The 144,179-nt window shown below is 40.9% G+C and overlaps 2 protein-coding genes across 4 annotated transcripts; one reads left to right on the top strand and one right to left on the bottom strand.

Annotated features, from left to right (window-relative positions):
* The first annotated feature begins 48,395 nt into the window (after positions 1-48,395).
* Positions 48,396-54,383, top strand: ECRG4 (ECRG4 augurin precursor). Its single transcript, XM_041468519.1, has 4 exons — positions 48,396-48,501; positions 49,151-49,198; positions 51,593-51,750; positions 53,816-54,383. The coding sequence occupies exons 1-4, from the start codon at positions 48,411-48,413 to the stop codon at positions 53,975-53,977; spliced, it is 459 nt and encodes a 152-aa protein (XP_041324453.1). The 5' UTR covers positions 48,396-48,410; the 3' UTR covers positions 53,978-54,383.
* A 6,642-nt stretch (positions 54,384-61,025) lies between these two features.
* Positions 61,026-117,445, bottom strand: UXS1 (UDP-glucuronate decarboxylase 1). 3 transcript variants are annotated; one of them, XM_041468520.1, is made up of 15 exons: positions 117,266-117,445; positions 105,111-105,138; positions 102,334-102,382; positions 100,214-100,257; positions 96,664-96,724; positions 91,761-91,941; positions 80,573-80,677; positions 79,134-79,193; positions 76,957-77,078; positions 70,249-70,368; positions 68,173-68,216; positions 67,010-67,070; positions 65,518-65,575; positions 63,108-63,211; positions 61,026-61,860 (listed from the first exon to the last, which is right to left on the bottom strand). In XM_041468520.1, the coding sequence occupies exons 1-15, from the start codon at positions 117,360-117,362 to the stop codon at positions 61,729-61,731; spliced, it is 1,266 nt and encodes a 421-aa protein (XP_041324454.1). In that variant the 5' UTR covers positions 117,363-117,445; the 3' UTR covers positions 61,026-61,728. The 3 variants fall into 3 exon arrangements, with proteins under 3 accessions (XP_041324454.1, XP_041324455.1, XP_041324456.1); XM_041468521.1 differs by lacking the exon at positions 102,334-102,382 and having other exon boundaries at positions 117,266-117,398; XM_041468522.1 differs by lacking the exons at positions 102,334-102,382; positions 105,111-105,138; positions 117,266-117,445 and having other exon boundaries at positions 96,664-96,726; positions 100,215-100,231.
* Between the last annotated feature and the right edge of the window lie 26,734 nt (positions 117,446-144,179).

The following is a 144,179-nucleotide window of genomic DNA, read 5'->3' as shown; positions in this document are numbered from 1 at the left end:
ACGTTGCAGTTTCATCTTTCTTACTGACAATGTGGTTTCTGTCATTGGCAGCAGTGCCAGTAAAATCTACAATGGATTTTTGAAATGTAATTGGGGAGGGAGTGTTTTTTCTCCAAGAGGCATGAAGAGCTGTATGTATGACAATGCAAACTTCTTAAGAACTGTGCTGTTCACTCAAGTCTGTTTGGCTATAGAGCATTGTTTTTCTTGTGCATCAAGCAGTGGGAATAGGCTGAAAGGGAAGGATTGCTGACAGGTATCGAATGGGAAGCATTTCATGGGAACTCCCATGACTGGAGTGCAGGAGCTCTCTGTGCAGCATCTCCAGCTTGTTGAGGGGTGTATTAGCTGCCACAGATGTTCTGATGTGAAGAACAGGAAATTAGGATGGGTTAGATATTACTGGGATACAAGGAAGAATATGTTTCTATGTTAGCTGATGATATCTAAGCTATGCAAATGCAATCTTTTATGGTCTGCAGATATCTCCTTCTGCCCTTCATGAGAATAAGTTTTTAGAGCTTGCTCAGAACTCAAGCTGTGGCATTACACTGTCAGAAGTGATCCGAAGGAGGGGAGGTAGTGCGTGAAAAGAAATGGACAATGTGAGTTGCATACCCTGACCCAGCAGTCTGTGAAGGGACATCTTGACATCTTGAATTTCCTCCATGAATATTCAAAAAATGTGGGCCTGCCAGTGTTTTTACACAGCAGAGGCAAATAATGCAGATGGTAATCACAACCACTGTTCAAATCTTAGTCAAGCATGTGCTTATTAGTTTGAACAGTGTCAAGGTCCCAGCTTTCTCCCTGTCAGGCAGCACAACCCCCGCAGGTTTAGGAGCTGCCAGTGCATGTGAGGACATTTGCTGTTTTCTGTCTCTGTTCTTGCATGTATATGAAGTTGAGTGTTACCCCGGTGTTACAGTGATTGCTTCCAGCATAGCTTTTTGGGGGAAATAAATAATGCCAGTCAAATTAGGAAGTGATCCAATATCTTGCTCATAACCCAAATTAAGTAAAACAAAGCTCGTATTTTATTCTGGTTTAGAAGAGGTTTAAATCTTTGGCATGAAGCCCTCTATACTCTCTTCTAGTCCATCACAAAAGCATCAAGGAAATTGTTATAGCTTGGCTAGAAATGCTTAAAGATGTTCTAGAAAAGAGCTTATTCTCACTGAGCTGAGAAGATAAGCTTGTGCAGAGCTGAAAGCTTTCAGGAGCTTTGCAAGTGGAAGCTTTGACTGTCCAGCCAAGAAGCTGGCTCAGTTTTGATTGTTTCTATTAAGATTAGTTCTCAAGACAGTGTTAATATACAGTTTTGCATGGCCTTACAAATAGAAGGTTTAGCTTTATCACAGATAATGAAATGGAAGTATTTTCCATTGAGATAGAAGCTAGAGAAGGTTACTGTGGACAACTGCTGACTCTGAACATTTTAAAATTCTTAAATCCAACAAGTTTGTATCCATGAAATTTTAAAGACCTGGAGATAGGAGCTCAGTTGATCTCTGTATGTTGATTTTTAGTCAGTGAGTGGAAAAAAGTGTACAGCTAACAGGCTATGAAAATTGAGTGCTGGTGCTAAGTATAGGTCTATCAGCTTGACATTGATCCAAAGCAAAACAATGGAACTACTGAAATTGGAGTCCTTTATTAATAAATATAGGGAACAGCACTTTGTTAGCATCTCTCTACCTGAGCCTAAGGAAAATGGATCTTATCAAATCAGCCCGATGTATTTTACTTTATCGAGAGTACAAGCTTGTCTGATGAAAATTGTGGTAGTTCCTGAGTAGGCCTTCTTCACATCTTGATCCAGAGAGAAAATGAGCAGTGTCCAACAGAAAGTGGTTTTGATCCTGATGATCTCCAGGTGGAGATGGATGGAGGGAATCATCTCTGAGCTGTTGGTGTATATCGTAGGGTTCCTCAGGAGTTGTTTGCTGGCTTTTTACTGTATAACACTTGTGTCAGTAACTTGCTAGAAAACATTAAATGATTGCTGCTATTGTTTGTAGAGGTGCATGCAGACCAGACACAGCTGAGGGAATAACTAAGTCAGCTCACTGTAAGAGCCACCTACATTATGTGATAAACTGTGAGAACGTGAGGAACATTCATGTTTTATTTGTCTGGTACAGGCTCTTCTATTTAAACTCCAGACAGCAGGTATTGAAGGTGCCTGAGGCTTTGGTCCAGCAGAGCCGTGACCAAGAGGCCCTGGTGGATGGAAAAGGGAGTATAAATCCCAGCACCCTGCCAGGTTGTGGGGTTTGATAAGGCACCATTGTAGATGTGGAAGGAAACATTAGAAAACTAAACTCGGTATTGGTAAAAAGGAAGTGGGTTGTTTACAAAGTCACTGTACGTTGGATAAAATCCACTTTTGTGCAGAGGGCTAGCACAGATGATATCAGGGCTTGGAATGAGATTTTCATCTTGGTCTGCCTTTCAATGAAGAGGTGGAGTTTACCCTCAGCATGTTATTGTGCTGTATCAGGATTTAAATTCCTTATTTGCTGTTTTCTGGCAAACATTTAGGTAAATGTTGCATTAAGTAGACATTTCTTTTTAATAACATTGACATTTATCTCACTTTTCTCCTGACATTTTTAGCATCTTCACAGATACCTGCATAGCTATTTCTGTTCTAAAATTTGCAGTAATTAATTGCTTTTCTGAATATCTGTGGGAGCAGCTATCAGCAAAGAGAAAGGGAGGCACTCTAGTTTCACATCCTTTGATTAAAGGTAAATTGAAATAATTAAAGGTGTGGTATTTAATGTAGAGGCTTTAGGGCTGAAAACCAGCATCCTGATTCCTGCTGAGAAATACCTTACTCCACAGATAATCTCTGTTCTAGTAACTCCTGCCATGGCTAAGGCTAGCATTGGAATGTGGCCCACAGTAATTACTGTTTTGAGACAAAGGGGACGCTTTCTGTTCACCCAGAAATAAATCACTTTGATTGCTTTTCTCCTATGGCACAGTGCTGTATATATAATTTAAGATGTACAGTGCAGCAGTGAAGCCTTTTAGAACTGGATCATCCCAACTGTCAGCAGTAAGAGAGCTGATGCAAATGACAGGTGAGCGGATAAACACTTAACACTTTTGGGAGCTGGCAAGTGCCATGGATGCCACACATACAACTAAGAGCACTAGATGTGTCTCAGTCTCTGGTATCAGCCTGCCTGGAGGTGAGACCCAGCTTGCCCACGTGTGGCTGAGCTGCAGGAATGTCTCAGGATTGCTCTTGGGGGATTGTCTGAGTGCTGAGTGGAGCTGCAGTCGTGTCAAGAAAACCATCCATCGTGTCACGTGCTAATAACAGGCATTAAGAAGTTCTGTAAACACATTTTATGAACAAGTATAATCAGTTTGGTGTCTCTTAACAGGCTGGTATGTGATGACTCTGGAGAGCCTTGGAACAGCTTCAGGAAGGGGAGGCAAGGCAGAGCATCATTCCCTCTGAGAGGGTATTTGCTGAAAGTGTGAGGCTTTCTTGTAGCTGTGAGTGGGGCTGCTCCATGCACAGTTGGGGTCTGACCTCACAAATGCAGGGTTGTTTGTTGTTGTTGTAGTAACCAGCCACCTGGGAAAGGACTCTAAAACCAGGGGTTTTTTCTTACTTGGTGAGGACTCAAAACAATTATAACTATGGCAGAAACTGCTGATGGGCTTGTATCAATTTCCTTTTGATAGTTGTCTTTTCTTTCTTTGCTCTGGGGTCTGTTTTTGGAATACCAGGATCTTTGTCACTCTCTTCCACGTCTCCAGCTCCTCTCCAGGCTGTGAAATCAGCTTCAGTCTCTCTGTGTCTCATCCTGCTGTGAAGTTGTTGAACTTTTAACCAGTTCTGTAGTCAAACAGCCCCTTCTCACAGTGCCACGAAAGCACATCTCACTGTACATTGCCCCAGTTTCTGTACTGGAGGCACAGCAAGAACTGGAGGAATTGCCTCTGCCAGCAGCCACCTCTTCCAGGGCTTTTCACCTGAGCAGGCAGTTCTTGGCGCTTGGTGTCATCCCTGCTCTGGCTGAGAGGAGAGGTGAACAGTGAATGTCAAGGTTCTGTGTCACAGAGCATCTGGCAAAGTCAGTGAACCCGGGCTTGATACCATGCTTTGTCCTCAGGCTCAGCTGAAAGGCTGACACAGAAATTTTAGTAAAACATGTTAAATAGGCGCCGAGAACCTGCTATGGACAAGATCACTTAATTGTCTTGCATGTGTTCATCTGAAAAAGCAAATTATGTAGTTTGCATGTCTAATGCCACTAGAAGAGACAGAAAAAGATCAGAAAATAGGTTGTTCTATTTAATTTCTAGTCATTCTACTTTTGTGTAAGATAAGCATTGTGACTGAGGCATTCTTATTATAATTTTGCAGATACTTGTTTTTAATAGGAGGTATTGCCATGTGGTATTCTTACACCCCCTTTTTGTTTTGTCCTTTATGAAATCTTGTGTTTTCAGTTCTGAGTAAATTAAAGGGGTTGGATTGGCAGTTCCAGATGTAGATGCTGCCTGTTCAAGAAGCAGGTCCTGTACAGGAACAGAATTAAACTGTCAGTTTAGGTGTGCTTGAGCACCTCTGATTTGCTCTGAAGAAACTACCATGCCAGCAGAGAAAAGTCAGCAATTTTGTTTTCAGCACAAACATGAACTTTCATGATGCAGAAGTTATGCAGCTGATTGAAGTAAACTGACTGGTGGCATTGCTGCTCTTCCATCCATGTCACTACTTACTGGTTATAAACCCTGTCTCTTTACTCCTGTTGATAGCAGGTTTTGTACTTTCTGCATCTGTTGGGCTTCAGTAACGTGTTTGCTGAGAAAATGTCCTGTTGTCTAATCTTGAGCCTGGTGGTTTTTTCTACATTTTATTTTTAATTACATTAAAAAGAAAAAAAGCAGGTGGGGGAAAACTTGGATCCTAACAATGTTATTGAAGCAATGAGTCCAACTTGGAGGCTAAACCAGACCTTTTGCTTTTGAATCACTCTGTGGGTGGTGCTGCTTCTGTAAAATCACAAGGTACCCTTACTACGTTTGTGATTCAAAATAATTTCCAGCGATGTGAGTGCAGATGGAGCCAATAATTTGTGCTTATTTCTAGTCTCTTTCTATCTTCTCATGGAGAAAAAAGGTCTTTCTGATGCTCTTTTGAAGCTGAACATGATGCAAAAATCAGGCAGACCTTTCATCTTCCTCTCTCCTGATGCTTACCATCTTCTCTGTTGAAGCATGGGGACAGTGGCATGTGTCTAGCTTATGAATCAAGTGTCCTGCACACAGGGCTGGAGAAAGACCGTGGCTGTCTCTGTGGAGGGTCCCAACAAGGTACTTGTCCCAGCCCTGAACTGTGGAACAAACACTTTCCAAGAGGTCTGCACCTATCCCTTTTGCAGACCTGGATCCCCATCTCTCTCTGGTCCCAGGCAGAAGCTGGGGTGGGCTGTGTTCACACAAGGACAACAGCACCAGAGCAAATGGCCCTTGCCAGCACCAGTGGCTATTAAAACATGGGGGAGGTTCCTTTTCCAGAGCCTAACGGGAGATGTTTCAGTCTCTCCTAACTGAGCAGTGCTGCAATACAAAATGCTATTTGAAAATCAAACTCCTTTGTATGCAGCTCCTCTCTTTCACCTCTCTCACCGTGACCAAGGCATGGAGCTGAATTACAAGCCCTGCAGCACCTGGGTAATGGCTGACAACAGGCCACGCTCACAAAGGGCCAAAGTTTGGTCTAGGCTGAGGAGTGGGCATAGGGAAAACCACCTCCTTAAGGAAATCTGGCAGCTCCAACAGACTGACACAGCTGCTCTGCCCCTCATGCAGACCGTGGTTAGCCACTGCTCTGGCACACCAGCAGCATGCTCTCCACACCCTCCTCTCTCTGCCAGGCACAGTCTGTCCCTCTGTGCTGACCACTGGAAAAGCTTGCAGGGGTTGTGGAACAAAGGTTTGCCTGTCCAGCTGCTGAAGCAAGTAGTGCTTGCTCTTGGATAGAAACTACAACAGCTTTTTTTTTTTTAAAAACAAATTATTTATTTGAATAGATGAAGCAGTAACTGTGCACTGTATTCAGAGTAATTTAAAACCAAATTAATGTCGTGCACTCATAAGCCAAGGCATAGGGAGGCAAGTAAATCCTTCTTCCTTCTTCCTAGTCTCAGGGGAGTTGCTATTGCCCTGCAGCACAGGAGAAGGGCTCATGCATGCTTAAAATGCCATGTATCAGTTACAGAGCCCGTGCTGCTGTTCAGATGACACCACTGGCAAGCACAGAGTTTTCTTCCCTCTCGATCTAGTAATGTGTGAGCCCTCTCATCATCATCCCCCATTTTATTTTAATAGGAAGCAGGCTACACCAGCAGCATAACAATTTGTTTCACAGGGTTCTTCCTCATCTCAAGATGATCATTAGGAAAAAAGCTGGAGTTGGATTGACACACAGGAAATTGTTATACTAAAGCTGGAGTGCGTGAGGAGTATGGCCTAGCCCATCTCCATTCAAAGGTAACGATGCTCTTGGTTTTCTAGGATTTTTGGGATGGAAAAAGCCAAGGCTGGATGCAGCAATGCTGCTCTTTGCAGCTGGAGGTGCAGGGAGAGGTTTGCTGCTCCATTATGTACCATCTGCTGTTGGGCTGCTGGAGAAGCTGGCAAGTAGCTCCAGATAACCACCTGGGTAGGGCATTTTTCAGAAACTGCTTCTGGGATTGTTCTCAGCCCAAAGACCCATTAAAATCAGTGTTAGACTGATGAACAGGGATTTCTGCTCATAGCCATAAAGGCTGAAATGACTGAATAGAGAAAGTTATCAGTTTCCACTTCTCCTTGAGCAGATATTTCTGCCCAGGATAATGCCCCTCTGGGGGTGGAGAATGAATAGAAATTAGTTATAGGGAGTTCCAAGGGAAGGCAAAAATTAAAGCAATTTAATCATAAGGTAAGTATTTATGTTGCAGAAATAACTAATTGGTATTCAGTAATAAAGATCTTAGGATATAAAACAGAAAAATGAAATATTTTATGTGTGGAAGTACTTTTGATAGATTCTGAATGCTAGATTGTGTGCAGGAGTAAATTTATACCATTGGTCCTGTGCAGAAAAAAAAAAGAGATTTTTGTAAGGGAAACAGTAGCAGGACATTGTCTCAGAGAAAGAGAACCTTACATTTACATCCAGAAAATTTCAGTTTTTTCCTGTTAGTATCTTGACCAAAACCCCAAACATTTTTTTTAATGCATCTTCTGAATGCTGCTTTGCACTCTACTGCACAGAGTAGGGGCAAGTGACTGAAACAGACTGATGGGGAAAGCATAAAAATTATTGTACAAAGAGAGATTGTTTAGATATCTTTATTTAGCAAGTGAAGTACATTGCCAATAGGAAGGAGGAAAATGGAGACTCAGCTGTGTTTACCAAGGCAACAGAAATTTTCCTGAAGTGAGGCCAAGTTTGATATGAGCTATTAATTTTGCTTGATTTTTGTAGGGCTACTTCTGAATGGGACTTGAATGTCATGTTTTTGTGTGGGGGCATAAACATCTTTCAGTTCATGTGAGCTTTACATCCTTGCTTCTAAAAACTGGTGGCTGCTCTGGCACTTGAAGGCCCATACCATGGCTGAGGTTGTAGCATGACCTGAAACAAGCTCTGCCCTCTGTGCTTTTGGGAAGGGCTGGGATCCTTGTGGCACCAAAACAGGTCTTGAAATAAAGCCAAGTGCATTGTGTTAATCCTGTATTTTTTGCCCTTCTCTTCTTCCATCTCAGCAAAGTTTTTCCTTGTGGCCCTGCTCCAACAAGCCGTTTAACCGCGTGCAGGTGCAGGCACAGGATGGGACCTCCTGGCACGTCTCACTGTGTGCTGAACTGCATTTTCAATGAAAAAACAAGACAACTTCTGGGGCCACCTGCCCCTGCCAGGCCCAGTCTTTGTTGATGCTGAGTACAGACATCTTCCCAGAGCACCAAGGTCAGGGTGACAAACCAGGAAATAGCAAGTGAAGGTACAAGTCCCTACATTTCACCTGCTGACCTTCAAAGATGGGTGCAGCTGCCGTGATTTACCTGCAGCACTCTGGCTTTGGCCATGAGAGCAGTTTTTCTGGGCAGGACAGGAGGCTGTGCCTGGGTCTCACTGCTCCCTGAACACACTTGTCTGAGCACAGGTTGGCTCGTCATGCAAGGCCACCTGCAGCTCCTGCACCACCAGTGATCCACGTTGTGCCAATTGTCAGTGGGAAGCACAGGTGGTGATGTCCTGGAGATTGCCATCTGTGAAACACTAGAGGAGGGTGAACATTTTTCTGCAGGGTTTTCCTATGGATCACGTTTCTTAATGTTCCCTAGGCATGGCTATTATGTGGTGGTTTTGATACCAGCAAACCTATGAATTGTCAAGTGTATTTCTGCCTTCATCCTGCCTCAGATAAGTGCCAGGCATGAGTGCCAGTACATGAATATCCTTTCTCAGCCCACTAGGCCACTCACACTCCTGACCCACTGACCATAAGCCAAGTCTTGCTCCTTGGCCCCTTTTCTACTGCAGATATGAGAAGGAGCTCTGAGGGATCTCCTGTATCTCACACCCACACTGATAACTACCCTTCCCCACTAACAGGAGCCCTCAGCCTTCTCTTCCCCACTGATACCTTCCCTTGCAATTTCACCCTATTATTCCCCCATTTTCCCTTAATTTCTGCCAAGAAGAATTTGTTTAGCTTCAAGTGTTTTTTATATTCCTCACTGGACTCAAGTTGCAGTGCCTCAGAGTGAGCTTGTCCCTCCTCATCACCTTCTTAGCAGACCCAGGTTGTAAGAGCATACCATTACTTTACTTCCTTCCACTCGCTGGGTGAAGGGTACATTTTGTTGGTACTGTCCAGGTTTTGGGCATGGTGAACTGTCCCACTGATTCTGTTGAAAAAAAGAGAAGAATTGAAGGCTAGAAATTTTCTTGGCCTGCCCAAGCATGTGTACTGTGGCCCATTTGCCTGATCTCTTGCATGTGTGATTGCCCCCCAAAGAGCTCAATTGTTTTGGCAATACAGTGTTGAATTGGCCATATCCCACTAGGGAATTTCTTGGTGCTACTTAAGTGGAAATGTCAACAGGCTTGCAAGTACGAAGTTATGACCAGAATCTGCAAGTTCTGGTAGACTTCTATCCACTTCAAGAAAATTATGAATTTGTCTGTGGATCATGTCCTCTGGCTTGCACAACTGAGCCGAGTCAGCCTCATGGGGTTATTTTTGGTGTTGACCTCATGTCAATAATATTTTCCTCCTTTTGAGCACTGGGAACAATCATTTTGTACCGCCAAGGGAGTTTTATTTTAAAGGACTTCTAGGTAACAATCTAAAATAAGATTTGACTTTAACCCTGGAGGAAAATAAAACTAATTCCCACTTATTTAGAAAAAAAAGATCTGTGAACATCCTTTGACAAATGGACTCGAGTGAGGCTCAACCAAGGACCCTAAGCTATGTGCCCAGATGAAGAGGTTCCCAGAGAAATCTTTGTGCTGTTTGTTCTTTCTGTTGGCACCCCTAGGCTTCCTAGGCAAATGAGAGCTCTAAACTTTGTTCCTTTCCCAACCCAAACTCTAACCCTAGGCACAGACTAAACCATTTCCAAGGACCACAAACTGTAGCAGAAATCAAAAAACTATCATGGGAGAAATATTTTTACATTCTCCCTTGTCAGCCACAACACAAATGGAGTTCAAGAGTCTTCCCTCTCCTAACCCTAAACATTGGCCTTGGCTGGATTATCACAAGCCACACCAATGATGAAATGTTCAGAGACAAAATCCTAATGAATCCAGTCCCTCCCTCTGAGGGAGTTGCTTGGCAGCTCCACATCACATGCAGTTCTAGGCTTTGACATTGCCCTGAACTAACCCTAGCCCTAAACCTTCTGTGTGAACTGAGCATTTGCCAAGGAGACTAATCCTTGGCCCAGATAACAAACTTGTGAGGGGAGAAAGCTCGTTTCAGCCTCTCCTTTGCCTTTGGCAGTGCCTTAACAACCCCATGCCAGCTGGAGCTGTAGGACCTCTAAGTGCTCAAACTGTAACCCTAAGCTCAGGTATGGGCTGCTTCACAGGTAAGAACACTCAGCTGTGCCTGAGATGGAAAGTGCAGCAGGGGGTTAAATTTTTTACTGTTCATTCCAGCCTTTTCCAAACCCTTTGCAGACCTTTGCTATTTGGAGTGCTAAGCTTTGTCCCTCTTCCATCCTTAGCCCTAAAGCCTGAGGACAGCTGATCCTCAGTCAAGCACACAGAGCAATGGTCCAGATGAAAAAGCAATCAGAGGAGAAATATTTCTGTGACCTGCACTTCCCTGCAGAAGTCCCTCACCAGTGCCATGCTAACTGTTACTTGCAGGCTTTTTCCCTTTCCCAACACTGAGCTCAACTCTAAGGCTGTGCAGGGGCAATCCTTTGCTGAGGAACAGAAGCCCAAATCAAGCACTGTCAAAGGAATGACATTCCAGGAGACTGCTTCTTCTCCTGGCAGCCTGTGGGAAATGCAGCATCCACTGAAGCTTCAGGTCATCTCCCTCCTAAAGCAAAAGACTGACCTTGAGTTAACTATAGTTAGGGATAACCTGCTGTGGTCCCAACAAAGATGTTAGAGGAGCAATCTTTCAGGAAACCCAAACCCTAATCCTATCACTAAATCTGAAATGAGCCCTGGGACATAATTTAAATGAAAAAGTGTAGGGAAGAAACATTTTTCTTTTCTCCTCCTTTCTTTGGAATCCCCTTGGCAGCCCCATGCCAACACAGCTCCTGTCCCAAATTTCTCCCTGTTTCTGTCCCAAGCCTAACCCTGCTGCAGACTCTCAACTCAGCTTGCCTAGAGCCAAGGGAAAAAGGTTGTTTGGGGGTAATTTTTCTTTCAGCCTATACATTGCTTTGGCGGTCCAATGCCAGCTAGGTCTTTAGGCTTTGTTCCATTCCTAAACAATGTTACTGTAACCTGAGTTTTATCCTTGTCCCTAAAGTGGGCTCTTCAAGAGCCTCACATAACTCCAGTGCTGAAATGCTGACAGTCTCTAGCCTTCCTTCCAGCTACAGTGACTTGCTTTTACAGTTTAAGCCCTGTACTCCTTTTGACTCTTAATGCCACAGCCAGGCTCAGCACAATTAAGGATTAGTAACAGACATGTACTGCTGGCGTGTTTGTGAGCCCCATTTAGGGTTCTTCCTCTCTAATGGAAAAAACCAAACCAAACCCAAACACCTCTGCCAGGTAGCTCTGCTGTGTCTGTGGTTAATTATGGGGAGGATTGAAGGCCAGATCACATCCTCATGAGATGAGCACATTTGTCTACTAACCTGTGTGGACTGTGTGATGAAGTGATGTGGACAAGAGCTTCAGACACCAGCTATTTTCCTTCCTGTTCTGGTACACTGTTTGCCCCATGCTGAAGACTCTCCCCTGGCATCCAGCTGGAAGAACAGAAGGATCAAACCAGCTCCCTGTTCTTTTGCATCCGGCTCTTGCCGTTCCTGTCAACAGCACCCAGAGAAGAACCACGTGTTTATTTTCATATAGTCTCCCACCCATCTGCTGGAGCAAGCCATGGATCCCTGTGATCTAAATCCTGCAAGCATTTTCCTTCTCTTTCCACCCCCTTCAAATCTGTGTGCCCATTTGGAAAGTCACTCATTAATAAAATAAAAGGCTTCCCATATTAGGAAAGATTACTTCTGTAACTTCTGCTATGTGTTCCAATATTCTCAAGGACCTCTGCATCTTCTTTATTTTGCTTTAATGCTGGGAAGGATGGGGCATGCACCCCCAGAAATATTTCCCATCAGGAAAAGGAATGAGCCACATGTGTCTGGAAAATGGGACAGTGAATGTTAACGGGTCCTCACCCTGAGGTGTGCTCTCTGGTAATTATTGTTTCAGATGGCTCTGAGTGAGGGCTATCTCCTGTAGCTTCTTAGATTTTTAGCAAAAGAATAAAATCTGCTCCTTGAGATCAGCCTAACTGCATCTAAAGCTGTGACTGTACCACAACTCAGAGCAGTAGGATTGAATTTAGACTGGTGCAGTGGAAATAAAGTTAAAGGTGCAGCATGTGTGTTGCTTTTTCAGAGAGCTTGAGGGTTTGAGAGCAGAAAGGGAGAATGGCTCTGAAAGTTGGAAGGAAAAATGGAAAGGGTCGGTGATAGGAAAGAAAATTGCTGTAGTAAAGATTTCTGTAGGCAAACACCAGGTTGAATGCTGATCAATGATAACTGCCCAAACATAACTCTGAGTTATTTTGTGGTGGAAAGTAATATACTACAGATTTCTGTAGGCAAACACCAGGTTGAATGCTGATCAATGATAACTGCCCAAACATAACTGAGTTGTTTTGTGGTGGAAAGTAATATACTACGCTGAGCATCCTCATTCAGCAGAAAGAGCCCTGCTGCATGTTCATGTGATACACAAGGGCTTACCTACACATTTTGGTAGTGCTGTAACTCCATCTGCAGCAATTAAATCAGGACATCCCTCTGGCATGGGTTCAGCTAGACCGATGGGACCCAATTCCCACATATTTAATAAAGGCTGTGTGGGTGTGAAAAACTCCAAGCTGATAGAGCCACCACCTGCACAGTAGTTTGGACATTGTGATGACACTGCCACTCAGTCACAACTCCCTACCCAAAGGTAAAGTAAATCACTAAAAAACCCAACCCAAACACCTGTAACAAAATTTAAAAAAAAAAAAAAAAAGCTTTGTTTTGCTGCATGTTCATCTTCCCAGCTCCTTGAGGGAGGAAGAGGGATCCCTGGATCTGCAGGCAGAGGAGGGGAAAGGCTGGGTGAGCCGGGTTGGAAGGGCTCTCCTGGCACAGCACACTGGCACTGTGCTGCCAGTCCCTCCCGCGGGGCTGTTGTTGTGCAGGGTGACAGCCAACAGAAACAGGGGCTGAGGGAGGGTTTGACGAGGCTGCAATTGCCAAAGGGCTCTCCAGGAGACAGCAGTGGGGAAGGTGCCCAGGGGAGGAAGGAATGGTGGGGCGGGTACAAGGGTAAAGCCGTTGGTAAACTCATGAATCTTCAGCCCTGGCACTTATCTGGCCATTTCATGTGCTGGCTAGGTCAGTGATGAAAGACTTATTCATCAAATCATTGTATCCTGAAATGTGCTGCAATTTAGTAGAAATAACACTGTGAAGCAAGACATATTATTTATTCCTGACCCTTTCACCTCAGCCAGAACACTTTTTCATGGGATTTAACTGAATTAACAAGTAGACCGTGATCTGATGAGGCAGTGAATTCTGCAGTGCTGCTGCAGGACAGAGGTCCCTTGTCCTCTGGGCATGGGGCTGTGATACAGATCAAAGCAGCAAAAAAAATAAAAAGAAAAAGGGGAAAAAATAAATCCCTTCTTTTTTTCTTTTTTTTTTTTTTTTTTCTGGGTATGGAGGTGGTGTGAATGGGCAGACTGGGTTGAGGTCTTCAGCTTGTCTTGCCATGGTGTTTTCAAGTGTGAGTCAGTGGTTATGCAAAACAGAGGAAGTAGCAGAAATAACAATTTGCCAATATTTGTTGTGATGTATTTTGGTTAATTGTGCTCACAAAAGGTTACAGAAGATCACAACCTGCTCATGGGACCAAATCAAGCTGAGGAACATTTTGTTTAGATATGAAAAGACACTGAATTTCTTAGATTATACATCCACAACAAACAAAAAAGAGTTTCTAATAATTCATTCTCATTATAGAAATCAGGAAGTGCATCTCCAGCAGGAGGCATGAAGGACATGCATGGCCACCACCCATGCAACAAGCTGAAAATGTACTTTTAAATTATGGTCCTCTCTGGTCACAGCATTTGGGGTGACATTCAGAAAGCCCAAGGAAATATGTGGGCCTCTAAAATGACTAGCGGGATTGAGGTGGATTTTATTGTTCCAGGAGTAAGTGATTATTGCTTCCTATGGTTACTCTGAGTGGGGGTTGTGTTTGGTGTCAGGGCACTGCCTTGTTGCACACTCAGCTCCCCAGCTCAGAGTCTTTTGCAGTGCCTGAGGGAGATGCATTGGATGAAATGTGTTTACTAAGTCTTTCTCAAAAAGTACATCAGGAGGAAGAAGAGAACCCTTTTTCCTTAAAAAGTGCCAGGATTAGTCCAGGATGTGGCAGATAGGGATTAGCTTCCTCCTCTTTCCCTCAGGCTCCTTGGGCTCATCTCTCACACTTTCCTGCTGAAACTCCTTCCCTTTGTTTCAGTAGTCACTTGGCTAGAGAAAAAAAGAGCAAACACAAGGCAAATGCAATAATAATATTGGTAGTAGTAGTAGTAATAATAATAGTAACAATTTACTCTTGACAGCTTCAAGAATCACATTGGGTTCTGACCATTTTTCTGATTAGTCACTTGTACCTCTGAGAGGACAGGAGATTTGTTGGCCCTGCTCTCCATATGTGAGACAGAAGGACACTAAGGAAGCAAACCTGTGTCTGCTGTCCCTTCCAAATTCTTCTTACTCTCTAACACAGCCAGAAATGTACAGAAATGTACAGGAATGTACAGAAATGTACAGGAATGTAGGGCTACTGCCTGTTCAGCTCTGCCTGGGAGAGAACACAGCTGATCCTCAGAAATCAGGATGAATGATTCCCTTTGCACAACAAAATATTAAAGTGTAGGAAAATTACAAGAAGGAAAGAATATACAAAATTGCTGAAAATTATTAGTATTAGCAGATGCAGAATTTGCCTAATCAGGAAGGTAAATGACTGGGCAAAAGCAGAGCCTGAGCTTGAATGTGAATATTTTTCCAGCTTTGCACATTTCCACTCTGTATTTAAGGAGAGATCAGTCAGGGAAGAGCTTGCAGGAGTGATTACCTTGTCTGAAAGCAAAGCCAAAAGAGCCCTCTTACAAAAATTAAATCTTAATCCCCATCCTGCCTTTACCCTCCCTCTCAGATCACTAACCATTGGTTGCAGCTTCTCCAGGCTCAAAAGAGAAAATGCTGAACTATTATTGCTGGACAACTCTTCCTCCTCCAGGACATTTATTAAACTAACACCTTTATTATTCAAAATATTTGGACAAGTGGTAGCATGGTTACCTCCCTCTTTCAGAGCTCTGCTGACGCCAGCCCTAGCACAGAGAACAAAGCCGAGACTTTTGCTCTGCACATCATTTCTCCTCTCCCCTGCTCTCCCTGCACAAAGTGACCCCTGATGAAGGGCAGGCAGAGGCCTGAGCTTTAGAACAGATTATATTGTTCAACCTTGTGATTGAAAGCAAACACTCCCAAGTCTCCTTTGATGCCAGCTGACCTGAATCAAAGCCTGCAGACCCCTGGCTGATAATGTCTGCCAGATGCAGCAGTGAAAAAGGATTTCCAATCTCGCTTCTCTATTTCTAGGCATCCACACCAAAAATTAATTGCATGGGTAGGAGTTTGGCATCTGACTGGTGCTGTGAGGGAAGGCTTGTTGCAGAAGAGAAAAAGCAAACAGAAAATTATCTTTCTGCATAGCCCAGTACATTCAGGTACTTCACTAATAGCTTCTAATAATCCAGATAATTTCAAAAGGCCTGTTACAGGTTCTGCAGTGCAGGGGGCTGCTGGCAGCTGGATCTGTACTAACATTTGGGGGAGCAGGGTGAGCACTGTGTGGTAACACCTTGGCAGGAAGGCAGAAGTGGGTGAAGGGAAGGAACAACAAAGGCAACATTATTTTTGCTGACAGAAGCAGAAGAAAATGCAAAGTGTCACCTGAGGGACTCTCACAGCAGATATGGACACTGGCTGGGTCTGATGGTGCTGGGGACACCGTTACCTCGGTCACCTGCCACAGGGACAAAGAGGGGTGGTGACAGATCACTATGTGTAGAAGAAAACAGTGATGCAAGGCAGATACTGCTTCATAACCTGCAATCATTGTGTCTGAGTCCAGTCCTGCCAGCAGCCCAGTGGTGATGCAAGGCAGATACTGCTTCATAACCTGCAATCATTGTGTCTGAGAGTCCAGTCCTGCCAGCAGCTCAGTGATGACAAAGCAAAGGTACAGAGGGAGGAATGAGATGGTCACGCAAGAAACTCACAAATGCTCGACTGCCAGAGGCTCAATCTATTATGCCAGAACTCCAGCTGAGCCTGCTGAGAACGGGAGAAGGAAAGGAGGAAAATGTAAGCATTTATATTTCGGAGGCCCAGCTGCTCAAAGCAAATCCAAACAAAAGGCACTGTTGTCCCACTGCTGGAAATAGCTGCAAGATCAGGCTTTGGGGCAGCAGGAGAGAGCGAAGCATTGCATGACAGGACATGTCCACCCTTGTGACTGCTGTTGTGCTGCATATACAGCTTTGTATATGATACAGATAAATATTAAACAAAGGAAGAATATCCAGGCCCCAAAACTGCCTGTGTGTCCTTGTACACACGGGGTTGTGCCTTTACTCCCAGGACACGACAGCCTGCCAGCCCTGCAGTCGCATCAGGTCCCTGGGGCTCCTGGGAATGCGTCGGCCATCCTCGGGGATGGACCCTCCTTTCAGAAACTGCCTTGAAAAGCAGCAGCAGGATGGGGGCAGGGAAAGCAGCCAGAGGATGTAAACCTTATGCAAAAATCTGTGAAACAAAGGCTGGTGAGAGTGGCCTGCATGGGGGAGCACAGCTTCTCTGGGGCTAGGGCAGTGGCATGAGATCTGGCATGGCTGCAAGTCCTGCATACTGGGAGGGAGAACAGAAAACAGGGCTAGATTTGAGTCCACAGGAATGCTCTCCCCTTCCTCCTCCTCCTCCTCCTCCTCTGTGTGTGTGTCTATGTGTCTGTGTGTGTGTGCTAATTGCTGATTAATTGCCATCCCTCACAGATCATATTAGGGTAGCTTGACCTGGGCTAAGACCTCTCATCTATTTTTGCTTTTTAAAGAATTGGGGCATAATCACCTCCTGTGGGCAGTGAGCTTCACACTGCCCTCCTTCACTCGAGGCTTCACTTCTGAAAAATCATTAACTTGCTCTCAGCCCCATGAGCCTCCCTAGGTGTGACAGCCAGAAGGCCAAAGAGCATAGCATGGGATGTGCACATCCCCTCCAGGGGCTGGAGCAGCTGCTGCACCGTATCTGGTCTCTACATCACCTGCCAGACCTGCACCAGCTGTGTTACAGCTGCTGGGGTGCTCCCACACCCCTGTCCTTCATACATTGTTGACACACAGGAGCCTCTTCTCCATTACTAGTCCCAGAGAAGTCCTACAGCCTTCTCCCAAAGACGTTTTTCCCTCCCTTGTTCTGCAGTGTCTTTGACTGAGCAAGACCTGACATTTCATGATTCAAGCAGTAAATTGCACATAATTAGAATACATACACCACCTGTCTATCATATGCTGTTAACCCATTCTTTGCAAGAAACGAGTGGCAGCTCTCCTCAACAGGTCTCATCCCTTGTTTCCCAGGTGCCTGCCTTCTACCATTCTCACCCTATTTTAGAGCTGTTTTAACATCAGTGGGATGTCTGAGCCAAAACCTCAAACAAGATTAATTTTTGTTCCTCAGCTCCTTTGATGCATCCTCCTGCAGCCGTTCACAATGCAAGATGCAAGTAAAAGGATGGAGTAAAATGGACCCTCTGCTCAGTCTGCTCCCTCATGGGCAGGTGAGAAAGAAGGTCAGGGCTCTCCCATGTCTGATCCTGAATCCTGGGATGAGGCCTGCCTGGCCTGCCTGTGTTTTGCTGTATTCTCATGCAGCATGTATGTAGTCATACCGGGAATTTCAGTCTCAAACCCACTATTAGCTTGGCCCGATTCTGCTCCCCACTCCCTCCCAGTCCATCCAGTATGTTTGTTTTGGTCCTGGACAGGAGTCTGAAGTGATGTAATAGGTCTCCTAGACAGGAAACTCAGGCTCAGGGCTGGCAGAAGCTGCAGGTCTGGGCGGTGCAGATGTGGGGGCTGCACCCCCCGGCCCTTTGTCCATGTCCCAGCAGTGCCAGCAGCACCATGCCTGCAGCCTTTCCTTTCCTCTTTCCTCCCAAAGCACTTCCACCCTGGCACAGACCTGCCTCCTCACCACAGGGGTGCTTAAGGTGACATGTATTTATAATATTATTTAGCATGTGGTTTGCATGCTGTCTAGTCTTTGCTTGAAAGAGCAGTGTGTAGAGAAAGAACCAACAAATGATGCTTTTTTATAGTCCTGGAAGAGCTACAAACCCAACACCTCCAAAGTAACACAAGCCACTGATGAAAGGAAAAGCCATGTGTTGGTACTACAGGTGAGCAGCCAGGCATCTGCTTTAACAAGGAGTGTTAAAAGGCCCCCAGGGAGCACACCCTTGCTCAAGTTCCTATCAAACAGAGATTCAGTCTCAGGAGGATTAATTTTTTTTTTCCTTTAGATGTTGTCCAGCCATATGGTGCCAGTCTCAAAAATTAATGTCTGAATCATTTATTTTTAATAGGTAAATATCTTCCTTCTGTCTCTTCTTTATCCAGATTTTCTTAGTAGGACAAGAACCAGTTGGGGGTTTTTTTTCCCTTTTTTAATAGAGAATGAGCTTCCCTGTCTTGCTTCTTTGGATTTGTGGAAGTTTTTCCATGAGAAGTTTTGCCAGAAGGGGAAGGTGGCCATGCTTGTGCTGGCCCGTGGTGTGGCTCAAGGAAGTGCCACTCTCACCTCATATGCAAAAGAGAGCTATGGACAAATGTCCCTGCTGTGGAGGGGAAGTCCCTCAGAAACTGTGTTTATGTGATAACATACTTTTGTTACAATATATGTGTGCAGCTCCTCTTACAGACTTCACTGTGGTTTTCTTTCTGCTGCTGTATTCAGCACCTTCAAACAAACCCCAAAATCCCTTCAGTAACCCTGTTGTTCTCCAGGTTGTTTGCCATCATCCCTTGCAAGCTGGAAATGAAACCTTTTATCTCATGGAAGGCAATACACAGATGATGTGTGTGCCTGGATGGGTGTGGGTTTAAGCGTGTCCCCTGTTTGGGTTCTTTAATCTCACAAGCCATGCAAGAAAACCAGCACTGCAACTTCCCTTCCTGGCTCCTCTCACTGAGCTTCACCGTCTTAGTGCTAAAATATCCTCCCAAAAGTAGACTGACAGCAGTGGTGGGAAGATGCTTCCATGTCCAACCTGATGCAGTAAGTCTGGGCTATGAAAGTGCCTGGATTACACCCTGCAGCTGGGTTGTTAACTGCAGCCATTAGATATGCACTAGCACGTGTAAGCAAGTGGGTGTACCCATCTCTGGGAGAGATTTTAAATAGGCTGCTCTGGCAGTCCTCTCAGTTTCTCTCAACATGAGGATTTTCTGCTTTACTGGTTTATTTTTGGATATGCAGGCTGCAGAAAAAGGAATTTTGTTAATAGAGACATGCAGTCTCGTTTGTGAAAATAACTCCATAAGTATAGGAGAACATTGTGCTGTTTTACTTAAATCTGCTCATGTTTTGCTGACTTAGAAGTTGGTACTGCATTTCAAAGACTAGCTCACTAAGCCTGATTGGTGTCCTTTATCTTTTGATGTTTAAGAAGTTTTTCTTTCCAAAGTCTTCTTTTCTTTCAAGGCACTTCAATGAAAAGGCTCCTTTCGCCCACCTTCAGAACAGCACGTAACATCCTTCAATCCTCCCTGATTTATCTTCTGTATTGTCTTGACTCAAGGCAGATAATAAATTTGCCCTAATTTATGATCTGATACTCCTTTTTTTATTATTTTTATTTTTTATTCTGCATTTCCTGAGATACATTTCACCCTAATGAAAATAATGTATTTACTTGGGTACACTTGTCCAGTATACTGTGGTGTCCTACCATGGTAATAGGGACAATAAATGCACCAACTAGAAGCAAAATCAACTTATTCCTTGCTGATATTTTCTCAAGTATCTGGACCTTTTTGTTTTTTTCCTTGAACTACTACTACTTGCTACTTACATGTTCAAATGCAAAAATGTGTTTAAAAATAAAGTGAAGGGTCAAACTCTGACCTTGTCTTCTGTGGGAACTGTGCTGATGTGGTGCTCAAGACCATGTTCTGGTAAGAATTCCAGTGTACAAAGAATAATATTTTTTATTTTCTTTTGACTTTTTTTTGGTGCAGCAATAGCTACAGGCTAAAAGACCCACTTACATCTTGTTTGAAGGCTTTAAAACAAACCCCACTTTTTAGTGACAGTTCTAGGACTTGTATATTACTTCCTTTTTCTACTTTTCTTCTAGCTTTTTGTCACCAAAGGTTTTTGCAGGAAAAGAGGATTATTATTATTAACTTTAAAGAGGTCATCTGCTCCTGCTTCATATCACTCTCTCCTTACAGTATTATTTTCTGTTTGTGACATCAAATTGTTGCTGTAGTAGCAACACAAAAAATAGAAGAACATGACATAATGCAGGGAAATAACAGCGTATCTGGGGAACTTTTAAAGGTGTCCTCATTTTCACGTTTTGTTTTCCCAAACCCTGATTTTAATCATTCTGCCTGAAAAAAAATAATCTTATAGACAATAAGCCTCCTACCTACCTGCCATGTCCCTTGCTAACATGTATGGCTACCTGGAGTTTTCCTGTTTCAATATGAGATGTTCAACATCAGCTATATATTTAAACTTCTAAATCAGGGTTTATCCCAAAAATGCAGTTAGATCCTCAGCCACAGATTCCCTGGCAAAATGCTCCATTTGTTGGGACTTCTGCCAGGGTGGGATAAGGGTTAGCAAATTCCATGCTCCTGACAGTCCTTTGTAGGACCCAGGGCATATCCTGGCATCCCATAATGCTCGGTTTATCTGAGTAGGGGGAATAGGGAAGGTTTGGACAAGAAGTGATTCTTGGTGTCTCTCATGCTTCTGGAGGTCAGAGACTGGCTACAGCAGGAGGGGAGAAGGTGGCCAAGAGGCAAAGCTTCTCCATGCAGGACCAAGCAACCAAGCAACCTGGTGAGTGATGAGTCATCTCTCTGGTCCTCAAACTCAGAACTGATACCATCGCCAGCTCAGAAACAAGAATCAAATCAAGAAACGATGAGTTGCCTCTAAAGATACCATCTGGACTTATTCTGCTGACATGCTTCTTACTCTGGCATTGTCTTAGTCCATTAGGACCTTATTGCTGCCTTTCTGTGGTCCTTTGGGGTTGCTGTTGCATATTTTATTTCTACACCAAAGATCTTGATTTTCTCATGGATTAATGAAGTGTTTCGTGGCAGAGCAAGGAAAGGGTGTGGGTCCTTGCTTTGTCTGGTTGCCTGTGACTGCCAAAGACTGGATTTATTCACTCAAAAGCTTCTTCCAGTTGTGTTACTGATACTAGTAGTTCAGGCTGAGCTTGTAGGAGAATTTGGATTATTGCCCTGACTATGCTTTACTTTGCATTCAGGCCTGTGTTGGGAGCAGAACTCTTGTAATCAGTTCTGGAAGTCGCAAGTGACCTAGAGGAAGGAGCTGAAGGGAGCAGTCTACTGCCTGAAGTCCACAGATGTAAAAGATTTGAAACTTTTGACTCTTCTTCTGAATTTGATTTTTTAGAGAAAGACTTTCTCATTCCCCATGCAGCAATGGAGTCTCTTTGCATATCACAGTCTTAAACCTGCCTGAGGCCTCTCAACACTTTAATCATGAAACCAAAATTGAAGAATCAGCAGGAAGGACTTTTGGCAGCCAGCACAATCCTGAAGATACAGTCCCTTCCTTATTTTCTCTATGAGTTTGCAGCAGAATTTGGCTGAATTGGCTGTGGGACTATTCCTTCTTTGCCTGCTTCTCTGCTGGCATTTTGGAGACCTTATCTTCTTATCACCCCCCTCCATGCTCCTTTGTTTGGCTGTGGGACTATTCCTTCTTTGCCTGCTTCTCTGCTGGCATTTTGGAGACCTTATCACAGTTCTTCTTATCACCCCCTCCATACTCCTTTGTTGGTTATGTCTCTTTCATCATCTTTCATCAGGCAGGATCATGCAGTCTCTCAGACACTGTACAGGTAGAGGCATCCTCACCCCACAGGTGTTTAACAAATCTGCAAGGCTGCATTATTACTCTGGCCAGGAGGCATTGCCCTGGCATGGGAACTGGAGAGCAAACAATCAGGGCACAGGAAGGGACTGAGGGAGAGTTGCCAAAGCTGCTCTTCAGTGCTTCGTCATGGATTCACACGGCCCAATGGGTCTGAATGTCACATCAACTCTGACAGCCTACAGGTACCTCCTGCACTGCACCCTCAGTGCCTCTGAGCATCCCAGTGGCTTTTCTGAAAGGGAAAGCACAGGGGATTGTGCTGCAGTCTTCTCAAGGTAGCCCCATGGAAGGTCTAGGGGAGATAGGAAGATCCATGCTGGTCCCATGGTAATGAGCCCTGCATGGCTTCTGGAATGACTCACAAGGAGGGAAGGAACCTCTGTCTACAAAGAAGAGAAGAAAATATGAGCCAAAATGTTGGCACAGCAATTTTACAGATCTATTAGAGATATATTGATAGAAAAAGTAGGAACTAAAAACACACATTATAATGGGAAATAGAAGGTTTAGAAAACATCTATTGTGCTGCAGAGATAAAGAGATGCCAGTGAATGTGTTTTAAAAATGGGACCCTCATATTTTTTATTTAATAGAAAAGCTGATTGCATTCTCTTTCATATGAAAAATCATAAAATCATAGAATGGTTCAGGTTGGAAGGGACATTAAAAATTATCTCATTCCAATCACACCCCCCCCCCCCCACTTTGGGCAGGAACTCCTTCCTCTAGCCCAAGTTGCTCAGAGGCCTATCCAACCTCGTTTTAAACACTTCCAGGAATGGGGCATCCCCAGTTTCGCTGGGCAACCTGTTCCAGTTCCTCATCACCCTAACAATAAATAATTTCTTCCTAATATCTAACCTAAACCTGCCCTCTTTCAGTTTGAAGCTATTATCCCTTGTCCTATCACTACATGCCTCTCCACCTTTCCCTTTAGGAACTGGAAGGCTGTTATAAAGTCTCCCTGGAGGCCTCTTTTCTCAAGGCTGAACAACCCCAATCTCAGCCTGTCTACACAGGAGAGATGTTCCAGCCCTGTAATCATCTTTGTGGCCCTTCTTCGCACTCATGTCAACAGGTCCATGCAATTCCTGTGCCCCCAGAAGGGGATCAGCACTCCAGACGGGATCTTACAGAGTGGGGCAGTGCAGCAGAATGCCCTCCCTTGCCAGCTGGACACTGACACAGAGAGCAACACCCCCTCCTTCATGTCCATCCTGAAGAGCTGTATCCTTCCATTCCAGCACCCCAGCCACGGGAGCCATGTCTCCGTGATGCTGACAAGGCTGTAGCTCTGCAGGTGCACACACAACCCTAACTCCTCTCATTTATTCTCCATGCTGTGTGTTTGAACAGAGGTGTTTAAGCTGGGCCCCTGATAAAGATGGCTTACTGGCTGGGGTGGCAGGAATTCCTCTGTGCTGCCCTTCAGGTGCTCTCCTGATGACCAGTGCTCCTTCTCCAGGCTCTGGATATCTCATGCTGGCCCTGGCATCAAACTGGAAGGGATGACTGAGTTTCTTCTCCCTGACAAACTTTATTTTAACAAACTAAAAACTTTGTTAATCTTCTACTTTAATAAACTCTTTAGTTTAAATAAAACAAACAAGTGAAAAGGAGGGAGGAGTAAATTGTTAGCTCCCTATTTAAAAACAAGGGAGCTGCAAACAGTTATTCCAAAGGCATTTTCTTCATCCTGCTCGCTAACTTGTAACTCAAGTGGAATAATTAATTAATTTGAGGCACTCTGAAACGTGCAAATGCATTTCTCAGCATCTCCTGTAATCAATCACTCTACAGGGAGACAATTAATTTATCAAAATTAGGAATAACTGATAGGGTTGTTTCACAGTTCCTGTACCTGTAGAGAGGCAAACAAAACAATTAATTAAATAAAAGGGAGAATTTCTCCGAAGCAATGACTCCCCAGCCAAATAAAAGTCAGCCTCTTGTGGTAATGAATTTATTTTGGGCTTGGTGAGGAAGGTGGTGATCTCCAAAGGTAAGCAGCTTCCACAGACACCAGTGCCCAGAAGCTGTATGAGTTCTCAAACTGCAGTGCTGTTGCCCGGTGTCAGCACTTTCTCCTGAGCCGTTCAGCCACATTTGAACACCAGCTTAATTTTAAACTCATTGGCTCACAGATTAACTGCTGAGGTGCAGCTTCATCAAACGCCTGGCCGCAGGTACAGGACGCGTGGGCAGCTGCTCCCTCCGCCCGCTGGTGTCACCTCCAGGATGGGCTGGAGGTCACAGTCCCCACAGCAGCCCTTGTGAACACCTGGCTTTTTCCAGGCCCTGGCAGAGGGGGAGCTACGAGGCCTGAGGCTGCTGAGGAAGGCTGCAGGGCTCTGCCATTCCACAGGCTGCAGCAGCTGTTAGGTGCACATTCACTTACAAAATTGAATGTCTTGATGCTTATCTGGAGCTTAGCTCAATGGAACCCCAAGTTTGGGGCTTTTGAGTGGTCCTACAATGCAAATATTAGATAGTTTATAGAAGTAAGGAATGGGAAAATGAACTAACCAAAAGCTTGTCTCAAACTCTGTTGAGGTTTTTCTTTTGAAGCCATTAGGATTTTGATTTAGTTCTTGAGAAAAATTTTTTTCTTCCATGAAAGAAACCTAGAAGTATGTTGTTCCTGCATTCAAGTATAGGTTTCTTCCACATTTTCTCTGCATAATGAAGAATTATAGACTTATTCCTAATCAGTTAGCAGCAAGGAGTGAAGAACAGATCCTACACACTAGGCTTTATCGGAGAGATAATGAAACCCACATGACATTTCAGGGTGAGCTTTGAAAGCCCTTTCCTTAGATAAGCTATCATCCTCTCTGTAAGCAAAATTCTTGTGATTATGGGTTTCCCCCCCTTGATTTCATTAACATAACCATTTGCATAAATCGCAAGATTCTTGTTTCTGAAAAGTCCATATTCTCCTGCTGCTTGTTTCCCCCCCTGCCCCCATTCAGAAAGTTTTCATTCTCTGTTGGCAACTTGATAAATCACTTCCACTAACTCAATTATGGTATCACCAACACTGCTTTATCACTTCAGGTGATAAGGAATAAGCAGCAAGCACAGCCACAAAACCTGCAGGAATACAGATTATGTTTCCATGTCATTTGCTCCATTAACAGCTTGTATGGAGTGTTTGAAAAAAAATAGAAGGAACAAAAAGAAGACATGATAGAAAGAGATTATATTCTTTACATATCTCAGATGCTTGCAGCCAAGGTAATGCATAAATTATGAGCCTCAGGTAGGGCCTTCTGGGAGCAGTGGATGGACTTTCATCAGTTCAGTGAGTTTCAGATAGAACAATGCATTGGGAGTGAAACAGAATACCATTATGTAATGACAAAAATTAGAAAGAGGGAAAAAAAAAAAGCAGCAAGTGAGAAGAGAAAAAAGGCTGCAAGCATTTTTGCTGACTTGGATATGAAGGTTCACAGCATAAAGCTGAAAGAGATCCATATCTAAATGGAAATGAGGAAACCACTACATCTGAATGAGATTTTGCTGATCCAGTCTAATTAACCTGGTAAATGTTCAGATACTTTAGTAATTAAACTTTAACTTTAGAAGCTAAATTGCTTTTAAATAAGCCATTGGGATTTATTTTTGGCATGGAGATCAGCAGTATTCTTGTCTTTTACACTACAAGAGTCTGGAGCAGAATTCTGGCAGTCACCATTATAGTCTAAGCCACCACCAGAAACACATTTCAAGAGGAATAGATCCATATTTAATTATAGTGAAGAAGACCTGTGCAAAAAGAAAAACATTAAAGAATTGTAACTAGCAATATTTCATCTAGTATTTAAATCATTAAGTGCTATAATCAACTTGTGCTATAAAATAAAATGGATTGTGGGAAAGTTAGGGGATGAAACTACAGTGATAATGACAGGTTAGTGAGAAAGAATAATGTCTGGTTAATAGTCACCATCCAAAACATGTTTAAATATTTTTAAAATAAAGGCACATTGCTGCTTGGAAAGTATAAGGAGTACCTGTAAGACAGGAGAATCTGTCCCAGGCAGGCCATGAGAGTGATTATGAACAGCCTCCTCAGCACAACTTCCCAGGGCAACGCTGCACAAGAAGAGGAGCACCAAACAGAAGCAGTCACGTTGCTATTTGTCTGTGCAGCATGCAGAAGACCACTCTGGAGAGAGATGCCCAGGTACGGGGTCCATGCTGCATGAAGAACAAGGAAATACTGGGGAGAGCCACCGGAAAACAGTCCAGGTGACCCTCAGTCTGGAGACCAAGCCTTCCCAGGTTTGACTTGAGGCGGAAAGGCTGTCATTCTCACCTAGGAGAAATCTCAGCAGCTTTATATTCGTGCAGACATAAAAATCTGTCTGATAAGGGAATGGTGGGGTAGTATAAAATTACAGACAAGGGGATAACAAGATCCAGTGGGTAGAAATTTAAGTCGGGTGAATTCAACCTTAACACAAGAACTAATCTCCTACTGCTGAAGTTAATGGGATGTTGCAGAGCCTGAAGAGGAAAGAAGGTGGGTGCCTCTGCCAGTTTGTGATAACACATGCCCTTTACAACGATCTACTCTCTTTGGATCACCTGCACATAATCCATACAGAGTCACAGAGTGGCGAGCACGCAGCGGGAACCAAGGCACAGGGGATCAGGTGCAGAGGGCAGATTAGATCTGGTACAGGCACATACTTGTTATTTGCCACTGCTGCAGGTGGCTGTGTGGATGAAAATGCAGTGATTCCTCTCTCTGGTGCCTCCTTGCTGCACGGGTGAAAATGCAGTGATTCCTCTCTTTGGTGCCTCCTTGCTCCACAGAGAGGCTGAGAAACACTGCAGGTCCAGGCAGTGCCAGCATGTGTTGATAAGGGAAACTCCCTGCATCCAGGCTTCATGCAGTTGCCTGGGAGGTTCTGGGGGGATATTTTTATCCTGCAAATGTTTGGCTACTGTATATGTATTTCAGAAAAAGGCAGAAAGAGGAAATTTAACTCCAACAGGGAGAAGTAATTCCAAACAGGATGGATCACAGCACATCAAGGCAACTATTTGGTGCTCAGAGATGATATCAACACCTCTTTTGCATTTTATTTAGCCCATTGACAGATACAGAATTGGGCCAGAAGAAACCTTTGAGTAACATCTGCTGGTGTCCACCACGCTGAGGAGAGGCCACCAAGGGCGTGCTGATTCCTGCTGCCCACTCCTGTCTGACAGCACCACAGTCTCCTCAGATGATGGAGCCCAGGCTTTGCTTCTGTCTCCAAACAGGAGGGTGCCAATGGGATGCAGTGCCATGGAGGGAGTCAGCTTGGGTTTCCTGAGCTTTGGGTACCTGAATGCTGAGCAGAAATGGAGAGTTTTCAGTTGAGAGCTGGACTTCTCCAGGTTCCTGCTGAGCCTGGGTGCAACCCTTTAATTAATGGGAAATAATTGCATTTGACAGAGGAAGACGCTGTCAAGTAGTGTGGGAAAAATTATTTTTGATTTAGCAGAAGTCATTTTAACCTCAGGTGTCCTATAGGAAGTAGGTGCAGATATGAAGCCACCATTTCTGAGAGCAGGATATGTTGTCTTTTAAGAAATATTCCCTCTTCACTGGGGACATGTCCTATTTGGCCAGTGGCTGAAAGACAGGAGATGAAAGGCTGTTGAGTCTGATGTTTCCTACCAGCTGGCACCACTCCATCTTCCTGCTGCATCAGAGAGGTGGCAGCAACCTGTGGAGTGGGATCTGCCAGGGCACATTTAGGCTGGTGTTGGACCTGAAGAAGGCTTAGGATGTGCAAAAACGCTTGACTTATTTGCTTATCAAAGGATTTAGGTTTAGCTTTCTAGAAGAAGCTGGCACAGACTGAGCTCAGCTCAGCCCCACAGATATCCAGGAGGAACTGGGCTCCTCAGTTCCTGGACCTCTTTGAAAATCTCAAACTTCCTCTCCCCTCCTACCCCTGGGGGGCTGGGGCCATGTCAGGATGCTTACTTGTGACTAATTTCATAATTCAGAAAAATAATAATAATGATATGGGAGATCTTAAACTCACTAAACTCTAACAACTAGTGTAATGCGGAGTTTGAATAGTTGGCGATCATAAATGGTTAACTAACAAGTGTTTACAGTGCCTCATGATAGTTGCTGGCACTAAGACAAGGGCAGTAAAAAGTGGATTAGATGAAGATAAATGTGAGACACAGGCAGAAACAAGTACTCTAGCAGATGTGTGTGGAAATTAATGGGGTGGTGATAATAACAAATTCTGATTCGCCACACAGTAAATGTGTCTCTTGATAATCGGTTTCCAGCAGAATACCAACTGGGCATGCAGAAGACAGAAACCTAAATGTGGTGACATCTCCACATTGCCAAAGCATTGGATGGACACAGAAGAGCTCAAAAAAGATAGCTGGAAAAGTTGAGTTTGTTTTGTCCCCTGCAGTCTTCAAGATTTTATTTTCTGGATTTGTGACCAAGTCTCTTGACAAATAAATCCCCAGGGATACCAGGGAAAGATTTCTCCCAGCTTGAGCTGAGACCTTGGCCATGTTCCAGCCACTGCTGCAGATATCCTGTCTGATGTGGGGCAGGCAGCCACCACTGACCCCACATGTCTGCTCATCTGCCAAACTGGGATGTGAAAGCTCCCACACAGCACAGTGCTTTGCCAGATGTGTTGTTGAACTTCATGTGTTTATGTTTGTGAAGAGAACATAGGATGAAAGGCATTGCAGAAATGCAAGATATGATTTGTTATGATTTAAAAGCCATTCTGGTTTAGCAATGCTACTTTCAAATATTTGCATCCTGCAGGCATTTCCAGATAAGGACTCAAGCCCAGCTCTTCTTTTCCGGTACCAATTTTTTTAAAAAGCACAGTGGTTTCCAAACCCTTTGGAAATGGAAGTTTGAGCTTGTCTGCTGCAGCCTGTATGACCACATGGACCAGGCTGTGGCTCCACAGGCACGGAGGCATGGAAAGCTATCCTATTCTTGCCTCTGTTCCCCATGTGAACAGACCCCGTATCTCCCCCAGCTTCACCATGCACACCCGTCCTTGTGGGCATTGCAATGAAGGGAACGCAAACCAAGCAGGGACATTTTGCCAGTGTGTGTGGAGTTGGGGCTGTGGCAGGGCAGAGAGGGTAGGAAGCCCCAGGACTGGTTTCACCATGGCAATAACTGTAAAAAGAACCCATCTCATCACGGGTACTCAGAATTTCTTCCCTTACCTGAAGTGAGGTGTGCATGAATGTGAGAATAAATCCTGTTGGATGTCTCTGAGCCCCTGCTAAAATCTAGTAATTTGAATAAGTATATTGAAGACAAAGACAATGGAATTTACAGATTTCTGTCTTACATCCTAAAATAAATACGGCATTTTCCATTCCCAGTGGAGGTAGTAAGTACCTCCCTACTCAAAATTTTCCTGCTGAGAACACTCTGGCCACATGTGATGGTGCTGCCCAGATACTCTGGCCCCTGGCCCTTTTCTCCTGGCCTCCCCAGGTTCAGCCACATCAGTCTTGGGCCTTGTTTCCTCAGGCTTGGGTAGTGGGGGGTGAGCAGCTGAGTGCAGTGCCCAAAAAATCCCCGAAAGGACTGAGTGGGGACCTGCTGACTTCAGGCTACCAACAATACAGCCCACTCAAATGCATCTAATTTCCCAGTCACTGCTTCTTGCCCACATGACCTGTTAAAGGGATTAAATTAAAAGAATTCCCAGAGCTAATCTAGTGATGATATGATGAGAGACAGGAGCTCAAGCACATCCCAGAGGTAAGCGATCGGGTTTCCTAGGATGTATTATTTATGGCCATCTGCTTTAGACAAGCATTGAAGTCTGAAAGGAAGGAGGATTTTGATGGAATTCACTCATTTAACTGGGACAGGATGATGGTGGAAGAGATTCTGTGGTTTCTCACCACTCTCACTACCCCTCTCCAAAAAATGATGCTGTAGTTATTTATGGAATAAAGCTGGCAGCAGGATACCTCTGTGTCAATGCCCTCAACAAAATGCTGCTGAGCTCTGAGAGCTCACGCGTGTCCTCACAGAAGGGGCCATTCATAGCAAGGTCCATTAGCATAAGGGAGAGAGGTGCAAATGTGTTCCAGTCTGAGCCACTGGTCCTGTGAAAAATACAGGAGTACAAACAGAACCATGACTGGAATGTGAGGAGGTAGGGGGGTGGCCATAAAGAGGCAGAGTTGGCGGGAGAACAGGAAGAATTTCCCCAAGATAAATGATTTAGTTACTATATAACTCAGTAGCTGCAGGATCTGTTTACAGCAATTACAGACAGCACAAAGCAAAATCACTAACGTAAAAAAGGAAACTGTCTTTCTGATTCAGGTTGACATACTATTTAGATAATATGGATCAAGAAATGTGAAATAAAATATCTTAATGAACAGAATTCCCTCCTGTCCATCTCCTACAGTTCTAAAAGTAGCCACCTTCTGCTGACATTTCCCCATCACATGTGCATTATCAGATTTCAAAATATTGAAGTTTCCTTGGGGTAATGTCTAAGCCTTTCTTAGCATTCAGAAGTGAACGTCCTGAAGGTCTCAAATCTTTGGTTGGGAAAGTTCTACTAAACATTTACACAGAAATTTGCTGGAAGCTACCTGTCAGTTTGCTGCCCACTTTCCAGTAATTCAGACTAATGACTCGTCAACACCCCTTTTTTTCTTGCCTTTTGCATCTGTCTAGAAGGAGCTTTCTGCTCCAGTTACTGGTTTAATAACGCAAGGCTATGTACCGAGGCAAAATTGTCACCCAGTCTTACTTGATTTGTCTCATGACTGTTTTCTTAATCCTTATTTTTTAGTGTTTGAAAAACATTATCTGAGCAACTAATTCTAAAGATATACAGATTTGTACTTCTGAACTGGGGTATTGCTTCAGAGCTGTTCTTCTGGGTTTATGCAGGAAAGTTTTGATTGCAAAAATTGCAGTCAGAGTCACAGTCTCTATAAGAAATGTGGCTGTGAACAACAGAAATCCTTTTATGCAGTTTTTGCTCAGCTGAAATTTTGGTTTCTGTATTATGGAAGGTTTGTCCCAGAGTTGCTACCTATTAGCATTTTACCAGACAGACAAAGGATTAGACTTCTGTCTGATAGGTGATTTGTTGTATCATCTGTGTGCTGAAGGTTCAGGCTGGGAAATGCAGCCTGCAGAAGGAGCCTGGATTAAGCCATTTGGCAGGATTGTTCTTGCTCATGAGCTTCACTGAGGTGCCTTTCTGCTGTAGCTGCAATCTCACTTCACCCTTGGCAGTGGCACACCGGGGCATCATCAGGCACTTCTGGCTGGAGGACAGTCGTGGATCATCATGGACAGTCATGGATCATGACAGCCAGGAAGAGGGAGCAGCAAAGCTCCCTCACGTATGGCCTTCAGCCACAAGTGTAACATCACCTCCACGAGGGCCTGTGGCAGAGGGCTGGGTGCCCTCAGCATCCCCTGCTCTGTGGCACCTGGACAGTGAGGGCCAGGGTGCTATGAGCTGCATGTGTGCAGTAGAGGGAGTCACATGAAACCCCCTCCATGGGCAATGCAGGCATGTGTCCCTTGCATACTGCCAAACATCCGTGGAGGCAACTCCGTGGCATGTGTTTCAGTCTCTAAATAGCCAGCAAGGTGTGTGCAGACAGAAACCTGCATGAAGGTGAGTCCTTGGGGACAAGCAAGGAACATGCACTCTCTTCTTGATGCTAAAGTTGGAGTCACCAAGGTGATAAAAAGCAATCAAACCACTGGGGTCCCTTTTTGTTCCCGTTGCTGTAAAAATAATACTAGTGGCAGATTTGCCTCTCCACCTCCCAGCCCAAAATAGTCCCAAGGGCTGGATTTCTCTCCCAGATTACTCTGATTGGCAGCCCTTCACCTACTTCAGGGAAATGACTCACAGAAGACAAGACCTTCAGGCCGGATGGAGGGACAGGTATTTTAAAGCCCTTACAGGACAACATACTGGAGGGACTTGTCATCTGGGTGGCTTTTGACATCTCTGCAGAGACTTCTTCATTTTCCAGGAAGACAGGCTGAAATGTTATGAGAGCTTCTTAAGGAATGCCTACAGCAAGCAGGCCCCCCTATGTGCTGGTACAGCCCTTATCACAAAGGGTCTTGCAGCTGCCTCTGTGCAGTTAAAGCAGGGTTAGTTACTGCTGGGTTAGTTTTTGCTGGATTATTCTTCTGCCAGATTATTCTTCTGGTGATTTAGTGAGTTAAACTGTGTGGGTGAAGATGTGATGTTGGAGTCAAGGTTGTATAGGTGGTGAGAGTAGCTCCTGGAAGGGATGAAGGGAGAAGAGAGGCTCTTCTTGGTGGTGAGATGTCCCAGTGTGTCTCAGTCTCACCTGACTTGGCTCTCAACATTGCATGGTGTTTTCCTGTCCCCTGTGTCTCATTCAGTCAGTAGGAGGGTGAATCAGGAGATCAAGAAAAATTACGGGAAGGTTGTTTCTCTCTTTTCCCTTGGGGTATTTGCTGCCAAAGCTGCTTCCCTGATCTGGACCACTGCACAACTCTGTGAAGGGCTGTGTGTGCAGAGACAGCAATATGGGGAAAAGCAGGGCAGAGTTTGCTTAACCCACCTTTGCTGTTAAAAAAGCATTCACCACATCGGAGCTTCACACAGATCAGTCCTGAAGCTAATTTTTATTTTTCTAAGAAGACATCTCCTTGAGTAAGCACTGATATTTTCTGTGGAGTCAGCAAATAAAAGAAAGGGCTTTTGGTGGCTTCCAGGTGCTGTTCCTTTAGGCTTAAAAATCTGTGCCAGGTGGACTGGGTTTTGCTAAGTCAACAGCAAGCCCCAGTGGTGGTGCTTTTGAAGTCTGCATGATCATGTTATTTCCAAGTGGTGGCAGTAAGTGAAGCCTCTTTTCCCAGTACTCCTACATGAAGGTGGACATGTGGCTGGCTGCCTGGAGGTGAGCCCCATGTGCAGTCTCTGGGCCCTCATGGGCTGCTTACAGCTGCTTTGCCACTGTGTGTCCAGGTATGCCTCATGAGCAGGAATATTCCCCCTGATGTGGCCAGACATCCTGAAGTATGATCCAAAGGGTACATCCATTTCCACTGGATGTCTGGATATTTATCTTAGCTATTCTGGCACTAAAAATACGTAACATGCCTCCAAAATACAGCTGTAACTTCATAAAGTGTTTCTTTAAATTTCCTTAGGCCATTTGGAACATTACTGGGATATCCCACTGAAAAAAGGAGCTTTTTAATATACAAATGCCACACTCATTGACTGTTCCTTGTAAGCTAGCTATTCAGATAAATTAATTTGATACTATTGATGTCCATCTTGCTTATTCTTCCTGGATCATCCATAACAAGAAGTTGAAACTGCTGCACTTGTGGTAAAACACAGTTTTCTGCCACAGCCTCGTGTAGTTTTGAGCACAATGGGTGTTTACCAGGAAAATGGGCCTTTATGAACCCCAGCCTTGTTCCCTGCAGTAAGGGGAGCCTGCTGGTCATGCCTTTGGCCTCTGGCCCTCCTGCTGACCCCCGGTGTGCTGTCCTCCTGTGTCTCAGCTCTGCTGTACCAACACATACTGGTTCCCAGAACCTGCAAGGAATTAAAGATCACTAAAATGCTCCCTGGAGCTGGGCTCCGGTCGTACAGTACAGCTGACACAAAAGCCAAAATTCCTTTCACATGAGAACATGGGTACATCTGCTTGCAATCATCTTCCTCCAGGCAGCCGGCCTGATCAAGGAGAAATGTGATTCTCCACACTTGGTCCAAGGAGTGCTGGGTAGACGCCTCCAGCCAAGGGGCTGGGATTTGGGAGAGGCAGAATAAACGCGCCTTTCACGCCCGGCATCCCCACCAGTCCCGTGGCTCCCGCGCTCCCAGCCTCGGTCGCTTCTTGCCCTGCTTGCAGGAGGCAAGGCATGCTGAAATAAAGAGAAACTTGTTCTGTGGCAGGAAAAGTCGTTTCTTCTGGCCAGGCATTCCCATCCTGGGAAGGAGACAGGAAGCATATTGCATTAAAGGTAAACTGATAAAATATTTGTATGCTGGAAGAAGGGGAGGAATGTCAAAAACGTGTCAGTGTTCTTTAGAAAAAATTATTGTGGTGTCTTACTCCTTCCCTGACAACAGCTGTGGGGTGTCATAAAGAAATGTTTTAGCCTTCAGTGATCTGTAGCCTCATGCAGGGCATTTTCCTTGCTGGAAGGATGCTCTTTGTCTGTCTGTGCACGCCTGTGTGTGTACGCACCGGGGTGTGAATGCGCGCTCTGCAGCAGAGGAAACGACCAAAAGTATTAGAAGTGAGTGGACTGATGTACCCATAGAGGGGATATTAGCAGAGTCTCTGGGAAATCTAATGTTTGTTATTACTTTCTTTGTTGCAGCTGACCAATGAGAAAACAACTAAAAAAATCACTTTGATTTTTTTCATTTGATGAAATGTGCAGTTTGTAATACAGATGTCTTATGTTTTGTGTACTTCTCTAGATTTGTCACATTCCATGTTAAAACTTGCTTTTCATGCTGCTACACAAGAGGACTGAAGAAGTAATTTATATCTACAATTAAGAATGCCATGTTTGGGGAATAAAGGCAGAGTATTTGTAACAAAAGCAAGCTTGACAATTGAGTGGTTCGGCTTCACTGTGATTCCTAAAAGCAAGCTGAAGGCAGTAGCCAGAGTGTACTTTTACTCTTCAAATCTGACCATCAGTTAATATGTTTGCCTCACCTCCTCAGGCTGGATTTTGCTCATAGTCCAGATAGCCTGAAGACCTGAGGCAGGTTTGCAGAAGACATTAAAAACTCAGTGATGCAGCTGTAGCTGCAGTGCTCCAAGGGCACATGTGTCCCAACCCAGCCACAGCATCCCTACAGCTGGACTGATTAAAATGGTCAGAAGTGACAGCTCACCACAGTCCTGCAGGCAGGGCAAGAGGACCTGGAGAAAGGCAGCCTGCTCTGTGTGTGCTGTTTGGAGGCATGTGGCTAAATCAGGCATGGGCTGCTCCTAAACTCTTTGAACTGAACTCATGCTAAGACCTCCTAAGGTCTTGGTTTCAGCCAAGCTGTATTCTTGGCCTCAAACAAGTGCCTAATAAAGAAGACCATTCCCATGAATAAGTCTTACTTTGGACTTTTTTAAGAATCTGTCTTGTTTAGGGAAGTTTTGGTAGAGTGGAAGAACACCATCCCTTAACAAGTGCAGAGAACAGTGATGGGCAGATAATGTTTTTAAAAAAAATGGCATGCAGAGGTTCTGCATATTTTACCATTGCAATTTATTCACATACATTCATGTATACCTGTAGAGTTTTAAGGTGACTGTAAAATGATCTGTGCTAGAACATGAAAATTCAAAGGGAGATATCTGTCATTAAAAACAATAGGAAAAAAACATTTATTTAGCACAGGCTGAAATACAGAAATGCTTGCGTGCTGTGTTTGGCTTGATTTACTATAGGGAAGACTGACTGATATAAAGAAGCACTGTCTGTAAAACACTGTGTGGGGTCTGCTGTTTTCTGGAGCTTCTCACGTGAATGTTCATTTGTGTGTTCCAACACATTGACATTCTGTAATAAATCCACCATGGCATTTTTAAAGGCCTCATACTCAATGTATTTTTTTTAATATGGCTTCATTCCCTGTGAATACTAATGTGGATATATAGAGATGAGAAGCTTTCCGATAACAGACAGATGGGATGCCTTTAAGGCTGTGTCAGTGGCCTCTGAAAATATTGATTGCCAAGTGTGGTTACTGAGAAAAGATGCTGAGACCTTTGGAATTGAGCAGTTAACAGAGCGTGCATCAAACATGGATTTTCAGTTATAGGAAGGATAAGCCCTTACGTCAGTCCTTCCCTGTGGCAGCCATTAAATCTGGTGGTTGGGTTCAGTGTAGCTATGGAAGATGCACATCTGTGTTCCTTTGCACATCTGTGTTCCTTTGCTGTGCTTACAGAGAATATTCTTACCACTCACCACACAGATTCCATCCTCAGCAGGAGGATGTTTTCTCATTCTAGGCAGGAGGCACAAGCACAAGTCTTTAACTTTGAGGAGTAAATGGAATTTGTCAAGGGCTTGTAAAATCACTCTTGCCTGTTGGCCTTTCTAATGTTACACCAGTGCCCTTTGCCTCCTCTGCCTCTTACAGCAGCCTCTCTGTTCCTTGTAGTGCTGTCATCAGCCACCAACCTTTTTCAGGTATTGCCTGAAGCCACTGCTTAGCAATTGATGGGAAAACAATATTGGTTAGGTTGGAGGAAAGCTGGCTTCAGCTGGCATTTTTGTATAAATTTGGAGAAACCCATTTTATAAGTGACTTGTGAATGTACAAACTCTACACTACCACCTGTCTGCTCCTTCCTTTCATATCCAAGAGAGATGCATTGATTTTAAGGCTAGATGACATCACTCTGGGCTGACCACATGCATAATTCAGGTCCTCTGACATCCCTGTATAAAGTCATATTTCAGGATCAGAAGAGTACCTGTGACAGACACTGTCTTTTGACAAGAAGAAAACCTCTCCTTGGTTAAGAAAGATCCACATAGCCCAAGACAATTCTTTAGAAGTTGTTCTCGTATTGTTAACATCCATCTGATATTTCCCCTTAGTCTCTGAGCCCATTACACATCCAATTAGGTTAAAACTGCTTCAAAAGGGAGGCTGCTCCACTACCTGCACATGCATTGTCCATGCACAGAATTCAAATATCAGTAAGCAAAATGCATATGCTTTGTAAGTGTAGTTGTTCTTGTCATAAACTCAGCCTCAGATCATTTGGGATAATTTGTTCCTGAAGCTGCCTATATGGTAGGGAAAGGGAATAGCAAGATACATTTTCCAACATATTTGCTATGCAGAAAATGTGCTCAGATCTTTGATTAATATTCCTAGTTTGTATGGTTTATTTACATATAAGAGTTTAGTCCTCTGTAATGAGAGCTTATTTTTAAATGAAAATATGTGATATTTAAGTGGAGATTGGAGAAGAATAGGAGAGAGGGATGAACTAATAAGAGTTGGAATTTGTTCATAATGAAACCAAAATGAAGGTATTTTGTCAGCCTTTGTTTTAATCTGTTTCTTTTTTTAGTCTTGCCTGGAGTTGCCTGTGTGCTCGCAGGGAAATCAATCTGTGCCTTGGGCAGTGGGATCTCTCCATGGCTAGGGACACTGATGGATTGTTTCATATATTGAGACTGTAGGTTTGATAGGAATTCTATAGCAATGGTGACAGCAGTGGAGATTTGAGGGTTTTGGCTTCTTTACTAAAATACATACCTTACAATATGTGTTCCTGCTTATCAGATAAAAAGTCCTCTCTCCACTCTGTATTTCTCTCTTCTTTCTGCTGTGTATTTCTTGTCTCTTTTGTGTATTTCTCTCTTTCCTCTTCAAACATCTCAGTATACATTGTTTTAAGTACAAAATAAAATTAGTAAGCCATGTAAGATTAGTATTATTGAAAAACTTTTCCATGGACACATTTAGTGGCTTTGTAATGATTCAGTGATTTGGTTGTATTTGGTGCTTTTTTTTTAAAGTGTAAAATAATTTTTCATGACATGGCCATCTCAAACCCCATGACAAAAATTTCATATGAAATAATCAGGGTAAAGGATTGGCTTTACTAAACCCAAGGACAATTATTGTATTTAAATTAGCAGAACTACAACTTTCCTTATCCAAATGCCTACATTTTGCAGAGCAGCTGGTCAGGTCCAGTTTCTGAAAATTGTGCTCCCATGATGAGTATGGTGTTCTTCAAAGCATGACTGATCTGTCATTTTCTCTTAATTGAGAAAAAAAAATCAAACAAACCAAACAGCAGAAAGTTTCCTATCTGCTCTTATCTCCTCCCTGCTGTACAGCAAAGCATTGGAGTCATGGTCCCTGGAGGTTTTTAAAAGAGGCATGGATTTGGCACTTAGAGACATGGTTTAGTGATGGACTCAACAGTGGAAGGCTCATTTTTGGACTCCATAATCTTAAAGGTCTTTCCCTACTCAATGTTTCTATGATACAGTGATCTTACCATGTCTGGTTAACAAGTGATTATCAACAACAGAAATTCAGAAAACAGAACTTCTTCACAGAAAGGGTAACAACATTGGAATGGACTCCCTGTGGAGATGGTGGAGTCACCATCCCTGGAAGTGTTCAAGAAACAACTGGACATGGCACTCCATGACACTGCTATGGTTTAGTTGACCATGTGGTGATTGGTCAGTGGTTGGACTTGCTGACTTTGGAGGTCTTTTCCAGCCTAAATGATTCTATGTGATTACCAGCATCAAAGTTATATTGCTGACCCTACATCTACATTAATCAACATCAAAATTAACAGTTTAAGTGACCATCTTTAAGAAGATTTTTCTATTTCAGTTATAAGTTAGTAAAAATAAACAGCCTAATACCACTGTGTGGCCTCCCCCAAACTATCATAGAGTCATTACTATGCCAGTGCCATTTCTGTAAGGTAAAATAAATCCTCAAAGGTTTATCTGTGTGTTTACTCACTGCTTTATGGCTAAACCCTAACCTGGACGTGAGAGAAAGAGATTGGTGGCATCCGGGCATTACCCAGTTCAGGTCCTCCCCAGTTCCAAATACCATTCAGGAATATGTACTACACTTGCAGCCCATTTTAACAAATAATTACCAGGTAAAAGCGTCTTTGAATTGTAGCCATTAGGTAATACATAACCTAATAAAAAGGCAGTCACTGTCCTTCTCTCAGGAACAGTACTTCAGGTCTGCCATGAAGGATGTGAAAATGTGTTAAACCAGAACAAAGTTCTTCAAAGCAAAAATCACTGTGGTCCTCTCTAAAATAAAAAAGGAGTCAGACACAAAGATTTGTAATGGCAGATCTTGAGAGAGGAGGAGGCGAAAGAATTTTGTGTTGGTTTTGGTAAAGGTAAGTGATTGAATTGCTCATTCCCGCTTGAAGAATTACATGCTCAGAATTCCTCTCTCTGAAGCTGATTAACTTTCAGATTAAAGTTGATATCTGGTCTGGGCCAGAAACTGAGTGATCTGACCAAAACCATGGCTGTCTTACCTGCCAGGACATTTTTGATGGAAGGGAAAAAACATGCTGGAGATAGATGGCAGCATCTTATCTCTGTGCCATCCTCTGTGGCAGGAGCTCCAGGGCAAAAAAGCAATTATGCCAGTGCCTCAAGGAGTGAGCCGGGACTCCAGAGGCCTGTCTACACTGACAGGTGCAGGCAGGCTCTTCTGCTTGGTTGATGGAGAGCCAGCATGGGTTCAGGAGTTGTGCAGTCCCACCAGCACGGGGAGAGCTACTGTGAGCTGGGTCAGGCCCCTCACCAAACACAGACTCAGGAGAGCAAAGAGATGGGGATGAAATTCCCACCTTTCCAGCAGAGCCACGTTTCTGTATAACAGTGTTTTTCAATATCCAGGCATAGAGTGGGATCTAATCTTTCTGAGATAAATGGGATTCCTTAGGGCTCTTGTGATTAAAAATGCATGTGTGCACGAATACTTGCAGGGGGGGTGCCTAAATGGTCACAACAGGCAAAAAAATTTTCCTCAAATTTCCATAGCTCGCAGCCACCCACCCTTTGAAGTCACTGGCATCCAGGGACAGCTGGATGCAGTGGGGCTTCACAGGGGAAGATTAAAGATGTCACTATCTCTTACTCAGCAGCAGCATAGAGACAGTACAGAGAGTGCATTCTCCTGAAAACAAACTGAACTGTAAATCAGAGAGGTGATCCAACATCAGATGGGCAGAAGAATGAGCTTGTTCACAGGCAGGGCATTGGTGAAACTGGGAAGCACAGATATGAAGCAGAGCCAGCAAGGGTGGCCACAGAGCAGATCAAGAGAGGTGTAAGGTCACGTGTGATAAAGCCAGGAAGACAAGTGAGGCTTCTGCTCTAATAACCTGAGAATCATGCTCCAAGCTGTGATGCACTGCTTGTTCCTAAGGCTCCCAAGAGCTCATTTTTGACCCGAGGAGAGAGGAGTCACCTGTCCTCTGCCGCAGGTGACTGCTGTATTTTGTATTTCGACTGTTTGGGCAGACGTTTTGCATCCCATGGGCCTGCCTCGGGCAGGCTGGCAGTGCTGCTGGAAACTGCAGCCCATGTGATCCCTACCTGTCTGAGAAGGCAGGCAGGGGAAAGCAGGTTGTTTTGTTAATGCTGAAAATGCCTAGCACACTCCAGGCAATGTTCCCGCTCCTCTGCTTTGAAACGTGGGCTTCAAAGGTGAGCCAAGGGCGGCAGCAGCTCTCTGGGATGTCCCCCTTTTCCTTCCCCATGAAATTGCACACACTTTCTCCCATTTCAAGTAAAACCCACCAATTTTTACAGCACGTGCTGCAGGTCTCTGAGGCTCATGGCTGTGCTGGTGAGGTGGCAGCGGAGCTGCACAGGGCTTGCCCTGCTGCCCAGCATTGCTGCAGCTCCTGCAGCTGTGGGGACTGAGGCACAGGGGGGGAAACCTTGCACAGACCTGTTACACATTCACCTGTCACTGTCTCAGGCTCTTTGCTCCTCAGAAGGAAAACCTGTTCTGCTAGTGAACTTCCCTGCACAGGCTGAAATCCGCTCTGGAACATGCCCACATTTTAACTGCTGTCATCGCTAAGATTTAAGATTTTTTGAGAGTTTGCATTTTATAATCTTTGAGTAGGTGCATCTTGTTTTTTGGGTGGGTCTGGGTTTTGGTGGGTTTTTTTTTTGGTTTGTTTTTTTTTTTTCAGGGTTTTTTATGAGAGTGTGTGTACATTCTAGATGTGAATAATAAAATAAGGCAATGAACACAAGTAAAATATTGCTCAGAAATAAGAAGCATAAAAATGAAGTATCCCAAATGACAGCAGTAAAGGAAAGAATGATTTGAATGAAATCAGGCCATGTCAGAGAAATAGGTATTAATGTACTGCAGTCCCTCTCCATCTCCCTTCCCGTTAAATCTGACATACACACTTGCTATGTGCTTCCAGGTTTATCCTAAAAGTATGCTGGAGGCAGTGGAAGAGAAAAAAGAGAAAGATTTCTTAGAGAGGGAATGTTTTTATCCCTCTGTGGAAAGGAAGCAGCCATGATCTGATAACATTGCTGAACTAATCTGCTTCTCACTGGGTTTATCACCAGAGCAGTAAGGTAAATTCTGCAGTGTGGGCAGCAAAGTACTGTCAGTCAGTGAAGGGAGGAGGATGGACAGACCAACAGACACCATTTCTTATCTGGCAGGCTCAGGCAGAAGCCGAGAAAAATATCAGTAGTAGCCAAGCAGGATAAAAAAAATCCCAACAACTTTATTTTATGCAATTTTGTATGGAAAATATTTTATTACTAAAATGGACCAAAGAAATAGTGCAACCAGTTGAGATGCAATGGCTGAAATGTATCCCAAACCATGTGCCAAAGACAATGAGATTCACAGCTGACAAAAAATAAATTTTTCCTAAAGAAAAAATCTTTGCCCTGGGACTCGGGGCTGGTCCTGCCTCTGCCAGGACATTCTCTGGGGCAGTGGAAGAAATAGTATGAAACTCAAAATATTTTGGAAAGAGCTGACTGATGATTTAAATATTCTTCCTTCTGTTTGGAAGGAAAACATAGCTCCTGCAGTTTTCTTGGAACAGGCTGCAGAAAATGATTTGGAGTACCAAGTGCCTCTACCCTAAGGCAAGCAACCTGGACAATATGGCTGGGAGATTTATGGAAACCTTATTAGCAGAAAGTAATAATTTTCTGCATGTTAGGAACACTGTTCAGTGCTGCCGTGTTCTTGATCAAATGGATCATTTTAGTGGATTGTTAAAATCTACACGGTGCTTATTTGTAAAAGATGAAGTGTCATCTCCTGCACTCCTTGGCCAATTTCCAACTTATCTATTTGCCTGTCAAGTTATGATGACATTGAGCCTCATTATTTTATCCTAAGTCTCATTATATTTGGTGGGGGGGTTTTCATGAAAATCCAACTTTGGGAGTCCTGTGATTATATAAGCATTTAATCTACACTGTATTTAAGAACATAACTGTGTTGAAACACTTAAAATAATGAATTCTAATAAAGAAAGAGGGAAAGAAACCATGATCAATCTTTTCAGTGTGTTTTTTGTTGTGCTTGGAATTACTGAATATCCTTGAATAGCCATTACTGATATTATCTCTTACATTTTAATGAACAAACCACAGTTCTCTCAACAGCTACTGTGATGAGAGGCAAAAGCAGAGGCCTCTCTCCTATTCAGAGATCTCTTTGTACAAAATTTTAGGCAAAATGTAGAATACTAACTATAGTAATAATAGTAAAACAGTTTAAAATTCAGGATGTTTTGAGCCAGAGATTACATCGTCTCCCCACCCCCACCCCCCCCCCCCCCCCCCCCCCCCATAAAAAAAAAAGGTTACCAGAATTTCTTCAGTGATTTCCTTGCCTTGCTCCTGCCTATATATTCTTGAAGTCAGGTTTGGAGTGGTTTCCACTGGATTGCTCCCAAATTTTGCCTCAGGCTTGAAAGACCATAGTCCTCAGTCTAACTCCATGCTGGGAAAATAATGAACCCACCAGTTCTATCCTGCTATCCTGCTGCAGGCTTCCTTCCAATTAATGGTCTTTGTTATGCTGAGGGGCTTGATGGAGTTTGCACCCTGCTGAAAGGGGCCCTGCTCACTGCTCCTCATTCCAGAGCTGTCTGGGGAACAGCCCTGCTGACAGCATTAATTAACGTCTTTCAATGAAATTTCGACATCAAGGGTCTACTACTGTCACCAGTGGTGATGAAAGACATTTAACCAAATGACATCATTGGTGCAGACTTGCTTACCTAATGCCCTTGAGAATGCTGCCCAACCACGCCTGCAGAGAGCTTCCAGCACTGGTGTGCCAATGGAGGAAAATCAAGCCCTAAAACGAGCCTTAAACACCTCCACACACAGAATCACAGAATCACTAGGTTGGAAGAGACCTTCAAGATCATCAGTCCAACCCATGCCCTAACAGCCCAACTAAACCATGGCACTGAGTGCCACATCCAGTCTTTTTTTAAACACATCCAGGGATGGTGACTCTGCCACCTCTGGGCAGACCATTCCAGTACTTTATCACTCTTTCCATAAAACACTTTTTCCTAATATCCAACCTATATTTCCCTTGGTGCAGCTTAAGACTGTGTCCTCTCATTCTGTCAGCTGCTGCCTAGAGAAAGAGACCAGCCCCCACCTGAGCACAGCCACCTTTCAGGAAGCTGCAGAGAGTGATAAGGTCACCCCTGAGTCTCCTTTTCTCCAGGCTAAACACCCCCGGCTCCCTCAGTCGTTCCTCAGAGGGTTTGTGTTCCAGCCCCTCACCAGCCCCGTTGCCCTCCTCAGGATGTGCTCAAGCGTCTCAAGGTCCTTCCCAAACTGAGGGTCCAGAACTGGACACAGCACTCAAGGTGTGGCCTCAGCAGTGCCCAGTACAAGGGAAGGATGACCTCCCTGCTCCTGCTGGCCACACTGCTCCTGCTGGCCACACACTTCCTTCTTGGCCACCAGGGCACACTGCTGGCTCGTGTTCAGCTGCTGTCACCAGCACCCCCAGGTCCCTTTCTGCCTGGGCACTGTCCAGCCACACCATCCCCAGCCTGTAACACTGCAGGGGGTTATTGTGGCCAAAATGCAGGGCTCGGCACCGGGACCTGTTAAACTTCATCTTATTGGACTCTGCCCATCCATCCAAACATTCCAGGTCTCTCTGCAGAGCCATCCTACCTTCCAACAGATCGACACACTCCCAGCTTAGTGTCATCTGCAAATTTACCAGTGAAAGACTCAATCCCCTCATCCAACGTCAATAAAAATATTGAACAGAGCTGGCCACAGCACAGAGCCCTGAGGACGCCACTGGTGCCTGGCCCCAGCTGGATGCAGCACCACTCACCAGCACTCTCTGGGCCCAACCATCCAGCCAGTTCTGAGCCCAGCACAGAGCGCTCCTGCCCAAGCCATGGGCTGCTAGCTTTTCCAGGAGTGTGCTGTGGGAGACAGTGTCAAAGGCCTTGCTGAAGTCTAGGTACACAACACTCTTAGCCTTTCCTGCATCCACCAGATGGGTCACTTTGGCCATAAAAGGAGATCAGGTTGGTCAAACACAACCCACCCCTCCTAAACCCATGCTGAGTGGGTCTGATACCCTGGACATCCTCTAAGTGCTGTGTGATGGCACTCAGTATAAACTGTTCCATAACCTTACTGGGTACTGAGGTCAGGCTAACTGGCCTATAATTACCATGATCCTCCTTCCCAGCCTTTTTATGAATGGGTGTCACATTGGCCAGCTTCCAGTCCTCTGGAACCTCACCAGTGAGCCAGGACTGTTGGTAAATTATGGAAAGCAGTTTCTCAAGCTCATCAGCCAGCTCATCACCCTGGGATGGATCCCATCTGGTCCCATGGATTTATGAACATCCAAGAGGCTCAGCAGTTCTCTGACTGCCTCGTCCAGGATAATAGGGAGACCATTCTGCTCCCTGACACCATCTACCAACCTAGGAGGACAGTTGTCTGGACAAGCCATCTTCCCACTAAAAACTGAGAAAAAGACGGCATTAAGCACTTCTCCTCATTCCCAGTTAAAAAGTTCCCTCCCATTGAATAGAGAACTGAGGATGGTCTTACCCTTCCTTTTGCCATTAATATATTTGTAAAATAATTTTATATTATCCTTTACAAAAGTTGCCAAATTAAGTTCCAACCAAGTTTTGGCCTCTCTAATTTTTTCCTATATGCCCTAGCAACCCCCTTAAATATTTCCTGAGACATCTGATCCTCCTTCCAAAGATGATACATCTTCTTTTTATTCCTAAGTTCCTTCAAAACCTCCTTGCCTATCCAGGCTGGATGTTTGCCTTGTCAGCTCATCTTTTGGCACACAGGGACAGTGTGTTCCTGTGCCCTCAAGATCTCTGGTTTAAAGCACACCCACCTTTCCTGAACACCTTTGTTTTTTAGGGTTGCTTCCCAAGGAACTCTCTGAATAAGGACCTAAATAGGCCAAAGTCTGCCCTCTGGAAGTCCAGTGTAAAAGTCTTATTGATGTTCCTCCTGATTTCACCAAGTATCAAGAACTCCAACCACCACAGCTCCCACCAGCCCATCTCTACTTGCAAACAAAAGATCTAACACAGTCCCTCCCCTGGTGGGCTCACTCACCAGCTGTGACAAAAAGTTGTCATCCACACACTCTAAGAACTTCCTGGACTGCCTCTTTTCTGCTGTGTTAAGTTCCCAGCAGATGTCCTGCAGGTTAAAGTCACCTACAAGAAGAACAAGGACTGATGATCCTGGTGATGCTGAAGAAAGGGAGGTTTTAAAGAGAGCAGTGTCACTGCTGATGGAGAGATCCCAGGAAAACACTGCAGTATTCCAGCTGTACACACAGCAAGTGTGGTTTTTCATGGTAAATAACAGGAAGGGGTACTGCAGACATGTCAATAAACTTGGATATTCACTTGGGGGTAAATACTTGGAACAACAATGTAGTAGTTGCAAGCTCAGCAGAAAAATACGTGTCTTACTACAATACTTGGGCAACACTGCCTTAAGTCCTTATAACAACCTGAAAAGAAATAGAGATTGCTACTGGAAAAACATCAGTCACCTTTCACCCCACCTTTGAAAAGAAGTGCTGTTATGCTTTTTTTTACTTTATGCTAAAAACTTCTCTCCCCTGAACTGAGAAAGTGACCTCTTCTCAAAGACACTGCACTCACTTTAAACCTGAGGGTTATAGTCTTCTGTCAATCACTTCTTCCATCACTAGAGCAATGAATTTCTACAATAACCTTGTACTTGAGCCAATCCTTTGTCTGGGTTTCACAAGATTGCATTTTATCCCAGCAGTTTCTTGAGTCATCATGGTGTATCTAGTATCCAGAAGAGATTCTGTGCTTTATATTTCCTTGGCTGAGGGCACAAAGAACCTGAAGTTCTGCAGAGCCCCAGCTCCCACACAAGGCTTGTTACAAACCAACCAGCTGAACAAAACACCCTTTGCCATTACCAGTATAGCAGTAAACCATGAATATTCATTAATTACTGCCCTGGTTTTATAAATTAACTCCATCACAGCTTTTCCATGTAGTCTTGCATATGTGCTCTTCACTTCTGTCCCTTCTAGCTATATTCTGCAAATAGCTATCCCAAAAGCTCTGGTGGTTTGAGCAAACAGGCTGTCAGCATTAACCTGATGAAAGAGTGCATTGATTCAGGAGAAGGGACGTTTGCTCCAGCACATGGTGCTGTCTGCTGACACTTGAAGCATGGAGCTACAGGGGAAACCCACCCAAAAACAGTCACAGAAAAGACAAACAGGTTCTGGTTCACATTTGCATGGGAGTTGAGCTGGGACCCCAGCCTCATATGGAAGTGCTTCCAGGACAAGGATCGGGAAGGTGTTGCTCCCTCCCACTCTCTCTCTCTGTGGGAAGATGTGGCTCCTGCAGAGAGCAAGAGGTCCTTTGTGTGGAGCTGTTGTTTGACACTGCCACTTGAACTGTGATGCTAGAATCATAGAATGGTTTGGGTTGGAAAATGATCTCATTCCAACCCCTCCCCACCATAAGCAGGGACACCTTCCCAAAGACTGGTTGCTCTGACAGCCCCATCCAACCTGGCCTTGAACACTTCTAGGGATGGGGCATCCAGAACTTCTCTGGGCAAGCAGTTCCAGGGTCTCACCACCCTCACAGTAAAGAATTTCTTTCGAATCTCTAAATGAAACCTCTTTCAGTTTGAAGCCCTTATCCCTTGTCCTATCACTTTATGTTGTTGTAACAAGTCCTTACAAAAAGGACGAGCAGAGATGCCTGAGCTTTATCTCCGAGGTGCTGGGGGATGAAGGGCAGCAGGGGAAATGCTTTGAGTGCAGATTCAAGTGATTTTTTTTTTCAGAAGAGGAAAGATGTGTGGGGAAAACAGGAGTGATTTCCTGAAGCAGCATTCAGGCTGGGGCTGGGACACTGCTGAGGGACCAGCCCGCTCTGGTGATTCTTCTGCATTTTACAGTGAGTGGTGAAGCCAGCCATGGGGTCTGGTCCCACCCCCAAGATCTGCTGTGCCTGTCTCTGTTCCACATCTCATCACAGGGAGTTGCCACTGCACAGCTCCCCCACCACACCCTCGTGGCTATGTATACATATACACATACATATTCAATGTACATATTTATATACAACTGCAATATATAGAACGTGCACTCTCTCTGTGTGTGTGTGTGTGTGTGTGTATTCATCTGCAACTGATCTGGAACCAATCCTTCTATCACAGAGCCAAGGCCCCAGCACCTGCCAGATTTCTCACAAGTGGTTTACAGAGGGAGCCTGGCTCTCCCTTGCTCTCTGCTGGCACAGGTTCAGCAGGAGGTGAGATGCTCATTATGGTCTCAGGGCTGTGGGTCTCTGCTGTGAGGGAAGAGAGAGGTTTGTGTCTTAGGATGGGTAAGGAATTCATTAGGAATTCATCTGGGGTGTTTCTGGCATCTGCAGGGGAACGAACTGATAGAAGATTAATTCAACAAGGGAAGGTTCAAGTCCAAATTAGGAAAAGGCAGGAGTAAGTTTAGGCACCATTAGAGTCATGGAACTGCTGAGCAAGAGCTCTTAGTTTGTGAGCTTGGCTTTTGGTCCCTGAGTACTTACGACAAACTAAAACAGCCCATATGTAGAAAAAAAAATTCCAAATTATTTTTTAAAGCTAATCAGCTAAAATGCATTGTGATTGTCTGTGGGTTTGGGCAGTGAGGGGAAGGGAGACAGAGAAAACCTTGAACTAAGTCACCTTTGGTTGATTCTGTTTAGTTTTTCCATCAGGACAATCTCTCCATTTCCATGCACTGTTACAAGGATCTGACAAACCGGGTTTATATCGAGAGTGATGTGAAATGACACGCTACAGCCATTTTTAATTTATCTTTTTTTAAACTCTCCTGTCAGAAAAGCCTGCATAAACCGCTGAAAGGTCTTTACCAGTCTCACCGGATCGATTTTGTGTAACTCCAATAAAAAAGTGCTTCTGGGAAGTGGCCGGGCACATGGGTGGGTGCCTGGTCCTGCCCGTGGGAATGTCGCCTCGCTCCGAGCGCGGAGCCCCGCGGCATCCCCGGGCTGCCGGTGCCCCTTCCCTTTCCCCTTCCCTTCCCTTCCCTTCCCCCTTCCCTTCCCTTCCCTTCCCTTCCCTTCCCTTCCCTTCCCTTCTCTCGGCTCCTCTCCTCCGTCCCGCCCCCATCTCCATCGTCTCCTCCCGCACAGGTGGCACTGCTCTCCTCTCCTCTCCTCTGCTCTGCTCTGCTCTGCTCTTCCTCCCGCTGCGGGCCGCCCGTGCCGCGATGCCGCCGCCGTGTCCCCGCGGGGCCCTGCCCGGAGCCTCCCTCCTCCTCCTCCTCTTCCTCCTCCTCCCGCTGCTCTGCGCGGCCCCCGGTGAGTGAGCGCGGCGTGCGGGACACGGGGAAAGCGTAACCCGGCACGGCCTGGGGAGCGGGAGAAGCCTTCCCCTGGCGTCCCGCGTGGGGAGAGCCTTCGGACGCTCCCAGCCTTGCCCCGCATCTTTTTAAAAAGGCGCTTCTTTACCGGTGACTGAAGCGTTTGGGAACAGCCGAGCGCTTGCGGGTCTCCCGTTGCGCTGGCAGCCTGGGGACCAGCAGGATGACTGCTTCCATGTGCTTTGGGGCAGGATGCCAAGGCATTTTGTAGAGCTCTGATGGTTAGCACAGCCCTCACCCAGTGACCAGGGGCTTTCAGCGTTATCGTGCTGCTCTGGGTGCTGGTACTGGCACCAGCTCCTGTTTTCTGATGAAAAATATAATAATTTACTTGGTGAAGAAGGCCATTATAGGGTTTCCTTTGCCAAGAGAGCTGGGGAGAAGATCCTGGAGGGTCAGAAACTTCCCTGCAGTGTATATTGCATTCAAATGTGGAAACAGGAAAAAAAAGAGCAAGTTTCTGTTTTGCCTCTTGAACCAGAGCTATGACAAAAATACTTCTGGCAGTTTTTGAGAAATAGTCTTTGGTGGTTGTTGTTGTTTTTTCCTTCTCAGTATATGTATGTGTTTTATTTTTATTTGTCTAGATGTTTCAAGGGGAAATAAGCTTAAACTGATGCTTCAGAAACGAGAAGGTAAGTAAAGAGACAGCAAAGTGCTTTCCTCTGTTTTTCCTTGGAGTCAGCTGCTTACAGTGGCAACTGTCGATGTCCCTGTACCTCCAGTTCCAGGAGAGCAGGAGATCCTCCTGCTCAGGCAGAGCCTCTGCCTGCATGCCTGTTTGGGATGTTGGGCTGGAGGCTCTGCTCTCCCTCTAAAATCCAGGGTTCCCAGCCTCAAGCATGCTGCCTTCTGCTCTGCACAGAGCACAGCACCAGCCTTTTCCAATGTATGCATGGTAGACGTGGCATTTATCTATTTGGGGCAGTCACAAACTTTTCCAAGGAATGCATGGAAATACTGCTGGCTCAGGCACAGAGAAGAATATGTACAAACCTGGCTTGCCTCTGATGCCTTGACTTGTTCTTTTTGTCTTCTTGGCCCCACGTATGCTTCCTTTTTGGAAGATTGCTCTCTTACAGGATAGATGATGGCCAAAGGCCCAGCAGTCAGAAGCATGGGATGGCTCACTGGTTGAGGGAAGGTGGTGGAAACGATGCCAACTGTGAAAAAGCTGCTCCACAGCAGACGAAACATCCCAGAAGTTTTGGCCACCTCCCTTCAGCCTGCTCTATGGCTGAAGCAAAGAATTTATACCCCCACAGAGGGGACTTCAACTTCCTGCCAGGCTTTCTAATTTTGTTCTGGGGTTTTTTTCTGGCATCACTCCACACCTCTTGCCAGAACTAAAATATATATCCCACCCACCTCTGTTTTCCTTGTGTGTGGGTTCCTTGTGGTACCATTCTGCAGGGCTTTTGGGAAGATAGGTGTGACCCTCCTGCACCACAGCAGTGGCCACTTGTTTGTTCAGGTCCCCTGGGGAGAGGGACTGCCTGGGGAGGGCTCTTGGGGCATGCAGAACACATGGCTTAGATCAGGAAGAACTGCAAAATTGATCCTGCAGGGAATATGCAGCCTCTTTAATTCCAGCCTTGCTCCACTTTTTTGCTTGGTTCCTAAAGTGAGCAGGCCAAGCACACGGTACTGCTTCCCTTGCTGGCAGTGTCCCTTGTGTGAGGGCTCATTCATGGCACATTTGCTTAGCTGTCCCCGCAGCAATAACTTAGCTGTCCCAGTTTAAGCTCATGGTGAGTTATCAGTTTCCAGCTCACCATTGCAGGACAGCCTACTGTTCCCACTTACTGCAACAACTCATCTATCACTTCTGTCTTCAGAATCTCCTTCTCTCTGCAGTCCTTTGCCTTCCTCTGTGAGTCTGCCCAGCTCCTGCTTCAGTGGTTTTCTTCACATCTCCACTTGACTTACTTGTCTACCCCAGTCTCTTCCCTCACATCCTCTGAAAATCCCATGCACACCCGTGTTCCTGATGTCTCCCTCATTGAAATGAACCATCTGAAGGCAAGACTTCTACTCCTACACACTTCTTGTTTCACAGCCAGATCAATACCATGTTTTATCATTTCTGTGTGTGGCCAGGGGCTGGCCAGTCACAGAATCATAGAACTGTTAGATTAGAAAAGATCTCTAAGTTTAAGTCCAACCATTTACCCAGCAGAGCCACACTCACCACTAAACCATGTCCCCAAAAAACCATGTGTCTTTTGAACACTTCCAGGGATGGAAATTCCCACCATTTCCCTGGGCAGTTTGTTCCAAAGCTTGACCGCTCTTTAAGTGAAGAACTTTCTCCTAACATCCAATCTAAACCTTCTGTGGCACAACTTGAGGCCATTTCCTCTCATCCATGTCTTTGGGAGATGCATCAATTCCTCTAGCACCCACAGCACGCTGTTCTCAGGCATGGAACAAGCCAGGTGGCACATCTGGGTCTGGCAGGTTGAGACCATTTCCCTCACATAGGCTGCTATGAAAACCTGATGGGCTTTTATTTCCAGGCATACGGGGCATTGAGTAGTACTCATCTAAATGCTACTTTTTTACACATCAGATTCAAAAAATCTATCTTTTTAAGTATTTCTCCCTTCACTCTAATATATCAGCAATGTTTCTCCAGCTTCCTTAGTCATTTTAACTGCACCTCTCTTCCTTAACCCAATTTCTGCGACTGTAGCACTTAGGGCCAGTCTCCTGCTCTCTCCTGAAAGCACAAACACACAGTGTATATGCTCGTTGAATTTAGGTGTTTTTATTTAAATTCCTCAGTTAGCTGCTGTGGTTGAGCTCAGAAATGCTTTTCAAGAATCCAGGAGAATGAGGGTAGCAGAGAAATCCTATTGCATCGGTGATTCCTGGGTTTATTACTGTTACTCTGCTACAGGCATTGCACTGGCAAGCACAAAGGTAATGGCATGATGTGAGAATCATTTTCTTACTTGCTGCAAGCATACACTTCAGGCTGACCAAAAATTTCCTGGCATGCCTTTTGTGGGGGGGATTAATTTCAGCCCCTGCTGCTGCGAAGCCTGAGGTGTCAGTGAAAGAAACAGCAGCCAAGGAGTTCCTGAGCAGCCTGAGACGCCAGAGGCGCCAGCTGTGGGACAGGAGCCAGCCCGACGTGCAGCAGTGGTACCAGCAGTTCCTGTACCTGGGCTTCGATGAGCAGGTCAGTGTCACAAATGGAGAGGCATCATAAAAATAGAGGGGGAATAGGCAGGCATAGAACAAGGAGAATTGGGCTTAAATGAAAAAAAAAAGAAGATATTTAGATTAGATATTAGGAATAAATTCTTTGCTATGAGGGTGGTGAGGCACTGGAACAAATTGCTCAGAGAAGTGGTTGATGCCCCATTCCTCTAAGTGTTGAAGGCCAGGTTTGATGGGGCGTTGAGCAACCTGGTCTAGTAGAAGGTGTCCCTGCCCAGAATTCTTCTTTGAAGTGGCAAATGTCACACAGAAATATAACCTCTGTTACGTGTTAGAGATTCTTGCATTATTGTATTAGTAGAAAAAAATTAAGGTTTTGTATGGAGTTCCTGCCTGCTATCAAACTTAAGCTTAATAAATTGCAACTGGACATATGAACAAAGTTTGCTTTGTGGAATAGGTGGCCAGACTCAAAGCAATCAATCGTATTTCAGGAAAGTAATTTCCTGTCAGCCTCAACCTGATCAGCTTTTAAACATGGTGAGAAATCCACACCAAGCTGGCTGTGACTGGCACTCCCCAGTGAAATAGCACTGACATTATGCACCCAGTGCACACTTGTGCCTCCACAGCGTGGGCAGCTCCTGACCATCATGAACACTGGCAGCTGTGCCTCCACTCTATATGTGAAAGGAAAACCATTGGATAATATTCAGTCAGCCTCCCTTCAAATGAGAAGGACACAAATTTTAAAAGCACTCTGTAAAAACACTGGAGTGGAATCAAACTCTACACAAAGCTCTACTAAACAGATGCTGGAATAGGGCAAAAAAGTGTGTTTGGTTGCAGTCCCACATGTAGAATAATTTCTGCTTTTAATAAGAGGTAAAAATAGTTATAGATGTTGAATTCTTGGCTTCTGTCAGCTGCATGAATATGTTTAATGAGATTGCATTGGCACAGGGAAGCTGGATACATTTTAAAGCTTCATGCTATGTGGATTGCTTGGAAGATGAATGCACTCATTTTCAAAGCTGCAACAATTAGAAAAATAATCCTTTGCTTGAGCTGAAGTAATGAAGGGTACTGTTTTCTAAGTTCTCCTGGATATTATGTGGATAAAAGTCACTTCTCAACAGCATGGCTACATCCCCCTTCACTAACAGAAATAGGAAAAATAGGAAAAGTGGTTTTATATACACCGGAAGCTGAAGACTGAGGGACAATACCAAAAAGAACAAAGACAAACCATGCAGATAAAGTGAATTCTCCTCTGAGTTCCTGAATGCATTTCAAAAATCAAAATGAGGCCTGTTGTGGGATACAATGAATCCACTTAGTAGGTTTTCTTGAGTATTAAGACACAGTCTTAACAATGAAATAACTGTTTGTTCCAGCAAAGGACTTGGTCCATACTTATCCATTGTGTATTTGCAAAACTTTTTTTTTTCCCCAAATCTCAGCCAAAAATATTTCCAAAGAGTCATTCAGATGGAAAGGCTTTGACTTGGCAAGTATTTGACATCCTTGCACACTATTTTTCCTTTGCTGTTGTGAACAGAACTGAAGTGCTTATTGCATTTCCATAGCAGGAAAGCTGCATTGGTAAAAACCTTTGTTTTTTACCTATGCAAGATGGGAGAGAGAGATCAGACAGAAAGCAAAAGGCTGATGCACCCCAGTCAGGGACATTGCAACTAAAGGCACATGGCAAGGGAGAACTAAACCTTTAGATTTTAAACTGTAAAATACTGAGATAATTCTACAGTCCACCATTGACAAGGTAATTGAAATATTAAAGGTGCATAGCGCACATTTCAGATGAAGGTGCTCTCAGTTTAAGCACTTTGCAGTGGGCAGGGGATGTGGGGCTGGGTCCAGGGTGGGGCTGGGCAGGACAATTCCTGCACACAGGGTCCTGATAATCCCATATGCACAAGTCACAAAACCCCTTAGATCTAAAGATTTCATTTATGACAAATAAAAGGATCCGAATTTCTGAAAGAGGCTCTTGCACCACTTCAGTTTGATCTCATCACTTAGTTTCAGGCTGGAAAGGAAATGCTCTCTTTTTTTTCTGCCAGAAATTTGAAGATGACATCTCCTACTGGACCAACCTGGGGCGTGCTCGTAATGAATACTACGGTGGGTACTACCAGCACCACTACGATGAAGATTCTCCAATTGGCCCACGAAACCCACACACCTTCAGGCACGGGGCAGGCGTCAACTATGACGATTACTAATGCCATTTACCCTGCTGCACTGGGCGAGGCTGAGCCCTCCCTCAGTCAGGATGACCCTGCTTTTTCTTCTATTCGTGTCAAACAGAAGGAGGAAAGGATCTGCCAGACTTTGATGAAAGCAACATGACTTTTTTTTAACTATCATTACTTAGTAGTACACTATATATAAAAAGTGTTATAGAAATAAAGCTTTTTTGATAATCAGGTTGCAAATATTTAGTAGACTTCATAACAGCAAGTCTAATTCCATCTGTATTACTACAGATTCTTTTTTAAAGGGCTTTTTGTCTTGCTGTCCCACAATCAATTGCAAAATTATATCATCTACTTTGGCATATAGAATACATAATATTAGTCAGTACATTTAAGATGTGCCTTCCCATTCACATTTCTATTAACAAATAAATCCAATTATTCTTGGGAGAAAAGAAAGAAAAGGTTTCCTGTCAATTGAAGTGCTGCTTTGTTGCCTCCTCTGCCGTTTCCACACCCACAGCGTGCAGCCCTCCAAGCCTGACACGGCACTTCTGCAGCTCCTGTTGGGTCAAGGACACAGATATTCACAAAGGTTAAATTCAGTGCAGACGAGCTTGCCTACCTGCAAAGCCTGTGAAAGGATCCTCCAGGGAACAGGCTCAAGGCAGGAACTTGACTTCAGCAGTAATTGCTGAGGCACAGAGCATCCAACCTGAGCCCAACCCCTCCCAGGCACAATAACCCAAAGGTTATCTTTGCTGAATACTCCCCTTTGTGTCCATTCCACTTAGCATCAAGCTTTCAGCCTAGCTCAAAATAGGGAATAAAACAACAAAGTAAGCTGTTTAAAATTAAGTTAGTGTCAGACAGCATCCAACACAATCCCCTGACATCATAATTTCCTACTGCAAAATTCCCTCTACCCCAGTTCTGACTGAAACATGCACATTAAGCTGAGCATCAAAATATATCAGAAACCAGGCATCTGTTAGTGAAACAGTGGATTAAAGAGGGAAGAGGGATTGTTGCTGGCATCATGTGTGTTAAGAATCCTGAAACACAACTAATTTTTGTATCACGGCAACATCAGCCTGGGAGGGAGATTTCAGCTGTCAGGGGCTTCAGGAGGAGCTGGGCAGAGGAAAGCACTGCTGGCACTTGACAAATGCAGAGGACTGGGAAGGGGCAGGTGAGGAAGGCTGGCTTCTCTGACTTCTGGAACTGAAGAATCAGGATAAAGAGAGATTAAATGTGTTCTACCAACTGTAGCAGTCAGAGAAGACAGCATGGATGCTTTAGCCGACTCTCATCTAAAGCTTACAAGAAATTTCCAAAGCATGTATGATGGCAGCACCATTTTTTATGCTTCACTACTTTCTTAACTCTGAGTGAATTTCCTAATTTTTGCTTAAAGCCCTTGTTGTGTGCTGAACTGGTGTCTAGGAGATGCAGCCCAGCACTATGCAGCTCGCTGCACAGATCCCTGCAGGAACACTTCCCAGGAGACAGCTCTTTGCTGAGGGAGCCAAAATGAACATGCTGGTCACTTCTCTGCACACACAGATCCACGCTGGCCTAACATGCTCCAAACCCTCAGCCTTCCCTAGGCTTAATCTCAGCAGAAGCCTTAAACCAGTTTAACTGGTTTAAACTGGTGTGTTTCCAGAATCCTTGCCAGTTTAACTGGTTTAAACTGGTGTGTTTTCTTGGTAGAAGAGTCTTTATTCCAAATACAGAATAATCACATTCTGAGTCCAGCACAGACTCTTTTGCACAGTTGCAAAACACCTATTCCTAGAAGAATACTTTCATTTTGTATATTATCCAAAAAGTGCACTGAATTTGGCAACATTTGAACCATGCTGGTAATTTCCATCATTTCCCAGAATTTACAATTGGGAATTCAGACCAGCTGAATAAGGAAGAATAAAAAAAGTGCTGTAAATAGAGACCATCCCTCCCTAGGCCTTTGTAAACTCTGTCCATTCCTGCAGGCTGACTCAGTCTAGCAGCTTTCTGTGCCTTGCAGGCTCACAACCAAATCTATGGTCTCTGTCTTCTGAATTCTCTAAGAGGAGAAAAAAAATCCTTTTCATTATATTGTGTTGCAGGGTTAAGGGGTGGGACAGAGCTAACTTGCTACATAACAACAGATATGATAACATGTTTTAGATTTGTGACTAAACCAGCGTAGGCAGAACACAAATGTTTTTGCTTTGGATGAGCAGTGCCTGCACAGCCTGTTTTCCACACAGACCCCCAGCAGGAAGGCTAGGAGTGGGTGAGAGACTGGGAGGGTACATGGGTGAGAGCTGACCCAAACTGGACAATTCCAAACGATGTAATGCTTGCTCAACACTAAATGCTGGGAAGAAGACGAAGAAGACGAAGAAGACGAAGAAGACGAAGACGAAGAAGACGAAGAAGAAGAAGAAGAAGAAGAAGAAGAAGAAGAAGAAGAAGAAGAAGAAGAAGAAGAAGAAGAAGACGAAGAAGAAGAAGAAGAAGAAGAAGAAGAAGAAGAAGAAGAGGAGGGGGGGTGTTTTGCCTTCCACAGAAGTTATTTCTCAGAGACTGGGTGAGCACCAGGCTTGCTTGGGAGAGATGGTGAGTGGCCTTTGCGTCACTTGGGTTTTCTTCTTTACTTCACTCATCAAACTGCTCTTACCTCAGCCCTCAAGAGTACTCATCTGATTGTCTAACTCTCTCCCACTGGGGCAGGAGGAGGGAGTGGCTGTGAGGGCACTTTGCTGATGGTCACTCACCACAAGGCAGTAGCTCTGAGGTGAGGGCACCCTCCTTGCAGAGGGGTGCACCTGCCTTGCAGTGCAGCAGTTGCAATGACAGACAGCAAGCAAGGATGAGCAATCAGGTTTGGGCAAAAGGAGGAAGATTACTGGGGGAAAAAAAAAATTCATCAGATATGCATGGAGTGCTTCAAAGTTTAATTTCCTTTGACTATTTCTGTCCCAAAGCATAGACAGAACTGTGCACCTTCTCTTAGCATTTCCATTCTGCTGTGCAGACAGCACAGAACACTTCACATCAGCATCTCTTTCAGCCATCTCAGCACTGACATAACATAACCTCTCCAGCAAGACAGAAGAGCAGCAATTGTTCATTGTGGCTCCTTTCAGAGCAGGAACAGCTTGGCCATGCTCCAGTGCTTCATGTTTCAAAGCCTGATGCTGCAACGTTCCTGAGTTTGTCCATGTTAGCCAGGCAGATCCATCACTCACAGGGCAGTGCTGCCTCCTTTGCTAGTAACACCTGTCAGAAAACCATTCTGCCAAAGAATGGAAGTATTATGGGAAGTATTATGGCTGTGCCTTTTTTCTTTTTTTTTTTTTTTCTTTTGAGGAGGAGGACAGGTCAATCATTCCCTTTAAGTTCCTACTTGTGACACAAACATGTTGGGGATGGGGGATTGACACTTCTATCCCAGAACTGTTTCCCAGGTGGAAGATGCAGCCTTTCTTGCTTAAAACAGCTTTCTCTATACTGAGGTCGACGGAGCCCAGATTGCTGTGCGTGGCTTTGACAGCACTTTAAGGCCTCTGTTCCCTGTGACTTTGTGCTTTGGACCTTCCAGCTGTTTCAGCTATGGTAGGGACCAGAGTATTCAGAGGATCCTGCTCCTTGCTGAAAAGCATGTCAGCATCTAGGGAAAACACTGCAAGAATAAACAAGCTGGTGCCTGTCCCAGGCTGTATATGGCAACAAACCAAGATGGATAGACTTGTCAGATCTGCTATTATGAAACAAGCAAGAGAAGGACTGAGACAAGGAACAGAGAACCAAAATCTGGGATTTTTTGCCAGAAATATGAATTGTTATTTTAGCAAAGCCTCCCTGTTGATACAGAATTGCATTCAGGAGCCTCCTGCCACACAGAAAGAGCCCTGTTTTGCTTCAGAACTATTGCTGCTCTTCATGGTAGCTCTATGGAGTCAAGAGCTGCAAATAAAGTATTCCCTTCTGCCACCTGAAATCCCCATACAGGGAAATGCTCACAACAGAGGAACTATGGCAGCTACATTCCCAGCAACTTCAGGGAAGGGATGTATGGTTGTTAGGGCTAGCAGTGTCGAGTATACAGTTCTCTCTCTGCTGTTAACAAAGCATCTTCTTCCTGTGGACCAGCCCCTAACAACCCTCAGAGACTTCCTGGCCTCAAGTAGCACTGAACTCAATACTAGCAAGGCTGGGGACTGGCTCAATCCATCAAACAAATCAAAGCCTTGTTTTGCCCTCTGTAGCCTGCTCTCTAAGGTAATTATGCCTCTTTCAGCTTTGAAACTCAATTCAAACCCTGGCAAAAAGTGAATATTTTTTTTTCCCAATATATTACATTTCTAAAAATTTATTGAAAAAATAGATTAAGACACATAAATACCCAGATGGCAGTGAACTCACTGGCTACTAAACCCACCAGTCTATATAGGTTAAGGGAAGCTGCAAACACAGAAACTACCAATCATTATTTCCCCATATAGCAAAAAGTTAGGCATGAGGCTTCTCTAGATTACATATTCATGGACTACTTAAAATAAATTAGGCCTGCAAGCAGCTCTGTGGCTTGTCTGTAGACTAGCAATGTGGCTGACAATGCTCCTTAGCAGCCTACATAGAGAAATAAAGGAGAAGTATATCATGCTTGAAATAAATAATAAAATCCAACTGTGGATCTCATGCTGTTGTAACCTCCAGCAGCAGGAGTGCATTGTGTATTTCCTACTGAGAGTGAGAACTTGCACCCAGCACCAGCTGAGCTGCCCATTTGTACAGTAAATTGTGAGTAAAAAAGCACCTCAAGTTTGGTCATGTTAGTTTTACCTTGTTTGCCTGACCAGATGACAGCAGAAAATTCCAATTCTCAACTTTTCTAACAGAAAAAAAAATCCTGAGAGGATCTCAGTTTCATTTACTCCCAAATCCCATATTTCCAAGACTTCAGTGCTGTATTCTACTACCCTCCATCAAAAGTGGCTCTTCCGAAGAAGCAGCAGCTCTTTCTTACCTGTAGCTCCCAGCACACTTGATGCCTCTTTCTCATGCTGATATATCTAACCCCAGACAGGAGCAGAGCACCAACATGCAAACCTCCATCTGCCTGTTTGAAGACTTAGTTCAGACCAGACAACTTCAAAGTACCCCAGACGTTCAGTCTCAAGCATCAGCAGACTCTTAACATGATTCATGCCTTTTGAATCAGCCCCACGTCACTGCTTTCAAACCTAAGGGCAACAGCTACCTCAGCTCCTCTTGCTGGAAGACACTATCAGAAAAGAAAATGGGAGCTGAATCAGGAACCTCTGAAACTAAAACCAGGAACAGCAGGAGGAAAGTAGCAAATAGGCAGTCCTGTGGTTCGGGCCCAGTGGGAGGCATCACACACACACTCACAGATGGGTTGTGCTGGTACCAGCCACTTGGCCTCTCCAATTTGCTCCTTTTATGAAGCAAGTCAGGCTGAGATGTAACCTAAAGAGCTTTTAAATCCTTCTCTCTTGTGTCTAAAGGTTCAGACTTCCCAGGGGATTTTTTTTTTTTTTAACATACACATTTTGTGCTAGTCTTTAGTAGCGTGCTTGTGTCTGTACAAATTCACATACTTAGTACTGAAGTCACTGGATTAAATAAAAAACAGCCCTGGAAGTAACAGCTGGTAGCCAGAGCTCCCATTTACTCTCCATGGCTGAGCTGAATGTTGTACCAGGGGTGTACCTGTGTCCCATCTCTTCACAGACTTTGACATTCAATGGCACAATTTGCACAAGGAGTGAAATCTAAGGAAGAAAGAGCATCATCCCCCAAATATAATCTCCATCTTGAGAGTTTTAAGGGTTAAAACCTCCATGCTGGGAGCTGATTACAGTTCTCTCCAAAGAACTATTGAAGAAGTGGGCACTACTTTCACACATGTCCAGCTGTGGCTTCGAGTACAGGGAGAGGCTGTGCTTTGTGAGTGTTTCAGTAATGACAGGTTACAGGCACATTTGGAGCAGCACACCATGGTGTACTTTTCAGGCAATTTAATATGGAATAAAAACCCAGATCAAGGACCTAGAAAAAGGCTTCATACAAAAAAAAAGCAGATCTCAAGCTGCTTGGCTGTGAAAAGATGGAGGTAATGTATAATATCTAAATTCCACCTCTGAATCCAGACAGGAAAATGCACCATGGCTCCCCATCTCAGCTGTATGGCAGATTTCCAACGGGAGAAAACGTGCACTTGTGAGCAAGGAAAAGCCCATTAGTCTTAAAAGGATCCATGCAGTCCCACTCCAGGCAGGGCACAGCAATGAATGCAGCAACCCTACCACTGCTGGAGTCCCTGGGAACTTCAGCAGACACACTGGATGGGACTCCAAGCCAGGCAAGCACTGTGAGGCTCCGGCAGACAGCTCACACAAAGGGGCCTAAATGCCACACTGCTCTCAGAGTCTTCCCAGGGCTGGGCATAACATCACTGCTACTGCTAACTCCCAATTTACCATTAACCTAGACATACTCAAAAGCTAATAAAAACATCAAGCTCTAATGAGATAAAGTCAAGTCACTTTGCTTGATGAGGTTTAGGATTTTCAATTTTGAGTGGCACTAAGCCAAAATACCTTTTAAAAACTAGGAGAAATATTAAAAATAAGGGGAATTGAAGTTTGGTTTTTTGTTGTTGTTGCTGTTGTTTTGGGGGATTTTTTTTTCCCTAAGATAACAGGGCACAGTTAACGAAGTTGAAAGCATTTACTGGCATTTTGGTAACTGTTTAAAATAGAAACACTTCCTCAGTTACTTCCTCAGGAAGGCTGAAGTTAGGCTCCATGGTTTAAAGAAATATTATATTCCTGCATCACTATCAACTACCTGAACTGGAATAAATCAGGATGGTTTTTTCTGATCTATTTCAACAGACATCCTGCAGCCCTTCCTATACATCTGTTAGGAGACTAACAATGCAAGACCAAAGTTATTAACTTTGAGTAGATTATTTACAGGCTGTTACTTCATATTTAATACACAATAAATCCACAAATGTGCAAATCCAGAGAAATGCCCACAGTGAAACCTCGAAGTTTCAGTATTTTATTAAAATAGCATATTCAACCACTGTAACCAATAATACATTAACTTTATTCCCAGAGTACGCACAACACAGTAGTGATTCAAAATATCCTTATCCATGGTAATCAATGCAAATATCTCAAATTCAAGTGTACAACTAAAATTAAACTTTTGAAAAAATCTCTCCTTTAAAGAATACATAAAGCTCTCATACAGAATTCTTTTAAACTCTTCTATATGCAGATGTCAGTGTCTCTCACCTGACAATACCACTATTTTTTTTCTTATGCATAGTAGAACATCTCATATTTTATAGTACCCATTTTATAAATAAATTGGCATTTTCCATCCCATTTGTGTTTATCGTCAGCTTCACAAAGAAACCAGTAAATAAAACTGTCAAGGACAGTCACAACAAAATGATCTCACATCAAGATATAAAACTTGAAGATACTAAAAGATGCTTCTACTCTATTTTACATAAAAAGACAGATTTAAAAAGTGCAAGGCAAGATTTGCAGGGAAAGGGAATATATATGTTATTTTTAGGCACATCCACTTCTTTAAAGCAAGCTTCAGAATGAAATTCCAGTTCGTTCTTCATGATACCTGTTTTAAAGTCTCTCTCATAAAAAATTAAAAAAAAAAATTAAAAAAAAATTACATCCGTCAAATGTCAAGCAGGGAATTTCCTGTCCAACCAATAGTCTTCAGTTATGTCTTGTTCTTCCTTTTTTCATCCTTGCAGGTTTTGGTTTGGGAATATACTGATTGTTTGCCTGATACTCGAGTTCTTTACGGAAGTAATGAATTGCTTTATTCAAACCTTCTTCCAATGGGACCTGTTCCCAAAAGTGAGGAGAGAATCATATCACTCTAGGTTCACAACAGCTCATTTCACAACAGTATCCTTTATAAAACAGCTATCACAAGGGAGCAAGGGAATCTCACTCTTAGCCAATCTAAGTATTAACAGCACCACATGCTGGTTACATCTCCTCACTGCTGATGCAGCTGAGCTTTTAAACATTTTCTGACATAAGTTGAACAATGCAACAAATTTAAATCTCACACATGGTTCTGATGGGTCTGTTTAGTATCAAAACAGACACGCATAATTCTACTTTCAGTTCCTAATGCATTGAAAGAGACAAACGCCCAGCATTTAAGCCCTTTCTGTTTGTAAGGATTAAAGATCATCTTTCACAGCATGGTATAAAGCTGGCATCCAGTATCTCATTTGATATTCTTAAATCCTATACAAATAATTGTAATCCTACAAATTGCAGTGCTTAAATACAGGCATAGAATATGGAGACAGGAACAACAGAGGAGTTGTTTTCTCAGGAGCCATATGCTCTGACATGCTTGCTGACACCATCATCAGTACAGGAAGATAAAAACAGATAGCACAGAAACTGTTTGCCTTGCTGTACCAACTCTGTACTGCTACTTCAGAGCAAGTTTTTTTACTGCCTGTGCCAAACACAGAAGGCCAGAAATACAAAAGTTAAACCTTCTGTGTTTGCAGCAATTTGCTACCACCCTTGTGCTGTCAGACATGGTCTATCAATATCAGTTGCCTCCATGAATCCTTTCAGAAGGATCTGGATCTTTTTCTATTATTAGGCTTACATTTACTAGGTAGGTTCACATGTTTCCTGGAATGATTTTTGTCTGCAAATTTAAAGAAGGGTACAAACCATTGTGCTAGTTAGAATGGGGAGCTGGCTATGAAAGTCACACTTTTTCTGGGAATTAGGCAGATTTTACCTCTCCAAGCAAACCAACTCCCATTGCCAGCAACAGGAATGAGCATTGCAGCAACACCAGAAAACCCATCAGCTATGGGCTTGGTAATGTAAGTAACTATGTACCATGCTCTTCAAATGATTCATTGGGTTACAGAAAGGTTATCATCTCATAATATGCAAGTGAAAAAGTTAAAATGTTAAAACTTTTCTGGAGATGGCATTAGGCAGATATTTCATTAAGGGAAATGGACTGTTACTATGTAGCCCCTGCTCAGCCCCCCCCCCCCCGCCTCCTGGTGTTTTCCACACAGCAATAGTAATTTATCTGTACATACCACGGGTTCCCAGCCAAGCAGTAACTTGGCTTTTCTGATGTCAGGTTTTCGTTTCTGAGGATCATCCTGTGCTTCTGAGAGAAACTGGATTTCACTTCCACTGCCTATTAAACAAGACACTGATTTATCATCTGCAATTCACTATGCTTTGCATTTACATCTTTTCTATCAACTGGAGCAGCAGGTCTTTCTGCAGCTCTCTGCTTCATAATTCAATCACTGAAATGTTCTGCACAGACACAGGTGCACTGCATGCAACAACTGGGTGATCCACCTGTCCCACAGCAACATGGGTTCACAAAGCATTTCACAAAGATTTCAGCGTGGATTCACAAAAATTAAGCTACTCTTACAGACCAGTCTATTAACCTGCTATGAGGAAATGACTGTTTCAATAGCAAAGGGCAGAGCAGCGAATATCCCCTGCTTTGACTTCAGTGATGCTTTTGACACTGTCTTCCTTAACACCCTCACTGAGTGCTGGAGAAGCAGTGAGGAACACTGAAAATGGCATGGCCAGGCCCAGAGGGTGGTGATGAGTTAGAGACTGGTAACCCGTGCTATACCCCAAGGGTCAACGTTGGATCAATACTGAATTGCTGATCCACCAGAGCACTGTGCTGCCAGCCAGACCTCGAGAAAGGTGGCTGGAGGAAGGGCTCACAGGAACATCATGAAATTCAATGAGTTCAAAGTCCTGAATCTGGGGAAGTACAGGCTGGGGGCCAACCAGCTGGAATACAACTTGGCAGGAAAAGACTGAGGGTTCTGGTGGGCTCCAAGCTGAACATGAACCCATGTGCACTTGCCACAAAGAAGGCAAATTATATTTTCGGGCTGCAGAAGTGCTGCCAGCAGGACAAGGGAGATCAGCTTTCCCACTAATCAGCACTGATGAGATCCATATGGAGAACTCGGTCCAGTTCTAGGCTTCCCAGTACAAGAGAGACAGGGACATACAGAGCGAGTGCAACAAAGGGGCCATGGTGATGATGAAGGGACTGGAATATAAGGAGAGGCTGAAAGACCTGGGGCTCTTCAAACTGGAGAAGAAAAGGTTATGGGGAATTTAATCCATGTGTATAAATACCAGATAGGGGGGATTAAGAAGAGAAACCAGGCTCTTTCCAGCAGTGCCCAGTGACAGGATCAGAGACAGTGAAACACATATGGATATATGGCCCAAGGAGGATGTGGAGTCTCTACCCCTGGAGATACTTTAAAGCCATCTGCACCTGGTCCTGGGTCACTGCTGGTTGTAGGTTGTCCTGCCTGACATGAGGGGTTGGACCAAGGGACCTCCAGAGGTCCCTTCCAATCTCAATCGTTCCATGATTGTTAGCACTTCGGCATTACAAAAGGGCATCAGTTTCTTTTTGCCCATAATCTCCAGTCTGATTTAAATAACCAAGCACTTGCCTTTCCTCAGAAAAACACATAGAAAGAGGCCAATTCTTCTACCCAAATCTAGCAAATCGTTTACATGCCATTTTAGAACTAATCCGCCTCCCCGACTGGACTGGAACACATCAAGCTGTTTGTGAACAGACAAACAGAGGTGACAATTAATCTATGTGTCTGATGGGTTTGGTGCTGTGATTCTTCCATTTCCTTCCCTGATCTGTGAATTCACAAAAGTTTTCCATAGGGAAGTCTTTTATTAGAAACAACACATGCATCAGCTTCTGTGTTGTATGTCAACTCATCTTTTTCAGATCTGTCAGAAGCACTTCTGGAATGTAAGACTAAAAAGCCCTTGGCTAATGGCAGCAGGATGTTTCATCTCATTAGGGAGCCACAACAGAAGACCAAGCACAACCATTTCCTTCCATTCTTGAGAGCTTTGATTTGCTACAGGTGTCAGAGCCAGAATGAAGAGGAAGCCACAGTGTTTTCTTCCCAGGTGCTGTCAACACTTTAAAGAATCACTGTCAGAAACAGTGAAAAGAACAGAGGAAGATTGTTGCCTCAGTATGAGGTTTTTAATGGTAGTTGAAGGACCACAGCCTGCACAACTGTGAAGAACCACCTTCCTCAAGTATCTCTATTCCAGCTAAGATACTATGCAGGACATTTTCATTCACATATTTTACATTTCATTTATGTATTCTCCTTCTGCCAAAACAAACATTAAAAAACTATCTAAACATTATAAAAATTAATGGGTATAGATTGCATAGATACACAGAAAATGTATTCATTCTACTCTTCATGCAATAGTTTACAGACAATTGAGATTATTTGGATTATCTTAAAAATATTTAATGATATGATTAAATGCCTTTGATAAAATTATTAAGAAATCCAAAGACTAATTAAATTATCCACATATTACACACACTAATCAAGTAATAATTATCTAATGACAACAAGTACTTCATAAACTTTACAAAGAATTAATTGTACTCACCAACAAGTTTTTTAATTAACTGGGCAAACTCTAGGATAGTGTGCTCTTCTGGGTTTCCCTACAAATATGAAAGATGCTCATTTCAGTAACAATTAAACACCTTACAACATGCTAGACATGGTTCCAACAGGGGCAAGTTAAACTCTGAGAAAGCTAAACTTTAAGTTTTATTCTACTTTGTTGAAAAAAAAACCCCAACTTTGACAAGTTCCTTACTCATTAGAAAATTTGCCCTCCATTATATTCATGCTGGTAATTCAGTGTATGTAGGAAGGTGTTGTTCCCTGCCTGCCCCCACTTTCCCACTGACAAAAAAAAATAAATCAGTGTGTAAAGAGCTGGCAATCACAATGAAGGCCTATGTCACTGAGCAGCCCACACAGCCACATCATTTGGAAATCTGGATTCAAGGACTGTGCCCAGTTGAGGTATCATGAAGAAGTATGCTAAGTTCTTGGTTCATCCAAAGTTAGGAACACAGGCTCATTCAGCTGCAAACAATTGTTCTGAATCTACTACAGCTTACGTATCAGTAAGTAAGGGCTATTTGCTTTCCTATACAATAGTCCTTTTCTTTTTTTTTAACCAACTTGCACATAATTTCCTGATCAATATTTTACAATCAAATGCTGAACACTTTCTGCTAGCATTAGCTCTCCTTCATCAGACTCAAATTCCCTCCATCCCTAGCTTTCCTTGTTTCAAAACTCTTCTTTACCACATCTTGTTTGACCAAAGCTGAGCACTTAAGATACATATAGATTTAAATACTGAGTTTTCTGAAGACAAAGGGTGTGATAGAGTTTAAACATATCAACATTTGGATAGAAACACAGAAATTAATTCATGGCCTTAGGAGAAAAGGAAAATCTAGTTAACTGCCTTGCAGAGTTGAATATCTGATTTGGCAAAAGCTGGCATACACAAGAAATTCCTTAGGATATGCATCCTTTCTCTATTCTTCAATCCAGTACTAAGAATAAGGTGACAACAAACAGAACAGAACAAAAATCTCACTAGACAAGTTAAGTTCCAAGCATTTTAAACAATATTAGAGAACTCTACCACAAAATACTGTCACATTTTAATTGAATCCAAGGGTAGTATGAAATTATTTCTAATTATCTAGAGCTAAGCATTCCTTCAGTGCTTTTTTTCCACTAAAATCATTCTTCAATCATTTTCTTGGTGCACTTTGCACATGTGCCCCACACATTTTTTCCCTTCATATTCTATTTACATATATCTTCTTCCTAAAACAAATTAAAAACTCCAATAAATTTATCCTGTTCTTGGAACTGTAAGATCTTAATATCTAGGGGCTCAGCCTTCTTATTTATAAAGAGAATGGGAGAATACATTTTTCATAATGGAAAGACCTTTTTGAGTTCCATTTTTTTTTTCTAGAAATCAGTATCAGTGACAAGGAGGAAAACAGAGGTGGTGTTGACCAGTGCACTGTAACTCAGGAGAGTGGAGCACTCATACTCACCAAGTTGACAGGACTGCTGACATTGCTGTTCATCAATGCCACCAACCCGTTCACAAGATCACTGTAAAAGAGGGAAGAACAGATTGGGGCAATTTCCACTTCTCTATAAATAATATTCCTAGTCTAAAAAAGAGAGCTGACTCCTAAGAGCTCCAGTACAGCAGATCAGGCAGCTGAGGAATGCTGAAATCAGATTTATATGAGTGCATGTTTTCTTGAGTGTTTGTATTAAAAAATGATTAATATTTCCTCTTCTCTCCAGTATCCAAACATATCTAGAGGCTGATTTCCAGTGAATTCCAAACAGAAAAGAGCAAGTTGTAATGCAGAGGCACATAACACTACCACCTGCTTTGCAGCCTGCTGTTTGAATTGTCTTCTCAGAATTTTCAAAATTTCTTAAACCAAGTTTGTTAAGAAACAGTATTTTGGTATTACTTTTCCCCAGCAATATAACCCAAAGTTATTTTGGATTATTAGCCATGGATGTAGCACCTTGGCTCTAGACAGAGAAATACAGATGCTTTTCATTATGAGTTATAATAAAGAAAGGAAAGGGTACTTTGACCTGATGGGGTTTCTTTATTACCACTGATACTACTTTCAGCAGAGGGAAAGAACATAAGAACATTTCCAAGCAAAGAATGCTTAAAACAACCCAGAAGAGAAGTCCAGCATGGGGTTTTTTTTAGCTTGGCGCCTTTTTTTTTTTTTTTTGTTTGGTGTTTTTTTTTTTTTTTTTTTGTTTTTTTTTTCCTGTGCACCAACCACAGCAGTCCCAAGGACACGAGGTGGCAGCATTGCATTAAAATGCAAGGAGTGATAAACCAGCACTAAAAACATGTCTGTTACTTGCTGTCTCTGGAAGGCAAGAGCATCTTAGTATCTCAAGTAAAATTCTAAACCAATTAATGTTTTTCTCCTTGATATTTTTAAAAACTTCCATGTCTCCCTTCTGAAAGTAAAGCTGGATCCTAAGAGCTCTAGTAAAGCAGATCAGGCAGCTGAGAAATGCTGAAATCAGATTTATATGGGTGCACAGTTTTTTGAGTGCTTGTATTAAAAAATTATTTTAGAAAGTAAAGCAAATGCACATGAATACAAACCTAACCAGGCTAACTGAACCATGAAGGAAATTATCAGCCAGAACAAACAAGGCTTACCTGACATACTGAAAAGCTCTTGTCTGAGTTCCAGGTCCATAGACCTAAACACATATGAAAAATAGAGAAGTTAATAAATACAGAAGCCCTCCCTAGCCCAATTATCTTCTTACCATTCTAGAAAACCATCTCAAGGAGAAACACTTGAGACACAAGCTCAATGTTACAGAAATGAAAAAAAAAATGTGCTTGCAGAGCCTTTGGCAAATATCAGTTCATTGAAGGCTGTCTTCCTCTTGGATCTGTCTCCAGTAGATATATCCCAAGGCATTTTGTTAACCAGAACTCTTCATGAAGAAAACCTCAGGGGTGTAGGAGAGAGTGATGTTTTGTCCTTTTCTGGAACACTGGAATAAGGTGCAGCCTGCACTCACAGCCAGAAAAGAGTGCCAAATATTTAAAGCAAACTTCAGACTACTAAGATGTGGTTATGATGAGCAATTTTGATTTGCACATTAACAACAGCCAGCTTCAAAGAGACCACTAAATGTTAGCGGTCACTAAAAAAATTGTTGAGAAAAAGCACTGTGTTTAAAGCAACCAGGACATAAAAAAATCAAAAATCATGTGGCTCTAAATATTACTGTCTAGGGAAATGGGAAGCAAAGAGTTGTAGATGATGCAACTCACAAAGTCACCTGTACAGATTTGTACCAAAACCTTAGAGGGAAAAAAAAAGAAGTCTCCTCAGGTTACATGCGGGTACTTTGGAGCAAGTTGCTGAAGTTCAAACAGACATTAATGTTTCCTTGAAGTGAACAGAATGGTATTTGATACCATTATTTTTTTCACAGTTTAACCGAGTGCAGTACTAAAGTCTCTAGAACATGAATACTTACATTCTGAAAGCTATTGATAGGCACATTTAAGAGATGAAAACATTTCAGTTTAACGGGGGACACACACATTTTGCCATCAACCTGCTGCAACAGAAAGGCTTTTGGAAGGACAGAAAAGAAAACATTCTTGTTTTCCTCGAGGACAGAAAGGGCAGTACAATGGTACACAGGCCATCTGTTACTTGGTAAGCCTTGTGCTCTCCAAAGCTGATTCAGAGCCCAAAAGAATTCAATTTTCAGCACACATTGGGTAAGATCAGGGGTTTAAGAGTTTATCCAAAAACTGATTCAGATAGGAATGCACCAGGAGCACAATATCAGCCTGATGGACTCCCAACAAACAGGAAGCAGATTTATATACTTATGTAGAGCTTCCTGCATTTAGCTTAACTTATAGCATGTGGGATAAGTTTTACACAACTAAGTATTTGTACATTATTTTTGCAAGGTCATCCACGTGGTTATCTTTCCCACACACAGGCAATGGCTGGAAAATACAATAGAGATTCTATCTTTCAGTTTCTCTTAATAAATCTTTCTTTTCCAATAACAAAACAACAATCGTCATGTTTGCATAGGCCACAATTTCTACAACTCAGTGACACTGTTCCCTCAAGAGATTATTTTCTCCATTTGAACAAGTACTCTGAACTGAGAGACCAAATACATAGTTTCTGAAGAGATCAACACACTTGGTATTCCTGTCAGCCAAATTCTGTGATGATATAGGAGTGATTTTTTTTTTTTTAAGTCTCAGTCACCACTTATTGCTGATAATTAATTTTATTTGACCTGGTCAGCTAAAGAACTCTCCCCTTCTTTTCTCAGATTCAGTAATTTTCAACTTCAAACAGTTATTTCCTACAGTGATGTTTCATACAGAACAGTGATGTTGGGTAGAAAATTCTACTTAAACCCCTATTGCAATAACATTCTTGCTGAAGTTTAGTCAGCATGGCAATGATTGGATTTTGTTTGTATCCCCAATATAAAGAATGCTGAAATGTTTGTGCAAATTTCAACTGGCAGCCTTGTTTCTTTCTGGGAAAGATCAACCCCATTGACAGAGCACATCTTCAGACATGTACTTCCATACATTTAAGTTTGGTATACTGGAACACTACATTTTGGAGGAGGGGAACATCAGTATTGTCTAAAATCTATCCTCATTTGCAACACATCAGGACAAGATATAAAGGTGAATGGCTCTTCATATCACCAGGAGGTCATCACTTACTGTTAGTGGCTCTCCTTGCAGAGCTTGAAGGATAAAATTACTGACAACTCTTCCATCATTCATATGCATTCGAGGACCAAAGGTATTGAATATTCTGGCAACCCTCACTTCAACTCCTTCCTACAGCCAAAGAAAAAAGAATTGTTACTTCCTTAATAAAAGCATCTATCTCCCTAAAAGTGTAAACTCTACTCTGGCAAAAAGCTTTTTAAGAATCCCTCCTTCAGCTTTAACATGCATTATTTTCTAATAATGAAACACTTCAAATCTCTCCTCAGCCCTCCTGTAAAATGTAGTGCATACACCAAGGCAATTTATACTAGTTCTCAGTATTTGGAATGCCAATCTAAATCAGTGCTAGAACAGCTCATGATTTTAGAACATGCATTTTCTTCCACTATGAACTTTTAAGATTTTTCAATAATACCCTTCCTAAAACAACTTATTTCACCTGGGACTTAGCTACTTTCTTTGCATGTAAAAGTGAAGTCTCACAACCAGCAGATACAGTTCCATAGATTCGCATTTCCATAGATTACATAAGTCCACACTTTAGAAAAGCTGAACATGTCAGAGAAGTATCTTTTACAAAGGCCATGAAGTAGTTTTGTAACCAAAGCCACAATGTTTTCCAGTGCCCCTCTTATTAGGCTGTGTAAATACATGCATCACAATCAAAGTCTTCAATGGCGTAGTTTTTTCTGAGAACGTTTTTAACATTTCCAGAAGTTCTTTCTACAGAATATTTTGCAAATCTTCAAAGCAAAATGCAACAAATATGTGAAATAGGAACCTTTCTGGACAAAGCATTTTAATAGTTAGAGACTGCAGGCTGAAGTAATCTCTCTTGAGTTATTTTGATTGATGTGTTCATTTGGACAAGCCGCAGTTTATGATAAAGCCTACAAGAAGGATGTTTGGCCCTTGTGAGCTAAAACAGGATACTGCTGAGCTCAGAGTATGCTGTAAGCAGATGGATGCTACCATCTGAAAGGGACAGTCACAAGGTAGGGAAGAAGGTATCAACTTCACTACAGGCCTATGTATCCTCCTCATATTACCTAGTCCTCCCACCACCCAGAAAAAGACATCTTTGTATCAGTTACTGGAAAAAATTTGTCTGAAGCAAACTGTGTGCTCTGATTCAACTGAAGTCACAACCACAGTGTTCTGGAGTTGCAAACATTCCTTCAGAGGATACACAGAACATCCTGTATTTTCCATGTATTTTACTAAAGCTTAGACCAATGGTTGCTCTCATCTTGGAAGAGGATGTATGTGGAAGAAGTGCATTGTCAATACATCCATGGCTGAAAGCTGCAGCTCACACACACACTCAGAAGAGATCTGGAAACACATTTTTCTTGGAAATAAATGTAGCTTCACATAGAAGAGACACTTGCAGGAAAATGTGACCTTCTCTCTTAGGTCTCCAAGTGATTAATAAACAAATTCTCAAAGATGTTTTGTGAAAGCAGTAGAACTAGCTTTTTACAGGCGAGAGACAGGCAAAAGGGACATTCCATACATCAGCTACTACTTGGTGTTGAGAAATCAGAAACACCAAGTAGTATAGGTAAAGCCCAACACCTCCCAGTATGCAGAAAGTCAAACAACATTCAATTCTATTTAACTGCAGGTAAGATTTCATTTGTCATGATCAAACCTTGTTTGCAACTAAAAGGTAAAGTAACAATAACAAGGGAGGTAACTATTGTGCCACAGGAAAAGATACACAGTCTTTGTCCAACAAGCTTGTATCCACAACAGAGGCAAAAAAATAACCTCACAACATCCACTGGGCCTTCCTGCTGAAAGAGACTTTGGGAAGAGCAGAAGTCCCTTTCCATGCAAAATGCATCAGCTGGGAACATATTCTTTATTTCTTGCTAGCTAAAAAAGTACAGCAATGTAACATTTCAAATGTATACTTCCAGCAGCACATTACAGAACATTCCCAAAGCCTTCACAGCATTTGGAAATACACACTCTTACAGAGCTACTCTTTCCTTTGTTTTGCCCAGCACTTTATCTTAAGAAGGCCACTGACTCCTTCAAGAAGGGGTTGTATTTCACATGGGCTTTCCAGATACTGCCATTAATAACAACTGTAGAAAATAAGGCACTTGGAAGCTAGTATTTCAGACAAAAATAACTCATTCAACAATGCTGACCAAAAAGCCTCTCTTGCACTGCACAAGCTACAGCAGCAGCCTTGTTTTCCAGTACTGGTTGGACACCAGCAAGGGATCTAGAAAAGTAAACAACACATTCTCTGTAGGCACTTACTCATAGTAACAATGAACCCATTATTTCTTCTCCCTTCTATTTATTCACCTCACCCCACTGTAATGTTGTCTTTTAAAATGACTAACGTTTTATTTATAGTATCATCTAGCAAAGCTTTTCCCTGCAGCCTACTGCTTTGAAAAATCTATTTTCTATGCAGCCAATTTTTCATTTGCCCCTTTAAAACTGGAATCTGTCTTCTCAAAAGAAACTCTTCCACAGACAAAGAGATTTTGGAGACAGTTACTTAAAAATTGTCATAACTCTCCTTTTGCTGTTTCATGAACATCTCATTTGAAGTGATCCTTTTTATATGCTGAGTAACTCTACTCCTTTTCATATTAACTCTGTCTTAGCTATGTCCTGCTACTCCAAATATTATCATGTAATATATTAACATGTAATGACTGACTACCTCTAGCATATTCCCACTATCAAAGTCAATTACTCCCGCAGATTTGCAGCACTAAGTCATGTCCAGTATTTTATTACATCCTAGAGAAACAAAAATCCCCTCTTCGGCTCATATTTATACTGCTAAACATAAGAGAGCTTGAGATTTATCCCTAATGCTGAGATAAAATGTGATCAACTCCTCACAGTTTAAGACAATGCCTTCCCGCAGCAGATTGATCAGAAAGAAAATTCCTTGAGCAATCCAAAAAAGAGCCTGAGAGCAAGATCATAAAATGCAGGATTGTGGATTAGCAAAACACTTCAGCTGACTCTATTATTAATCAGTATGAATTTCTTCACAGAGACTGTGCCTGCACAGATGAAAAGAAACAGTAAAGCAGCAGAAAAGGTTGTTATTGCTTACAGAGATACCTCCTCTGAATAATCACTCAAGACTATTCTATAGCTGTCAGTTAAAATGTAATATTAATTATGCAGTCTCCCTTGCAAAACAAAGCTGCCCATGGTTTTCAGCATGTGTCTTTGCTGATGATTAAGTTTTAGAGATCCCAGGTCCAGAAACTATCAAGGGTATGAAGGATGCTATAATAACTCCTTAATTTAAAAAGACGTATTTTAATTTAATAAGCTTTTTAATAACAGGTATTTCCTTGTGTTGACTGTCTTAGAAAACAGATCAATACAATTCAAATACCAAGTTTCGTTTAACTAAAGCAATTTGAATATGACATGTTGTGGCCATAATTCACACGGATATCAGGCAAACTTCTCCTATTAATTACCAGTGCTTCCTTCTTTGTAAAGTCTGTGGCTCTGTCTAAACAGCAAGTATGAGTCAGACCTCCCTGCATAAAAGATCAGGAAAGGAAAAGCTACAAATGTCTGCTCTCCAGCAGACAACTGGAATTAAAAAAATCTGCTGGGAAAATCCAGACAGTAGCAGGGGTATCACTGTGACCTGACACAAATCTTTACCAGTGTTTCAGCCAAAATTACTTAGATTGTTGTCAGCATTCGTTGCTCTAATAGTCCCTTTTTTACTGATTCATATTCTTTCCCATGTATTTCACAGATCGTTAACTCTCAAAATTGTTCCCAAACCTCTGAATTGCAATCACAGCAGAATTACTAGCACTGCGTACACTGGATCCATCTACAATGTGTTTAAGCTACAATACTCTACAGTGAGGCTGGGTCCAAGGAATTTTAGTTATAAAATGCTGTCAATTGTATAAAAAATGCCATTAACTCTGTTACTAATAGATTTTTAGAATTATTTTGCAGAAACAGTGATGCTGAGATCTGAATTACATAAACAATAAAGCTCCTAAACAAGCTAGGAAGGATAGCCTCAATCAACTGACTCTATACTTTGGGCATAATGCAGGTCCCTGAACATAGCCTACAATTTTACAGTTGAAATGTTATGCTTATAGTTCAACACTTCAGCTATTGTAAGGCAATTCCAAAACCATCACTTAACGTGATAGTTTTATCACAACCAAGCCCATTTCTTACCACCAAAGCTTTCAGAGTCAAATAGCAGGTATGAAAAAATGGATGAAGAAAGTAGAAGGAGAAGAAAAATTTTCCTATAACATTCTCTAGTGACCTGAAGTGTTTCTTCAGCTCTGGAGAATCTCCTTACAGGTCAGTCGTATAAAAAAAGAAAGAAATCTAGTTCACAAAACACCCTTAATATGCACAGCATTTAAATTGCTGTGTATTTTTATTTACAACACACCTAAGCAGATGATGCAAATCCCTGCCATGAAGGTAGTATCATCTGCTTAGGTGTGCTGTAAATAAAATTTTTTAATTAATTATTAAAAAATTAATCCAGAGTATTGGCGTAATCATTAATACCAAGATTTCCAGGTAGCTCCAGAATGCCAAATACAATTTTTTTAAGGCTGAACAGATAATTGAATGGCAAGTCCTGAACGAAGCACAAAATCCACACTGCGATAGTGCGTGCTGAAACTCCTCTCTCACCACTTTTTCAGGTGATAACGTCAAAAAATGCTTAATTCACAGGGTCAAAATAAGTGAACAAAACAACACCACCAGCAGAAAAGAACACACTAAAAATGCCTTGGTCAGGACAGGCTACTGAGGAGCTCTGACAACAGCAAATAGTCAACTTTGACTAGATTCCAAAACCATTGTGATTCAAACAGGCTGTCTTAAGTACAATGCAGAAGGTTCAGTTCTACTTCACATTTTTTGGAAACACTATTATGTATTTAAGGTACCTAACAATGTGGATGATGATGGAAATCTTTTTAAGAAATGACCAAAAAATGCGAAATAACTTTGCCTGTTTCTTATTTTTATTGAAGCTGAAAGATTCTGGAAATTTTCTGAGTATTTTATCTTGGAATACTGCAAATCCCACTGTTTGGGGCTAGGTCACTCCTACTGAAAAAGCTCTTAAAAGCACAATGCTTATCTGCATAGAGGAAATCAGACCTTTTCAAAAGGTAAGGTTTCCTCCACTAGTAACAGCATATCACCTAAACACTACTCACGCCCTCTCTTTTCCCCACACTAGCACAACAGTGTTTCAGAATATATCTGAACTTAGAACAAGCTTGGGCAGACTTCACTAACCCATAACAAAGTACAAGAAATATGTCACAGAGCTGCCTCTAGGACAGACAAGTTATTTGCAAAATGAGTTTTTACTTAATGTACATGTGCACTGCAGTTCCACCTTATAAACCTTTCCTATTCATTGTAGATCCTGCATAAAATCTCTGAGATGCTATCATGACTCACTCTGTGGTTTTAAGATATAGCCCATGATTTTAAAAATTACCTACTCATGCCCTTCTAAAAGAATACTGCAGTGTGTACCACAAACCTGCAAAAAATGCAACACCCTACAGCACAAGAATTTCTCGTAAAACTTTAATCTTCAGCTGCAAATGGGTTTCCAGACTGACAAGGAATATTTTGCTACAGTGAAATACTGGAGACACTATCCTGAACAAGAGCGGTATCGCCATGTTGGACTTAAATGATTTAAAAGAGAACAAAAGAGACGGAACCTCTGCCTTCTCTGTCTGGTAGAAGAGATAAGACAAAATTAGGACTCTATACCATCTCTTAAAGTCTTACCACTTCAGCTTGATTCTGTTTTCAAGGTTTACAAAAGTACTTAAAATTTTATAATTTAAAGGTTTAAAATTCTATACAATACACTATGTTTGATTTATACATTTTTATATTAAGGCTGCAAATAACAAGAAACACTGATATAATTTTCTTTAGTGTGCCATATTTGCTAATTGAATAGTCTCCTAGAGCTTAGCTGAACCACAGTTAAGCAAGATTTACTTACAGGTAAACAGTCAATGCTACGTTAGTTAAGGATGAGTTTCTACTTGCTGGTAAGGAAACACAAGGAAACTGGCATGTATAATTTCTTAAACACATTTTAAATTGCATTTTTATCCTCTTGTTACTGTCTTTGTCTGAAAACAGGCATTACACAGCTAGATATTCATTAGGGTCTGCCATTTATACCTACATAATTTTAAGACATTTCGAAAGAGCTTAAAATACATTGCTTCTATGTAAGTACTCATTAAAGACCTTCACCATTCTTACCTCTATATTCTGATTTTGATTATGCTCCTTCAACACGGCACATTTATCAGTAATGGCCTTATTCAATCCCATTGATTTCTAAGCACACTAAGGTCACCTCAGTTTAATCTGTCTAAAAACTATTTACTGTACTGAAAGTCATATTATACCTATTAAGAACACTAAAGCACATTTTCTACAAGAAGACTGCTCATCTGAAAACACACAACAGATGGGAGCAATAAAACCTTCCCATTAAAGAAAACAGATTTTGCAACAACAGGATAAGTGCTCCTACTCAAGACATTCTCTTTTGCTCTCCTACCCCTAAATACACATATTCTAGTCTTGCCATACATTGGGCCTTCAGTAATTACAGAAAAACTGTGTCTGATACTAGTTTAATACCTGCTTCATGTATGCATAGCACATGGTCTCTGCAACACGCTTTCCTTCATCATAGCAGGCTCTTGGACCTATTGGATTCACATGGCCCCAGTAATCCTCGTTTTGAGGGTGAACTTCAGGATCTATGGGGAAAAAAAAAAAACCACCTTAGATTATGATATATCCAAAGATGACTATATGTGATGAAACTTTCAGTAGAGCATTTGTGTTATACAAACCAGCACATCTTCTCTCTGAATTATGCATTTTAGAAAATCTTACATTTTAACATAATTTCTTTAAAGTGCAATCACTGGAGCCATGAAAACAGGAGTGGCAGAAGATGAAAGACTAGTAAAATAACTGAGTACAAGCAAACAGCAGCCAGCTGTTTCCCTAAAAAAGTGTGTGAACAGAGGGTTAAATTCAACTCTTCTCTGCAAAGACAGACTACCTCAAGGGCATAAATACAATTTTTACCTTATGTGCTTCAGAGGAAATATTACAGGTTATGTAGGCAGCAGTTATGCAAGAGGCATTATAGGTTATGTAGGAAAGCAAAACATATTCAAATCTCATAAAATAGGAAACAAGGAAAGAAAAAGAGAGAAAAGATGTACTGTGAGAAAAGATGGAGATGTACTGTGTTTCGTAAAGAGGTTAAGAGTGATGCACCACAAAGTACTTACATTTCTTCTATTTTACCCTAAGCAGTTTTACTAGCTATCACTGGGCACAATCAGGTTAGACAATCCTTTGGTTTGATCCAGCATAGACGTTCTTGATTATAAAAAACAAACAATCAAACAACAATCACCTAGGAACTTTGATGGTGTGTGCTTTATAAGCTTGAAAAAATACAAACACTTGGTTACATCTCGCCCTTTGTTGTCTATAGAATGATGTAATTTCTACTGGATTTGAAGTTTGCACACATTACTACAGAACCTCCTAATGTTGAGAGCTAATTTTTTGAAACAACCTTGACAGCCAGTTCTGATTAGACCTTCCAGATTTTATGCTGTTCAGACATCATTATGGATGAATTTGTGCCATATGACAGCCACAGAGCAATGGTAAATGCACAGAAGTTTTACATGATTATAAAAGCACACAACAATCTAAAAAAGCCTGAAAAGATGCTGTGGGAAAGAAGATACTCCAGAAGGGAGATTGTTCTGCTGCAGAAGAGTCCTTGGGGCTATCATTTTTCTCTGTAGAGCCTGACCATAGATAATCTAAGGCTTGGGAGGCAGTAGGAATGCTGCACATGCTCAGGCCACTTTGGCTGGCCAATCATCTTAGTGATCTCTTGCTTGGGCATTTACTTCCTATCTTCTGAAGTTGCTCCAACAAAAGTGTACACCTGGGAGCCTGTTCTTTGTCCTTCCTCACTTTTTGCTCACAAAGCTTTGTATCTTGTACCTTTGACCATATTTTCATTTACTTGTTTGTTCTTTTCAGCTGAGACTCAAATCTACTCCCACTGAGCACGGTATTGTGCCTGTGTATCTCCACTAATCTTGCAACACTGCTATTATCAATTATGCAATAGTTCAGAACAGGAGAAAGTTTTCTAGCAGGCACAGGGTCTGTTACACACCCTAGGAAGTACTAAAGATTCTTGCTGCATCCAGTCACCATTCTATCTGTAATTCTTTCACTCCTTCACTTTTAACAGTAAGAGGAAGATGGAGAGCATTGCCAAATATTACATTTTAAGAGACACCAGGAGAACCTGCATGTACAACCAGTATTTTCTTAGCTTGGAGGTTACATCCTTTGTCTCTTACACACCAGGACAATTGCTAAATCCTAACAATACAACTCCTATGTGATGGGAAAAATACATGCATATTTACTATTGAAATCTTTCTTCTCAGGTTTTCATTATGGCATCTGGATTTTAGAGTACAACACTCAATTTCCCCAGAAGCCCTCTGGAAAAAGAGACGTAAACCAGGACACAGGAAAGATACGGACAACACCACAAGTCTCCTGCCACCACTCTTGACTAGACATATAAAGCAAGCACTGTAAATGCCCTTCTCACATTTTAAACTGTAAGAACATCTCCTGAAAAAGCAAGCTAAGACAGCAATGAAAATCTATCATTCTGGTATCTGACAAAAGACGTGTAAATATCCTTTTACATAATCATATCTGAAGAGCTCTAAATACTGTTTTATTCTTCTTACCTCCATAAACCTCTGATGTAGAGGCCAGCAGCAGCCGTGCTCCAACACGTTTAGCTAAACCTAGATTTTGGGCAATGGGGAAAGAAGAACATAATTAGAGCAAGTGCAAGAATCTTTCACTCATGCTAACTGTTTTAGTATGATCCTGTTTTACACGTTTTCACAGAGAATTCAATTTCTCTCACTAGGCAAATTTAGCTGTAATGGATGTATGTGTGTAAATCACATCCATAGCTCCCACTTCCAAACTAGAAAAGATAATAACACAGCAGCACCTGCATGTGATGTGTTTGCTTCTGGGACTAGCAGCTGCACTGAATCAAGATCCAAGAACTTAATCTACTGCAATCTAAATAAAGGCCAGGGAAGCATTCCACTTAGGAAATCAGGATCTTAAAACAACATAGTATATTATGATTATCAAATCCTTCCTTACCATGTAAAGCCACGTAAAGCTTTACACAGAATAACATGTTATAGGACAAATATCATAATTTCTCCTTTATTATGCCCTTTTAAACTGCTTTGATCATCCTACCCATCACTTGAGATTATCCTCCATTCCATTTCAATGGCTTTCTGGTCTTCAAGTTGGCATGGCAAATCAAACAAATCTCTCACCTCTGCCATTCTGGTACCTCAATAGTTTCTGAATCACTTGATTCTCTGAACTGTACTAGAGTATCACTGAACTGTACTAGAGGATCACTCAAGTAAGAAACTCAGCTATGCTAATGCCCAAGAGTTTTTCTGACTCATAACAATTCTTAGAATCACTGACACTTAGATCAGTCTGCATCATACCAAACAGCAGAAAGATGGGAGGAAAAAGTAGTGAAGGCTTGAGGTCTTCTTTTCACAGACCCATTCCCAGCATCAAAACTAGCAGACAAAGCTCAAAACATTGCCTTGCAATTATGCAGCATGACACTAGACATTAAACACTCTCTCAGAATTTGCTAGCCAAGGCATGCACAAGAGGGTGCAGTACTCCTGATGTCTGGAGTTTAAAACAGTGCAGTTCCACCTAGTCCAATGTTTGCTGAGGTGGAAAGGAACACTCACTTATGGTAATTGTGGGAATGTTCCACAGCCACCAAAGTGAAAACAGCAATCATGAACACAACTGTGCTATAAAAATCCCATGCTCTTAACTGTTCCTATTACTTCTGTAATTACTGCACACTCCATGGCAAACTTACAGGCACAAAGTTCTTGTCCTTTGACAGTCATGTTATTAGTGTTAATTTGCAGATATATTTAAAGGAAAACAAGAAAAATCTTCAAAGAGGGCAGAAATACCCCCAAGCTTATTTTGCGTAAAGAAATAACTTTTTAAAATGTACAACTCATTTCCTTCATCCTCCCATCTCCCCAGCAACTCTGTTACGATTATATGACGTCTAACCAAGTTAAGTAATAAAAAAATTTCCACTTACCCAGCATGTTTAATGTCCCAATAGTGTTGGTCTTCAATGTTTTTATAGGATTATACATGTAATTAGGAGGAGAAGCAGGAGATGCTAGATGATAGATCTGGTCCACTACAGAAAAATAGAGGGGATAGCATTATTATTTTCCCACAAAAGATATTAAATGAGAAAGCACGGAAGTCAAGAAACAAATATTTCTTTGTGCACTTCCTAGCACTGGAACCCAGTGCTTCCTGTTTCACTGCCTACAGATGGTATGTACACAAACCTGTTGTAACTCTAAGAAAAACTTAATTTTTAGTAAAATAAAACCTAGAGCATAATGTAATATATTGACAGTGTTGACATGGATATAAATATCTGTGTTGGTGTTCACACTTTTCTAATTATAAAAAATTTAGCTGAGAACTTCCAAAATGTTTAGAAGCTGCAGAAATATTTGCAACATTCTGTTATCCTCAAGTTTTTAAGTGGCTACAAGCTTCAGAGTATTTTTCTAAAATAGACTGTGAAGTAAAAATGGTAGAAACACTTTTTCAATATGAGGAGAAACTTTTTGGGGAAATTAAATACTGTATTTTTATTTCTAGCTCATCTGTCAATGAAACATTAATTGCCTTTGTATCATTTATATATGAAACATATATAGCAAGATACAGGCATGCAACTTTTGTCTTTTTTTGCCCTGTTACTTTTGTCACATATATGCAATGCTTTGGATAATACAGTATTTTAGCTTTAATTAAAAAACAAACACAGAAATCAAAACCCAATACAGAGATTTCGACACACTCCTCCACTCCCTGTTATGAAATACAATTAACCAAAGAACTAGTCAAAATTCATTGCCTGAGATGATTGAAGATTGGAGGTATTAGAAAGAAAAGACTGTTGGAAACAAATTTGTTAAATCACAATACAAACAAAGCAATGAAAACTGGATTCAGTGTCATAGGGAGTATCTGATATTCAAAAGCTCAACCTGCAAGCCTTTCATAACACAACTGTTGTAAATATGTTAATGTCTTTCTGTCTTCTATGTAACTTGAATCACAGCAAGCCAGAACTATCTTAAAAAAAACATCCATGGACAAGCAACTGCAAAAGTAAAAATTAGACATAAGCTCAAATGAGATGTTTAAGGAAGAAGAAATCCCCTACACCAAGGTCATTCAAGAAAAGCAATCAAAAGGTGAAGTAATAATTAGAATGGCCTGACAAAAGAAAGGGAAAATAACTCATTTGTGTTTCAAAAGAAAAGTTAGGGGTTTTTTGTGTTGTGTGGTTTTTTTTTTTTTTTTTTAAGAAGACTTGACATTGAAACCAGAAAGAAGCTGGAAAAGTCAAGGCTAGCTGCTATTTTGACAGAAGAAAATACTGCATGGCATAAGGCTGCCTTGCCCTAGAACAGAACACTACTGGTCAAATAAACGTTTTCCTTCTATTTCCTTAGGTGTTTTATTATTAAAAAGCAATAGAAAATCACAGCATTAAAAATTAATCTGTATTTTGACCACAAGTTGATTTCTCACAGCCTTCTGTTGGGGGCTTTAACTTTCACAGTATCTGTGACATGAGGAACTTTTTCCTCCAGTGAAATTACTTTTCCTACTCAAAACAGGGTAGAAGTACCCTTTACTATCAAAAAAAGCCAAAACAAACCAAGCCCAAAAACAAAACCGAAAAAGTTTTTATTTTTCTCCATTTAAATACAACTGTACTAGCTTAAACAGCACAAGATGTATATGAGCTACATCTAGTAGGGAAAAAAAATAATTCAGAAATGGTTTGAGTTGGGAGACCTTAAAGATCACCTAGATCCTACCACACATTCCACTAGACCAGGCTGATCAAAGCCCCATCCAGCCTGGCCCGGACTTGAACACTTGAAAGTGTTCATCAGGCATCCACAGCTTCTCTGGACAATCTATTCTGGTGCCTCACCACCCTCACAGTACAGATTCTGATTCCTATCTCTAATCTAAACCTACCTTCTTACAATTTAAAGCCATTTTCCCTTATCCCATTACTATATGAAAAAATAAAATATCAACTATGAAGTTATAATGTGTTTTCAACTAGATGAGAACACTGAAATATTAGAGGAATGTGCCTCCTGTTGAAGACTTCCTCCCCATTCTCAAATTTCATTTGACAAAGCAAGTATGCAAACCTTTGCTTTCTGACCTCTTATTTATTAAAAAATAAAAAAAGCAGACTAGTAGGGCAAGAGCATACATAAGTGGCTTGAATTATCCACGTGAAAGTCATCCCTTACTTTTCAACAGCCTACTGAGCAATGAAAAAATGAAAAGTAGGCAAGCCTTCAAAACACAACATCTCCTTCACATTAAAACATTACATCCTTTTTAAGATAAGCACATGTTCTGGTAATAACACTTTAAAAATACCAGCAATATTGGCATGGTAAAATATTCAACCTACTTTCTTTCTGAATCCCTAATGAAGTGTGCTTGGATATATGTCAAGTTTTTCTAGATTAACTGTTGTGTCTATTGTCTACTGGGCAAGCTCAGCTCCTGACTTCTGTGTAGCAGCTTGGATAAGCACACACTGGCTCATCTGGAGGAAGCATTTCAAAATTTACCTCATACTGCAGCCCTGCATTATCACTCCAACACAAGTAATCCTGCAAAATAATTTTATTGACTAATTAAACTCACAATGTCAAGTGACCAAAAATAAGGACAAATTCTTTCAAGCCATACCTCACCCCAAAGAACAATTAACTATCAACATAAACATATGATGAGCTCCTAAGGTAAACTTAATGACTGTTACTGCAAGTTTTACTGTCTTGACAGAGTAATGATATTTGACAGTATGCTCATGCAGATGCCACAGAATAGATCTGCTTTTATGTTGCCATTCTCTCTTTGGTTTACAGCTGTTTATCTCTACAGAGCAGGGATGAATTGCTGCCTAGATGATGTCAAAACAGCCCAGAAAGCTAAAGAGAGACAGTTTTGGTAGATGTGTAATGTTGAATATTTATTCTCACATAAAAAGGTGCAGAGAAGTAAAATTTCATGTAGCAGGTTCTCTGCTATTTGTTGTTGAATGATCAGGAAATAGTACATCCAACCACTATCAACTCTGGTGCAGCATCAAGAGAGTGTTTGTCAAACAAGGCACCTGTAATAGCAACACAAACAGCATCCAAAGATGACCTGATGCAGTGAGAGCTGGCAGAACAAAGTTCCCAGCACAGGCTTGATTCCAAGCCCTGCCTGCACTGCTAATGCAACTGTAACTTGTAGGAGTCTATCTGCAACATGAAGCTAGTTAATTGTTCTGCATGATGAAATCTGACATGGAATAACTACTCCTTACTTTGGTCACTGTGACACTGTAAACTTAAGCAGTGAATAAAGCTGGAATCAATTTTTGTGCTGGGGAAATTATGTAAAAATGTAGCATGGGGTAAATTTTAACTGGATTATTGAACTTCAACACACTTCCTAGAGATGAGTTCTGAACATGAATAAAATACATGACTGCCTCAAGTTTTGCTTTAAGTATCCCCTTCCCACAGCATGCTACTGTCATAAAACCAAAGAAAAGGGGTAGATCGGAAGCTGGGAAAAGGAATGCTCTGTAAAGATGCTGACTGATGCTTGCAAGCAGCAAGAATAACTCAAACACAGTGGTGCAGAAAAATTAAAGTAATTGCTGAAGTCACCTACAGCCAACTCAAAGCTGAAGTCTGACCTGAGTTTCATGCTGTTTCTTTCTACCTATTCCTTCACAACCCTTTCTAAATTAGGTTTTTGACAAGCTCTGGTGGAATTTTTGGAAAGAAATTTTGGTCTGTTAGTAATTTACTGCCCAATCCTAACCTGTCAAAGCAGAAATGAACTCTTTCCTGCCTCCTTCTCCTTTCACTTAATTTTGTTTTGTTTTGTGGTTTCTTTGGTTTTTTTAAAAATACTGCTAATTTTTGACACACAGCAGCCCATACAGGAATGGTTCCTTTAATGGCATGTGGCAATTCAGATATAGAAGGTCAAAAATTACCATTCCTTTTGCTCCACAAGGATACAGCTAGGCTTGTGATTATCCAAGTGGTCATAGAACTGTCAGCTAGAAACAAATGCATATCAAATATAAAACCCCAAAAGCTCCTTATAATATTCAAGTTTATTTACTTATTTTTAAACATTAAACTAAGTGTGAAAAATAGTGCAAACTAAAGACAGAAAGCAACACAGCAAGCAAGAAAGCACTCTCCTTCTTTTAGTCCTGCATTCTTCCTTTGTTTCCCAGTTAGCAATTGTTTTAAATGAAACAAAGAAGGAGCTGGGGAAAAAAAAAAGGTTTTCCTTGCCAGATGTACAGTCTTGCCCGTCTCATTTGCCTCAGTGTGCTTTTCCCCCCATGCATAAAGGCAAAAATCAATCCTGTATGGAAAAGGTTCAGCAAGAGCAGAACTGGTAGAGAGATGGAAGATGGGGAATTTGCCAAGTGTCAGATGGCCATCTTCTGGATCAGAAGGACAGGCAACCAGGCAGCTGCAGGACTTCTGCCTCTTGCCTGGGAAGGATTCTTTTGTATATCAAGCCTCAGACCATTGAAAAATATCACCGTTTTTCCTAAACATTTGGAGAATGCTGGACACTTCAGGAGGGTGAAAAGTTTCTACCACAAACTTTTCATATTTGATCAATCAAGTTGACAATGCTGAAATAAGAATAATTGTTTCTCATTCCACCTTCCCTCTATTAACTGTCAGGCCTGAAAAATACCTACTTTTTTTTTTCTCTCTCAGAATTTCAGCAGGCCAGCTAGACAAAGCCATCCACCCAGCTTGGCTGACAACCTTGTGCATTGTAGCACAAAGTTAACCGTTATTTAGGATAGCAGGCAACTTAACTGTTCCAGCCAGAGATGTAGAAAGCTCTCCAAGCTACAGCTTTTCACAGGATTAACTGTTTGGGCGCCTGGGACAGTATGTACTGAAGGACAGAAAGAAATACATCTAGTAATTGACCTCCACAACTCTTTCTTGTTACATGAGGTAAAGAAGTTTTACAACATTTAATAAAAAGCCTTGAGCTAGCTTTGCATTGTCACATTCACAGTTTCTGAAAAATCCCTTCGCCCAGGATTTTTCTCCTGGGGAAGCTGAGAAGCCTCAGAGAAAAAGGAAAACAATAATTATCTCATTTGCTTCTTGTGTGTTTTGCTCCTTTGGAATGCGGTTGCAGATTGTTTACCAACAGGTGATTGTTTCATTGGGTTTCTGGTGTGAGTTGTTTTGACTCAATGGCCAACCAGTGCTAAGCTGTGTTGGGACTCTGGAGAGAGTCACGAGTTTTATTATTATCTTTTTAGCATTCTGCAAGTATCCTTTCTGTATTCTTTAGTATAGTATAGTTTAGCATTCTTTAATATAATATAGTATCATAAAATAATAAATTAGCCTTCTGAGAACATGGAGTCAGATTCATCATTCCTTCCTTCCTTCGTCAGGCACCCCACAAAAACAATAAGTCATAGCACAATTATTTGAAAATAACCATGTAAACAGTTGTGCAAAGTGTGTCTAAGGACCACAGCAGAATAACAAATGATAACAATAAAATTCTGCAAGTTTTATGTGTAGCTCACACAGAAGACTGGAACTTTGTTAACTGTGAAGACAGCAGCAAATAGTTTAGCAAGCACAGGATCGTAAACTACCGATAAAGAAAAATCAAACAAATTTGTTATGTTACAATTTTATTGGAAAAAAGGCCAAAAAATCAAATTCATTTAAAAACAGCACAGACACAGAAGCTGGCATAAACATTCAAGTCAGGTACACTGTGGCAAATATAGAAGTCTGTGCTCAACATAAGGTTTAAGTAACATATTGCAAGATAAACAGCAGCTAATGTTTGTCAATTACGCCCTTCTCTATGGAAAAGCTAAAAAAAAATCCCTAAAGTTTAGCATATATGGAATCTGCAATACCTAAATTTGGACACAAACATTCAATCTTGTGTTTTCCCTAATGTTAGACAAGAATGATCAATAAAACCATTTGTCCTAGGGTGACTAGAACAAAATACTCCATAAAATGCCAAAATACTGCCATAAAACTACTTTCCTTCACATCATCTTTATTTTCTAGCCCTAATACTGCATATGTTCTTCATGCTTCCTAAGTGAATGGTAAGGGAGAAATCTACCACGTTTCCTAAGACAGGAAATGACCTACATCTTCAATTTCTGCCTTCAACATGTGTCATGATCCCAGAAAGGACTGAACGGGTCACTAAGTCCACTAAGCACCTGCATCCATCACTGTATTTGCTAGTCAGGAAGCACTGAGCAGAAAAGCTTTGATCAGAAGCGTACAAATAAGTTTCTACAGCTTGAATGTACGGACTTTTCTTGTAAAAAAAAAAACCAGCTGTGCTGACTTCATTACTAGAGGTCAGGCCAAAGAAGCTGATACAATGAAGGGAGACATTTCTATTGCCCTGAACTAAAAAGGACAAATACTAGTTCATTTACCTGATGCTAAACATGTTGTCTGTAATGTCAGGCAAACTGGAATAACTTCACAAAGATCTACCATATTGCTCATACTGGAGCAGTTTTGGAGAGCCTCACACCAGACCAAGATCAAGGCACCACTGCACTTGGCTCTGGACAAACAAAATAAAGTAGCATTTGTTACCCTTTGCTTTGTCATAGACTTTCCTGACCATAAAATTTAAAACCAGCAAGCTTAATCTATTAAGCACAGAGAACAAAGACTAGGAAGGGAAAAATCTGGGATGGAAATATGGAAGCCAAAAAAAAAGAGCTATGTATTAAAGACACTCTTTGTGTTTGTATTTGTATGCATTTTAAATTACCTGTGGGAGGACTTGAAGACTGAACAATTCTGGGATACTCTAGAACACTGTTTAGTAAAAGGTCTCCATCCTGACATCTGGAAGGCTGTTACTCACAAGAAGGCTATAGACTATTCTTTTGACCAATTTTGTGAGACTGTTGGTCTTAGCATTAAAAATCAACTCAGGCCTACAAGCCAGCAAAGTCCTTAAAAATAAAAGGTTGTTTTAGCCCCAGTCAAGCAAATTATTTATTAAAATTATATAAATACTGTTACTTTACTTACCTATGTATGTGTAACTAGCAACTACAACACCTCCTACAAACTCTGAAAGCCAGTGTCCTTGCCACTACGTGTATCACGTGCTAACACCCTGTCTCTCAACCTGCAAAATGTGTTTTTATTATAACATTTTAAAATGTTTACAGTGAGAGTCAAAATAGCCAAAACTACCTTTGTAGTAGTCATTGAAATTAACAACACAGTCATTGAAATTAGAGCCAACATTTAAGAAATCTTTTTCCAGAAAACTGGACTGCTGGCATGAAGAATTAAAACACAACAACAAATCAAGAGCAAAACTGAACAGCTTTATTTAACTGAAGATCAGTTAATCTCAGAACATAAGCCACAAAACAGTTGATCATTACCTACCTCTTACACTTCTCTCTCACTTCATATACTACCTAGGTAGTGTACATGCACTTATTTCAAATAAAAGTTTTTGAGCATCAGAATGGAACAACTCTTCACTGCTCTGCCCAAAAAAAGTTTGGGCAGCAAACTTTCAGCAAAAATTTCAGCTGCCACAGATTGCAATTTTAGAAATATCATACAGTATTTTTCAAAACATACTGTGCACCTTTGATTAGGGGAGTGAAATCAGTTGAACTGACTCAACTGTTGCCATTGACTGTAAATCTGTGGCATTTTCAGGCCTGTTTTTGTTTCAAATTTGTGAAAGGTGTAGTAAAAACAGAACAAAGCAATACTACCAAGAAACCAAAAAGAAATATAAGACCCAAGTGTGCTCCTGTGAACTGTGAAGCAGTTCAGCTGAGGACATCTTTCAGATACTGCCGATAGCTGGGTTTAAAGGAAATGTGCACCTATCACTTTACAGAAGATTGTTTTAAGGCTTCCAAAAGTTGCTGAGGAAGCAGGAAGAAAAAAAAAAACAGTGGGAGAAGGATATGGGTTACATGTAACTGTCTGATGTTTTCTACCAGATTTATTCAACTGCTGTGTGTGCCTAAGGGCAGCTGAAAACCAGACCTCAAGACTGAGAGGCATTTTTTCCTGCTTAGGGATCCAGTTTGTGGAATGATCATGTACCATCTTATGACATCACCTTGAAAGTGGCTTGGCTTTTCGTGTGTGTTTTTGGGGATTTTGTGGGGTATACAGGCTGTGTGGTTTTGGTTGTTTTTTTAGGGGGTTCTTTTTTGTTTGTTTTGTTGTGGTTCTGTTTTTTTGGGGTTTTTTTAAATTTTTTTAACACAAATATTTAAGTATAACAAAATATTTAAGTATAACAAAATATTTCACTGTAACAATATTTAAGTATAACAATAGAAATAGAGACTTGGGTGGCTTGAAGTGATATAAAAACAAACCCTTACTTTTTACTACAAAGACAGAGACAACTCGAATGCAAAGGTGAGTATAAACAAAACAGCACTAATGCTTATATCACTATGTAAACCAATTACATAACTAACAACATACATTTATTTAATACAGAATTTCCTTTGGCATTTTCTAATGCAGTTTATCTATCACTCTCAATTGGGGTACATCACAGTAACACCAGATGAAGCAGTAATTCTCATTTGTTTTCCAGTTAACATCTGTGTATCCTTACAATACAGTTTGTAGGAATACAAGCCACAGTGCTCTCAAGTGACTATCTTGGGGCACTTGTAACCTTAATGAATGTAGAGAATGAGGCATAAAATAAGGTGTATTTATATTTTTTTTTCCTGATAATACAAAAAAGAGTGTTAAGAGATTATTTTCTTTCCAGACCAGCCTTCAGAAAAGAAAACCCTGCCTTCCTTAAGTGTCCACTTAATAAGTGTATTAAAGCTCTATGTGAGGGTTAGGCTGAAATGAAAGTATCTTTAAAAACACAGAACTGAACTGTAATAGGAAAAGAAGGGTTAATATAGCTATTTCCAACTTTTTTTTTTTTTTACTATTTTTCATCTTTCAAGATTCCTGAACTACTTTCATTCCACTAAAGAATTCAAAACTGTTTTTCTTCTGCTTGAAAAAAACAAAGTGAAAATTTGGGCATCTCCCACTGACATTTCCAAATGCTAAAGCAAGTAAAATCCTAGTAGAGAAGAAAGACATCCAGCACTAGAGATAACTACAGTTGTCACAAGGCTAACAAATAAAATGTGTGTTTGTGTGATTTATTATTGTCTCTGGCCAACCTAGATGAAGATCCAAGAATGCTGAGTCCCACTTGGTGTCATGGTTCAAAGATAATGACGCAGCCAAGGCAGATTGTGCGTAGGCAGCACTGTGCAGCTGAAAGCTACCCATCTTGAGACTAAAGTCACTTTTCCATATCCAAAGAGAAAGCACTGCTCTTTCTAAACCAAAAATGAGGTCTCTTTCAGAAATAAAGCACTGATTATCCCCTCTAGAACTGAGCTGTCAAACAACCTTATATAACCTGGTTTAAACAGGACAGCAAATACAGAGAAATTCTTCAGACACAAACCTACTTTTAATCATGACTGCACAGTCATTCCAACTTCTATTTACAAGTAAAAAGGAGAAACTGGGAATAAGAAAAGAAGTATCTGATCTACAGGCCAACTTGCTGCTCTGTTCAAAAAACTTGTCTCCTCATTTCCTGATTGCCTCATTGGACTATAAACTCTGAAATGAAATGAAATTTTACCATGTTGTTAGTGTGTGAAAGTTAATTTTATTTTAACACTTAACCATGCCAGCCTCAATTTACACTGTTGGAAGATGAAAAAACATGTAATAATTAGCTGTCAGTACTAAATAGGGAATTGGTGTCTTAATTACATAGGCCATAGGAAAGAATTCCCATTCATTAGTGCCTAGTTAGCTGGGCAACAATATAGCAATGATGATAATTCTCTGAGAAAGTCTCAAATGTAATCAGTCAGAAAGAAGGAAAAGAATGGAAAAGATTAGAAAAGCTGACAAATTAATCTGGCTGAGGTATGAGCTACCAGCACCTGGAGTCACTTAATAAGATCCTTGTTCCATTATCCTGTCAGTGGAAGCAGAAGTTTGAAATAACTTCTAAATAACACGCAGTAACTGAAGCAGTGCATTGTCAGAACAGAGCAGGAGCATGTGTTTTTGAAGGACTGTTTCAGTAGTGTTGCCAAGAATTCATCACTAGCAATAATACTAGAGATATTTCCTGTGAAATTCCATCCACTAGAATTTGTCAGGAATTAAAAAAAACCCAAACCACACAGCCATTTTTTTTTCTTAAAATGAACACGTACATGGCTACAGAGTTTTAAAAGGATAGAAGCACACCCACCAGAACAGCAATGTAATTTGAGCAATGCTTTCACTGACTCATTATACAGTTAGATACTTCTATAGAAGTCTATAAATGCATGTCTCTCTCTCTCAAATACAACCATGTTAATGGTGCCTTAAAATCGGACTATTTAATAGTTTGAGATTAATGACAGTTCAGATGTTGAGCTACTACTTTAAAGCAGAACATGCTTTTGTTTGTTTGCTGCTTTCTTTAGGATTGGTTGTTTTTTTTTTTTCTGTTGAAAATTAGGGAAATTCAGTGCTGCTGTTTTCCAACTCTTCAGACTGTAGAATGCCTGTACCTAAAGCTGGAGCAATGTTTTCTACAGAAGACACTGAAGGCAACTAAGGAAAGTTAATTTCTTCCCAACTAACCACACACAGTTGCAGGATGCATGCCTAGTGTAGCTGCAGCCCTCAATTACACTTCAGTTTCTGGACCACATATTCTGTGTGTGTAAGCTTGTGCAGGCACATAGGAAAGTGGGACAATGGATGGGACAGACAGACTGACCCACTGCCATCTTGCCTTCTCACAAAATTAGACATATCAGGATGTTTTTAAGGTCTCTTTCCTCCTGTCCCCTCAGAAAAGAAGAATGGATTTCAGACAAAAGCGCTCTGAACCTCTTACTCCATACTAGTCACAGTAAACAAGCTAATAATAAACAAAGCATACAGATATTAGATAGATGAACCCAGAAGTCAGCACGTGAGTTTCATTTCTTTACAGACACACACACTTAAAAGGGAAAGGAACAAAAAAATGCAAATACCAAAGCAGAGACTACCTACCTTCAATGTACAGGGGCTCAACGACATCATGATTTATCAGTTCGAAGTTCTCATGACCAATCCAGTGCTCCACATTTCTTTTCCTGCCCGTAAAGAAGTTGTCCACAACTGTAACCTCATGGCCATCCATCATTAGTTTGTCAGTAAGATGAGAACCCACAAACCCTGCTCCTCCAGTTATCTGCGTTAGGACAGTTGGTATAAATTTCTTTTTCTTTTTACAGACACACTAGACAAAGTCTACAAACATGAAGACAGAACAGTAGATTTCAGATCTTTGCTTACTCCAGGGGAAATAACTCCATTTCCATGTGTATTTTTTTTCCAAAATTTACAGATTTTAAAATTTTGAGAGACATACTTGACATGTTTCATCACTGTCAGGCTTGAAGGTCAGCTACCTATTCACATCAACAAAATCTCTTTTCCAGATTTTATTTTCCTTTTTTTCCTTCGAATTGGATTGTGCTCTTTTTTTTGCGACAGCAAAGCCTAAAAACATGCAGAAAGGTATTAGGAGAAATTTCTGCAAATCCTATTTCTCAGAGAAAAAAAAAAAAAAGGTATGACAGTATGCCAGTTTATTTTCATGTCAGCTATATCAGACATGTCAAATCCAGCTTCTGTCTGGTTTACATGGAAGACATGCTGGGTGTTCTAAGTAAGTACTGTAAGTTTTCACCCAGAAAGTAGGAAGGGAATTCTCTGAAGACCTTTCATTTCAAATATCTCCTAAACCAAAATCATTCTTTCTGTGTCTTAATGCATCCATAGCTTACACCATCCTGGCCTGAGGAGGTCAGTCAGTTGGATTAGATGATCTCTGCAGGTCCCTTACAACTGAAAAACTCTATTCTATACCATTAGCTCTGACATGCAGCATTTGCCTGTCTTGAAACTCTGATGTTTGGCTGCAAAGAAACAAGCAAAAATAAAATATTTAAAACCTGTACTTCTGTTTCATTGAAGAAACAAGAAAGTTCATTAATTTTTCTCTTTTTGCACCGCAGACAGTAACAGTAAATAAGCAAACAAAAATCACTTATTCAGTACTGAAGCGGTCAGAACAATAAGCAGAACTGCAAGTTGTGAGACATATCCAGACCTACCTACAGAAGCAATTATTTTCTCTGCATTTCATGAACTGTTTTCAAGAACCAAGACACAACAGATCACAATACTGAAAAATCAGGCTTTTAAAAACCCGTGTGGTATCAGCTATATAATATATTTTCATGGTCAAATTCACATTTTAAACTGATTCAGCTGTTGATGTCCATTCTTCAGCTGTAGTGACAACTAAACAATGGAAGGACAAGGTGGAATCAAGCAGGAATCCAATGAACAGATAGTGTACTGAAATGACAAAGTGATGTATGGAAAAGGATGAGATGCCTGAAGGTCTTTTACCTTGCGTTAGTCAAAGACTAAACATTTATCCTGTTCACTACTCTGCCATCCACTCTTTTAAAAAGCAAGATTAGCAGATTTTTTTTTTAAACTAGTTAAAAAGGCAAAGGAAAACCTCCAAAGACTGAAAAGGAAAAAACCATACAAAAACTACATCTGTTTTCTTTTGCAAAAACTTGCATGTCCACTTCTTGTATTCTCATCCTTCCTTTTCTTATTAGAAATTCAGGGGCACCTTGCGTGTCAAAACACCTGTAAATGGCAGTTAGTGGAAGAATAACTTAGTTGGTCAATTTAGTATTCTTCTGAGTTTGTCAGGGTTTCCTTATGGCAGATTCAACATCTTATTCAGTTCCCTGACAAACCTGAAGGTGAAACAGGATTTAGGAGAAATCCTCTCTGGAATAAAAGAAAGAACCTCAAGGCTCACAGTATGCTGCAACAGAGAGGAGGGAAGAGCAGGTTTCTGCCAGAATGCTGAGAATGAGGACAAAGGACCCCAAAGGGCTGAGGGAGAACAGCCCTTTGTCATGTGTCACCACTTACCAGAGGGAAAAACCCAAACCCATGCATGGCAAACCCAATGCCATGAGTTTATCCTGACTTGCAAACAAGCCGCAGCCTTGCTGAGCATTCCAAGGGTTTTGGCTTTTCTGTGATGACCTGGATAAGACTTTTCTGTAGAAGACCTGAACCAACTCCTTCAACTGAGGCCCAAGGAAAACACCTGCTGCTACTTCTATTGCCAAGATACTAGAGTAGATAAACTCAATGCTTGCAACATATGTCTTTGGTGCAGTAAAAGGAAGCGTCTTCTTCCCCATATCCCTTAAAAAAAAATTACAAAGCCAACCAAAAAAGTCAAAAAAGCATAAAAAGCATAGAAAAAAAGCACATACAATAAGAAGCATAAAAAAGGTAAAAAAAAAAGCACAAACCAATTCTGTCTGGAAAGAAGTTTTCAATTACCTTAAACCTACAAGTAGTTTTTATGCTGAATCTAAGCTGGCTTTATTAACATCACTTCCATGGGTATTAGACAAAGAACTTAAGAAATTATTGAAAAAGGAGTTGAAGTTCCCCTGGAAAAGTAAAAAACTATGTAAATTATGTTTTTTATCATTACTTGATATAACATTAAAAAAAAGATGATTTATCACTGAAGCTCTTTGTACAACCTTCCTGTAATTACTTCATACAAGCATCACTTCTAAATATTACTTCCTGCAAATCACAATGACATATTAATCTACATAATCATAAGCTGTACGTGAATCATATCCATATCAGAACTGGAGCACCAGCACTTGGGTCTTAAAAAGGAATTCTTTATTAAGACAACATGAATGAAAATACTTAATTACTTAGTAGTGCACATGTGCTTGGTAACTTCAGCACCTTCTAAAAGGCACAAATATTACAGATAATTATCTTCACTAGAGGCACAGGTTTGTCTATTTATTACACACTTCTGCTGTCTGCAATCAAGATTCAAAATATCTTATGCCCCATAAGGAAATTATATTCATTTTTTTGTTTTCTGCTTTATCACTTTACTGTATTCAATTCAGAAAAAAACTCCACCCAACAGATGGAACCAATGGCAACACTATCTTCCACATAACAGAATTCTTTCTCTTGCATATGAAAGCCTGTGGCCTAGTCACTTCAGAGAACTCAGGAAATAAGATAAATCATGCACAACAAGGTGAAGATCTCTTTTGAATGAAAGTGACAGGATATCTGGTCTAAGTTGAGATACCACCACTACTAGAAATCATTTCCAGAGAGATGCTGTTTAATAAAAAGTAACTGCTAGAACTGTTGTCTTGCCAGGACAGTGCTGTGGGCATCTCCAGGCTGGAGCTGGAGACTGCACTCAGAATAAAAAAAAAAATTAAATTAAGAATGCATTCTAGAAAAAGATATAGTATTATGAAAATACAAAGCAAAAATACATGATCTAGCAAAATTCACTTGGCTGGCCAGTTCTTGAGAATTTTGAAGTGTCATGCAACATTTTTATGGGACCTTCAGCTACTCAAAAGCACACGGGATTATTTCCCCTAGAAGTATGACAGCAACACTGTAACAGAATGGAACTGCCCACATGGGCAGGAGGCCTATGGATGCCCGCCCGAGTTGGCACAAAACTAGTCAGAACAACCTGCCACTCCTTTTGGCCAGCTTTCTCTGTAGTCATTTTAACTCTACAAAATACACAGGGAACCAAAAAACTATTTACCTTCAGGCCAGCTGAAAACACTTCTATTCCAACTACTTGCCATCTCTACTGAAACAACAAATTTCAACAAAATACCCAGTATTTTTCAGTGGCAAAGTCTGGAAGTGAACATTAAGAGCTCCACAGTCTGTTAACAGCTTTCACTGACACTTTTGTTGGAAGTACATTCTCACACAGAAAACATGACATTAAGGTTACTTTATACCCTTGCAAACACACGAAGTACACAATTTAGGAATTCTCAAAATTAAACCTCTATTTTCCTCAGTTTATTTTCTATATTCAACAGGGGCACTGGGAGTCTACAGGTCTCACTTCTTCAGACTGTCGTAAAAATGACAGAACACCATTGCAGAACTAAACTGATTTGGTAACACTTTGTGAAATTTTTCAATAGCAATGAAGATTATTGCCGAAATATTCAGTAAAATAATTTTGTCTGCATATTTTCAGTTTTTTTCTTCAAGATTTTGAAGTCAAAGCAAACAAAAGCACCAGCTAAGTTAGGCACGTTAGCAGGGTTTTGTTGTGGACTTTTCTTTCATTACTAGAGAAGCAGAAGTTCCTACTCTATTTTACAAGTCTCAGGTAGCTATACTTTCTCTGCCTTCAAAACATGAGGACAATTCCCCCACAGAAACAAGGAAAAAATCTAGGTCACAGATAACATCAAAAGTGTTTGCAGACAAAACCGGAAAGCTGATTTCCAGCACAATTCACTAAGTTTAAGAATACTCCAGACAACTCCTTGTCCTGAGTTAACCTGCCATCCTCTTCAACCTTCAACTGCTTATGATGCTTCAAAATAACAGAAACAACAGAGAAGATACAGAGAGACAAACATTCCCTGCAGAACAACTTCTTTTGTAGCCTTATGACTAGATTTTGCCCAATTTGGCCACACAAGGTTCCTGTTAAGATGCACTTAAAAAGTTTACCAGCCTCTGAAAGCTTAAGCCATCTGGGAGCACACACAAAGACTCTTTGGCAATGTGATCCTGAGAAGTTACAGGGAGAGCAGTTTAGCAGGCAAGTCAAAAGCAGAGTCCATGTGTATTGTTCACATGCTGAGTTTGAGAACATCAACACAAATAAGTGAAGCAGTGCCCTAAAACCCGTGCAATACATATGACATCCAAGGTAATTCCCTTCATCCCTTCTCATGTCTTTAATCCTACAAAACAGATTACATTCCACAGAAGTTTTTGGTATTTCCCCAAAACAACCTCTGAGTAAACACAAACTTACCAGGATTCTTTTACGATCCTTTTCTGATAAAAATTTCACTGGTGGGTATTTCTGCGTGAAACTACAGAACATTTCAAAACAAAGAAGAAAAACTAAGTAAGTTTCAGCCTGGTTTCTTGCACATACTTCTCTTTGATATGTGAGAAACTACTCTGAAAATCTTCCACTCTTAAAAGTTCAGCTGAGAGTATATTTAGTCCTTTATTCTAAAAAATAATCTGGGTCAACATAAGACAATGCCTATGCATGGTGAAATATGAAAATTCATCTGCAGACAGTGCTTTTAAAATTTCTGCCTGATTTTATATAATGAATCATTTGACTTTTATCTTTTGAGAGCAGACTAGTGTCAAGACTGACATCACAAGATAATAAAACAATAAAACAGGAGCAGTGACTGGGCACCTTCTTTTTAACGTCTTAAAAGGCAAACAATCGTCTTAAAAGCTCTGGAACACAAAGCAAATTTTGTTGACTTACCACATTGACTTCGAACACTTCTCCTTGAAGTTTCAATGTGAAACTTACAACAAAGTTTTATTTTGCCTTAAAATTTTACAAAAACCAATATAAAATTTATAATCAGAATGTTGAAAAACCACACTTTAAGATATTTCAACAATTTCTACAAGAGAGCTTATTCAGTATGAAAACTAATCTTAATTTTCTTAGACATGCTAGACTGCCATTTACTTGATGGTCTTCAAGCTAGTAATTTAATTTTTGCATCTTCTTTACAAGAACTTATTCCAACAAAAAACCCCATAAAATAAAATTATGTGACACATGAATATTAAGTACTCTCTCAAGCTCTTGATGCTTCAAACCTTAGAAGAACTTCTCTCCTTCCCTGGCATGCATTTTGCATAGAGCAACAAAGTCCTCTGAAAGAAAGTGTGATTTTTATTTATTTATTTCAGTAATTAGCCTCTAGTCTTGGCAATTTAATAGCTCCGGTTTTCCTTAACTAAATATCAGCATGATACTGGACATAAATTAAGCTATGGTTACTCTTCTCCTCCAATGAGTCCACAGGCTAGAGATAGCCTGGTGTAGCGTACAGGAGCCAAAAATGCCAAGAGTTACATTTTCTTCTACCCAACAACAGCTGCTGATTGAAGTGACCCTGCAACTATGATCTTGAAGCACCCCCTCCTCTGCTTCTAACCTGCAGTACTGGCTCAACAGGAATTCTTCAGCACCAGAGCACAGATGCTTCGGTATTTTATCCAATTTTCATCACAGCATGAAAGCTGCTTTCAGTTTCTCAGATAGGGGAAATATGGCAATGGAACCTTCCAATGTTAGCCACACAGGGAACTGAAAAAGAAGATACTTACACTTGCCTTACATCACCATACAGGTCACTAACAACTTCTTTGATTTATGCTGAAGAAACGAAAGACAGTGCACAAGCACAATGCAGATGTGTAATCCATATCCTTTCTGAGACAGAGAGGGAAATTCACTCTCAATAGATTTATGGAGTTCAAAATAAGTTTAAGTGCCAAATAACTAGATGCAAAGCAAGTCTCTCTCCTGCATTCTGAAGCCCACTATTTTAAGGTTGCAGTAATCCAGCCTGGGGTCGTATTGCTGCCAAAGGGATCTCACAACCAGTTTTGCTCCTTCTATTACACTAGTAGCAGTTTAGAGGCAGTGGGATAGAGTCTGGCAGCCAAAAACCTTTTGGAAACAAAGTGGAGTTTATCTTGACTTGATGCTTGCTTTGATGACTACATGGCAATGCTTTTGCTGTGCAAATTCTTAATAAAAACTTTACAGCTCTAGCTTCAGTTAAACAATCTCTTGTCATGAGACTAGCATTAAGGAATTCTTGTCTTTCCTGCTTCTCAAAAGCATGAAGATGGCTTGCTTTCTAGTTTTATCAGCTTATGAAGTAAGAAAACATTGACACTAGAATAAGCTTTGCATGCAGGATCAGCTTTCAGGCATCTGACAGTGAGTAGTTATTTATTGCCACTTCACACAGATAAACAATTTAAAAAATATTAATTGCAACAACCCACATTCAGCTGAACCACCAGAGGTAAATGGCTACATTATTTGAAAAATAATAAGGCAATAATAAGAGCACCGCTTTTGTGAAAGTATCATTTCCAGATTGGCTCATACAGAGGTAAAAAAATATTTTGATTCCTTCTCCTTTTTCCTAGTGTTCTGAAACAAGATTTATCAATACACATGAAAAGGCAATAGTATTTATATGGCTTATGGGAGAAGTTTTAAATTAATGGTTCTACTCAACAACTCATTGCTCATTTGAAAAAATACAACAATTATTAAATAAAAAAGAGCCAATCAGGATACCCTCCCACAAAGGTCTTCCGTGGATGGCAGAAGAAAATACCTGAATTACCCACAACTGAAGCTGAAGGCTTACTGGACTATCAACAAGATTAAATAAATCAATTTAATATTGTAATTGGCAAGGTGGTGACACAATCTGCAATTTGTTTTACATTGCCAATATACACCTAGTTCAATCTATGACGTTCATGTGCACATCAAGAAATGAGCAACCAGCTCAGTATTCTAACTGAAATAAATTGCATGTGGCAGGTCACTGAACCTTTCAAATCAATTGTAAAACACAGAACTGATTTTTTCTCCTTTTTTTTTCTTTCCTTATAGCCCAGGAGGGGTGTGAGGAGGAGGGGCAGCTGCTCACTGACAAGACAAAACTCTGGACACCAAAGTACTGCAGGTGACAAGCACACCTCTGGCCAGCAGCAATGTTACTCTGCACCCTGTCGAGAGGAAGAGCACACAATCACCAGTATGCAATACCCCACGAGGGCTTACTGGTACTGCTTCGACAGTCCAGACTTGACCCTTTCCAATGCAGCCCTCTCCGCTTTGCCTGGGACACCAAGGGTGCCACCTGCAAAAAAGTACCACTGGCAAAAGCAGCATGTCCTTGTCAGAGCTGAGAGTTCCCACTGCCATACCAGACCTCATTCTGTGATGAAATCATCTGTTCATGAGGACACCCAGATCAGAGAACTGATGTGACACAAAGGTGAACAGACAAAGTGAGGAGTAGCACATTCCCTTACAGATCCTGAGAGAAGCAGTTCAGCCAGGCTCATCCAAAGCACACACACAGGCTAAGATGCACAAGCAAACCACTGCTCAGTAGCTGAAGCAGAGTAACTAATCACAAGTATGGGAAAAGAGTGGTAAAACATACTTTAAGTCTCTTGAAGATGAAACCAGTATGTCCTAGCAGACATAAACCACAGTAATCCATTCATCTGCTGGACTCCAAATAGCAAATACCTCCATAGGATTTGAACTTTACAGAGTCCAGCACTCCCAGCTTGTTTTAGTAGGATCAATCAGTCAGAATACCTTAACCATTACTGTCTCAGCATCCAATGCCCTGTCCTCACTTATATACGACAACAAATCATAGGTGCTGAAGTTGTATACAAAAATTTATTTCAAGCCTACAACTAGAGAACTGACTGCTACAGAAAAGAAATCGTGCCTTTGAGCTGCTTCCCAAATCCAGCAGATGACATACCTTTTTTCTAGATCTTTGATTTTCTCCCTTAGAGGTGCAACAGCCTAAAATAAAGGAAAAACATTTAATCTTTGAAGAATAAAACATGATTCACATCACAAAAGATATACATAGGAAGTTGCCTTAGAGCAAAAATCATGGCAAACAGTCTCCTACGCAGATCTTTACTGAAGACACTCCAAGAAACTTACATTTTAAAGCCTCCTTTACATTGAAAAAACCTTGAACCTTTTCCACCAAAAATCAAATCATCTAGAAAAGTGTGGAATGAAATCCTTTAACTTACCACTGAAAACAAAACATCTCAAGGCTATGAGTACCATAGTCTTGACAAGGACATCCAATGTTATGATTCCTATTTGACAAAGTGAAGTCATAAATGACTTGTCTGAGGTTGTCAGAGGTAATCTATATCCAGCAGCAGAACAATGGGACACTAATTTAAACATCAGCTATTTAAATGGACAACAGATAAGCGTACAGAGGACACAGACACAGAGAGACAGGCATTAGCTCCAGTGAAATGACTGTAATTCTCAGAACATGCTATGCAAATTTAAAGATAAATCACATTTAAATACCTAAATATGTTCTACATCAGGATTTGAGGGAATATTTAGGCTTAAGAAAATATTGAAAGGAAATTTGTTAAAAAATGTAGTTCACTTACAAAGACTTCTGTTTGCGTTTTTACGGCTTTAGAAGAGAGAATCACTTAAGCTGGGATCAGTTTCAATCTCTTTATCACAGGACCCAAATTTCTAACAGTCCTGCTGAATTTCAACAGGAGTCCCTGAACTCTTGTTTTTAAGTTTACTAAAGCCCTGTCATGAAATTTACCCTCTTGGGCTATATATAAGTTGAAAGCTGTCAGAGGTTCTAACTGGTACTAAGTGGCAGCACATCAGCAACCACCATTATTTTGTTTTATACAAATACCTCTGGTTAGAGCTAGACAATTCAGCAACTTCATAAACTGAATAAAGCTTCATATTCATGTTAAGAGGAAACAATATGGTATTATCATTTATAGTCATTAAATATTTAGCTCTGTGGAAGAGCAAATAATTCTTGAAACAGTTATTCTGATGGTGTACGAGTACAGTCTTAAAAATAAGATCCAGAAATGCCCAACTTCTCAGACCTTACAGTAACTCTGATCTACACATTGAACTTCAAATATTTCACCATTCTTAAACAACTGGAATTTTCACAATGCTTGTTGCAACACTTAACAGAATTTTTTTTTTAAATTCAAAAAAACCAACCAAAAAACCAGAGAGGAATGCAAAGACAAACTAAGAAGACAGGCTTTCTGTTGATTTTAAGCAATTTCAGTAGGCTGCTCACTGTGTCCAGAGGAACAACTGCTACATAAACCTGCTGGAATACAAGACACTATGCAGACCAGGCTACACTAGTACAGGAACACACACCCACACAAGGGTAAGTGGTATCAACCTCAAAGACCTCTCTTATCTATTTAATACTTGGTTTTATTGTTATTAGACTGGAAGGTTGAAACATTTGGAGAAAGATCCGTTGCACACATTCTCAATATTTCACAATAAACTGAGGCTGAAATGGAAATTCAGAGGCATTGGTACAGCAGTCCAGATTCAGTCCCCATGTCTACTCCAGAAATTGCCAGGACTTGTGCTTAAAGCCTTGGCACTGCACACCCACCCCAGCCACAAACATTGCTATATTTTTTCATTAGTTAAGAACAAAGCAAAGCAATTTTGGGCACCCTCAAATTTGTAATGCACCTTGTAAATGCTTCACATTTTATAAGGCAGTCAGAGGAAAGAATTTGTGTACATCTTTTAAGTAACTAATAAAACAGTTCTTGGGAGGATTCTACCACAGTCCCTGCAGCAAATGCATCAGCAGATGTATCACTTTCAAGAAAGGTTTTAATGAAAATAAAGTGGAGTCAGAAATCAATGTTAGAAACTCCACTAGAGCAAAGAACAGCTCCAAAACTTATGTACAGACACAATTCCAATGATTTAGCAGAATCAAGAGTAAGAAGATACAACTAAATATACCACTTCAACATGAAATAAGTGAAATGGAGTCCTCAAATTAAAACAGATTACAACTATTAGGAAACTAACCTCCTCTATTCTACTTTCCACCTTCTGATCCCCATTTTCTTGAAGAGACCTGTTGGCAAGGAAAGAAAAAAAAATAATCCACACCTAAGCAATAATTGCTCCATTGCATCTGCATCATATTAAAATAGCATCCTCAAAGCACCTCGAGTTAGTATTATTTAAAAAACGTAATTAGAACAAATTAAAGAGGATGGCCTAATTTTCATTGAAATCCATCCGTTTGGCAGAAACTGAACCAAGCCCACAGGAAAGACCAGTACCAATAAAAATGACCTTCATTTTACATAGAAAATTAACTGCATTTTAGAAAAGTGTCTAATTACTGGTTTTGAGTGCAAATTTACTGTGCAAAGGCCGAAAATGTCTCTTTGAGGGTCTCTGCTTCTGTATGCTTACTGTATGCTGACAAAACTTTTTCCCTTAGGCAAACGTATCCCACTTTGACTTTGAACTTTTCCAAACACATGGGAAAAACCCCAACTGCACTAAATAAAACACATCTTCAGCGACTGCCTGATGGGCAAACTGACTTCTCACACAAATGTTACTCTTCTGACATGAGGCCAAGGATGAAGTATGTTGTGGTAACTCATGAAAATAGAGTACTGTCTAAAACGCCAGTGTCTTGCACAGATCTGTGTGGTCTTATTTAGATTCTAATAGGGTAAAGTGTCTCATTTATGTTCACTTTTGAGTAAACTTTTACAAGTGTAGAATATGTATTTTTAAATTCTACCTCTTGTATTAAGGTTATGCAATTTTCGTAACATTTGTGTTACTATGCTTTTGGGTTTTTTTTTCAATTAAACCTTCTGAAAGGGGAATTATTCATCTCACAGTAGTTAAGTTTTTGCATATTAGAGGAATCATGGGTATCCAACATAAAATGCAGTTCTTTCAAGTGAAAAACAGAGCTCCTTTACTTGGGACCTGAACTTATTACACCTAGAGAAACAGAAGATCCTTTGTTAAGCAGATATATATATATATATTTATATACACACCACACTGTTAGAAGTTACAGCAATGATTCCCTTCATAACCCTCTGAAAAACTTTCACTTTTTAAGAAAGTCAACTCTGTATATTACTGAGGCAAAGACCTTACTGACCAGACTCATTTGTATCTCTAAATAATACAGTAAATTCCAACACCAAGACACACATTCTCTGAACCATCTGTTCAAACCAAGTTGTCATTTATTGCACTAGTGGCAAATAAAAACCCTGAAGATAATGTTGAATGAATTTACTATAAGGAAGTGGTATTCAGCTATCCTGGCGGATTTTGAAAATGTTTTCCCAAGTAACAGAAATTTACAAAAACTATGCAAACAACTGTGGAATAGATAGCCTTTCCTCTATTATAAGTGAGCAAGGAAAATTTGGAAAACCCCTAAGAATTTAGAAAAGTCCCCTCAAAAATAGTTCCTACTGTTTTTTTACTCACAAATCCTGCAACTCAAGGACTGGCAACTCTGCAATCTATTTCTTAATGAGCATTTCCTCCCAACAAAGGCAACCTTACTGACTGAGGACCAATATCAGTCCCTCATAAATGATTTTCACCCTCAACAGTTCTATAAAGGACATCTCAAATAAGAATTCAGAGGGAGGTAGTGGCAGAATTTATAAGTACAGCTTATCAGGAAATAAACTGGATCAGGAAATAAGCAGGAATATCAGGATCCCACACCCACCTGACCTCCTCAAACCTCTCTCTGAGGTTCTTGTCCTTTGTTAAGAAATGCTCAGCTGCTCATGTAACAGCTGCTAAGCTGCCATAGCTCACTGGTCATGATAACATGGTAATCTAACCGCTATCTCCATCTGCAACCTACAGCAGCCCAGCAGCTGCTTGCCTGACAGCTGTGCACTCTCTGCATCAAGGTGGGAAACTCCAAGAGGAGTTAGAGCGGACGACTTGGGATAGGAACAGACTCCCAGGCTAAGCTGTCCTGGGTGCATTAGAGCCTAGAGAAAATTCATTATTATTAGTCTCATTTTGTCTCAAGCTTTCCTTACTATGTGCTGCTAGGAGTGGCAGCAGAATACCAAAACCCTTTACCAGCAAAACAACATGGTAAAATATTTTGTCCTCAGTACACAATGACTTTGCTGTAGGGAACAAGCTGTCCCCATATTATCTTCAATTTCTCTTGCAGCTGTGTCTTTGCAGTGAATTTTCCTGCAGGACAAACTCACATGCAAGCAGAAATGTGAAAATCTGCATGTTTTGCATACATATTGTCTTTCTGTTTCTAAAGGAAAAAATTCTAGGGGACAATGCAAGATTTTCTGCTTTTCAGCAGTTAAACCATCAGACTCTCTACCAATTAACTGTGGAGGAGGAAAAACTCTCCAAAGCACATTTCTGATTCTAGGTACAGAAATATAGTAATGGGAAGCAGTGTGCTGCTCTTCAATATTCAAGCCCACATTATTACTGAGATACAGTCACGTCTGTGCTGAGAAAAAGCAGAATCCAAGCCTATACAAACAGGTATGCCAACCATCTGGCCAAAATCAGAAGACGAATTTGTGCAAAGAAAAGCAGATGAAGTGTTGAGTAAAATTCCAGGTGAGATCTATATCAAATATACAATTTTTGAGACTGAACAGTTGTATTTAAAAAAAAAAATGGTATCAGCTGCTTAGCAACCACCCAAGCAACAGTGTGAGCTGCTGTTTTTCTCCCTACTTTATATATATTGACAGGAAAGGTAAATTAGTTTTATTAAATATAAGGATAGTCAATACAAAAATTTTATACATTACCTCATATTGACAAAGTTTCCCCATACAGCTGGAAAATAAGAAGAGAGAAAACATTACAACGACATATAGCAGTACCTGAGGTAATTTTTTCCTATTATCATCAGAAGGAATTTAAGACAATATTAAGTATGTTAATCACAAACTATCTAAGTAAGTTACATATACATCCCCCCATATATAAGTGTCTAGAACACAGTTTGAGAGTATGGCTGGAATTCTGATGAGATTACATGGGACTGTAAAAAAAATACGCAGGAATTATCTAACCTGTAATTTGTCACTGCACACAGACTGGATAAACCAGAACACTCGACTTGTTTATTAGGGAAACTGGAAAAAATGACAAGAGCAAGAAAGGAGCCCTGTGGACCTGAACCACACAAATTAGAAACTGCAGAGTGACAAAAGACTGGCCACTACAGGCTAGAGCTGAACCAGTCCAAAGAGGTGCCTCAAGAGTCCTGCACTAAAGGTAGCAAGTGCTTGTGTGCACATATAATAGTGTCTAAATACATACATAATGTGATGTAAACACAAAAGACACCTAAGCAATATAACTTACAATGCCTCAGTAAAACTCATTTATTGCTGTTTGCATGGAAGAAAGTTTTATAGAAAGATAAATCACAATACAAAATCAAAGACCAAAAGATGTAACAGATGTAACTGGTCAGGGCTTAGGTGATTATAGGAAGACTATCAGAACACTGACTTTACTTTTAACTTTCACCTAGGAAACAGAATGCAGTTTAAAGTGAAAAAATTAGAAGCTGTAAACCAGGCTACAATGACAAGGAACACTTGACAACTTCACATCATCAAGACAAACAAGGTTAACATGGAATAGTTATGTAAGGGATTTTGCAAAACAGGCAACACAGGAAATATATTCCTAACATCTCCAGAAAATCATTCTGGAGTTGCTCTTTAAAAGACAAGGCTCAAGCTAAGGACCAAATTACACTGGGTCTTAGGGAGTAGCCTATATGCAGTATAACCATACATACAGAAAACTTCTCAACTGTCCACAGATTTTGTAAGCTGTAAAGTATTTTGCCTACCTTTAGGCTTTGCACATACATTTCCATCACTATTACTCAATGAGCTCAAGCAGGCGATGAGGTGTTACAGAAACAAAACAAAAAACAATGCTACAGTCACAGGCACCTCCCAGACAGGAGAAATTAAACATTCCGAGGAAGGAGGAGTGGGGAGGACACAAATTAGGATTCAGTAATGCAGTTGTTCTAGCCTTCAGGGGATGGGAAAGCTACTGAACTGTTTTTAAGTGCTGAGTGCTGCTGAGTAATTCACGAGTAATTCAAAAGAATCCATGACAGACTAAGAAATAAGCTGTAGGAGAGCTCTGTGTTATCTGTGGTGATACCATAAAACCACCTGTCATCTTCTGGGGAAAAGAGAGGGATGCTTTATTATATTAGAACAAAAGACACATAAAATCCAACTGAATTTTTAAATAACCTGGATTTTGTGTTAACTAGATAAAGTAAATTTAATGTGGTGAAAACAAGATACAGCTTTGAGCATAGTTAAATTCAAGCTATTTACCCTCTGGCTAGGATTTTAGAATTATGTATGATAACACAATTCTTTTAATGAGTGATGACAATCTGGCAGTTACAGGTACAGAATTCTCCAGTTAGAGAAATCCATACAAATAATGTAAGTGGTTATGTAGTGGCAGGAAGCATCTGGGTTTAGCTGGTGATGTAGGAATTAACAGAAGAAAAAGAAAAAAAGGAGTTGTCAGCTGCAACAAATACCACCCTCCCAATTTTGTTGCAAAGACAACAAATGAAGTGAAGCCACATTGCATACAAAGAACTGGCTTCCTAAAGAAAAATGTGACTTGTGTGTGCTCAGTGTCCACAGCAGGGAAGGGAAGCACAAAAAGGCATTCACATCCTTCCAGAAACACTGTTTTTGATATCTCAGTTCTGTAGGAGCAAATGACCTCCCATTAAACTTTTACGAAACGTATTGGGTACCACTGAAAAGGAAAAAAAAAAATTCAAAAATTGCAAAATTAACCACACAGGAACTATCACCCAGAGAGATCAGAAGAACCCTGAAGTCTCTCATGTGTAGAGAGATGTTGCAAAATCTCACTTCCAACATACTGACTGCCCTTATAAAGGATCTGAATGCACAATTCTAAAAAGGATCTCTTTGGCTACTGGTGCTCACATGGAGCTTATAGCAAAGTTGAAGGGATCAGAGCTAATACTTTTGTACAAGAGTGGAAATAAGGTTTGGCTGTTTTCCTTCCAAATACACAGCTGTTTATATAACAGGCTTACCCAGCAGCAGAACCAGAAGCACAACTGGCTCACAGAGGATTTCCCTGCCCTAAAGGTTAAGTCAAGGCTGGTTTGACATTCAAGCAAGAATGATGGAAACATAGAGGTAAGTAGGTCCAAATCCACAAGCCGAATGATAAAAACTACAAGCCTAAATTCAAGATGAAAATCCTTACAGGCATCACAAAACCAGTGATAGGCCCATCAAGTTCAGTCCCCAAACTCTCAAACACAGATGGTTAAAAAAACCTTCCACATCAGCAAGGTCATGAATCAGGCACTACACAAACCCAGCTTTCAAAAGCATGAGACTCCTAATGGACCAAATTTGAGCAAACAGTAACACAACCCAGAACCTCACAGTAAAAGTCAGTTTTAAAAATTCAAGTCTAAAGCCAAATCTTTTAAGCCAAAATGTATTAATCCAGGATAATAGTCCTGTGCCAATTCTCAGACTGTAGAGATTTAACATCCTCACCCCCCACAGCCACACAGAACATCCTCTGTGAAGAACTTCCAACTCATCCAACTAGAAAGCATTCATAAACATAGTCTTCCTGCCATCTACTGAAACTGTGCAGAGAAGAATTCATGATTCATTGGACTAGACAGAAGCATGACTTGTAACCTAACAATTAAGACACTCACCTACAAGAGAAGGAGACCAGGGTTCTACTTCTTCCAAAGACTGATTTTAAACCTCACCCAATGACTGATTAACATCATAATAAATTGGCAATAGGGGAGTGAGCAGAATATCTGAATTGTTGTAGCTTGTTTTAATGGCCTGTAGGAGGAGCAAAAATAGGACTACACCTATCTGTTTTGAGGTGTTTTTTCCCCTTTGCATCCTTTTCATAAAATAATGAAATAATTTTTATTGCAGCATTTTTGCAAGGATTAATTGCAAGTACCATGAAGAGTAAAGTACATTAGTCACTAACAATTTCCACAGACATTACACTTTAAAGTGAAGGCTTCCACAGAAAGACATCATGCCTTGCACTGAAATGATGAAGAACTCTCTAAAAGAGCTCTTTTAGAGGAAAGGAAAAAAAGGTTTCTTAATGCTCTAATCACAGTATTTTTATTAAAGAGGTATTTACATTTATCTGACTAAATATTAATCCCTCAGGGTTTGTACAAAACCCAAATGCTTTTCTATTTCTTTCCCCAGCCACTGAGATTAAGCTGTAACTACGTGGCAGGCACAGTCTTACAGTAAAATTGTTGTCGGTTTTCAAGACTTCTCAAACCTCTCTTAAAGGCAATTAGTCATATATGAGTAAAGAATTTGGTGTTGATTTTGTTCCTACTGAATGTATTTACATTCCTGGAAATTTAAAAGTTTGTTTAGTTTTTCTAGAGAAGCCCTGTTCTGAAATGATGCTGAATGCAGAGGACTGCAATGACTGGGATACTGTCAGTAAAGGAATAGTCCAGGAGCTATCCTTTGGATACAAACCAACCATGCCTACTTGAAGTAAAAAACAAACAAACAAGAAAATCCCCAAACAAACAAAAACAAAAAACAAACAAACAAAAAAACCCAAACAAAAATAAGTAAAAAACAAACAAACAAAAAAATCCCCAAACAAACAAAAACAAAAAACAAACAAACAAAAAAACCCAAACAAAAAAAACAGCCTCACACCACAACAACACAAAATATAAAATCTGTTAAATCACACTTGAAAAATACAATAGAAATCCCAAGTATTTAGCTGGGGTTTTGCTGAGCATCTACTATGAAATGGACACTTCAATATCACAGTCAGACTTTTAACTCTGACCAGCTGCATTTCATAGCAGGCAAGTGTTATCTTTCCAGATCCTCAGAACATAGGAATAGAACATATGTTTTCATCTAAATATCCTTTGAATTTGTCATCTGCAATAATACTTTTTGTACAGGTTTCTATCAAATACAGATTACTACACTAAGAGAACCTTGCATGCCATAATTAACTCATCCACAATAGGCTGAGGAACCAGAAAAACAACACTGTCACAACCTGAAGGTGGGAAAAAACACAATCTCAAAAGAAGGCTGTATCTTTATCCCTCCTCTCTGGGTTTCTTTAAATGACATTAAAATCAAGTCACACACTACCACAGGCCCTCAACAGTAATATACATTCAATCTGAAATTATTAGTGACATCACTAGTTTCAGCATCACATATATTTTAAAACAGATGTTTTAAAAAGCAAAACTGTCATGTAGAGTTCCAACTGTACCAAAATCAGATGCAATCTCTTTTAAAACAATATTCTTTCCCAAATGCTTTATTGTTTGCATTTTCAGAACACTGTTAAAGAAACACTTACACAAACTTTTCTCTAAATAGATTTAGCCAAAAGCACTGGGATTTTTCCCTGTATTGCTCACCTTTCAACTTCTGCTCCTCAAAATAGAGATTACAAGATGGTATTTGTTACAAATACAGCATGCAGGAATTATATGAATTGATATACAGTCATAACCAGAATTTTTAGAGCAAACTCATATGCTCTGAAAATCCAATGTGAATTGCTTCAAGTCAAACTCTCAATTTCAGAGAGATGCAACAGCATTAAAAAAGGGTTTGTTTGTTTTTGTTTTTTTTTTTCTTAAATCTGACTCTCCACAGTCACTCAATAACTTCAGTCTCCTAGAAGAAATAAGGTTTCAGTTTCCAGACTCAAACCTGACAAAAAGAGAGAACATGCAAAGGGAAACCATTAAATGCTTTTTAATACAATTGCATTAAAGTTTTGATTTAATTACTTTACATATTTAATAATAAAGAAATAATAAAGAGAACAATTCTTTTCTTTAGGAAACTATTATTTCCCACACAACACCTTGTAGCTAAATTGCAGAAATATTACTTTGATGGACTTCTCAAGCAATGGCAGCTGGGTGGCTGCACCCAGGACTCAGTGCCCAAAGGGAGATCAGTAAAATCTGGTGTCCATCAGGGGGGTGCACTGGGATCAGTACTGCTCAGTATCTCCATTAATGACACAGACACAGCACTGAGCGCATCCCCAGCAAGTCGCAGACAACACTGAGCTGGTAAGTGTATTGAGGGAAGCGATGCCATCCAGAGGGACAATGACAAGCTTAAGGAGTGGGAAAACATGAACCTTTTGAAGTTCAAGGCAAGTGCAAGGCCTTGCACCTGGGTTGGAGCAACCACCAGTATCAGTACACACTGAGTTACAAGACGACTGAGAGCAGCCCTGTCAAGAAGGTCCTGGGGGTACTGGTGGAAAATTTGGACATGAAATGGCAACACACACTTTCAGCTCAGAAAACAAATCAAAAACACTGGGCAGCACAAAAAGAAGTGTGGTCACCATGTCAACTGAGGTGATTCTTCCTCTCCACTCCACTCTCATGAGACACTTGCATACAGCTCTCGGGCTCCCAGGACAAGAAACACATTGACTTGTTAGAGAGGGTCCAGAGGAGGGCCACAACCCATCATCAGAGGGATAAAACACCTCTCTTATGAGGACTGTCTGAGAGAGCTGGCTAGAAGAGCCTGGAAAAGAGAAGGCTCTGAAGAGACCTTACTGTGACTTACTTAAAAGGGGCTTATAAGAACAATGAGGAAAAGCTTTCTAGCAAGGCCTGTAGTGACAGGACCCTTATGAGGCAATGGTGCTAGCCTGAAAGACAGTAGGTTTAAGTAAGATGCAAGGAAGCAATTCTTTACTATGAGAGTGGCAAGCCTGTAACAGGTTGCCCAGAAAAGTTTTGGATGGCCCACACCTGTAAACAATGTGAGGCTGGACAGGAGTCTAAGCAACCTGTTCTACTGAAAGATGTAGAACATCCCACCAGGGTAGTGGGGGACTGGATTAGATGATCTTTAAAGGTCTCATCCAATGCAAACCATTTTATGATTTGGCCAATATATTTCAAATCACCTTTTATAGTCTTGATTATATAAGAATAAAAAATCCTCTCAACTGTAGTTCATCTGTAATTCCAGCAGTGTGTTAATTTTCTTTAGAGAATTATTTTACTGATGAGCTATAGTCTTGATTATATAAGAATAAATCCTCTCAACTGTAGTTCATCTGTAATTCCAGCAGTGTGTTAATTTTCTTTAGAGAATTATTTTACTGATGAGAGTATTTTGCAATATTAGTGGAGATAACAACATACGATTATTAATCATAACTTTGTATTTAAAAAATCCACCTTACTGAAGGAAGTTTATGATTATGCCTTTGGGGAAAGTACAACAACTTGAATATTAAAAAAGATTTTGGAAAAAATACACCCCTGGAAAGTCTACACAGATCTCTGTATGGCAAATAGTTCTTGTTGCATCTCCCAAACTGATGCCTTGCTCAACAGTAAAGTTCCTGCCTCAAATCAAAGACAGCAGATAGGAACTGTAGCTTTTCCCACATGAGAAGCATCCTAGACACAAAGACATAGGGTTTGCTAAGGGAAAGATGTATCTTGGACATCTTGTATCTTGGACAGCACCATTGCCACTCTATGTCAACACTTCAGCTAGTCATCAACTAGCAAAACAAAGGCAACACAATCACCAAGAAATTTCTCCACTCCCTCTTAAGAGCAAAAGCTTAAATCTTGGCAAGCCAATACTCTCCTACAGCTGTGACATAGAAAATTTGCATAATGTTGTTTCTTTACAAGAGGTAATGGAGCTTCATACTGCATGGGAAGGTAGCCAAGGGTACTTTTTTTTACATTTCAATTAGCATCATCACTTTATGACTGAATTTTGTTCTTAGTTTCCCAGATGGAAAATTCTCTTGAAATTTTCTATTAAGTCTTTTTTCCAATTCTCTGTTCACTGTTACTACTCCTTCCCGACTCATATCTTCAGCATATCATTCTTTACCACTGCTCGTCCACTGACTCATCTGTTGATAGCTAAGATTGTTTTCAGTGGACTCACAGAATGTTCCAATGGTCAGCACTGTAACAGAAACAAACTCACTTTTCCCAGCTACCTTCCACAAATCCCTTCAGGTAAATTGATGCAATAACCCCCTCCTCTCCCTGAAAACTACCAGTTTCGACCAAACTCTGCTTTGGTCAACCAACCTTAGAAAAAAGAAACAAGCAATATAAATGTCGAGAAATATTCCCCTTTGCAAAAACAGAGGGTAAAGAAGGTGAAAGCCCTAAGAGTATTTGTCCTTGAGTGGAATGATGACAGGGCTGTCTCCTGAACATGCTGTAGAAGAGATAAATACCAAGTGGAGGTAAAATATTAAAGATTAAATATTAAATGGAGGTAAGAGAGGAACCGTAAGATTAATTTCTCCAGGATGCCAAAAATTGTTTTAGAACATCATGGCTAGCAAGGCATAGTCAGAGTCCATCTATTCTGATAAACAACTGAAGCATGAACAAATTTTCATAAGCTACACGAGTACAGCTAGTTGCAAGCCTGATGAGCAGGGAACTGGAAGCTGTTACGACAGTGAACTTATCTGCACAAACCCACAAACGAAAGGCAACTTGCTGAATCAAGTTGCTTGCCAGCAAGCCTGATGTCCTACACAACCATTTTGAACTCCTCCATGGCCAACCAATCCTGACATCTAGTTAAAAAATGGCTGGAAAAGGAAGATTTCTGATACTGAATAACACTGAAACAGCCTGAAGCAATAGGGAAGGACCAACTTGATAACTGCTCTTCTATTATGAAAAGTGGAAGTAAAAGCTTATCAAAACAAAACATTAAGTAACATTTAATCTTCGTTTTGAACATATGCAAGACAAACAGCACGCAAGGGGCTGGTAAGATTCAAACTGAAAAGCTCACTCACACCTCGATATTTTGAGAAGAGAACATTGTATTCTTCCTAGCTGATGAAAATCTGACAAAAACAAATGGCTAATCCTATAAAACAAAGCATAACAACCATGGAAACTAACAATGTTGTGAAAAGTCAAGCCACTATACTACAGGATGTACTTCCCTCACATTATTTTGACATTTCATTTTTAAGTTGTTCTAATAGCTGTGCTATAACTTATCTTACAAAGGAAATGAGGTCTTAAGCTTGGATCTCATGACAGCACCCTACTATTCCATTTTCCCCTTGGAAAAGGAACAAGCCTGCTGATATACTTCCTGAGAACCATTTGATCTACAAATGAGTAAAGAGAACTGTTCTACTTTACCAGAAATAGAGCTCTTAACTTTTTCATTAAGAACATGCAACTGCCCTGTCATACATCAGAAGATTATTTACAGTAGCATCAAGATTAAAGCAAACCACGCAGACTGATGATCTGGTCTTTAAAGCCTGGGTACAAGATTCTAAGTGTATTTCCAACAACTCAAATAGGTTCTGATTCTGCAAAGGCAGTACCACTGAAGCATGGTTGCACGTCCATATAAAGCTGAATACACACTCAAAACTTCCAAGGGAGTGAGTTTAAGGTGTCTGTCTATTGACATCCCAACACACAGATTTTTAAAAAGAGAGGAACACTCTCAGCTTGCATATAAGTTATTCATAGTGTGATGAAGTTTTTTAACATTATTAATTTAATTCTCTGCTCTTTTATGATCTGTCTACATTTCTCATTACAGACAACTAAAATCAATTAAACCCACTTCACTTCTGTTCATAACCACCTCACGTTCTGAAGCTGTGGTTTCATAACCACTTATTCAAGATGATATAAGTGGAGCTCATGACTGAAAGAATTGGTTTCAGTCCACCTCCACACACCCCTCCACCCCACTTTGGTTAGCATTAGCACTCCTGCACTATTTTGCTGGGGGTTAAATCAGAGGAAAGTTGGAGCAGAAGACTTTTTCCCTTTAAAAGGGCAATGCAAACTCAGTCTCTGGGCAAGGTTTCCCACTATATGTAGCACAGTATAGTCATGCAATGTTCACAGAAGAAGACAGCACTGAAGGTGAGTCAACTAAGTCAGTTATGAAGATTATTAATAAAAAAATTGAGCAGCAGTCAGACATATTACAGAGTGATTCAGACAGCTTGCTAGCTGCAGAATCTCTAAATTCATCACCTGGGCGGTGGGGAACAACATCACCCCTTTCACCCAGGACTACAGAAAAGGTAAAGGTAAATTTTATACTTTATTCACTTCCTTTTCCCAGGAAACAGTTGCTTAAGTTACAACAGCTTTCAATTGCCTGCTACATAGAAATGCTCCTTTTGAATTCTATTTTTATACATATACAGCATGCATAGCACAATGTTTCAAGTAAATGATTTTTTAAAACTAATATAAATTAGACTTACAGAAATGAGGCATCAAATACTACCTTAATTCAAATCCAAAGTAAGGATCTTTCTGGCTCTAAGTGCTACTAGGGAACCAAGTGAAGTCCATAAAGGAATTCCAGGGATCTTAAACAGTGTGTCTTATGTCATGACAGCACTTCATTCAAAGTAAACAGGACTCCTTCGGAGACAGGCTCCTAATTGCAGACCTGCAAATGTGATGGCAACACTGCCAGCAGCACTGGCAGCTTTTATCCCATTTTACCACTGTGCACCACCTCCTGAAGCTGGAACCAAACAGCTGTTGAATACCCACACTGTCAAACAGATTTAACACAAAAGGGTGATCTCAGTCCAGACCAGCTCCTTCATCTGGCACATAACAAAGGAATTTCAGTCATTGTATGGATGGGGAGCAGTGATACTGAAGACAGCCCAGCCATCCACCACTGTGTGAAACTACCAAGAGAGCCACTCAATGACTCCTGAGAGTGAAATAGCTCAGTGTTTCAACTGTATGCAAAAAGTTCTTTCTCTAGTTTGCAAACTTGCACAGAGAAGTTCTTCGGGCACCTTTGTAACCAATTTGCATTCAAAGGCAAAAGATTTCTAGGAAATAAGATATTTTTCTAAATTACATTCCCAAAACATTTGCTCAGGGTTTCACACACAGGTTGACAAAATGGCACTATTTAAAAAGTCCTATCCTCTAGTCCAGAAAAAAATAATGTCCTTGCCAACTATTTAATTCCCTGTAAAATGTGCTCAAAGTCTGACTGCCCATGCCCTAATACTGAATGGAAATTCATGGAAAGGAGGTGCACAGCCTAAAAACACTTAGTCATTTGGAGAGTACTTTAGAAAGAAGGAATGTAAGAAGTGCCAGCACATACACCTACACCAGCTGCTCAGTTTTCTCAGATTCTCTGCTATTTCAGTCAGGCATTATCTGACTGCAAGCAGAGAGTAGTGATGATTCAGTAACATTGTGAGGAGTACCCTTTTAGGGTAGGTGAATGGGATTATAAATAATCACTTCTGAGAGAAGCAAACAAAAAATATTCTCCCTAGAATCTGACAGAGCAGTGGCATCTGCTACCATACCATACTATGCAGCTGATACCGAAGGATGTCACCACTTTTGATCTCTAGTCAGAAGATGGGAAAGCACAGCATGTTTGATATGCAAAAAATATGTTCCCATCAGACTGCAACTTATTGCCTTTTCAAGCCACTTTTTTGCCACACTGACCTGCAGTCCCTCTCCTCCTCCACTTTTTTTCTGAATCCCCAAAAAACAAGCAGTCACAGAGTTAGAAAGCAAACGTCAATTACCATCCAGAGAATACAATCAATAGCTAGGTCCCAATGACCACATCACCTGCCACTCAAATCCAGTTTTCACAGCAGCCTATTAACTTTAGTTTTGAAAACTATCATTCTTAGCAAAACATGTAAGCTTTCAAAATAAGAACTGACATTAAGCTGTCAGGATGCAAGGGACCTGAAGTCACTTGGACAAACAAACTGTCCTGAAAGTCAGAGCTGAAACACAACTTCAATGGTAACAGAAGTAACTAAATCGTGAGGTCCAGTAAAGACAACAACATATGGTAATGAAGGGAATTGCTGCGTTTCTGTGGTAGGAAACGCCACTCCTCTAACAAAATCACTTGTGTTGTACCTCTGCACCTTCCCAAACCCAAAGGGAGGTTCTGAAATGTGATGCACACACTCACCCCCAAAGCTAGCTCACCTGTACCTATGTGCCTTCATACCTCAAGAGAATGGCTTGCTCCCTACCTGACCTGACAAGGTATCGTGCTGTCCACACAGAATCTACCTGAGTCTGAAAACAAAACAGGCTAAAACAAAATAAGTTAAAATTGCAACAGAAAAAACAAGTACGGGAAGAGAGCTGACAGGACAGCATTTTAAATCCATTTTAAATCTATCTGACTCACTGCTAGTAAGTGAAGTCATAAACATCCCCGTCACTGGCTGTTCTAAGATTTTCTAAAGTACCTCTGTGCCTCTCTCCTGGCTCTTAAGACTCCAGCTACGCGCTGAGTTAATAAACAAACATTTATTTAGCCCCCAAAGGACTTGGGAGGATTTTACAAAAACCAGACACGAGGCCTACCCTGGAAAAACTTCCCCGAGGGCTGCTCACCGCTACCAGGTGGCGATCGGGGCGGACAAAGCGCGCTCTGAGGACAGGAGCGGCTGCGGAAACGCTCCCTGAGCCACGTCCCGCCCGCACCGCTCCCCGCAAGCCCTCGGGACGGGCAGGGGAGCGACGACTGACGGGGCCGCCCGGCACGGCTGCCCGCCGCGCTCGGGAAAGTTTCGGCGGGCAGGAACCCGAGCCCCGCGCCCGGAGCCTCCCGCGGGGAGCCCCTGCCCCGCCGGGCCGCGCTGCGGCGCGCCCGCAACCGGGCAGCGCAACGGGGTGCGGGAGGTGCCGCCGCCACATCTTGCTCCTCATCCTCCTCCTCTCCCTCACGGCGGGCGGAGGGCACGGGGGGCGCCGTGCCATGGGCAATGAATAGCCGTGCCAGACCCGCCCCCACCCCCGCTCACTCACAGGCGACGTAGGCGACGAAGGCGAGCCCCATGAGCAGCTTCATCCTCCTGCGGTTGATGGCGGTCAGCAGGCGCAGCAGCGGCCCCTTGCTCACCATGCCCCGCGGCAGCGGCACGCAGAGCGCCGGGCACGGCCGCGGCCACCCACGGCTCCGCTCGGCTCCGCTCCGCCCGCCCCGGAACCGCCCGCGCAGGCGCAGCTACGGCGGCGCGCGCCCGCTCCCCCGCCCGCCCCGTTCCTCCCGGGCCGCGGACGCGGCCGGAGCGGTGGCGGCGCATGCGCGTGGCCCGTGCTTCCCTCGTAACAAGCGGCTCGCTCCCGGCCGCGCGTTGCCTGCGGGGGGAAATGGCGTGCGTCCGCAGCCTCCCGCTGGCCTCGTCCGGTCTTTCAGCGTGCTTCAGGGTCGGGCGGGCTTGGTCACCTGTCCGCCCCCACTGTGGTGGTCCTTGGGTGGTGACCTGCTGGAATGAGCAGGCAGATGTGGGCACACATATACACAACACGTGTGTCGCGCCGGCACCTTCAGTGCCTGGTCCTTTGAGAGCACTGTTTGGGTCGTCCCCAATGTGCTTTCAATATCTGCACAGTAAGGAGAGCCACCTGGATGCATTTTTGCAGAATCACAGAGTACTCTTAAGCTGGAAAGGACCCACAAAGATAATGAAGTGCAGCTCTTGACCCTGCAAAGGACACCCCCAAGAGTTAAATAATGTACCTGAGAACATTGTCCAGATGCTTCTATCAGGCTAGGTGCTGTGACCGCTGCCCCGGGGAGCCTGTCCCAGGGCTTGACCACCCTCTGGGTGAAAAACCTTTTTGAGATGCTCAACCTGAACCTCCCCTGACACAGCTTCAGGCCATTCCCTCAGGTCCTGGCATTGGCTGCCAGAGAAAGGAGGTCAGTGCGTGCCCCTCCACCATGTGAGAAGTTGTAGACTGTGATGAGGTCTCCCCTCAAGGTGCAGTAGGATGACGCTGTTTGAACACGGAGGTTGGATTGGATGACCTGCTCTGGTGCCTTCCCATCTTGCCCTTTCTGTGATTCTGTGAATGAAAAATGTGAGGATTTCCCCCTTCTCCCCCACAACTCTACCAGCTTGTAGTTAATGACTTTGCCCCTGTTCAGGGTAACAAGGTTGCTGTTGGTTTTTAATCAATTACATTTTTACTGCAGCTTCTATGTCAAATTCTAGTGGCCTGTTGCAAACTGCAGATTGGTATTTGCCTGGGAGGGTACGTGCCTTCTTCATGTGTCAAAACATGTTCTCCTATCAGCAAATACACTTCATCAGAAGAGAAATCTCTCTCCACAACCTGACCTTTCCCTTGAGTAGAGCGGCCTCCACACACTTTGTAAGGGATATTCCTTCTCACACTTGCCTCCCACGGGAGAAGACTGCAGGAGCAAGTGTTCTTGAATTAAATTCTTCTTTTCAGTATAGAAATGCAGCTTGTTTACAGCAAGAAACTGTGACCTCAGTCAAGCATAGGCTCACAAAGTCAACCAGAGTTAACTCCTTATTACAAGGAGTAAAGTCAGTGAAACAAATGTGTGAGTGTCAGAAGGGTAAGTGCAGTAAGGTGCTGTGCAGAGTGATTAAGAATATCCCTCTCTGTGAGACCCATGGAAGAAAAGGGAATTTTTCAGGAAGCCTTGAGAATTGAGATTTCCTAACCCTGGGCTCTGATTATAAGGCCACTACTTTCCTCTTGATTTTTGTTTCCTTTGATTTGTGTTTGCTATACCTAACTTGCAAGTTCATTCCACTGCTTCTGGGTACATGGAGTAAAGGGAATAAGAGATCATCATTTAAAACATGATCTAGCTCCAAATTCATCTTGTGTAGTAATCTCTCAAAAAGTAGCAGAATTTTACACCAGCAGTAAATTCGGCCATCAAAAAGCTACAGCTGAACAGTGCTGCATGAAAGCTAGAGAATATTACAGGATATATTCATATGCACAATACAAAATCCACAAGCCTTTAGGGGTGCCCAAGGCACTTAACAGTTGCCCTGCCCTAAGCTGGGCTGCTCAGCCTGTGACTCAGTCACGCTGCCTCTGTGAAGCACCTTGCTTGGCACCTCACTCAGCCTCATGCCAGTTTTGCTGCAGAAACATGTTCAGACAGGCTGCAATCAGTGAGGATGGGAAAAGGAGAGCAAAGGAGCAGGATACATTATGGAACTTCATGGTGGAGGAGACTTGAACTCTGCAGGAGGCAGGGAGGCCATGCTCTCTGCAGGGCCAGCTGTCATGCGTGACACCCGGGTCAGCTGTGTATGTCACTGCAAATGAGACAGAATGTGTCTAACTTAACTGCAGGGGGTGACTGTAAATCTGTCCCATCTCAACTATAACTATCCACATGTACCTTGTAAGTACTATAAATTTCTCCAGCCCCATGATGGCCAACAGCAGGGACACTTATTTCAGGATACAGCTGGTCACATTCACAACCTCGTGCCAAGGACTGGCACCAATAGCAGAGGTTCTGGTATGTAGTGGCTGCTAAATGTGCCAGGACAGGGATGATAGAGTTTTGAGTGCTGAGTCTTAACATGCTATAAATCAGGTAGTAGGCATCCATCTGCCTTCGGGTTGTTATTTTGGTCAGGCTGATCACATGACATCAGCTAATGGCAATCTTCACTGAGATGGTTTGCAGGCACCCTGTCTCCCACATTGCAGTTTTCAGCTTTGGTTCTCAAAGTGCTTTATGACAGCATTTTGATTTTTTTTTTTGTTCACTAAATCATGGCCTGTAACACAATGGGGGATTTTGAATGATGGGATTTTTAAATAACTTTTGATAATGATTAAAAATGTGAATGCGCAGGTATAGCCTCCTGAACAACCAGTATGAGTTTAGAATTCACAGTACTCCTGCAATGTACTTTTCCTTGATACCAGATCAAAACTATGCAATTGCCCAGCTGTTGTTCCATAATTGGGAAAAAATACCCCACCAAGCCAACTGCTACAATTTGTGGAATTTTCACATGATGCTGCATGCAAGAGACTCTTCTGCCATGTATAAATACCAGGAAAATGTTTGCTTTCTGTCCCACTCATGTTTCTGCAAGAGATGATGTTCCACAGTATGATGTGGGAAACAAAAGTGAACCCTGGGCACTGAGACCTGAGCAGAGAGAGTTGCTATGTACAAGATAGCAAAATGAATTACAAAGCTCTGAAGAAAATGCAAGAATAAAATCAAGCCATTACCATCACGCTACTTTCATTTCTTGTAACTTTGGTCTCTTAAGTTAGAAAGCTCAGTGTAGCCGAGGAAGTAGCACAGAGTTGCTCAGCTACTTGTATGCTTCCTCACCATTCAGCTGCATCCTAGAGCTAGTGATGCTTACCTGGAAGGAATTGTTCTGGTGTCATTATCCTCCTCTAAAAATAGATGATTCTCTGGAGTTACACTGTTGTATTGCACAGGCACACCAACCCAGATGTATAAAGCCCAAGATAACCTTGAAAAACTAATGGCATTCGTGCATGCACATATTGTAAAACGTGATTTAAAAGAAAAAAAATAGATTGGAATGTAATTGTTTGTTTTGGTTTGTTCTACTTTTAACAACAGATCATAGTGGGGAAGGGAACTCAGACAAAAATGAGTTAAAACTTGTATTGTTTCTCTTCAGGAAAAATTAGAATTTGAGGGTTTGTGGTTTTTAGAAAGGCTAATGAAAAGAGAACATGCAGTTCTGGGAAGGGAGTCTATTCTTTTATATTAACATTTCTGAAGGAAAACTGCTAAGTGCTTCAGACAGTTATTATTTATTATCTGGATGGTAATGAACAGTTTCAAATACAACTGGATCATGACAGTTCTAAGCAGAATTGAGACAATCCCAGCCATTGAAAACTTACAAATAAGAGACAGATCATCCAGTGAATGCAAGCAAACAAGTAAGTGTCAAAGCATAATATGAAAATGGCTACTTAAATGTGGATTTGCAGAAATTATGTGAATCATTTAATGATTTAGACAGTTATTTACAAAGAATAAATTTATAACATCTAAGGAAATAATTGCATTTCAGACTACACTGAGGTCTATCTATTTTGTTAAGCAGTTTTGTTCATGTGGGAGTAGTCCCATTATTTCATTCTGTAAAATTTGGGGCTCTTTTTTTTTACACCAAGTGTATAGTAATCCAAGACACAACATTACTCAAAAAAGTTGCTTCAGGCTTTAAATTTATATACTGACTCAATTGAAAAAAAAAAAAAAAACAATAAACAGCATTCCTAAATTGTCTCACAGCATTACTTAAGCTAGTAATATAGGAAGTACATAAAGTACTTGTTCTTCATGATGCATTTTTCCCCTGAGTTAACTGAAAGCAGCCATGTACATTTTCAAAGTCAGAAAAAGATTTTAAGGTACTTTATCTATTCTGAAAGTGCAGAAGGCCACATGCAAGATCCTTTGGTAATTGGGTCAGAATGAAATAGCAGAGATAGTGCTAAATTAGTGATAATAAAAACTTGTGAGCAGTTAAAACCACTGTTCCTCAAAGTTCTTTTATCATCCATCAAAGAAGCTAGTTTATTAGGCTGGGTCAGTAAGTTACTCATTCACTGCTGTTTTACATTTCATAATTTCCCAAGCCCTTTGGAACTTTTTAATTGGTATTGCTCTAACCTAGAGCACTTTGAAAGTAATGACTTCAAATGCATCTTTGGGCTGTATTCAATATACTATATATATATATATACTTTTGGGCTGTATTCAATCCAGATCAAGATGGAATTAGTACTGAAGAAGCCCATGCCTTCCTCTGATGGTATAGAGCCATCAAATCTGTATGCCCCTGTTTACTTTTATATCACTGGCCCAGAAAGTGAACAAAAATAAACATGCCCTGGGTGGGCCAGGGATGTATATGCATGTACTGTGCATGTGGCATAGTGGCTGAGGGCTGCTCCTTGTTAAGAAAAGCCACTTGGGGTTTATGCTGGAAGTCTGTGCTGGCCACTATATCACTAGAAAGAGGGAAATCCTGTTCCTTCTGCATCTTTACGTGCAGTAGAACTTGCTGGATGGGACTTTACCCATGCTAGCAGTGTGCTTTGTAAAAGGTCTGCCTCTCCTTTCCTCATGCAAGTCTCAGGCAGGTGACTTACAAGCCGCTTTAGTGGTAGTGCTCCTGTTTTACAGCAATGTGAGGATTATCATCTTAATTGGGAATCAGGAGCTGATGCTAAGTAACTGAAGGAGCAGGACTGCAACATGCTGGACTACTCTTCATCTAGATATTGGTGTTTTCTCCTCTGAGGCAAGGAAAGTCAGTGCTGTTCAACTTCTCTGAGGCTGTCAATGAAGCTGAAAGTAAATAAGGTCATTAAAGGTGTTCAAGAACTTATACAGTTGAATTTATAGAAAGACATTACTGAGAAGTGTCTGTATCACAGTGCAGTTGAATTGCATTTGGAGTGCAAACATTCCAAAACTGCTGTTTGGTGTTATTACTCTCATGAATTTCTCTAGCTATAGTGTCAGAGAAGTTAGATGGATGACAGAGGGAACATGACACACATACATTTCTGGAAATGTAGTACAGAAGCATTATTAAGTTTATGAAGTCCTTAGCTATGACAGTCCATGACCTTATGAAGAGGGATCTAGGACAGCTGCAAAGAGAAGAACATCATGTATCATGTATCGTCTGAGTGATGGGGCAAAGTGTACCCTGAGCATATTTGCAGGTGACACCAAACTGGGAGAAGAGGTTGATATGCCAGAGGGCTGTGCTAACATCTAGATAAACCTTGCCAGACTGGAGAAATGGGCTTACAGGAACCTCTCAAAATTCAACAAGGAAAAGCACAAAGCACTGCACCTTGGCAGGAACAGCCCCAGGCAGAGTACAGGCCGGGGGACAAACAGCTGGAGGTCCTGGTAGACACAAAGTTAAACATGAACTGGCCATGTGCCCAAATAGGAAGAAAGCTAGTGGTATCTTGAGCTGCATTAAAAGGTGTCTTGCCAGCAGATGAAGGGAAGTGAGCTTTTCCCTCTACTCAGCTCTGGTGAGGCCACACCTGGAGTGGTGGGTCCCGTTCCGGGCTTCCCAGTACAAGATGTACATGGATATACTGCAGAGAGCACAGTATATGGCTCCTAAGGTGATTAATGGTCTGGAGCTTCTCTCATATTAAGAAAAGCTCAAAGACCTGGAACTTTTCAGCCTGGAGAAGAGAAGGCTCAGGAGGGATCTCATCTGTGTGTACGAATAACTGAAGGGAGAGTCTAAGGAGCATGGAGCCAGGCTCTTTTCAGTGGTTCCCAGTGACAAGACGAGAGACAATGGACACAAAGTGAAACACTTTGGTTCCCTATGAAATCAATAAACACATTTGTACTGCGAGGGTGACTGAGCACTGGCACAGATTACCCAAGGATGCTGTGAAATATCCATTTCTGAAGACACTCAAAAGCCATCTGAACAGGAACCTGGACAACTGGCTATGAGTAGCCTTGTTTGAGCAGGAGAATTGGACTAAATGGCCTCCACAAGTGTCTGCCAACCTCAAACATTTTGTGATTTGGTGTTTACAAAGCAAACAAAAGCACAGATCCACATATTTTACTTAGATGTGTGCTTTTGATCTTTTCCAGGATACAGCTGAATAGATACAAAACCAGGCAAGTGCCTACCTTTGTATAAACTAGCTTTAGTTATCTCAGTAGAAATATTCCTGTGAAGAAGGACAGTAATGAACAGCCTTGTGTGTAAACTTACTCTTGTTTGCAATTACAGGCTTTAGAATTATAGCCTATAGTCAAGGTAATTTACAGTATCAAATTTCTGTTTTAAAGTGAGGAGGATTAGGAATTTCCAGATAGGTTTTCCAGTAGCTAATGAGATTTAACCAAATAAATTTTCACTGCTGCCTTCCAAAGTTAAATTATGGTCTTACATAAACAGTAAATTCCCCTGGTGAATACCAGCTAAATGAATTTGGAAATTGTTTTGCAGCCCAACAACCTACCAAACCTAGCTAAAGAAGCTTTGAATTTTCTTGTTATACAGAGAATAAATTCACTGCTAGTGAAAGCAATATTCCATAGATTTCCAAATCATCTACAAGCAATGTGAACTTTTGAGTATGAAACTTATTCATAGGAAAAAGGACAATTCTTATGTGCATATCTTGTGCCTCTCATTGGCACTGAAGATTTATTACTGCAGTGCTTACTAAAAACAACAAGCAGAAGACCACAAAGGTCTGATGTATACAGCATTTACATTATTAGATCAAAAATAATTATCAGAAATTTGTCTTTCCATGTTATGCCAAGGCTTCCATGGGAAGGTTTTATGAATAAATAAGTTTACATTTATCATAGGCTCCACACTGGGCACTTAAACTAAGTTGAAAAGGCCAGGCTTGTTTTGAGCATATGACCTTACTGGTTTATTCAGCCTTCTGCTTTTAGCTATGGAAACCATACTGTGAGGTGACTCCTGAATTGAGGAAGGACTGCAATGAAGGCAAAGCTGGCACATACACCTGAACTACATTCGGGAAATATTCCTAGGTCCTGAACTTTCAGTGTGTGGACTATGTTGAAGCATTCTGCAAAAGGTTCTGAAAAAAAAAAAAAAAAAAACAAAAAAAAAAACATTAAAAAAAATCTATTGTCAGATTTACATCTGAAGTCTGGAGGAGGCTGTAGATCAAAAAGGTTTGGAAACCTTTCTTCTACGCGCACGTGATAGGCTGACTAGGTACCAATAGTATCTCAAAGTCTAGTGCAAGTTGAAAGGAAAGTCATTATGTTGAATAAAGTCATTGGTAATTCCAGCAAATAGGTGGCTCAGGAACTTGTCTACTGTATATACAAAAGCATTTTGTGTATTCCTAGTTGTACTGGATAGGTGCAATTCCAGATAGGACAAATGTGCCTGCATAGATTCTATTGGAAAATTGCTCCCTTGCCAAGATAACTTAAACTGGTACCCTGAAAAGAATCAGGCAATATTGGTAAGATGAGCTGTTAATGTAGATTTTGCCCTAATATCTGTGCTGGTGATGGCTGTGATTTTTTTTAGCCTAGGTACATGCCTGTATAAATGTATGTATACATTCCTATGTCTCTCTATGTCTCTCTCCCTGCTCTCCTGTCTCTCTGGTCTATTAGTAATTTTTTAATCACCAGCTTGTTTAATCTGAAATAGCATAGCTCTTAGAGATATTAATTTCCCCTACATTTATTTGTGGTAGGCAGATGGGAAGAATATATGTTATTCTTAAGTCATGTTAAGCAGCAAAAATTCCATGCAGGAGAAAGACACATATTTGTGTCTTTCAAAGAACTCTTTGACCATGAGAATTCCAATCACATCTCACAATTTGTTAGATATGAAACAGTCCAACCACAAAACACAAATACTTTGGAGACCAGGATTAATGAGCTTTCATCTTCCTGGAGTTCCAATCCTTTTTGCAAAACTTAAGAGCAAAGAGTGACAGCTTCCTGGAAGAAAGGAATAAGCCCTCAGAAGAAAAGAAATCTACAGAAGATGGAAAGAACTATGGAAAGAGGGAAAGGAAAAGAAAGTAGTCTGTTGAAACTGTGCCCAAATATCTTGAAATAAAAGCTTTAATACCCATGTTTCTCTCAATAGTTTTGAGAACAATGCCAGATGATAACAATCTAAAGTAGATTTCTGATCCTTTTTTTTCTCCTCAGACCCAGTACTCCCTGGCTTTACAAAAAGAAGAGTTTGTTTGTGTGAGGAGAATAGAATGAAGGGTGACATCCACATGAATGGCACTTGTGTGCCTTGGCTCAGCCCACCACTCTCACCCAAAGTGAACTTGGCTGTAGAGACTCCAATTACTCATTCATCTCATGTGGCCTCCATTTGCTAAATCCAGCCAACTGGAGAGCAAGTGCAAGTAAAACCAGTTTTGTATTCCATCTGTGCCATTCACTTCTCTTCTGTATGGTTTTCACATGTCAACAGACAGTGAAAAAGAAAATGCATTTGAAGGCCTTGTTTTCCATTTTCATTTTTTAAAGAAAATGATCATACTGAAGTATCACATCCAGAAGCTTTGTCTAGAAATTGGTGTCCTCTTCTCCAGAAATTCCAACATTATATTCCTAACTACCTTTATAATTTATTTAAATGTTTATAGCCAGGTAGACATTGTTTACAGCACCTAACTTAATCTTGTAAGACTGCAAAGTCTGGAATACTGTTAGAGGTGCCACTCTTCACATTTGTCTAGTTTTAGTAAAGGCTTTGCTCATACATTTATGGGCTGAGGCACTCTCTGTGGTTGCTGAATGAAATAGCTATGCCTGAACCAAAAATTTGTTGAAACCCCAGCTGTTAAGTACCTCTGATACCCTTCAACATAGTCATGCACTATGCACTTTGGGAAATAGTTACAGTTTATCACCAAGGACAGAGAAACCTCTCCTTTTAGCTATAGTAGCTGTCTGTGTTGTACCCTGCAGTTAGGTAGGATGCTGTCTGTAGGACCATTGTCCTCACTGGGAGCTGAAGTACCTAGTACCAAATTCCTCTTCTTGCTCACTGTTTTCATCTCAGACCATGCATCAAAGCATCATTGGAGTGCAACAGCTGCTACAACAGCACAAAGATCTTCGTGCTCCCCAGCTTTCATCTGTCATCTAGTATGTCCCACTGCCAGTCTTGGTGAGTCCTTTGGGTTCAAATGCTCACGGTTCCACCTGAAGAGTGGCCACGTGCTGGTCCTGAGGACACCACAGTCAAGCAGTAGGGAATGGCAACACTCCAGAAACATGAACACCTGACAAAAATTTTCATCTTCCCTACATAAACCTAAGCTAAGATGCTGGACAAAGTAAGTAAAAATGAAGACTCTTTAGGAAGAGGGGTGTAGAGCTGGTGTTGCGGATTAACCACGGAAGATAGTTCAACCCCATGCAGCTGTTTGCTCACTGCCCTTCCATAATCCACCTCCCCTGCTGTGGGAAGGGGGTAGAATCAGAAAGATTAAAATGTGAAAACTTGTAGATTGAGACAAAAAGACTCTCATAGGTAAAGCAAGAGCTGCGTATAAGCAAAGCAAAATAAGGCATTCATTCAACACTTCTCATGGTCAGGTAGGTGTTCAGACATCTCCAGGAAAGCCAGGCTCTGTCACACTAAGGGTTACTAGCAAAGATGAATGCCATAACTCCAAATATTCCTTCTTCCCCCTTTTCCCCTCATCTTTTATATCTGAACAAAACTTTATGTGGTCTGGGATATCCCTTTGGTCAGTTTGGGTCATCTGTTCCAGCTGTGTCCTCTCCCAATTCCTTGTGCAGTCCCATCATCCTCACTGATGGGGTGGGAAAGAGAAAAAGCCTTGACACTGTGCAAGCCATGTCAGCAATAGCAAGAATACCCCTGAATTACCAATACTCTTTTGGTCACAAATCCAAAACACAGCACTGTATAAAGTGCTAGGAAGGAAATTAACCCTGTGCCAGCCCAAACCAATACACATGTGCAAATGAGTGCATGAAGAAGGGCCTAGGAAAGGTGTGGGATGTTGACTGAGTTTGTAGCATAGGCATCATGGTCTATTACATTCCATGCTGTCTGTAGATGTCAGTAGACCACTGAGATCTACTCACATGGGGCTGCAAAAGCATGCTCTGTGGTCTTGAGTAGGGCTTTCCTGCCAGGGTTTGTACATGGACATGGAAACAGCATCTGGCTGTTGGTTCACTTGGCCTGAAAACTCAGAAGGTCATTAATATTCATTAATCAAATAGAAGAAATGCAGGCTGAAAGGAGAGGGAGAGGATACTAGGAAGAGTTGTAGTGCAATAGCTTTTAGTACTTCAGATTTTTACTTTTATTGGCTCTTTCTGCAAAACATTTATTTCAGCACTGAGCCTGTTCCTGGGTATTGCTTCTGCTTGAGATTATTTTTAGTTTTTTACTCTTCAGCTTTTCATTTGTTAATTACCCCCCAAACACACAGACACTACCTTCCTCAAATATCTTTCTTTTTTTTTTATATACCTGAACAGTTTGGAAGTCAGAATCCTGAAAATAGTGAAGTATGCTATGTAAGAATTTTTAAGTAAGAATTTTTAAGTAAGAATTTTTGCATCCCTGCAGTAAAGCCAGAGCAAGGACTCAGTCTACAGCTCATATCTTCAATTTACCCAGTGAGATCCTTTGCCTTGAACCTACTCAGGTTTATTATTGGAAATCAATCACTAACTAAAAGTGAGCCAGTTAGGGGATTTTTTTTTCATCCTTTTGATGTGTATAGTATTTTCATTACCATATTGCAAATGATCATCCCAGTTTACAGATCAGACAATCTCAAGAAGGTAAGTAAAACCTTTAAAACAATTAATACAAGACACTGAAAAACTGTTTATGCTTCCCATTTTTTTAGATTTCAGTAGTTTAATTGCCTCTTGAGCCCAATGAAATGTTGGTCTCTGTTAGATTGCAATAGCTAAGGCTCTGCTCATAGTAATTTAGAAATGCAAATAAGGTAATTATCATCTGACCATACAGTTTCCAAATAAAGCCTGGAGAAATGTTATTTAAAATCTCTTCCATCAGCAGAAGTGATCCTATAGTTTATATAATTCTACTTCAATCTGATAAAATTAAGAAATGTCTATTTCTGATCAACTTACTCACAGACTGGTTTGCAAAAGAGAGTAATTTTTTATTTATATATCACTGTCTCACTTTAATCCTCTAGGAGCAAGTTAACTCAAGGAAAGGGAAGACAACAGCTACTGAGAGGCTTCAATATTCAGTACATTTTAATATGTTGCCCTTCTTCCAGAATATACTTTTTAACAGTTCTTCTACTCTCTGTGAATTTAATGGGGGTTGTACATACAAAACATGCCTTTTATGAATGTGGGTCATTAAAAAAGTCTGTAAAGACCCTCATACATTAAACCAGATGAATTCCTTGAGGTATAAGTAAGGAAGTAAGGAAAGCATATTTCAAAAAGGTGAATAATTAAGTGATTTGTTGTAGACACAGAGTTAAAACACCTGTTTAATGACCATATCATAGAATGATTTAGGTTGGAAAAACCCTTAACATATCAAGTCCAATTATAAAGCTAAAACTGCCAAAATTACCACTAAAACATGTCCCCAGGTGCCACATTCACATATTTTTTTTAACATTTCCAGGGATGGTGGTTCCACCCCTTCTCTGGGCAGACTGTTTCAATGCTTGATGGCCCTTTTGTCAAGAAATTTTTCCTAATATCCAGTCTAAACCTCCCTTGACTCTACTAGAGGCCATTTCATCTTGTCCTATTGCTTTCTACTTGAGGACAGAGACTGCAGTTCCCTCAGCTGTTTATCATAGCTCTGTGTTCTAGATTCTTTGTCAGCTTTGTTGCTCTTCTTTGGATGCAGTGTAAATCCCAAACTGAACTCTGGATTGGGAGATTGGTAACAAAGGATCCTTGAAGGCTGAAACAGAATCTTGTCTGGCTGTTCTAAGAAAAAACTGCATCGCTCCCATGTGGACCTTTTCCAAAATAAATATGGAGACGCTAAACCTGCTACCAAACATGAATTCCAGAAACCCCTACTCTTCTGTACTTTGCACTGAAAAAATGCATTTGCAGAATGATAGTTCTTTTGTTTCCTAAAGGCTGTATCTGGAATTCACATGTAAGCATGTGTTACAATTGTGTAATTGTAACACAATTACAAACTACAAATTTTTTCAGACCTCACTTCAGCTGTAACTGTGTTGCAGAAGCTAATGCTAATCTACTGCTAAAGCTAATCTATTAAATTGAAAAATAGGAGAAGAATATTCATCCACCCTACAGCACTATAGCAAAATGGTTCATATGATATAGGTGAACTCCTTGCAGGTTCTGAGTCTACTGGGAATGCAACTTACTTGACACCAAGACCACATGAGTCAATTTAGAATTCATTGTTTGGATGGACTTTGCTCTGAGCTAGCCAATTCTCCTCATACTTTATGCAGATAATTCAAGGCACGGGGTTATAGCTTCAATTCTGGGGTCAGATGTCTAAGCATTAGCCAATTGTGGGATTCAAGTTTCAGGTGATTAAGTCCATTGTCAGTTCTATCTCAAAATGTATACCAGGTTTCCACAAGAGCTAGTTCTCTTTTGAACATCCTTCATTCTGACTGGCCCTTTCTTGCACCAGCTATCATCAGGGGACTAGATAAAAAAAAAAAAAAATCTTCCCCCTTATTTATAGTGAAAAAGAGGAAAACTGGAGCAACCTATAATATCATGGGGTTGCAGGTTGGTGTGGTTGCACAAGAGCAATCAAAATTGGTATTACATGATTTAAATAACAAAGCTGGTATCTGTAAGCTTGTAGGAATGCCTACTTTATTGATTCATGGGGATTTTATAAAGAACTTCATAACAAGGCTCTTATCTGAGTCTCTTGCTGATTTTTCCGTCTAAATTAATTTGGTAGTTCAGCTGTACTCAGCTAACTAGTTATCTAATTATAATCTCACATTCTGATTCAATGTTTTTCATTGACAAGGAGTCTGAATTCCATACTAAGAATAAAGACTTGTCTGACTTAAATTGTGTGAGTATATATTCTTTTTCCATCTGTCACTGAGAAATAGGATGCATGTCACCAAAAATACAAGTCTCTATCCATTTTTAAACACAACCAGATGGCAGTTTATTTTTCCATTTTTCTGGGATTCAGTATTCTCAGATAGCGTGTGGTTGACAAGTTTTCTTACAGCCACATGTCTTTTTTGACCACAGAGCAAACAGTAAAATTTACTCTAAAAGTATATTACAGTCATTCTAAAAATATGACTGTAATATGCTCAATTCCACTTGAGCTGTGTTCTCACTTTTTTCAAGAGATCATCACCATTTAGGAGAACCCACACTGAGTGCTTGTGTTGGAAATCCTGAGGGTATCAGCATATTCCCCTCCCCTCCTGGGAGTTTGCCTGCCTGTGCTTGGTGTCAAGGATGTAGCTGTCTGTGTTCAGGCTGGCTCATTGAGAAGACCTCTGTGAAAAAGAGATTGAAGGTGCTCTAAGGGTCCCCATTCCTATCCTTCAGATTTGCTTTTAAGCTGAGTTTCTAGGCCCTGTCCCCACCTGAGCTACCTTGCAATTGTGCCACAGTCATGCCCATCCCCAGCTGTGGACACTGTTGATCCAGACTCTGATCTGACATGTTGGCTTGACTCTGTGACTTGGTCATTCTGCTTTGTCCCTGTGACCTTGTCTCATGATCTGAACTCTCAGCCTAGCTGAGTACTGTCACCACACCTTTGCTGGTTACCTCAGTCACGTACTGTGGCACTTGACCCTTGCTGTTATGGCCACTCTGTCTGCCAGCTGCTTCATCATCCTTGGTTTCCCACTGCCTTTTCCTTATGGCACAGTTGGACCTTGCTGCTTCCTGACAGGGAGATTCATGGCAGCAGGCATGGTTTTTTAGCAGTAGCCTGGGTATCATACTGTGCAATGCCTGCCTGAAGACAAAAAAGGCATTTGAGAGGTGAAGAGGGCTCTTGTGCAGGATAAGGGATAGTCATGCTAAGACCTTGACAATTATTTCCTTTGTAATTGTGCCAGAAAAAAGTTCTGTCTTCCCCCATCACCCATCCACTGAGATATACTCTCAGCAGGGTAGTAATGTTACTATTTGACCTACTAAGAAAAGGCTGAGGAGTGTATTCTGGACTGCATGAAATACATGGCACCTAGAATTTTCTAACATGGCAAAAAAAAAAAAAAATCATGCACCCTCTCACCACTGTACTTAAAAAAGCAACATTTTACATATGCATTAGACTGCAATTTTTACTTTTGATGTGGTTGGGGTGGTATTCGAGTTACTCAAACAATGATTCTGTGCTCCTTACCAGTAAAGTCAAATCCAGGCAAGTGAGAAAGTTTGTCCTATAATGCTATGCAACTATGCTTAGAAGTACATATGCAACTTTTTGTCTCTCTGAGCAGTTTGCAGTCACACTTTACACTAGATGAATACAACTACCTAACATGCAGGTGGTAAAATCACACTGGAGCCAATGTGATGGGGGCAGGTGTGGATTACATATCTGACGATAAGTAAATACTTGTGGGACTACATCAGCCTGCAAGGCTGTTTTCCACTATTTGCACCATCGACCTTGACTACTGCATTGTAGGATTGACCTTCTTGCCTTTTGAAGGTTTTAGGCTTTTTCTATAGTTTTCTCTCCTTTAAATTCTTTGTACTACTACATGTTTTGTTCCACGTTAAAAAACTTGTAGTTTTTACTTTCTAGTAATACCTTCTTAAAGCTGAGAAGGACTCTAGTGCCTGCTATGTATGGCTTACTTTTAAAAGTCTAGATGTTTTCAAAAACAGTTTCGTTACCCAGGGGTCAATCTGTGTCAGACTTTATTTGGAAAACACATATTAGTGATCCATCAACAGCTACTGGATTACATTTATACACAAAATTATTCACAAAGAATGAGTTTTTCTGTAGCAACTTCCCAGGAATAGCCAGAATTCACACTGGTCACATCATCACTATAACAAAGTACTGCAAGCAAACCAGCTCCATAGTGGAAATTTTGCTGTGAGACATTCACTCTGAATTATGCATTCTTTATATGTTCTGCATACATGTTCTGGTGTCGACCAGGAGGAAATTAAACATTTGAGGTAAAAGCATAAAGGTAAGAACTGCAGTGTGTGGAAAGTAATAGACATCTTCCTCTGCTTTATTTGTTGTGTAAACAGTGTAATTTTGGCAAGATTTTACAAGACTGCCCAGCAAGCTCATTTATGCATTGCAACCCTTCCCCATCTGCCAAGAGGCTTCTGCCTCTGGGATTGTATTACACTAGGGCTTTGGCATATTGTGTATTTACATTTGTCTGGAGGGTTTCCCACAACCACTGCAGCTCACTACTCTCATAACTACTATGATAGCCTCCGTCACAGTGGAGTTAACCCAGTTGCAAACATAATGAAAATATGGTATCAGATCACTAAGATTAAGAGTATGTTAGGTCTGGAGGTCTTCATCCTCAGGATACTGTAGTCTAGACCAGTGTGACTGTGTCCATAGAAACACTGTCCCAGCACAAATGTGTTAAAAAGTACTGTTCAGTGAACTCATTCAGAAGGTGCTCTCTCATCTGCCTAGAGATGCCATCTATGGCAGTGACATGAAAACAATGCTTTATGTAAGTAACTTCCAAGCAGTTATTCATTATAAATGCAGAGTTCTGACAGCAAAAGCAAAGAGCATTTGGCAGCAAGAACTTAATAAGAATGTCATTAAGGAATTCAGTCTGCCAACCAGCACGTGCTTTGTAGTGCAGTGAGCTGATTTCCCTGCCTCCTTGCCTCTTTTTTTGGCTGCTAATCATAAAAATGTCACTGTAAGTATATTTTCCCTCTTGATATGTTTTACTGGTACCATACCACAGCTTACCAGAAGATTGCTGTCAGCTCCTGGTAATCTGTATTCTCTGTCAGTGTCTCTGAGATATAACAGAAATAAAACGAAAAATGCACAACACAGGAGAAATACAACAAAGCAGCACAAGCCTGATAATACAGGGGTTGGAACAGGAGGACTAGTGGTATCAACATTTAGTTTGTCTGCATATTCATTGAATGTATTTGCAAACACAAGCCCATATTTGTGTAGGTGCTTTGCAAGGTATTAACCTTTGGCAAGGAATAGCTGATAAGAATGATTCCTGATGAAAACTGTTTATATTTCCTTTACTCACGCTTATTCAGTGTCACAGTAATGAAATGGGTTTGAGATTAAGGGAATAAACTAATTTTTAAAACCCCATGGCTCTTTCTTGGCCTAGACAAAGTAAAACAATTTTATCAAATGGCTGGAACGAATTGATATATTGGTTGCTTTGGAAAGGTTAATCTGCAAAATTGGCATGTAGCACTGAGTCTTGGCATGCCATATACCATCCTATGCGGCTGTACAGAGACAAAATATAATTTAGTGCTCTAGTCTTGGTCCAAATTTATCTGTCTTTTGATCAACAAGTGAGAATGTATCTACTATTTCACTATAGGGGATCTGCAAAAAAGCGTATCAGTTCTCTTTAAAAAATTAAAAACAGAAGAAGAATAATAAAAGCCTCAGGTCTGGAGAATGAGCAGCACATTACAAAGAATTTTTTCTGGGTTTACTTTCTAATGTTAGAAATATCAGGAACAGAAATATTGACCCTTATACATTTGCTGAAAGATTTATTCAGAATTTAGTTAAAAGTGCAGAAGTGTTGAGTGATTTACGCAGATAGTACTTCTTGGGAATAGTTTAATTAAATGAATATAAACTATTTCTAATAAAACCCCAACAGATTTCTCAACTGAGGTGTTTCAAACAGTCTGAATAATGATCTCATTTGCTTTATCTGGTAAGCCTGATTTCCTTGATATGTCATATCACAGCCCTGCCATTTCTCACCATTTACTTTAAAACCTATGTGTGCATCAGAATTTTGAACTTCTAGTTTCTATGATTTATGTTCTATATCTGTTTTTATGTCCACATATTGAACAGTTAGATTAATAAATGGTAATTTATTGCAGTTAGATGACCAATGACTAATTAGTCCAGAGAAGATACCCATTTTCTTCTGGATTATCCTCTCTATCCTACTGCTTTAGATGCTTTAATTGTACTGACTAGTTTATTTTTGTACTTCTTTCAAGAATTCCTTATGAGCAACTGAATTCTAACAGTGCTAGTTAGAAGTGACTACTACCAGTACCTTTGACACTTCTACACATTTCTCTGACTTTTTTTTCCCCTGTTGCTGAAAAGGTAAGATTCATATTATTAAACTCCCCACCCTTTAAAAAAATTTTGGCTCTAGTTCTTCCTTCACTGAATTTGCCATCTTTGTAATTAGTGTCATTTGAAGAACTGTCAGTTACTAACCCAGTTCCAACTCCACCAAAGGGCAGAGTGATTCTGTAGGAAAGAAGTGCTATCTGTACTAATAACCATAAGTGACACTCAGGAAAACTGGATGTTCTGAGGAAACTCTGCATGTTGCCAGTTCTGTCTGCCATTCAGCACTAATGAAAGAGTTGATGACCTTGCTGCAGCTAACAGATGCTGCAGAAAAGGTTGCAAGGCTATTAAATTAGGAACAGAAATACAGTACATTATGACTAATTGAGCATGTTGGTTCCTGTTGCGATTGTGATGCTGCTGGTTTGATAATGAAATTTCTGCTGAGAGTTTCTGAAGCCTTCTAGAGTTCTGACATTGGAGCAGATGAAAATTTCAGAATAGTAGCTATTTCTGATGTAATGTTAATGGCAGCACTGACAGTCCTGGTGACAATGAAACTGGGAAGAACAGCCTGCTAAAGGCTAAGAAAATATTAGGTGTGCTCTGCTATGGAGAATGCTGGATTTCTGTCAGAGTAGTGTGACAAAGTGGGTTGGAAGGAACCTTTGGGTTCCACCTACGCACTTGCCCTACCTTACATTTCTGGAATTATTTGCCGAGCTCCCAATGGGGACTCTGAGCTCTATATGGAATTGCTGCAGTAGTTCCATTCCTTCAATGGAAGGGGGAAACTGTCTCTCCAGTATGCTTGATTCTTCAAAACACTTTTTATTTCTTCACCAAATTACATCAGGAAAGACAATGTTTCCCTTAAAGCAACTGCTTTCCATAAAGATTGCTTTATGGGGAGGAAGGGTTGATTCAGAAAGTTCAGGAAGGGTAGTGATTTCATCAGTAGAAAATCAGTTTCACTAGGACAGCACAGCTGAACTCACAGCGTCTTGTGGTATTACAGTTTTGGAAAGAAGAAACCCTAAAAATCTCTAGTGGTGATAATTTCAGAGATAAGGAATTGTCCTTTTTTAAACATATTTGAGTTTTGCTGCAAAGAAAGAATTGAAAACTGTCTTCTCTCCATACTTTGTTTTATGGGCAAATTAGGAATATTCACTTGCTAAGAAGTTGCTAAGACACCCAGCAAGTTAAACACAGAGATCACTAGGACCATGGCAAAAAAATTACTTAGTGCACCATGATTCTTCTCTGTCCTCTGCCTTCCCCTGAGCCCTCTCTCACAGACATCTAGAACATAGGCAGCTGTTGTATGTATTGCAGTTTGGCAATTATTTCTTATTTACTGACTTAGTCTAGTCATTCCAGACTGGAGAACAACTCATTGTTGGGTGGGACTTGAGTAGGTATTGTAGTTTTCAGAGTTGGCTGTCACACAGCAGTTATTTTGATATTACAAATCCTCTACAAGAAGTGCTAGCTGTTTATTTAAAAAGTTAACAAATGTTATTTTTTAACAAAGCTTACCATCACAGGGAAGCTTAAATCTCATTCACAGGTTGCAGCTCTGCATTTCTCAAAACTCTTCAAACTATAACATCAGTGAAGTGGACAAGGTCAGTCAAAAATGATGGAGAAGGTAACATTAAAACATTCAGTAGCCCCATCCTTTTACAGATTGCCCATCATCTCTTCTCCACCATAAGGCATTTCCCTCAGCTGATGTCTTCTCCTTTCCAGCCATTATTGGCAGAAAATGTAGTAGATGTGTCAACATGTCTTGTAGCAGGCTCTGTAATTTACCAGAACTTAAGATATTGCCTTCACAATGACAGAGAAGGGAATATTTGTCAAGGAAAATGGTTCTTGTGCTGCAGAACATACACATTGCTCATTTGCTGGTTTGTGTCTTTTAAACTCCATTGTGAAACTGCACCACTAAAAACTGAAACCATGGTAGATTAACTTCTCTGAAATTCAAGTGTGTCTGCTTGACACTGTGAACTCAATGAATCCTTGAGAGCATTTAACTTTGTTTTCTATCATTTCATGCCAATATTTTTAGGCTTTTTTACTTCTGGAAGAATTAGATAAAAATTCAGAAACAGAAAAATACATTAAAAAATCTCTGTTACAGGGGTGCTCACAGGAACTGTTGTTAGGTTTGTCATGGCATGCTTTTCTGTATAGATGAGGTTCCTAGATTCAAATAAAGCCCCAGCTGTGTTTTCTGGTTTTCCTTCTTAATAAACCATCTGAGGTTGCACCAGGGGTACCCATATGAAATCCATGCTGGGAAATTGAACCATAGCTGGGATTTTGACGTAAGGAAAACAAGGACACTTGAGACAATGAATTCTCATGAGGCTTTATTATAGGAGTTCTTAAGTAAGTTCCTTTTGATTACTAAAATATTTGTTTTCTCAGAAAAGAAATTATTTTTTACTTTTCAGGACTTTTTACAGGGAGAAAATTATGACTCGCTGATGTTCATGATTTTGAAAACTTTGAATTGAAAATTTTAAAAAGTGGGTTTGTTCAAAATTTACAGAGTTTCTTTAGTCAGCAGAAAGAATTTATGATGCATAGAGCACTGGTTTTTAATGCTTCTTAGAATATTGTGTTCCCTGCTTCTATGCTCTTAATATGAGTGTGATGGTAAGCAATGCTGACTCTTTGTGTAGCCTATTAGTTAAACTGGAAGGTTTTCTTGCATTTGTAAATAAATAGTTGGAGAACATGTTGACCAAGAATAAGATTGAAAAAAAATCATAACACCTAATTTTTCACATGGTAGGTGATAAGAAAAAAATATATGTACTGAAGCATAGGCTTGCTGTTTAGTCACTATTTTCTACTTTTCACTTTTCCCCCTTGACATAATTGGATTTGTCATCAGTTGCTCAGCATATTTGGCCATGCTGAATTAGAAAGGGAACAGAAAACAATTAATTCCACTTCCTGATGCCTTTCCCATTCTGTTCATTTTTCCAGGCAGTGTTCAATCCACTGCTTACAAAGCAATTTTATTGTGAGGCTTTGCAGATAATGATGAAGAAAGTTTAAATACTTATTTTAAACTCCAGCGAGGCATGACTGATTACTCAAATTGAAGTAGAAATTATAAAGTCAGGTATGTATGTATTTAAATCCAGTACTGTTAAGACCAAAATTAATGGATTTTCTATATAACATATGAAGGCAAAAAAGCCATATATTGAATACAAAGAGCAACAATACACTGTGATCCCAAACTCATACCAAAAGAACAAGAAGCACACGAATGTGTACTTTGACAGGCTGTCTCCAGCAAAGAAACTGAAATTCTGCAAGCTCTACTTAGAATTTGAGGATTTTTTTTTTATTCATTTGTTATCTTAATAGTGCACTGCATATCTCTAGAAGTGTCCCAGGAGAAGTTAAACAAGAACATGCTTCATAGAATTAGTAACAGAAAGACTGGATCACAGTTTAGATTTCATTTCCAAACTGAGGACACATTGTGGAGACAAGAAGTTCAGCCTAGAAAAATTCTCGTATGGCAGAAAAGTGATTTATTTATTTTTTAATGTGAGAGACAAAACTGCTGACAGGCACAGTGAGTAACCTCTAAAGCTTTTCAACATGGAGAACAATGCCTGAAGAATTGTACAGTTTCTCAGAGTCTCTCTATTCTCATTTAAAAAAAAAAAATTCTGATTAGTTGAGCTTTGACCCGGTAAGATTTATATATGATTGCATGTCTGTCCAAAAATAAGTAGGAAATCATGAAGTTGTATTAGTTTTATTGTGATTTTTAACTGAAATAACGGGATTCATTTCCACAATCCCCTTCTCTCCCCTAAAGCTTCATATTTTCATGAATATTTCAAATGCCTACCAAATATGAAAAAGAACTTATGTGCATATCTAAAAGCTATGTTTCAGTCTCTGTTTTTCTAATGGTTCTGTAGTAATTCTCCTGATGTAAAGACAAACTGGTCATAGGAGATATTACTTGCCATTTGCTGAATCAGATAATGGGGATCTGTAGCTCCATCTACATTACACCTTCCTTTGATACACAGCTAAAGCCACAGTAGTGAATTCCTTTAATTATCTCTAGCTGCACGTTGGCTGCTGGGACTTGTAGAACAGCTGGATGTTTACAAACTCAATATTCTTTTGATAAATATTAAACAAGAATCTGTTTAGTGCTCCTACTGTGGATCAAGTGCACCCCAACCCCAAAGAGACCTAAAGGTCTAAACCAATCACGGTCCTTTGGACAATTTCAGTCTGCTTCCAGAGGAGATGATAAAGGTAAAAGTTCTGTACCATCTTGTACAGCTATGAAAGACAAACACTGACTGCTTCCCTGCTGACCCACTTCATACCCAAGTACTTGCTAAAGCTGGTGTTGCCTCTGATTCTTCACTTCCTATGAAATATTTTAATCTCATTTCACTTTCATCTTTTACCTGTGTCTTTGTTCTCCTTTTTTTTAATTTAAAAAAAAATAATATAAGCAAAATGGCTCAGAAGGTGCTCAAATCCCATGGGATTTCACAGTCTAGCAGTTGCTTCGCTAAATCAGTGCAATACCTTCATATATTGACAGCTTGTTCAGACATATAACATTCTAATTATCTAGAACAATAATCACTGGGATGGAAGCAGATAAATTCATAGTTTTTTTTAAGAATCTACTATCAGTAGTCTGATTTAGAGGGAGAGCAGTAATTTAAGATTTATTTAGTGAATTAATGCTGAGCCAAATTGATGTGACATATTTATTCCCTTTAATCATGCCAGTGTTATCTTGAAAATTAACCTTTGATGATGCAAAAGCCTTTTGAAACAACTAGTGGCACTATAATTCTATATTTAGATATAATTAAAGCTTTTGTTCTGAACATGATTTTCCCTTTAATGCCAATTGCATTACTATATGTGCTACAAATGCAATCATATAATTTAGTGTGTTTGAAGTAGTAGCTTAAAAAGAACAAATGGGCAGTCTGAGTGGGAAAACATTTCAGGAAAAAATGAAATGGTAATTAGTTGGCTAGCAGAGCATTTTTATATTATGTTATGAAAAGCAGAATTTTTACACATTTATATTTTATTTCCATCATGTCACCTCTGGCTTTTGCTATTTATATACCTTTGCTCCTTGAACTAGTCTAAATCTATGTCTTAATCTATTTTTTGTTCAAAAGAAGATTTAAAAATAAATATTACTGCCACTCTTCTTGTAGTGCAAGTGATTGCTGAGCTTGAGCTAGTTTTAACTGAAAGCAATGGAATGCTCTCTCTATTTTCATTATTTTCAAGGCAGTATTTTCAAGATACGCAGAAGGCTTAGCTATTATTCTGAATTGTTACTACTCTTAATTGTTTCCTGTGTTCTAATCTTACCAATTCTTTTTTATTTATTCTTAATAAGAAAAATTCAATTCAATGACTAAATTGAACAATATAATTCATTTACATATTGTATGTATTTATAAATGTGTAAACCCCACAAAAATACCTACATATAACACCCCTATTCTCCCTAAACTACACCACAATCAAATGAATGCTTTATCTGGTAGCTGTAAATTAACTGTAGCAAAAATAATTTTGGATTATGGTGTGTTTGGTAGCAAGTCTCAGCACACAGATTTCATTTAACAGAGCTAGGAGAATGAGCAAATTAATGGAGAAATCTTATCAATTTAATTCCTTCTTTCTCTCAGGCCCTGTTTGGGATGGCCTTTCTGTCACGGTGGGGTGGGGGAAAAGAAAGAGGAGAGGAGGTGGAGTGGCTTTATTTGAGTGCTTTCCCCTACCAAAGGTAATGGCACCTGAGTCAAAAGGGCAGAAAGTGAGAGGGAAAACAAGGCAGGGAGGTGATGTAATTTCATTTTAATGGGCAGGGGACTAAGTCAGTTATCATAAAGATGAGCATGTCATTTCTTATTTCTTTTTAGGTAGTGTATGACATTTCCCACATTGATGCTGTCCCATTTGCCTGTGTCTTCTGTACAGATTTGGTACTTGCAGATAAGGAATTGCTGCCTGGGAATGATACATGAAAGGGGAAATAAGTAATTCCTATGCTTTTGAGTGTGTATTCACTGGGGTTTGTAAGACCTGCTATGCAACTGGAAGGGGCTGTTCCTGGCTTTGCTGGGAAGGCTGCTCAGCTGTGTTTCTAGGCAGACTGGAATGAGTTTTTTTCATTAAGAACTCTCTATTTCCAAGGGAGGCAGTGATTTTGTAAAGCAGAGGAATTGCAAAAGCAAGAATAAAAGTGCCTCTCAGATGGCCAGCAGTGGTGTGTTAGGCAGTGAGAACTGCCATACAAACTATCAAGAAATAAATCTCTCCCTGCTGCCTCACAGTGAAATATCTGTTTGCTCCTGGAGTGTGGTTTTTCTGCCAGTGATGAACAGCAACAAAAGTGCAGTGAATAGAGGGTCATGGTGTATCAGTGATAAGCATTTTAAAAAGGTATTACTTCTAAGGACTGTGCTAAGAATACTTTTACTGCACAAGGAAATAAGTATTTTTTGTGAGGTGGCACATAACACAGTTGGCAAATAGTATTTCTAGGAAATCCCAGAAGGTCTAGGCCATGACAGAGGATAAGAGAGGAGAAGAGAAGGTTGAAGTTCTTCTACAAATTATGTTTTGCATAAAACTAGTGACTGATTGAATAAACAAACTGTGTAAAAAGATGAGGACACAAATATGATGTGAAGCTGGAATAACTTTCTTACCGGAGGTTCAAGCTTTCACAGGAAATCAACCATTCTAGACAGATTTTGGCAACACAGCCTGACAGAAACGTAGCCACTCATCTCCCACATTACACATAAGTTAGTTTCCCTGAGGTGTCAGAAATTAATTAAGGGGACTAGATAGTCTTTCTTTGACTTGTGCTGTGATGGCTCTTCCTTCACTTTAGCTTGTAATTTCTGGATAACATAGCAGGTCCAGGATGGTTGGAGGTGAAGAAAGCAGGGGACATGGTCTAAAGGCAGCCTTTGTCACTCAGTTTCTGAAGAGACACAGGAAAAGGTATTTTTCTGTGATGGTAGTTCTAATTAGTTCTTCAAAGGCATAGGTGTCGCAGTATTCTCACTGAGGATGAAAACTGTGTCTGCTAAGACCATCTGTCAATGACCACATGAAAAGCAAGGAATTCTGTACACAACAGAACTCAGGTAGCCCAACTTCCTGCATCTCTTTCTCTTCATCTATGCCCTGCTTCCTCACCCCTACTAGAGGAACTTCTGGTGTTTAATGGAGAACAAAACCACCCCTTAATAGGAGCACCAAATACACAACATGACTCCAGAAGCTTTATTTCCTTGTATGACCACAGTACAAGCTGTCCCTTCCCTAGTTTAAACAGTGGATTACAAGCTATTACCCAGGGAAGCAGTAGGGGAAGAAAAAATACTACAGAAACATTAATCTTTGTTCATGTACAGCAGTGCAAGTCTAGCATTGCACTGGTCTCTGAAGGGACCTTCAGGTGGTCCTGGAGTTCACCTACCTAAAGATCTTGCAGTTTATCTAATTGTATATTTGATTGTGGTTTTGTTTTAGATTTGCTCCTGGTCTTGCTGACACTTGATCACTGGGTTCCAAACCCAGTGCCCACAGGGAGCCCACAAGGAACAGAGTTCTGCTCCCACGGCCTTGGTTACAAAATTCTAACCCTCTAATGCAATAAGGAAACCACCCCTCAGCAATCTATTCTGGTTTTATATATGCTTACAATATAAAATTTAAACTCTTCAGTATTTTTGCAATATTTTTGTCTTCCTGGGAAAATCTACATATATGGTGAAGCCATAACCAAATCTAAATGTGAAAACAAATAAAATTTGCAATTTAATATTTCTCAGCATCTGTCAGGAAGGAAATGCATGAATGCATCAATGTTCTGAAAGAATTAATTTTAATTTGTCTTCCATTTGATTCATTTCACATAGTTTAATATTGTTTAAATTCCTGTGTTTCACTGGAGCTGTAATTTTTGCATGATTTCTGTATAATATGTTTTGAAGACTTTGCACAGTATCTGCTGCTAGATGAGGATCTAGCAAAGGGAGAAGAGAAGAAAAGATATCATTTTCTACAAGACCAGAAACAGAATGTTTGTGATTGTGGTTATGATACTTATTCTTTCACTTCACTAAGCATCTCCAGCGTTATTCCTCTGGTATTCAACTCTACATTGCTGTATTTTATCAGATGAGACTTTTGCACTCCTTAATTCTCACAAATTCACTGTTCATGCTGGTATCCCAACTAAAATTGTATTATGAACAATGTGAAGAAATCTTTATTATTTCATTCACAAACATAAACCCCTTCTTTCAGGAAATCCCAAGGATTACCATGGTACAGTCCGTTTCCTATCCTGTCCCTTTTGCCAATTGAGAGAATGCAAATCTGAGTGGCTAGACAGGAGGCAGAAATTTTAGGTAAGATTTGGACCAGAATTTGCATATTATGTGTAAAAATGCAGAGTGGGTGAAAAGCAGCACATGCTCTTAAGCCAGAGGGTGACATTGAGGATGGGGACTGGAAGCCCTGTACCAGCTATTCTGGGCTCACAGCCCAGAAAGCCAAACTTGTCCTGGGCTATATCAAAAGCAACATGGCCAGCAGATCGAGGGAGAAAATTCCACCTCTCTGCTCCTTTCTATGAGACCCCACCTGGAGTGCTGCATCCAGATCTGGGACCTCCAGTCTAAGAAGGATGTGGACCTGTTGGAGAACATCCAGAGAGGGGCCATGAAGATGGGCAGGAGGGCTGGAACTAGGTGATCAGTAGGGTCCTTTCCAACCCAAACAATTCTGTGATTCTATGAGTCAGTCTATGATTCTGTGATTGTATTCCCAAGATACAGTTCACCCTTCATCATTAACCACCAAAATATGCCTGGTATATGTTGCAATTCACACTGCACTGAAGTTCTTATGTCTTATGAATACATCATATTCATAAGATATAAAAATATATGAATGTATAATATATCTTATGTGTATATCTTATCAAATCTGTTGTGTAAGTAGTGCCAGAG

Source organism: Pyrgilauda ruficollis, unplaced genomic scaffold (genome assembly GCF_017590135.1).
Source record: "Pyrgilauda ruficollis isolate IOZ18807 unplaced genomic scaffold, ASM1759013v1 scaffold22, whole genome shotgun sequence".
Lineage (NCBI taxonomy): Eukaryota > Metazoa > Chordata > Aves > Passeriformes > Passeridae > Pyrgilauda > Pyrgilauda ruficollis.
This window is presented reverse-complemented; position numbering and strand designations above follow the sequence as displayed.

Bases quoted from the DNA above. Each gene is read 5' to 3' on its own strand.
- UXS1 (XM_041468520.1), bottom strand. From the start codon at position 117,362: ATGGTGAGCAAGGGGCCGCTGCTGCGCCTGCTGACCGCCATCAACCGC. The intron at 79,194-80,572 runs GTAAGTGGAAAT...CCCAAAATCTAG, and splicing joins TGGGACATTAAACATGCTGG to GTTTAGCTAAACGTGTTGGA. The intron at 77,079-79,133 runs GTAAGAAGAATA...TTTTCCCCATAG, and splicing joins TACATCAGAGGTTTATGGAG to ATCCTGAAGTTCACCCTCAA.
- ECRG4 (XM_041468519.1), top strand. From the start codon at position 48,411: ATGCCGCCGCCGTGTCCCCGCGGGGCCCTGCCCGGAGCCTCCCTCCTC. The intron at 48,502-49,150 runs GTGAGTGAGCGC...TTATTTGTCTAG, and splicing joins GCTGCTCTGCGCGGCCCCCG to ATGTTTCAAGGGGAAATAAG. The intron at 49,199-51,592 runs GTAAGTAAAGAG...GATTAATTTCAG, and splicing joins GATGCTTCAGAAACGAGAAG to CCCCTGCTGCTGCGAAGCCT.